General features: G+C 43.9%; 2 protein-coding genes across 2 annotated transcripts; one reads left to right on the top strand and one right to left on the bottom strand.

Annotated features, from left to right (window-relative positions):
* Positions 1-43,955: 43,955 nt before the first annotated feature.
* WDR11 (WD repeat domain 11) lies at positions 43,956-103,289 on the bottom strand. The gene is made up of 29 exons (XM_008685206.2): positions 103,145-103,289; positions 102,049-102,160; positions 97,210-97,363; positions 96,093-96,266; positions 93,880-94,066; positions 91,534-91,699; positions 90,758-90,872; positions 89,701-89,896; positions 89,098-89,201; positions 84,398-84,574; positions 81,491-81,575; positions 75,949-76,055; positions 73,946-74,021; positions 69,349-69,457; positions 67,411-67,535; positions 66,576-66,723; positions 62,611-62,717; positions 61,863-61,977; positions 61,384-61,555; positions 53,596-53,704; positions 52,436-52,498; positions 51,148-51,213; positions 50,180-50,357; positions 49,267-49,362; positions 48,580-48,745; positions 47,971-48,068; positions 47,333-47,478; positions 46,335-46,414; positions 43,956-44,892 (listed from the first exon to the last, which is right to left on the bottom strand). Exons 1-29 carry the CDS (start codon positions 103,228-103,230, stop codon positions 44,735-44,737), a joined length of 3,675 nt encoding a protein of 1,224 aa, XP_008683428.2. The 5' UTR covers positions 103,231-103,289; the 3' UTR covers positions 43,956-44,734.
* An 18,535-nt stretch (positions 103,290-121,824) lies between these two features.
* LOC121101222 (small nuclear ribonucleoprotein E-like) lies at positions 121,825-122,049 on the top strand. The gene has a single exon (XM_040624106.1). It carries the CDS (start codon positions 121,825-121,827, stop codon positions 122,047-122,049), a length of 225 nt encoding a protein of 74 aa, XP_040480040.1.
* The last annotated feature ends 22,130 nt before the right edge of the window (positions 122,050-144,179 follow it).

Below are 144,179 nucleotides of genomic sequence, written 5' to 3' on the forward strand. Positions count from 1 at the left end.
CACAGGGGAAGAAAGCCTGACCGGTCCACGCGACAGGGCGCCGGAATGAGCGTTGAATGAGAGGATGTAGGCACAGTTGGGTTGGTGAATTCCGAATTCTGCACCACCGCCGCTCAGAGCGGGGTCCAGGGACCAGCCACACTGGCATCACCTGCGAGCTGGTCAGAAATGCGCCTTCTCCGGTGCGCGGAATCAGAACGTGCACTTTCATTCGACTCGCAGGTGACGCGTGGTTCTGGTCGTAAGGGTAACACCACCAGCTAACACGGATCGAGGGCTTATCAGCAGCCAGCGCCGTTCTAAGCACTTTGTATAATTATTCTGTTTAATCCTTGCAACGTGCCAGATACACCATTCTGTGGATGCCAAGGTTGAGTGAGGTTCCGGGAGATTTGGTGTCTTGCCAGAAGTCACACGCGGAGGGATCCAAGCCCCAGCCGGGACAGCCTCGCATACAGGCACCCATGCAGAAACCCCTTCTAGTCCGCGTTTGCGCGTGCGCCGCATCAAGCTGGGGACTGTCCTTTCGGAGAACCAGGGGCCCACTCCTGGTGGCTGGGCATGCACCCAGTTGAGATGGTCCCGTCGAAAGCACACTCGGCCACAGAGGGACATGCTCCTCGAGGCACCCACCTGCAGCGGCTCCGACAGGCAGAGGAGGCCCCTCACCGCCATACTCCAGCTTTTCTGCAGAAACACCAGCGCTGGGTGTAAGCAACCCCCCCCCCCCGACACATACCCCCAGGTCTACTGTTGGCTCCACAAAAGGGTTAAATTAGAACTCAACCACTACATAAATCTGTGTTTATCTGCTGCAAAGTAAGCTATTTAGGTTTCTGATTTACAATCCTCCGTTTTCATAAAAGTCAGTCATTCCCAGTAAAAGAATGTGGGTTAGATTTATAGGATCTGCGTTAGTCTTTAAAGCCCCAAGTTGGTCTATGACTCACTCTCTTTAATGTTTTTGCTCTAGTCCGGAGATATTCATGTGCAAAGAGAAAGATTCAGATCTCTGCCCTAAAAAATAAGACTTTTGGGGGGAACTAATTATAATGGCGTCAATTGTACTATGCTTGTAAACTTGCCCTGGGCAGGCCCCCCGGAGCCTGTTTTCCAAGAGTTTTATTCCACAATAAAATGTGCTCTGGTTTGCAGCTTGGTATAGAAGACCTCCAATGGTATGAGCGCATGTTTTTTCCTACCAAATTATTAGAAATAAACAGCCCACCAGTGGAAAGGCAGAAAAATTATAAGCAAGGAAAATAAATCTTGGAATGTTTGCGTTTGGTGACTTTAATAAAATCGGTCACTTAGCCCAACAGCCCAACTGGCGAAATGGAGCCAGCCCGGTATTTTTATTTTAACGTGAATTTGTGTTTTGCCAGTGTGAAATGGGGTCAAGGCAAGGCACCATGGAAAAAGGCTTTGATGTCTCCTTGAAAAATATTTTGCACTGTGACTGTATGGTATTTCATGCCCTTCTCCCCCTCCCCCCCAGCCCCCGGCGTGATGAACTGCATGTCCGACTCATGACCATCACACGTAATAAAATATAGCCATCACCAACAGCCCTCTTTCCAGACCTCTCCCCTCCCCCAGCGAAGTCAGAATTCAAGGCAGAATGTTTAATACAAAATAAAAATGCTGATCAAAATAATCAAATATAATTAAAGGGGATGGAGGAAACTCGCCTTTTAAACTTTTTCCAAAGCTAAGGCAAGGTGAGGGGCCCAAGTGCAAGAGGTGGGGGCGGGGCGGGGGGAGGAAGGTCTCAGGGCCTGGGCTGTCGGCCAGGCCTGTTCGAACTGGGTTGGGAGGGAGGGTATGCCGGTGCACTGAGAAGCAGAGAAGGATGGGCTGCAAGGATGGCCGAGAGCAATGAGCCCCGAATCAAAGCACACTCTCCTTCACCATATGTGTGAGAGAGAAAAGTGTGCTTGTGTGTACAAGACTTTAACTCTGTCTCAGCGGGGGCACATTAGAGAGAGCGCAGGGTAAAGTGACAGACTTGGAGTATCTCCTCTTAGTCGTGGGCAGGAAAGGTTCACTGTGGGCCCCGCAAAGTGCAGGCTGAGGCCCCCGGACACACAGATGCATGTGACTTGCCCTTGACTTTTTCCCAGACCAGTGCAGGAGCAGAGGAGTTGACGGAGGGTTTCGGTACAAGCAAGCAGCACCCATGGAACAGTCCAGATCTACCCGGTGTGGCCCATTAGTGTTTCAGGGGCTGCGACAAAAATCCTGTGGGGCTTCTTCCTTAATTTGTCTTAACCTTCATCTAGTGCAGGGAATTCTTTAGGTAGGTCCTCTGGGGCTCTCAGAAATGAACAAAATATGGTCCTGGCCTGAGTTCATTAGCACAAAGAAGTATCCAGAGCACTCCAGTAGACCACAAAGAAGCAGATAAGGGCAGTAAAGAGAGAGAGAGAATATGTGCAAATCCAGAAACCAGGGAAGGCTTCAGGGAGTGGGTGGTGTTTCTGGGGCTCCTGAGGACTACCCTGGAGAGGGGAGGAGCGAGGGTAATCCAGGGAGAGAGAAGAATGAAAAAAAGAAAAGTTGAGCAGTAGGAAGGTTGGCCTGTTTGGAAGGAGGCAGGAGCTCTTTGCAGGTGCTTCCTGGAACATGTGAGGAGTCCGGAGGTTAGGAAAGGGAGCCCAGGCCAGGGATGGACAGTCTTGCACACTCGCTGAGGAACTGGACTCAGTCCTTTGAGTACTGGGGCCTTCCCTGACCCACCGAGTCTGGGGCTGTGTCCTTATTTGTGGCCCCAGCATACCGTCTCCCTCCCTCCCTGTTACAGAGCTCTTCACCCCCTAGTACTGCTCCGTTTGTCTCCCCCGTTGGACCGTGAGCCACCAGAGCCTTGTTCACTGCTCCAATCCTAGCTCCTAACACGATACCCAGTGCGTAACAGATATTTAAGAAATATCAGAAGCAGAATGAATGCAATAGACTTTTCATGGTAATGAACTGAAGGCCGGCGTCAGAGATAGCCTGCTGAAGCCATTGGACTTTGGGTTTAGGGTCGACTGGAGCAGGGGGACCCAGGACACAGGGATCTGTTGGCGGTGGCTGGCAGCTGGGGAGTGCAGTCGCTGGAGGTAGGAAAAGGAAGGGATGGGGAAGGCAGGAAGCAGAGAAGTTTGGAGATGAGGAAGGTGAGCAAAGCACAGTGAATGAATGAATGAATGAATGAATGAATGAATGAATGAATTCAGTTGTGATCTGCTGCATTTGAAGTGTGCTAGGCCTCTGAATAGAGGCTTTGCAGCAGCCAGGTAGACATTCATCATAGAAACGTCTGCACAGTGAGCTCCAAGAGAGACAATGCAAAGAAAAAGCCAAGACTAGAGCCCAGGAGGCTGCCTATTTTGGGGAGATGGAACATCAGACACTGAATCTGAAATCCCTTTTCTGTGAACCCCCTCTCCTATTTTAGTTGAAATTGGTTTGGATTCACAGTGGGTCAGCCAATCTCCCTCTGATGTTGTTTTGATCTTAAACCCCCATAAATTGGAGGTCTCTTGAGGCATTTGAAGTGCACCCCCGTCCAGCACATTGGGAAGTAGCCCGGCTGGCAGACACCTTGAACTCTGTGCCACAACGTGACAAACAGCCCTGGACAATGAACACGCCTCTACTCTGTAGACTCTGGGCATTGGCTCTTTTGTAGGACACAAGCATTAGCTACTGGGAGAAGCATCTAGAAGCAGGTGTTCTCTGCTTCCATGATGGAGCTGGTTGAGAGGATCCATGGGTCATGAGCAGAGGGGTTGGCCCTCCCGGCCAGGGAGCAAGGAAATAGAAGCACAGTTGACTAAAGGTCAGAAATGAGGGAGCAAATTGGGGGCCAGAATGGAGCTAAGGGCAGGAGGTGATTGTTATAAAACCAGGAAAGATTGGCCTACCCTGAGCCTAGGAGGAGAGAGTATTTCTGGAGATTCCGAATAAGTGAGTCAGGAAGGAGAGGTGACAGAGAAGACCCTGCCCAAGGAGCCATGTCAGGCTAGAGCCAGGGCCTCCACCTGAATAATCAGCCAGGATGGGCCTGGTGTCCTTGGAGGGGGCGGGAGAGAGAGTGAGGGAGAGCTGCCCTGGCTAAGGAATCCCACGTGACTTTGAAGACAAGAGCTTTCCGTTAAGCTGGCCTCTGGAACCTTCCGCCCAGGCTGCATCTCTAGCAAAACAGTCTTTCCTCTGGGCAGATTGTCTGGGGGTAGCGTGAGATCACTTGGTTACTGACCCCTGACCCCGAAAGAGAATACAGAACAGACTGTCCTCATCTCCCCATTGGAGATGTCGGAAGTGCCCAGGGTGGCCTCAAGTATGTTCCCAATATTACTCAAGAAGTTTCTGGAATCTGTGCCTCAAACCAGCTGCTCTGCTCTCCATGCCATGCTCTGGTCAGCAAAGGCTGCTGAGATGAACTGCAGAGGATTTATTTACGTTTCCAGGAGAGGACATGCTTTTACAGGAAGGGTCCTCCCAGAAGTAAACAGCCAGCAGTGGCTTCCATCATGGGTCGGACCGGCTGAGGTAGAGGGTCCAGTCGTAGAAGTGACATCACCTCGGGATCTCCAGAGGCTGGGGGCTTCATCCTGGCAGGAGTCATATGGCACATTTAAAGTAATTTAAAAATTAAAAATTTTTGTACACATACCATAAAACTACCATATGAGCCATTTTAAAGTGTATGATTCATTGGTATTTAGTACATTCACAACGTTGTGCAACCATTACCACTATCTAGTTCCAGAACATTTTCATCCCCCCCAAAAGGAAACCATGTATGTATTAAGCAATCACTCCCATTCTCATCTCCCCACGGCCCCTGAAAACCGCTCATCTGCTTTCTGTCTCTACGGATTTGTCTATTCGGACACTCCATACAGGTGAAGTCAGATAATAATAATATATGGCCACGTCTGCCTGGCTTCTTTTACTTAGCACCCCTTTTCAGGGCTCATCTGTGTTGTAGCGTCTGTCAGGACTTCACGCCTTTTAATCGCCGATTAATATCGCGCCGCATAGAAAGCACGCATCCGTTCATCCCTTCACGTACGTTTGAGTTGTTCCCACCTTTTGGTTGTTGCGAATAATGCTAGTGCTGAACATTTATACTGGTTTTTTTTTTGAACGCCTGTCTTTAATTCTTCTTCTATCTACCTAGGACTACAATTGCTGGATCATACGACAAGTCTCTGTTTACCCTATTGAGGAACTACTAGAATGTTCTCCGCGGTGGCTATTCCATTGGACATCCCCACTGGCGAGGTATGAGGGTTCCCCTTTCTCTACGTCTTCACCCATACTTGGTTTTCTTCTTGTTTCCGTGAGAGCCATCCCGGAGTGTGTGAAGTGGTATCTCACTCTTTTGATTTGCGTCTGCCTTCTGGTAAGGAGGGTACGCATCTTTTCATGTGCCTGCTGGCCGTATTTTCTGTGGAGAAATGCCTACTCAGATCCACTGCCCTTTTACTAACTGGGTTCTTTGTCTTTTTATTATTGACTTGTAACAGTCCTTTCCGCATTCTGGAGATCGGGCTCTTCTAGGTATCTGATTTGCAAATGCTTTCTCCTGCTCTGTAGGTTGTCTTTTCACTTTCCTGCTAGTGTTCTTTGATGGACCAAAGTTTCTCATTTTGTTGAAATCCAATTTATTGTTTTTTTTCTTTTGCCAATTGTGCTTTTTTGGGGGGGTCATCTAAGAATCTGTTGATAAATCCAAAGTCTTGCCCCTAAGAGTTTTATAGTTTTAGCAGCTATATTTATGTCTGATAGGACCTTTTGCAAGAGGTGTGTGCAGAGTGAAACACAGCAACAAGGAATGGTTCAGGACCCTGGGGCAAGGCAGGCAGGGCCACCGTTACCATCTCTGGGGACATTACTGTTACCAAGCCTGGGGACAGAAGAGAGAGAGAGAAGAGCAAGTGGAGTCGAGTCGGCCACTGTGTAGAAGGGGAAGGGACTGACTGCCAGGAGCTGTGTGCTTTGGGAGGGGGATGCCCCCATCCCGCCAACAGAGAGAAACTGGGGGATCTTCTGTTTTCTGATCCTTGCTGATGCTTCCATTGGTTCAACCCCACCAGAAACTAGATGACAAGGGAGCCACTAGATGCAATTGCTCCAGGTCAGTCTCCCGGGGCACTGAACAGCCTGGAGGAGGTGAGGGGTATAAATCTGGGGGCGTAGCCAGCAGGATAACAGCCCCCAAAGATCCTCTGGTCCTAATCCTCAGAACCTGTGACTACATTGCAGCCGTGGTTAAGGATCTTGAGACGGACCGATTGTTCTGGCTTATACGGGTCGGCATAATATAACTACAAGAGTCCTTATAAGGGGAAGGCAAGAAGGTCATTGTAAGAGTTTGAAGATGCTGTGCTTTGAAGATGGAGAAAAACACTATGAGCCAAAGAGTGTGGGTGGCCTCTAGAAGCCAAAAAAGGCAAGGAAACGAATTCTTCCCTAGAGCCTCCAGGAGGAACGTGGCCCTGAGGACTCCATAATTTTAACCCAGTGAGACCCACTTTGGACTTAAGCCCTCTAGAACTGTAGGATAATAACTTTGTGTTGATTTAAGCCATTTAGTTTGTAGTAATTTCTTACAACAGTAATAACAAAGTAACACCAGAGGGGCAGGTAACGTTCCTCTCTGCCTCCCTCTGCCTGGGGAGACCTGGGGTTACCAGTCCTGGGAGAACTCCAGGTGACCACATTTACTTTCTCTGGGAAGACCACATTTCATGAGCCTTGCTCGCTGCTTTCTCTGGGCGAGTGTGCGCCGTAACTGCCCTTGTGATCGTATTACATAGATTCACTCAGAAGACGAGATTCGCTCTGAGGGATAGAGAATCAGGGATTTATTATAGGAATTGGGTTTTATGCAATACTGGAAGCTGGTGGAAAATTCTGTGCAAGGCTGTTGCCTCTGGTGTTGAGCCTACCGTGGATTAGGTCAGCCAGACCCACAGAGAGAAGGAAAGCTGGTGTGAAGAGCAGGAGAGCAGGGATCAGCTGGAATCCCTCAGGGGAGCTGGAACCCAAACCTGTCCCCCATGCAACTTTGATGACGTGGGTGACCTCTCAGAGGAACTGTGCACTGAGCCACAGAAGTCACAGGCACCTGGTCCAGGACTTGAAGACGTTGGAGGAGGAGACCCAGAGGGCACTGACAAAGCTGCCCCAGACCAACAAAGTGCCCCGTACCAACCTTCGAGAGCATAAAATGGCCACCGTACCATTGTGTCTTCCAAATTTCCCACAGGTGTCTCCTGTGGTCAGTCCGAACCCAGAGGCATATAGGAAAGGGAGTTGTGGGAATCGTGGTTGAGCCTGGCTGGGTTAATATGTTTCAAACCAATGGTGTGAAACGGTAAGCGTTTGTTAAGTGCTTATGCATCGTGGACCCCGGCTCCATTACGTCATTCAGCCACCTTGCGATGACGTCTGTTTCACAGGCAAGGAAGCTAAAGCTCAGGACGACATACGTCCCCAATCATGTAGCTGGTCCAGAGAAGACACACATGGCCGGTAGGTGCGTGAGAATGTGCTCAGTGTCATCATCCTTTGGAGATAGGCAAATCAAAACCACAGCGAGAGGCCTCTTCACCCACGAGAATGGTTATGATAAAAAAAAAAAAGATGGACAAAACATGTACTGGGAAGGCTATAGAGAAATTGCAAACTTCACGCACAGCTGGTGCGAATGTAAAACTTTGGAAAAACATCAGGCAGTTCCTCAAAATGGTATATGCATCGAGTTACCGTACAGCCCAGCAATTGCACTCCCAGGGACAAGGGGAAAGTCAGCACGCATCCACGCAAAGTGCGGCACACGAATGTCTTCGGCAGCCTCATTCATAATAGCCAAAAAAATGGAACCAACCCAAATGTCCATTAACAAACAAATGGGTAAATGAAAGATGGTCCAGCCACGCAGTGGAATATTACTCAGCCATGGACAAGAATGAAGTGGTGACACGCGACAACATAGATGAACCTTGAAAACATTGTGCTAAATGAAAGAACCCAGACACAAAAGGCCACCTAGCATATGATTCCGTCGACAAGAAGTATCCAGTGCAGGCAAACCCATAGAGACGGAGGGCAGATTCGCGGTTGCTTAGGGCTGAGGGGTTGAGGGTAAATGGAGACTGACTGCTGATGGACACAGGTTTTTTCGCTTGTTCTAAAGTCGTATGGATGATGGTGCAACTCTGTGAATATACTAGAAACCCACGAATTGTATGTACAAGTATGTGGGGGGATTGCACGGTATATATATATATCTCAATTAAGCTGTTAAAGAAAATCATGGCACTAGTAAAGAACAATGCGCAGAATCCAGCCAGGGTTTTTCTGACTTCAAAACCATGCTCCCCCTCAGTAAAAGTGGATCCCCAGCTGGGTGGAAGGGTCACCGGTGAGCTTGTTAAACATACGGATTCCCTGGCCCACTTCCCGGAGTCCAGTTGAGTCGAGGTGGTGAGGTTGGGAGTCTTTGTGCTTAAAAAGATCCAGGTGAGTGGATCTCACCTGGGGGCCACACCTGGAAAACCACTGTCCCCGGCTCTGCATCTCACAGCTAACCACGGACATGTGTCCGTGAAATCCGAGCACGTGGCTGAGTAGAGAGAAAGGAAGGAGGAAGAGAAAGACACGGAAGCTCTTAGACTGGGACATGTAGGGGAGGGGGACACAGTGGAGGGCCAGGTCGGAGACCCATTCCAGGGAGGGCACATCAGAACGAAAAGGAACGTCAAAGGTGTGTGGAAATTTCTCCAGAGGGGAGAGAGAGCAAATACACACTAGTCGAGTTTGCCACCTGCCTGGGGCTTCCGGAATGACTTGCTTCACCCTCAAGTGTAATCCTTGAGAGGAAGAGAATTTCAGCGAACTTGAGGTAACCAGTTCTCTGGGGCTTCTTTTTGAAGAACTAATCTGAACAAGTTTGGAACGCACCCAGCAGTGGTTAAATTTCAATCTTTTTGTGCTGTTACATCTTTGTTCCCTTTACCTTCTCCTTGAAGTGGAAGTGATTGATGCTTAAGTAACTTTGGCTATTGAGCAATGTTTATTCAGACTGCAGGGGAACAAGATAGGGCTTAAAGACAAGGTGGGCATGTTTCCTTTGAATGGCACAAGTAGGGCCTTTGAAAGTCAAGTGTATTCCCAGTTGCGCAGTGGAACAGAGCGAGAGGGGCCAGCGGGTGAGAGGTCTGCTGCCGGTGATCAATGTGCAGAGTTAAGTGGAGCTCAAACAGTCTCGTGAAGCCACCTGAGCCGAAGTCCCGGGTTATAAATATTGACTATTGCCTGGAACGTTCTGAGGATATCTTCGGGCTTGTGGTGAGCACTTTTGACCTAGGAACTGGAGGGCTTGGTAAATAAGCTTCTGAAGCTCTGAGGAAAGAGGCAAGTCCTGTTCCCCTATTTCAGACCTTCTGTAGCTAATGGCGGTCCCAGCCCCACCTGCCACCTCAGAGGTCAGCAGAGACTAGCGCCAAAAAGAAACCACCCTCACCCGCGACACCAGTGATGGTCGCGATCGCCTCCAGAGGAGCCCGAACTCCTCCACGTGTGGGCTCCCTCCTGCCCATTGGCTCCAGTCGGCCCGTGGTCGCCGCCAGCAGGGCTCAGCCCCGTCCAAAGCACAGCCGAGATCTGGCCTGGCACACACTTACTGGATCTTAAAATCCAAAAATATACAAGCAAAAACAGGAAGGAGCAATTGGCTTCATTTTGCTAGGCTAGTCTAACACTCGAAGTTGGCCATCTTTGAACCTATGGATTGAAGATGGGGCGAGGGACCTGCAGTCTCTGGGGTAGCAAAGGGAGGTTGCAGTTTTCTGAGCTCTGGGTGAGGGCTCATCAACGGGGGTGGTGGTGCTCGAAACGGCCCTCTCCTTCTGAGGGGGGAAGGGGGGTGGAAGGAAGAGCTGAGGGCCTCTGCGTATTCTCCGCTAGAGCTTCCAGAAGGCACGCCACCGACACCACCTTGACTTCAGCCTGGCATGCCTGTGTTGGCGCTAACCCGCACACTGTAAGATAGGCTTGTGTTGCTTCACGCCGGGACCTTCGCGAGAACTTGTTACCCCGTCAATAGAATATTAATACCCGGGTGAAGATCGCGGATGTACGAGGTCTTTGAAAAGTGTTATCTAGACGGCCATCGGACGAGTCCTGTGGCTCAGAGGCCAGGAGGGGTGGGCACGTCTGCGGACTCGACACCCCATCCCTGCAGATGAATGTGTCAGACTCATCTCCCTCCTCATCCGGGGCCCTCTCCAGGTGGATAAAACTCTCCAAGACCTCGATGCGCAGTGTCACCCCTCCTGCACCCACTGAGGCAGCTACCTTCGCCCCCAGCAGAGGGGAGGGCCACGGGACAGAAACGAGCAGCCTGTCCCCTTCCTCCAACTCTGGGGTCCTCGGCCTCAGCCAGTGGTTCTCAACCCTGGTGTCACATTAAAGCACCCGGAGAGCTTTGGAAGCCCGCCAGCGAGTGGGCCCCCACCTCGGAGACTCAGACGGGCTTGGTCTGTGGGGTGGCCGGGCCACCAGCATCTTATAAACACGCCTGCAGCCGTGGCCGGTGCAGGAGCGCTGGGAGCCGCGGCCAAGAGAGGCCGCCCCACGGGGCTGCTGCGGGAGAGTCGTCCCTCTCCCTCGCGGGGACGCCGGTGTCCGATTTCTCCCAGCCCCTGCAGCCTGGCTGGCGTCAGTGTGCCCACTAAGCCCGCTCCTCCCAGACAGGCAGGCTCAACCATAAATTTTAATTCAAAACTTTTCCTTTTTATTATTTTCAAATGCTCAAGGCCCTAAATGCGACGAGAAGCTTCTCTCATGCTCTGACCTGCAGAAAAGCAGGGTGTTTCCCTTCCACCAGGGGCGTCCTGTTTCTGCAGCCCCACCCCCCTTACACACACACACACACACACACACACACACACACACACACACAACTGGTTATTCTCCGCATCTGTGGATACTCTTCTATCCAGCGCGAGGCCAGTGACTTCACCTGCTAAACTCTTTGTGTGAAGGCTCCTTCTCGGGCCAAATGGAAAGAGAATCCGGATAATCGTGGCTAATGTGAGCGCTGACAGATACGGGCGCAGGACTCCACCTGCACAGGCCGCCTCCTCCGTGAAGCGCATGGAACTTGTCGGAGCACGTCCGCAGCCGCAGGAGCTCACCGGCATTCCTGGGCTGTTGTGTGTCTTGACTGCGCGCCTGACGCCGCCGTGTGCCTGGGAGTGACCGAGCCCCTTCGCCTGGCTTCCTGCCTGCAATACTGGAAAACCGAAGCTGCAGGCTTGCTTCGCACCTGGGACAATTCCTGGGCTGGCCCCTGCTCTGTGATCCGTGGCCTGAGCCTGGGCATGGGAGGGTCCCTCCTCCAGGTCATGTTGCCCCAGGCGGGGGCCACCCTTGGCCCAGAAACCCTCAGGAAGTCACATCACTCTGGTGAGCCAGAGGAGTGGGATCCAGTGGGTCGGGCCTGAGGTTCTAGGTTCCTGACAAGCTCCCCAAGGGGCTGCTGATGGTCCGACTCCGGGACCAACCACACCTGGGCCAGCAAGGCCTGGGACCTCTGGAGCTAGGTCCAAACCCAGCGAGAGCTGCCATGGAAACCTCTCTAGTGAACAGGTGGAAAGGTACGAGGGAGCCCTAGAGTGCTGCGGAAGGAGGCCCAGCGGCGTGACCACACATGGCTGTGGCTCACGGGTAGTGACGATGTTGCCGAAAAGCGATCAGTGGAGGCGGCCTCCTCCCCTCGCGTCCACCAGCCTCTACTGTGCAGCACGGAAACCAGAACCTGCTCCCTTGTCGGCTCCAGCTCCGTCTGTAGCTCCCGGACACTAGGTGATCCCCTCCCAGTTGCTCGAGCAACACACAGGGCCCCTCGGTCAGGTCGCAGTCCACCTCTCCGGCCTGAGCCCCTGGCCCGCATCCCATCGTCTCTCAGGCCTGAGCCCAGGGACACCCCGTCCGTCATCTCAGAGCCCCAGGCACAGACACTTCCTCCGTGCGGTCTCCCCAACTTCGGCTAGAAGGATTCTCACGCTCTCCAGGCCTCGGAACACTTCGTGTCCCCCACCTGCTCGGGAGCTTTCTTTGTGGTGCTGTCATCGCCTCCCCTGCCAGCCTCCGAGCACCTCAGAAATACCTCCTGCCAGGCAGGCGGGGCCCCCAGGCGATGCCTGTTTCAGATAGAAATCCTAGCAAGATCGGGGCTGCAGCCTGGCTCAGAGCTGGGGGAGGCTCAGCGGGCCTTCTCCGTGCAGGAGAGCCAGCGGGTGGAGATCCCTGCCCAGAGAGAAGAGGAGCTGCGTGTAAAGCTCTCTCGCTCACTCCCAACTCCCCCTACTCTTTCCTGAAAGAAGGAGCCCCTTGTCTGCAGCGCAGGCCCCAGGCCCCGTGAACCTGGCAGGTGTGTAGAAACCTGACGGGGTGAGCGCAGAGGGTCCCTTGGCGGGGAGCTGTATCCCCAACAGTGAGGTCAGACCCTCACCTGTCTGTCAAACGGGTTAAAATACATCTCTGCTAATATCGGAGCACATCTTGCCTGAATACTGAGGTCGAGCGAGGGTTGATTCTACATGTGGTATGTTTTGTAGGCGTTAAATTCAGTGTACTCATTTTAGTTTTGTTTTCCACTCCCTCTTTGAAGGAGGGGTGTGGCTTAAGCCCTTCCGTGGGGTCTGGATTTCTTTTCTTCCGTTGTCTTCGCTGATGGACGGCAGTGCCCAGCTAAGGGCTTCTCTTTTCTGCCTGGAGCTGGATTCTTCCTCCAGCTGCCTCCTCTCCCGGAGGGAAGGGAGTGAGTTTCCTCCAGGGTAGAGGAACTTCGCCCAAGCCCGGAACTCAGGGACAGCCACCAGGAAGTCACGAGGACCAAGCAATCAACGTGTGATTTGCACTTTCTTTGAGAGGGGCCCTCCAGGTGGGATTGTACAGTTGATCCTTGGTGGTATACAGCCCGAAGCCTCTTCCAGGGGCCTGGCTGGTGCTGCCCAGCGTGCTCACGCCCCGGCGGGAGGGGGGGGGCATCCCGCCCCCACATGTATGAGCCCCTCTAACCCCAGGTGTCTTCAATGCCCGGCCCCTGCCAGGCGCCCCAGGAAACACACCTGCAGCCTGCAGCCTCCTGACCTGGGCTGGGCCCGGCAGGTGCCTGCTCCTGCAGCCGCCGCCACTCCACATTCCACCGTGCCTCACCTCCGGGCTGGCTCAGACAAGCAGCTCCCCCCGCCAGCTCCGGATGCCCAAACAGAGGCCTCTCCCTCTCCTCGACTGGGCCTAATTGCAACCTGGACGTGAGTGTCAGGAGGGACGGGGGAGAGCGTGTTAACAAGCCAGGAGGCTCCTGGTCTGAACGCTCTGGCAGTCAGGACTCCTGCATCAAGTGTAAGGCCGAGAAACAGAGACAGTGCAGGGACGGGAGCTAATTAAGCTGTAAACCATCCCCAGAGCCCCAGTGCATTTGTAATTATGCTCTCTGATCTCAGAAGCGCCTCGGGCACTCTGGGAGAGGTGGGGGGAGGGGGGGGAGCAGATGATTGAGAAGTTCATCGGGGCTTTGAGAATGCATTTTCATGAAACTGACATTTACACCGTTCTTGGAGAATCTCCCTGAAAAGAACCATAAACCGTGCCTAATTCTGCCACGTGATCGGAGGAGCTCCAGTCGGCCGGCCCCAGGGGGTACTGACTTGTTTTATGTAGGTCAGGGGACCCCTGCGTGGTATGATTTTGGAAGCCCCCCTCCCTCGCTCCTGCCCACGGAAACACCCCAGCTCAGTGCATTGGTGCTGAAAATCATGCAGCTGTTTAATTCTGGTGCTTTTAACATCGCCCAAATCCAAACACTGTGCCTGCTTTCTCGAAGCCGCACCTCAGGGGGAAGGATGGGACCTCTCATCGCTATATTCCCAACTTGTCTTTTTTTTTTTTTAACAGTCAACAAATTAAAACATGACCTTATATTTAGGTCTAATTTTTCAAGTGGGTAAACTGAGGGCCAGGAAGAGTTGGGGACTTCATTCGAGATCACACAGGCAGAAAGGTGGCAGAGCCGGACTTGCAGCCAAGTCTGGCCTCAAATCTAGCAGACTCGGCAGTTTATAAGAAGTTGAGTAAAAAAGAAAAAGCTGGAAAGCTGAGGACTTGTCAAGCATCGTCCTGCAGAGGCTGGTACTGGGGAAGGGGGCCATGCACAAAGGGCTGGACCCTGAAGTCGGCTCCTATTATCACCTTTGGTCATTTTTTGATTTGTTGACTGTTAGCAAAACTCCAGGTCGGGATATAGCCTTGCTCCGAAGGATAGATTACAAGCAGAAACTCTCACGCCGATGCACTTGGGTCTGTTAAGGCCATCCCCGTGCAGCGATGGGCCCTGCTGACAATTGACTCGGGTCTGGGCCGAGCACACGCTCCCCCAGAAGCCCCTTTCCCCAGACAGTCCCACATAACTGCATAGCAGCAGCTCATCGGGGCTCAGCCTTTGAAGAAAACCAGATAATACTGGGCTCAACCCAGTTTCGGCAGGGGCTATTTCTTTTAAAAACAAAGAAGGAGACAGACAAAATTCCTGCCTGAATCTGTTCACCCTGCCCCTGCGGCCAAGCCCCAGGAATTCTGCCCTGGCGGGGAAGACTCAGACCTCAGCACTTTTCTGAGCAACGGGGATTTGGGCCAGAGTCTCCTCCCATGATTCTGGCTCCCAGAGCGGCAGCAAGGCACGTCAGAGGGAGCTGGCCCTCAAGAGCCTTCCAGATCGGTGGAGCGAAGCTCAGGAACCTTGAGATTTTTCTATTTTTACTACGAATCATAATATAGAAACAACGAATTGTTCATCAAGTTTTAATACAAATGGAAGAGTTGAGGAACGTGGCCGGGTGCCTGGCATCGAGTAAGGACCCCCAAAATTGTCATTATCAAAAGAATACATTTCTAGCTATAAAGGTAGCTCTCTCGTTGTAAACAAATTTATAAAACCCCAAGAAGTACAAAGTACAAGGAATTCAGTGCATCTATAATCCGAACTCCCAGACATGGCACCTGGTGGGTCCGTATCCTTCCAGAATTTTTTCTACCCATCCGCTCAATATATCTATCATATAAACTGGGTATGTCGATATCACACACCGTAAACGGAATAGATCTACTCACAAACATGGGCCCCTGGCGTAGGTGTTGTTTGACTACAGTTTCGCTGTACATCATTTCATGAACTTCTTTTCATAGTAACAGGTATTTACCTAATTCATTATTTTTCACAACTGCAGGGCATCCTGTTATAACAGCTCTCCAGTGAGCATCCTTGCATGTCGACACACATCCTTGCACGCCCTTCACTCCCTTGCCTGATGATTTTCTCTGGGTGAATCCCAGAAGCTGGGCTCTCAGAATCAAAGATATTAGGGGGGCCCAACTGCCCCCCAGAAGGAGCACACCAGTTTTCTTCCTGACCTCTTTTCGGGTATCAACACCGCCTTGACCTGTGTCGATCCTCACTATTCATGGATTCCACGTTTGCAGATTCTCAAGACTTGGTCCAGAAAGTCTCTATAGAAAAGACAATCCAAATTTTTTCCTTTTCACTTGTGATACCCCTGGTAAGTAGTGAGCACTCAATAAATGCAGTGAGTGTTGAATGAATGGAAGAAAGTCAGAGGTGGTTGTACAATTTGGACCCCAGGTCAGGATCTTGGATTTTCTGTTTCTTCTTTTTTCAACTGGTATCTTTCCCTGTCCTGCCTTTAGCTGGTCCTCACAGGCATTTCTCGGAGGCACAAGCACCCCCCCACAGAAAAGCAAACTCCAGCTGTCACCCTTGATCTTTTACCACTCATTAAATCGAAGGCCACCAATGGCATCGATGTAGCATGGAGAATCGTATTTTCCCAACTAAAAAGTAGGAAACGAGGATGTTATCTGATTTATAAATCTATTTATGTGGAAGAAGAAAAATATTTGCAGAAGAATAATATTTTGTGACACGTGAAGATTATGCGGAGTTCGAATTTCAGTGTCCATAAAAACTGTTGTTGGAACGTGGCCACACCCTTTTGTTACAGATCGGCGATGGCGGATTCTGCTGCATTATTACCATGGAGGGGGGCAGTTTCTACAGAGAAGGGACTGCCCCCAAGCCTGAAATATTCACTCCCTGGCCCTTACAGGAACGTTTGCCAACTTGTGGCCTGGAGGTAGGAAAGGATACTTGGTCACAACATATTTTTAAGTGTACGTGTGTGCTCACACAGACACTAGTAATGCAAAAATTCTTTTGTTGAGAATTGTGGTCTTCCAACTTGGCCTCAGACCCCTTTTCCATCTCGAAAACCACTGACGACCTAAAAGAGCTTTTGCTGAATGTGGGTCATATCTATTGATATTTGCCGTATTTGAAATTAAATCTATGAAACACTTCAACATTTATTAATTCGCTGAAAATAACACAATAACCCCATTACATACTAATATACATATCACAGTTTCATGCAAAAACAACTGTATTTTCCAGAACAAAAATGTCAGCTGAGAAGAGTGGCATGATTTTATGTATTTGCAAATCTCTTTAAAATCTGGGTGAATAGAAGACAGGGAGATTCTCATCATTGCCTCTGTGGTCACTCCACTGCAACAGTACGCCTGAAACAGCCTCTGGAAAACGCCACCATGAGGGCAAAAAAGACAAATAACATCTTAGTACTCTTATAAACATAGTGGATCCTCCGAAAGTTTCTTGGGGAACCCCAGGGGTCCCCAGGCCACACTTTGAGAACCGCTGGTTTAGAAGCACAAGGGCACATATACGACAGTGTTTGCAGGGTGAAGCGTCTGTGAGAGGACTCTCTGAGCTGGAGCCAAGAGGACTCCTTTTGCCCAACAAGGTAACCAGAGTCTCAGAGATGGAAAAGGTTAGGACAACCCAGGCCATCCCCTCACTTTGTCCCGCAAACCTGAGGTGGGGACAGCCGCTCACCTGCAGCCCCAGCAGCCAAAGCCCTGCGGGAGAAGCAGGAGGGGCTTCTGCCGCGACAGCTTCTTCTCACCAGGTCCCAGCCTTTCCACAAGCCTCCTCCGTCCTCCTCCCTATTTCTTCTCCTCCCCTCCGCCCTCTCCATGCGCTGGGGGGAGAGAGCCAGGTGACGCGCCACCCTGTGCGTCCTTGGGAAGGACCAGGGCAGCTCTCCTTTGCATTTCCCGTGGACGCGTCTGTCTGAGATCCTTCCTTCCCCGGAGCCCGGCCTCTAGTGCCTTCCCGGGCCCCCAGCCGCCCGCTGCACCGACGCCCTCATCATCCTATTTTCTCTCGCACGGAACATACGATGCAGTCTACTCCCCTGCTTGCTTTCGCTTGTTTTCATTCTTGAACTGTTGTTACTACTCTGCGAAGACAGCGCAGTCTGCATACGGCACCTGAGCCCAGAAGTGTTCTGAGCATGAAAGTGGAGGTCTAGGACGTGCTCGAGGCATGACCCGCTGCTTCTGACTCGGCGGGATTCTGATGGGAGGATGAGTCTGATGTTCTGTCCACTCGCTAAGCACCAAGCACCGTTTCAAGCCCTTGAGACCCTTGAGACCGTGCACTGTGCACCTCGACCTCTGCTTTTCCCCTTTCCTTTCTTTCTAGAAGCCACAGTTTTAAGTGAGGTGTGCGGCTTCCCAGTATAGAGACAACATCTGCAAGCCTCCCTTGCATCCAGGTGTGGCCACCGGACTAAGTGTGGGTCAGTGAGATGTACAGAGGAGCCCTGTGCCTCTGTGTCTCTCGCGCTCCTTCCTGCTAGCCGCAGCAAGACTCTGATGAGCGAAGCTCCAGTGACCATCTGGGGCCATGCAGTGGAAGCCACTTGTTGCAGAAGCTACAGCAACGGTGAGAAGGAGCCGGGGTCCCTGACACTGCGCAACATACCAGCCCTGACGGCCTGGCTGTGGTCTTTTGAAGGAAGCAACTATCTTTCCTTTGTTTTAAGCCACTGCCTTCTGTTACGGTTAAATATAATCATAATACAGACCTTTAAGATCATTACTTTTGATCCTTATGACAACAGTGGGACATCAGCACTTTCCAGTCGAGGCAGATAGAGATTATATCACGAACCCGAGGCCGTATACCCGACGAGGGCTGAAACAAAGATTCTCGCCCAGGCAGTCAGAATTCCAATCCTGTGCTTTTAATAACTATACTTTGCTCCCCACTAGCTCGATAAATGACTGGCTTTCTTCCTTTTGAAGTTGGTTTTCTGGCTTCCTTCATTTCCTGTTTATAAAAATCTCCTACTAGATACTAGCTTCTGGAGTAGAGCCACTGGGTTGCCAACTACCAAATGGGGCAACAAGACCCTTATTTATTATGTTCTCAACTCCTGTGACCTTACAGGTGTATGGGCACACATGTGCACACGCACACACACGCACACACACGTATGCAAACACTGATGGTACATATCCACCTCAGAGGGAAACGCCGGGTGTCCTCCCAGCTCCTTGGACGTTGGCTTTTAGACTCTCCACACGCTGATCATGGTCCTAAACCCACGAATATATCCTGTAGTTTGGGATTATACTCTCTGGCACATAGAACCTCCATGATTACCATGGAAAGGGACGAGAACACTTGGATATCCCACCCCCTGTTTTATGCTTCAACCCAGAAGTAATAGGTCACTTCCTCTCACAACCCATTGGGCAGAAGTAGTCACACGACCCCACCAATCTACAAGGAGGCTGGAGGAGGACACGTGATAGGTATAGGGTGAGCTGGAAGTGTCTCTACCATCTCATGTAAGCATCAACATGTCTGCAATCATGAGTCCAACTAAAAAATATTCTGAATTCTTTCCTCAGTCTTTGGTGGGCGCAGGTGGATATTTCTAAGCTCCAATTAATGGGAAAGCCCAGATGCAGAAGGACTTCCACGAGCATCTCTGTCCTAGTGACAGAATGGGTTAGGATTTTAATATTTGATGGTTGAGGAGCAATTAGTCAAGTGGTGTCTGAGAATTAAAAGAGGATACTTAGTGGCCTGAGGAGAAATAAGTCAGTTGGTCAGATTTTGCCTTCCAGCCACGAGGAAACCTGGACCAGCACCTGTGGCACCCACCCCAATTCTTCTACCCACTCTGGTCCTCCCAGAAAGTTGAGAGGAAATACATGCACAGATTTGGAACTCTGGACTTTGAAAAGAGATGAACTCAAGAATATGTATCGAGAGAACTGTAGGTTATTATTTATAACCTGAGTCCTGCAGTCTGAACACATGAGATTTTGTTTAGAAGTTTGAAGAGGAACGGTCAGCTTCTCTCTTTCATGGTTGGTCAACTCCAGTTAGTACCTAGGATCTAGTTGAACTAGGGGCTGGCTTGTTTCTGCTCTGGATGGTAAATCAACCACTCAGATATTTACTTCGTCCCTACCACATGCCTGGTAGAATGCTAATGAATACTTGATGTTTGTGAAAGAGCGGTGCAGGGCACTACAAGGCAACGAAACAAGTTTTGCAGTAAACATGTCACTTTGGTAATATTTACAAATAGCTCAGAAAAACTTGCCTTTCAAAGTAGTCCGTTTAGAAGTTTGCAGGCTTATTTCTTTTTTTTTTTTAAGATTTAATTTAATTTATTTTTTTAAAGATTTTTATTTATTCATTTGACGGAGAGAGAGATAGCCAGCGAGAGAGGGAACACAAACAGGGGGAGTGGGAGAGGAAGAAGCAGGCTCCCAGCGGATGAGCCCGATGTGAGGCTCGATCCCAGAATGCCAGGATCACGCCCTGAGAAGGCAGATGCTTAACGACTGAGCCACCCAGGTGCCCCTATTTATTTATTTTAGAGAGTGGCGGAGGGAGCCAATGCGGGGGGAGGAGCAGAAGGAGATGGAGAGAGAGAGAGAATTTTAAGCGTGGAGCCTGATGTGGGGCTCAATCTCATGACCCTGAGATCATGACTTGAGTCAAAATCAAGTCACAACCAACCGAATCACCCAGGTGCCCCAGCGCGCTTATTTCTGAGATAGCTGAGTAGCTGAGAAGGGTCTTGGCACCCTCTTCTGGAAACAACTTCAGGCCCGGGGTAAGGGCACATCTGAAAGTTGACACCATTACCGCTGTAACATCCCCTTTTGTGCTACTATTGTTACCATCAGAGTTACCTCCTACTTTTCTAGAGTTGGCATTCAATACCTTTTGTGTATTCTCAGAAATCAAACACATGCTCAACAGAGGAAGAGTAACCATGCCCACGGAATATCTAGAAACATGTGCTATAGCCTCTGACGGCAAATCCCTAATTACATTTCAAAACTCTATGACAAATCGTATTTTCCAAAAGCCGTATCCCTCATCCTATTTCTCATCTCTACACTCTCCAAGAAACTTGACGCTCGCCCACCAAGAGGTGGGGACTAACCCCCTTCCCCTTGCAACTAGGTGAGTTTCGGACTCACCTGCCATCCACAGCAGGCAGGGAGGTGATGCTGTCGGACTTCAGCGTGGGGTCACAAAAGGTCATCCGGTTCTGCCATGTGAGTCAAACACTCTCACCAGAGCCCTGAATCACCACGGGAGCTCTCCGTCCTTTCTGTGGTGTCAACACTCCCACAACGGCCAACGTGGTGAACACAGAGTTGGAAAGAGACGCACACAGGGGCCAGGCTGGCCCCAGCCCACCCCCTACACAGAGCTGCAGCAGACCCCGAAACGGGTCAGCTCTGCACAGCCAACAGGTGCTCCTGAATGGGTTGCAAAGTTCCCGTTTATGGGATGCAATTTGTGGCGCTTCTCTGTGCTTGCCTCTGGCCAAGACAGAGAATGAGACCCTTCTGGCTTCATGGTGGACAAACAGACCTGAAACTTCTTTTTTTTTTTTTTTTAAAGATTTTATTTATTTATTCGACAGAGATAGAGACAGCCAGTGAGAGAGGGAACACAAGCAGGGGGAGTGGGAGAGGAGGAAGCAGGCTCACAGCGGAGGAGCCTGATGTGGGGCTCGATCCCATCACGCCGGGATCACGCCCTGAGCCGAAGGCAGACGCTTAACCGCTGTGCCACCCAGGCGCCCCCAGACCTGAAACTTCTAAGCCACCCAAAAGGACCCCTAAATGTGGCAGTATCTTCCCGTGATACCGAAGAACGTAGTGGAGAGCGCCCTTGCCTCCTGAGGGGTGACACGCAGACGGCTGTGGGCAGCGTAGGCCATCAGCTCTCTGGGGTTTTGAAGGCCGTACCTCCCTCATGAGGCTGGGAAAACCTGCCCTGAGGGATTTGGCCTGCACGGAACCACCTGGTGGGCCAGGAGCCGTGGGGGGGCTGGGCCTGCTTTGTGAGAGTGGGGCCCCGTCTAGCGAGAGAACGTGCCTGCGCCCCACCACCTGGGAAAATACCCACCCCCACCAACCGACACCTGACTCAGCGTGAGGGGGTCAGAGAGAGAAGTCCGTGCTCTTTGCAACGACAGGGTTTCTATCTTAAATTAATACACTGGATTTTGGAAAAAGAAAACACGTAAAAGGAGAAAATAAAAATTGTACCCGATCCCCNGCTCTTCCCACTGAAAACTCCGGCTTTGTTTACAGTCTTTTAGAATATACAGTATATACGGGTTTCACACCCAGAGTCTTTCCCTTAGCATTAATGACATCATGGTCATCTCCCCACATCCTTAAATCTTAAAAAATAATAATGGGTGAGGGGCGCCAGGATGGTGCAGTCAGCTGGGCATCTGACTCTTGGTTTCGGCTCAGGTCATGATCCCAGGTCATGATCTCAGTGTTGCGGATCGAGCCCGATGTTGGGCTCCACACTCAGTGCGGGGTCTGCTTGTCCATCTCCCTTTGTTCCTGCCTCCCTCTCTCAAATAAATAAATAAATAAATAATTTAAAATGAGTGCATAACATTCCATCATTTGGAAGAAAACAACTCTAACTACTAGCCATATAGGCTAACTTTGCTTTTCCATGATGGAAAAACTTTGTAAGTCGGTCTTTGTGCTCTTACCTGACTCTAGCGCGCTTGCGGCAACAGGAAAACGTCATGCAGCGACGGGGTCGTTGTTAAGGCCCTTGATGAACTTCACCGTTTGGCAGAAAGCTGCTCTCGGTGTGAGCCCCCGCCGGAGGGCGGACCAGCGCAGGTCCCACGGCGGCGAAAGGGGCAACATGAATTTGCACGACTGGCTTGATGAGTACATGAAAACGTTGTGTATGCTTGCTGATCGTGTGTATTTTGCTGTTGACTCGTGCTCTTTGTCCCTTTTCTTACAGACATCTCAGCACTTCTGTGAGGGTTTGCAACAGCCTTCCACATCAAAATAAAATCGTTGTGATGTTTAGCACACACATCTTCCCAGCATTACTGACAGCTCCATGGAGTTCCAGTTTCCGTGGTCAAACGCAATCCTCTCTTACTTTTTAACTTACGTCGAAGCTCTTGTATCTACAAAGTCCTTCTCTCAAGATCTGAAGTTTACGTACGTCTTCTATGCTTATGTTATTTTTGCATCTAACTGTTAAATGCCTGTGGACTTAATTTTGATATATGGGGGAGCTAGGAATTATCTTTTATCTTTTCCACATGGTTGGTCCTAACATCATGTGTTGACCAACCTTCCTTTCCTCACAGGTCTTCACCATGGACTAATTTTTTTAATCTATAGTATTTCTATCAGGGTCTGTGTTGGAGACTGTTATCTCCATCCATCTGGGGGCGGTTTGCTTTGGCTATTGAAATTTTATAATATCTTTGTTTTTCTTCTTTTCCCTCAACAGCATAACACTTTTACGACAGTGTCTTCTCAAAATATTCTGGATGAAGTTACCAAAATGTCCTGCTTCAGGCCTCATCCAAATACAGCTCTTATTGATCAGAGCAAATTGACAACTTTCCCCCAAGAAACCGCTCTTCTAATTTTCCCTGCTCTTCCTGGCCTTGGGCTTTGGGATGGAGAAGCAAGCAAGAGCAGGCAAAGACAGAGCTTGGGCCTCACGAGGCCACCTTGGCAGGAAGTTAAATGGTGCCGTCACCTTCTTCTTATCGCGGGTCACGTGTCCGTTGTTGCCAGAAGGCGGCGTCTTGCCTTCAGCTGGGTCTGCACTGCGTCCTGGCAGAGGGACACCCCAAACTGCGACTAGTAGCTGCTCATTACAGAACACTCCGCAAAGAGTCTGGGTTGTACTTGTAACTGCATCGCTAAATTATCTTGGGCGCACTGCTGTCACACTCTGGAATTCTGCCACACTATCTGTAGAATGAGGCTTCCAGACTGGACTCCCTTCCAGCTCGAACGCGGTCTCACGGGTTGTAGGCCGCCCTATCCAAATCTTGCCTTCGTTTCCCCGAAGCCAGCATCTGTCAGAACTTTTCAAAGCTCTGAGTTCGGACATCTTCACATTTTCCGGAGCCTTCTTGCTTTGTAAACAGTCTTTTCAAGATCCCAGGAATAAAAGCACCCCCAAAGTGCAAAGCAGATAAAAAGGAAGCTACCCAAGGAAGAAGAAAGTTGTATGTGTGTTTCTCTCTCTCTCTCTCATTAGTGTGACTTCTGACCGATTCAAACATTTGTTACACTTTTCCTGGAAACTTAAAAGTTTAATTTGGAATACAGTCATGGAGAGAAAATTCTGCTGAGTATATAATGTAAAAATACGGTTGCTAATGAGTGGCACTGACTTAACAGGAAATAAGGAAGAAAAATACAAATTTTGGAAGAAAATAAGCAAATTTCAAAATGTTTCCATTTGCTCCAAATCCAACTTCATTGCTTCAGGGGGTAGCTTGGAAATTCTTCTCATGAGAGCGCAGTAATATTACTGTAGACTGTTTTCTGGCCTGGAAGACGTGGGTAGAAATGACAGATTTCCTAGAACAACGTTTGGGAAATTTGTGTTGATGGTACCTCTGATTTTAAGTTCTTCATTCTTTCTTCCAGAAAAAACACACCAAATCGTTGCAACAACCCAGAACAGAGTTGCAAATTCCTGCTTCTTCAATTGAAAAAAAAAAATCTTTTTGTTCTTTGTGTCCTAATGCTTGTGTGTGTTGTGAATATCTGAGTGTGTGAGGTTTTGAGATAGTTTGGGGACGCACCACAAAAGAATCTCCTTCTTCCCTATGAGAGATTCTGATTTTACACCATTAATTGGCATTTTCAAAACACTAAGCACCAGGTTTGAAGTCTACAAATAAAATGCAAGCCCAGATGCCGTGTTTACGCTTGTGTGCGTTAACAGTTCATAAGCAGTTCATTAAACTGATAACACTTTAAACAGTAACACTGGCTCTTTCAGACTCTCTCAGCCTGTAATTGTCCTGAGGCACCAAATGAACCCTTTCTAGGCTGGGAACCACAGGAATTTACATTCTTGACGTGTGTCTCTTAATTATGAACACCCTGGGCCCTGGCTGACTCAGGGAGGGTCGGGCTCAGGCCTGCATGCCCCACTGCACGCACGGGGACAGGCCAGGAGTTGTGTGCTGGGGACACCGCACGGGGAAACGGGCCTCAGGACTGGGCCAGGGCAGCCGCAGGAGCAAGGCCGCCTCACGACTTTCCTGAAACACCTCAGCTGGGTTTGTGCTGAGCCTCTGACTGGAAACCAGTTTTCCAAGAACCCATCTCCCTGCGTATAAAGGTCTTGGGAATGAATGTCCACCACCCTCTCGAGTTCCCTTCCTAAGAGCAGCAATCTGCACTGCCTCAGGTCTCTCTAGAAATAGAAAAGCTGGGTGCAGTCTGCACCCCGTCTCCCTGGCATGAACCTCTAGGACCTGGGGGGCTGTATTATCAGAGAGGAAGTGGACCGGCTCAGGGTCTGCCGACCTTGCCCAGTCCTCTTTCAGGAACAACATCAAGGTTAACTGTCCCATCGCCACTGTGCGAGCTCTGCACGCATTTCACTGAATTCCACAACCGCTCAGGAGGTTCCACCTGTTTGGGATGATGACACCGAGGCCTGCCTGGCCGCAAAGGGATGATGATTTCAGTTCCCCAGCGTACTTGAAGCACGGGGCGCTGGGCCAAGTAAGCCTTTTCTAGCATCAGCTCCTTCATCCTGCCAACTGATCCGGACCCTGTTATCCTCACTTTGCAAAAGAGGAAAGGGAAGCAAGGGCAGGGCTGGAATTAGATCTCAAGTCCACCCTGCTCCCACGACAGGGCTGTGGCCTCTATGCGATGACCCCCTCTGAGGGCCCGGGGCGTCCACCACGAGTTAGAGGCTCTCAAAGCCCAGCTCCTGAAAGTTCAGCACGAGGGCAGTGAGAACCGGGCCCCTCTCGCCCCTCCTGCCAGGCCGGGCCGCAGCCCCGAGTTCCCACGCCTCTGCCCCTGGGGCTGATCTGCAGCCCCACAGAACTGATGGTAATTGATAGGTAACTGATGAGTAACTGATGGGTAACTGACCAGCTGCTGATTAACCTCAGCGAGGTTTCGGTGAGGCCTCTTCCCAGCCCCGGAGTCTCACGGCCGCTCGGAGGCGGGAACCGCATCGGGAATCCGGGCGTGGAGTCCCTGCCTGGAGTCTGCCGCGAGCGCGCTGAGGGCCCAGACACGCGGATGCTCCGCGGCCGAGAGCACAGCGCCATCGCGTGACCGGAGCGGGCAGCGCAGCTGGAACCGCAGGCTCAAACCTTCTCCAGGATTACGGTGAGTTAGTTGGGTTATGCCCGGTTGGGGAAGGACCAAATCGTCCTTTTGGGAACATCCCCTGATCTCCAGCTCTGGGCACAGGCGGCCCGTGTGGCTGTAACAGCAGGGGGAATGGCCCGGTGGGGTCCTGCTCAGCGGGGACAACTTTTCAGTCCTGAAGTCTTCAATGGGGGAGGCAAGGGTCCCCACCTCTCCAGGTGGAGCAATGGATTTCTTTCTCCCAAAGAAAGGAGGACAGGGGGCAAAGGATCCCAAGAACCTTCTGTTTCTTTGGAGATACATGGGTCTCTGAACCCAGGCAAGGTCATATTAAGGCTCCCACCACTATTCATTCATTGTTTTTATGATTCATTCAGTAATCTAGCCAGCAAAAATGGAACGAGCACTTCCCATGTGCCGGGACCCCAGGTGCGTGCTGATGATACAAAAGTGGACCAAAGGGATGGTTTAGAATGTCACGGGCCCTCTAGCGGTCAGGGGAAGCTCCTGGGCTCCTTCTCAAAACATTGGAGAACACATAAAATAAGGTGCACAGAATTACAAAGCAATCAATTACACTAAAACACAGTCCCCAATGTATTTTTTAAATTGTGAAATGTCACGTTCTTTGTTAATATATGATGTAGCGAGATCTACAGACTAGTATGCTAACTACTGTCATTTCATATCGTGATGAGCACAAATGGTATTTCGAGTCAAGTGCACCAACTGCAATGTGATACGCATATAGCTATGATTTCTGTTAGTGACAAAGTCACAGGCACTGCTGATACCCTGTGACAAATTGCCTATATTCATAATTGAAGAGAATGTTAAGTTTCTGTTAGAGGTTAGCTGACGGAATGATGTAACTGCTTCCTCATCCGAGTGCACGGAGTTGCTGGATTTCACCCACGGGCGACTTGGTTAAGAAGCTTGTGGTAGGTGAGCAGCTTGGTTAACAAGTAAAGAAACAGGGTGCTTGTGGGTGGTGCTGAATGCTTTGCAGGAAATCAGTAGGGGATCGGGGTCCCTGAAGGCCTGGATGAGAAGACATCTGATGTGAAGAGACTCTTGCAGTGGCGGGCGATGGCCACCAGGGGGCCCAGGTAAACCCACGACCTGCACAGTCTGCAAATTGGATTCCCGCCGGCAGGACCTGTCTCCACCCTTTGACCACAGTGCCCCGGATTCCTGAGGCCTGGTCAGACTCGCTTACACGCTTGCCTGGGCCCTGAAGGCACTTGATTTTGCAGCTTGCAGACCCGGCCATGGCCAGCGTGATCTGCCCCACAGCATTGAACCCGTCAGAATTTAACCTGAAGCTCAGGATCTCTGAGTTTTATTTGGGAACCAGGCTCCTTAAGGTTCGGAGATCCCCCTGAGCCTTCCAGGTTGGTGATGCTGCAGGGCCCCCCTAAGCTAGTGGGTAGGGGACCTCTGTTCTCCACCTCGGGTGCAGCCCAGGCAGCGTTTTGAGGGGTGGTCGGTGAGCTTAGGGCCGGGTCAGAGGCGGCCCTTGTAGTTGGGCACGAACAGGGCGGCAAGCTTGCGGGGTGAGGTCAGGGGCTGGCACCAGCAAAGAACAACTTTGTTGACAAGAAGATTAATTAGACAAATGTAGCGCCCAACAGTCACTGCCCCCGCCTCCTCTGGGGTCAGCTCCAGTCAAGCCTTTCCTGGAGGTTCTTTTTTTTCTTCTTCTTCTTCATCTTTTTAAAAGAAAGCTTAATCTCCTAACAAGGCAGCCAAAAAACAATTCAAGGCATGCCCGAAGAGCAAGTACGCACAAGCAGGTTGTGACGGGAAGGTTCCCGCCAGGCCTTGGGCCCAGCCTGGGAGCCGACTGGGGCCTCTTTCTTCTGCCTGTACAGACCCGACCCCAGGAAGCGTGTTGAGCCCTGAATCCTTCCTCGCGAGGGGGGACGCCCTGTGTGTGAGCGGTCTTGGTCTCTCTTCCTCTCTGCCTTTCATGAGAGCGCGGCCCCATAGAGGGGCTGGCAGCCCGCCACGCCGGGTCTTCAAGACGCGAGGCTTCTGCCACCTACACCTTTCCTCATTTCAAATGCCCTCTTTGTCCAGCAGGCGTCCGTGTCCCATTGTCTCGTTATGGGAAGCGACAGGGATCCGCGGAGTCATGGCAGCCTCATTCATCATTCAACAGATACTCACTGAGCCTATTAAATGCCAGCAACACTGGGGAGAGAGGAGTGATCTTGATACATCAGGCCCTTGCTTGGGGTGGTGGAGGGGGGCTTATAGTCCAGAAAGACAGATACAGCAATGAGTAAAATAAATACACAAACAAGTTAGCTGGAACCTGTAGTAAAGGCCAAGAAGAAGCTAGAGCAGGGGATGCGGTGGAGAGGGCCGGGAGGTGGCAGCCATTTTGGAAAGGGCGCCTCTGACGAGGTGAAATTGCAGTTGAGACACGCGGAAGGAGAGAATCTGCCTGGGGAGAGCTGGCCGTTTCTCAGGCTCAGGAGACAGGAGTCTGGTGGTGTCAAGGGAGGGAACGCTTGGTAAATACCAGTTGATTGGATGAATAAAAAATATTTCCAAGTTGTGCTTCTCACAATTGAGTGTACATCTGAATCTTCTGGGGGACTTGTTGAAATGTAGATCCCCAGCCCCACCCAGAAGGGGTGGTGGGGGGCCCAGAAAGCTACGTTTCAACAGCCCTGCCCCGGAGGGCACCCCTCTCCTGGGGACAGAGATGGAGCTGTGGTGGGTGCCGGCCTGCCCCCTGGAGGCTCTGCGCAGCCCCGCCTTTGGACCGAGCTGCAGTCCCTCCCGCAGGCCCCTCTCCACGTGGCCTCCCCGGTCCTGGATTGCTGCCATCTCTGTCCCATCAGGTTCACTGAGACTCGAGGAAGCCCTTGCATGGCTGTGGGTGCCCAAAGCCAGTGTCCCTTCAGCAGGCCTGTCCTGGGAGCTTTTCATAACGCAGGCCCTTCACCTCCTACCCTGCCCGCAGCACCCAGGCGGGGCCTGGGGTGAGACCCGTGTCCCAGACTCAGCATGGCCAACACACGTGAGCACACCCAAGGCTCGTAGCCCCAGGTGATGCCTTGGAAGTGGCAAATGGAGCTGGCCTTCTCTTGGCGGGGAGGGGAGTAGTCTCTGAAAGCCTCCCAGGGCTGGGGCAGAGCTAGTTGGCCACTCAATTGTCCTGTCCTATCAGCACCGCTCCTGAAACTCCCTAAAGCCCCAAGGAGTCCTCCACAGCCTCCTGGACCCCACATCCATCTTCTCTCAGAAAGAACTGAGAAGCCCACCTGTGGGAACTAGGGTACCATTTGGGAACCCAGGGTCTGAGGAAGACACACCCACACAGAGGGGCCCCAGGGAGTGCAGGGGAGAGGCTGGCCCTTTGAGGGGTGGATTGTGGTGATGGGCACTGAGCATGGGGTCTTCAAGGCAGGAGGAGCCAGCAAGGCTACCCCTGAGGCAGGCTTGGCCTGAGACCCCAACGGGAGGGGGAGGACCTACTCCACCTCCTGGAGCTGGGCCCTATCTACAGGGTAAGGCCTCCCAGGACGGGAATGTTCCCACTGGGCCCCTCATCCTGACCTTCCAGAGTTCACCTTGGGTACCTGGAGCCTTGAGCCGACTCCAGGCTGTGCGGGCCTCTCTCCCTGGGTCCGTTCTCCTGTGGGTAGCAGCGTAGCTGGATGTGCGGGTGGCGGGGATGGACAGGACTTGGATGTGTGGGGCTGCGGGTACATATGCGTGAGCTCTCACACATGTTCACGTGGCCCTTTGCGGCCCCACAGAGCACTGGGGGTGAACCTCAAAGGGGACGAGCCGCAGCCCAGCTGTCTGCACTGCAGTTTCTGATGGGTAACTCTTGAGATTTCTAAATTCAAACCGGGCCTTTATCAAGGTAGAAAAATAACACGTCTTATCTAACAGCTTGTTATTTTGATTAATAACTTTTTAGTAATAGGCACACGCATGGGGCCTCCACTTTTGCTCTTGTCCTGGGCATTCCAAACATCAGGACGCCCAGAGACAGAGGAAGTTACCAGAATCAAGGGATGCTCCTCCTGGAGGGTGGGTGATCCTGAGGACAGAGACAGGAGATTTCCAGTCTTGGCCAGGCCTCTGGTCTTCTCTGCTCCAGGTTTAACCTCCACTTACTGATTCTCCAGGTGTGGTTGGGGAGACCAGCCCGAGTCTCGTGGGAGCCTAACACACAGATCCCAGGGCCACCCCAGACCTGATGAGTGGGGTCAGGTGACTCAGAGTCACTGGGGAGTGGGCCCACACCAACAGATCCACACTTGGAAGAGGAGCATGGGGCACTCTGTTTGAAGACCCCCTGGAGGGCCAGACCGGGATCATCGGCTGTCTCCGATCAAATGTTTGGGGGCCCCCGGGGCAAATATTTGTAGGGAACTCCCTTTTCCGGCTGCGCATGGAGGGGGCTTTAAACTCATGGGGCCCAACTCAAACCACCCACGTCCTTCCCATACGCATGGTTCCCGGGCCTCTTCCGGAACCCCCCAGAGAGCCAGGGCAGAAAGCTAGCCCTCAAGGCCACCTGGCCTGATTCTCTTCTAGGAGCGAATGTAAAACTCACAATGGGACGGCGTGATAGGCCTGTGCGTTATCCTGAGCCCGCTGCAATGTGTGGCCACGGGCCTTTTCTCCCTCTCCAGGCCTCAGTTTCCCCATATGCAGGACTGTAAAAGCGGTTTAGTATCCCCTGACTCTACTAAATAAGCTTCCATGTCAAGCATCAATTTACCGCCCCTAGTCAGAAAAGAGCACACGTGGATTCGGATATTTGTTTTGGTTCCCTTGGTTGGTGGCTTTTGGAGCGCTGAGCTGCCAGACGCACTGCCAGACCATCCGACAGAAGACACTCCAGCAGCGCGCGGAGTTCAGGGGAGGGGTCGAGCCGCCCAGATACCGCCACTTCCCAATCTCTGCTGCCCTCTGCTGGCCAGTGCTGGCCAGGACATGCTGACCAGGCGGCCCCGCGCCGCATTGCAAGGGGGTCTCAGGAGGGGCAGTGATTTCCTCCAGGCCACACAGCTGGGTGAGCAAGACTGCTGCCTCCCCATCAGCCCGGCGGAGTCTCTGGCCCACGGATGCTTCCGGGGCGGTGCCGGGACCAGCAGCATCAGCATCACCTGGGAACTGGCTAGAAAGGCGGCTTTTCAGGCGTCCGGCCAAGACCTTCTGAACCAGAAACTGTGGATGGGGCTCAGCGCTCAGCTCAGCATTTTAGTAAGCCCTCCGGTGATTCCAATGCACATGCTAGAGGAGAACCTTTGCTCTCTCTTTGGAAACAGAAGTCCGGGGGGGTAATGGGTTATATATATATTTTAACTGTATTGTGCATCTTCAAAATTAAAATAAGACGTGAAAAAATGTAGGAGTTTATTTTCCTTTTGTATTTGGGAAGGCCAGTGCTCTGGGAACATCAGGGTCCCCGCATCACACAGGTGGGCTCAGTGCGAGCTTTTGCGGAGAGCAAGACTCCTCAGGGACAAGCGCCTAGGAAGTTTTCTCTGATCCGGGTGATGGGTGTGCCGCTCCAGTGAGTGACGGAGAGCCCCTGCGGTCCAGCAGGATTGCGGCATTTCAACAAGATGCATCTGATGGCCGGCTCCTCAGGGACAGGGCTTCGGACTTTCCGAGACAGTTCTGACTTGAATACATCCCTCTACTCAGCGACTTTACTGAGCACTCACCGTGTATTCTAGACCGAGCTAGCCGTGGGGCATTTGATTCCTACCCTTGCAGATGCAGCCCAGTGGGGAAGACAGATGGTAGACCAGAAATTGCACCTAAAAATGAATTAGCGGACATGAATTGGTCCCAGCTGTAATCAGCACTATGACGAGGACATTCTGTAGGGGCTGGTGGGCAGGACGGCGCCGCCTAGCGAGAGGGAGGATTGTAAAGCCCTGTGATGGCACAGCCCCCGAGGGAGTTGGTCCCCAAGCTGTGGAAGAGCCTGGGACACGGCAGACTCCACCTTCCCCAGGGGGCGGCAGGGGGAGCCCAGAGGAAAGACATCACACCGGTCGGGTATTGGTGGGCTGAGTCTTTTTGTCATCAGAATTAAATAACACACTATTACTTATTATGGGACAATTTCTATTGTTAAAAATTTTAGAAAATATAGATAATACCAATAAGGTGAACATTTCAAACTACCCATAGTCCCACCATGTAGGCATAACCGCCAACAAGAGTTTGTTGCAGAGGTTTGACTTTTTTTAACGTCAATATATGTAATATTACATTACATTATATTATATGGGGGGGGGCAGAGGGAGAGAGAGAATTGTAAGCAGGCTCCACACTCAGCATGGAGCCCAACACGGGCCTCGACCTCATAACCCCGAGATCAGGACCTGAGCCAATAACCAAGAATCTGACACTTAAGCGACTGAGCCACCCAGGTGCACCAGTAATGCGCTTTTTAAAAAATTTTTATTTTAATTCAATTAATTAACATATAATGTATTATTGGTTTCAGAGGTACAGGCCTGTGATTCATCAGTCTTACATAATAACCCAGCGCTCATTACGTCACATGCCCTCCTTCATGTCCATCACCCAGTTAGTAATTCGCTTTTTAAATGAAGAGCGTGGCACGGTCTTCTTTCCTCTGCCCTCTGTTCACCTGTGGACACCACTCTAGCACCTGGCCATGCCACGTGCCTCCAACGTCATTCCATTCTGACTCCTGCCAGGTTGTCTTCTCACCATTCCCAGTGCACTCTGGACTGGAGGGATTTTTCTTATGGAAACTACGGTCACTTTGGGGCACTTGGGTGACTCAGTCATGGTTAAGTATCTGCCTTTGGCTCAGGTCATGATCCCAGCATCCCGGGATCAAGTCCCACATCGGGCTCCCGATGAGCAGTGGGGAGCCTGCTTCTCCCTTTGCCTCCGTCCCTCCCCCCACTTGTGCTTTCACTCTCTCGCTCTCTAGCTCACTCTCTCAAATAAATAAATAAAATCTCTTTAAAAAAAGAAGAAAGTATAGTCACTTTAAGAAGACAGTGGCCGTGTCCTGGGGCTTTTGTGTGAAAATGATCACATACTCTGAGTGATAACAATGCCCCGAGGGCCAGGAGGGCATAGAATTGGGATCTAAGAGGTGCAGGCGGGAGGAGGGCAGAGATTGGCAGAGGAGCGATGGGGAGATGGGGTCACACTGGGAGAGCTACAGCTGGCTGGAACCTGGGAAGGGAGCAGAAAGGTGGGGGCTAGGCGTTCACTGCCCACTGACCTCTCTGAGGGACGTTCAAGGGGTCGACATCGGTTACAAGAACCAAAGCCTCCTCCCCACAGGTTGTCCCAGTCATCAGTGAAGCCACTTGCCAGCCCTGTGCCCTGGACCAGATATGGCCTTCCCCCTAAGGCGCTGGTGACAACAGGGCAGGCGTGAGGAGGGTGGAAACCGCCCCCAGGGGAAGAGCCTTGCTTGAAGCAGCGTGGGAGCGTTTGCTGGGGAGCCGGGGGCAGGGCCGAGATAGGACACACACAAAGGTCTCTGGGCAGGAGGACACTCAGAACGCCAAGGTCGGGGTATGCACCGCACTCTACCATTTCCCGGCTGCTCGCAGATATTTGCATTTCATCAACGTTAACTTCACCAGAATGTCCGAAGTGGGGAAATGCAGATCAGAGAGCAAAATGCGGGATCCAGCATTCCAGTGACAGGAAGGACACCGCTGAATCTCCTGAAGCCAGGCTCTTCCCCGTCCCTGTGATGAGTCTGGAGAACGGGCAGACGGGTCGGTGGAGAGGCGGATGCACCGCTATGCTGGGAAGACGGCCCTTTCTAAGCCATCGGGGCGTCTGAGGAATGGGGTGGCCACCTGGGCTCACCAGCTCCCAGCCACGGTCACTCCGACAGGAAGACAGGAGAGGGATAAGCAAGTACTCTCAACCCTGCCTACACATTAAACTAGTCTGGGGCCCTGTGCGGAGCTCAGATGCTCAGAGCCCACCCCTCGGTCCTCCCACTGCACGAGGCTGTGCGGTCATGCAAATTGTTAAATTTGCACCTACAGGAATGAGGCCAAAACACCTGGGACGCACGCACGCCTAGGTGTGCAGGGGGGCGGGGGGGGGATAGGTAGTGCACTACGACCAAGGTGCCCCCAAGAGTCAAGCATCTTCTAGCTCTTTGCTTATGAACATAGTGAAGCTACAAAACACAGTGTGATGCCGGTGCTTTCTTGGTTTTATGATCATGAAAGTCACAAACTGTCATCACGAGAGCCGACCTCGGCCCGGAGGTGTATTTTGTTTGGCTTGACGGGATTTTTTTTTTTTTTTAATCAAGCCAACATTTAAAAATCTGGATATTCTGCGAAGTTATTTGGACTTTCAGCTTCTTTAGAAACATCAGATCTGACGCTCAGGGCCTTGGTCTCCCGCGCCAACAGGCAGCTGGCGCTAGGTGGCCGCTACGCTCTTCCTTCGTGAGCCTGGGGCCCGCGGACCCCTCACGCAGGGTGGGCTGGAGCACTGCACCCTGCCTGTCTCACTCACACTTATGACTGCCCAACGCCCCCTCCCCCTGCCCCGCCTTGACAGCATTTGACTTTCTGATTTGTTCTAGAGCTGGTGGGTCCCCGTTATCTGTAAAATAAAATGGTTGGTGCGTCTGAACTTAATCTAATTAACATCAAGCAACACAAATCAAGTTGCTCATGGGCTCTTCGTGCAACAGCAGAAATGTGTGTACGTTTCATTCTACCCCTACGCCAGTGACACCATATGTTTTCATCTTTTCGATATGATAACCACAAATCTAGAAAAAAAAAAGCTGTAGACCTCGACACTATTGGTCATTTCCGAGGGCCGTGTTGGAGGCTGGGCTTGTCCCTTGGCTCAGGAGTGGAAGGTGAGCACCGTGGGAACTGGCGGAAGGTCAGATCACGGCACGCCTTCTTTGCTGAACGGGGAGGAAGGCGCTTTATCTGGAACTTACCGCCGAGCCGGCTGTGGCCTGTGGCCCACTCAGCGGAGGCGCCAGGGCCGCTGGAGACTTAGCGCCTTCTTCAAGAAGCGTCCAAAATGGTTTGTTCTGTGTTTAAAAGAGGTGACGGAGAGGTTGTGAACCTAAGTGGACCTTTCAGTGGACAGAGTGGAGTTGGGGCCCTGAAAGGCTCCCTACGCTCTAAAAATAAGAGCTAGAAACAGAGCAGCCCTCCCAAGCATCAAAGCCCATTTGGGATCATCTCAGTTCCCAGCTGGATCAAGGTAACCTGGGGCTGCTAGGGTATCATCCTTGGCTGCCTGCAAAAGGCAAAAGGAAAACCTCTGGAGGAAGACAGTCCCATCCAAAGCTTCAAACTACGGCGAAGTTTTTTTATATAGAATGTCTGACAATCAAAGATTATCAGGCATATTCAAAGGAGGATGAGTAAGATTGACAGCTGGCTTCTCTGTAGAAACAGTGGCCATAGGAAGACGATGGGAGAGAGAGAAAACGATGAACAGGCTAGACTATGCAGTGAAAATATCCTTAAAATAATGGAGCCGAGAGAGGATTATTTAAGCTGGGTTATGGGTACCTAGATGTTCATTACATTATTTTCTCTACTTTCGTATGCTTGAAATGTCCCACAAAAGAAATGAAAGCAAAATAGACAGTGGAGACAGACAGAAACTGAGAGAATTCATTACCAGTAGACACAGAGTAAAGACCCTGCGGGAAGGTGTTCTCCAGGCAGAGGGAGAAGGGTCCCAGATGGCAGTTGGGTAAGACAGGAAGGACCCATCCTGATGTGGGCAAGTCTAAATGGATATTGACCATGTAAAACAGTAATTATGTCTTGAGGAGGTTTGAAATACACATAGAATTAAAATACATGATAACAATAGCTCCTGAGCCAGAAGAGGGATAAATGGAATTAGCATGTTCTAAGGTCCTTTTCAGTGTCCGGAAAGTGGTAAAAGTACTAATTTATGTTAGACTTTAATAATGAGTCAGGGTGAGTGTTGTAATCCCCCAGATAACTATGAAATGAATAGAACAGAATATATAAGTAACAAGATAATAGTGGGGAAATGCAATATTAAAAAAATGCTCATCTGAAAGACCAGGGAGTGGGGGCTAAGGATATTAAATGAGCAGGGAAGGTTGAAAACAGACAGTAAAGATTGCAGATTTCCACTGCATTGCATGAAGTCACGCCTTTGGGTGTAAGTGGTCTAAGACTCGAACTGAAAGAGTAAATGAAAAACAAAAAACCCAAGTCCATGGTGCCTAGAAGGGATGTCCCGTGTATGTAGGGACACAAAAGGGTACACATAAAACACTCCGGGCTCAAGGGACACGAAAAACAATGCGGGTGGGCTCTTTGCAAGCATAGTGGACCGTAAGGCAAGAAGCAAAGGGCCCCAGAACCGGTGGGATATGGACCCAACAGCCTGTCATGGCAGGAACCTTGCCCTCTAGTAACACATGGCCTGTGGATGTCCCGGACCCTGGCTCATCATGAAGCAGCATGTGTATGGACACCTGTAGAAAATGCTAGAGATGCTGCCTGGGTGAGACCCGCCCTGACTTCCTGGGGCCTCCAGCCCAGTGGAGGAGACAGACAGAGGAACGGGGCATCATGGAGTCGAGTGGTAGGTCTTGTGGTGAGCTCAGAGGCATGAGATGGGGTGGAGGGCGGGTGAGGCAGGAGAGGCATGGGAGACGCCAAGAGCAACACCATGATGGCGTCGCATGGTCAAAATCCATCAGTATGTCAGGCCAGTTGATTGTGTCACAGGTGCAAGTGGCAGGTGCTGACTAGGAGAGGTGGCCTGGCCCTGGTTTACAGAAGACCTTTTATGTCATTTGAAAGTGAACAGTCTGCGTGGAGAGTCTTGGTGAAGGGTTCTGGGCTGGAAATTGGCATCATCCACCGATTTATGGGGAAGACTGGAGGGGCAGGGTGGTTTTTTGCACTTGGAAGAGAAAGCCTTGGCAGGAGAGAAGGGAGGGAGGGAGGTCCACGCTGCTGAAGTGCAGAAGAGCACAGTCAGCCAGGGGCAGGCAGAACACAGCAAGGACTGTGATCAAATAGGTTTAGGAATCCCAAATTCCAGAATCCTTTGCTTGGAGGGGCACAATGTGTATCTGGCATATTAAAGGCCTTGAGAAGGTCTGCAATAAAAAGAATTTATTTAACTGTATTTATTTTGGCTTTTCCCAAACTTATTTGATTATGCTTTTAAAAATGTTTATTAATATTTTGCAGGACATTATGGTTCCAAGGAACACAGATTGGGATATATTGGCAAAAAAAAAAAAAAAAAAGTGTTGGCTTCGGAAGGCTGGAAAGCTAAAACCACAGAGAGTCCCACCTCTGGAATCTTCCCCAAGCCGCAATCATGGGTCTGGATGGTTTCGACTGCCAAGCAGGATTTTCCTGGGCTGTGAGCTGAGGAATTGTTGGTGCCTGTATTTCCCTCTGATCAGCAGCGGGCAGCAGAAAGACATGCCAGCAATGCGTGGTGAGAGCTGCTGAGACCAAGGGCTGAACACAGAAGGTGGAGAGCCTGGCTTGGTAAAGCTGGTTGAAAACAAAATTCCTGAGTCCAGAGGTACAATTGAAAGCCTTCCTTTTCCTTTTGGAAAGCAGACTCTGAGAGAAACAAATGCAAGCTAAAGGCCCTCTGCCAGGAGAGTGGAGTCAGAATTCCTACTGCTCTGGGAGGAGGGGGTGCGGTCCCTGCGACGGGAAGTCCCTGAGGAATTCTGGGTCCTCAGATTTGGTCAGTGGCAGCATATTCGTGTCCTTGACCACGGTAACAGATCGGCATACACTTGGTGGCTGAACGCAGCAGAAATGTATTGTCTCGCAGTTCTGGAAGCTCCCTGGCTTCTGGAGGCTTCCAGGCCTCCTTGGTGTTCGTCGGCTGGCGGCTGCATCTGTCGATTCTCTTCCCATGGCCACCTTCTCTGTGTGTCCTCTCCTCTTCTCATAAAGACACCAGACATGGATTGATGATCTAATCACCAAGGTCTACCAAGTCCCTATTTCCAATTAAGGGCATGTTCTGAGGTTCCAGGGGGGCATGAATTTTGGGAGACATCCTTCATCTCTGTAGAAGAGCCAGCGGTCCCACCAGGGGGCTCTGTGCGTGGCTCGGGTGTGGAAGGATGGCCATGGGCTCTCTGCCTGCTGGGAGCCATTGGGTTCAATCACAGTCCGAAGGTCCGGGAGCTCAGGGACTGGGCTGTCCATGCAGCCCTGAGACTCTCCAAGCATGATGACTCCTTTGTAAAAAGCCACTGGCCACTCACCAACCAAACATGGCTCTTCCATTTCCCTCCACGCAAGCATGGTATTAGAATCAAGTTGCCACAACCACTGATGTCAAGGCCAGCACTAGACCGAGAGGTCAGTCTCATGATCAAAGGAACAAAGCGGCATTTGCTCGGACCAGACCCAGACTCACAAAGGGAGGTCTTCCCTGGGCCCCCATCTGGCCACTGGTTCTCCAAGGGCAGAAGTGAGCTGCTCCTGCCCTGTGTCTTCAGATAGAAGCTGGGTCTTTATGGACCCCCGGACCAGCCTTGCACCTCTGGGAACGAAGCAGTGAGCTCCGGCCGTGCTGCATTAGTAGGGACTTGCTTCTTTGTTTAGTGTCCTAGTGGCCTCCAGCAGCTTCCTGAGGCTGTTCTCACCTAGGAGGGCCAGCTGCCACGTTGCTCTGGGCAGAGGGCACAGCAACCACAAAGGTGCAGAGGTGCTGAGGAGGGACACGGGTCATGACTGGCACGTTCCAGGTCAGACAGAGATGTGGACAGAGGGAGGTGGCCAGGGGCTAGATCATGCAGAGCCTTTTAGAGACAGGCCCTGGTAAGGACTTTGGATTTTACTCCGAGGGTTGTGGGAGCCACTGGAGAGGTGTGGCCAGGGCTGCCTGTGAGAGAATCGTGTGTCTGGGCCACCGCGGGCTGCTTTGAGAACAGACGGCAGGGCCGACAGTGAAGCGGTGAGCCAGCAAGGCTGCCAAGTTTCCCGCCTCCAGACCTGAACTTCCTTTTCAAGGGCAGTCAGCCAGGTCCCACTCCAGTGGCCCTGAGGAGCCCAGCAGGGTCAGGAGCTCTTGCCCCTTCCTCCCTGCCCGTCTGTTTGTCCCGCCCTGGCCGGCGAGGCTGTGCTAAGCACGCAGCTCCCCTTACCTGATGGGGGCCGCTGCCCGTCTCCGGTGAGCTGAGCACACAGGACTGGGCCCCAGCAGGGTCCCCGCAGGTGTCCAAGCGGCTGGTCCCCCCGCTCCACCCACTTGGCCTGGGGGACATGCCCCAGCATTCCTGAAAAACGCAACCCACTGCTGGGGCTGGTTCCGGGGCCATTCTCATGCCCACACCTTTTCCTGTGCTGTTTCATCTGCCTGGACACCCCGGGCTCATGCCTGCTGGCCCTTTCTGCCCACCAGGCCGGGCCACGCTGATACCACCTCGTGGGAGCTTCTGGGGTGTCAGCCTGCTCCCCCTCATTTCTGAGCCCACCGCACCTGCCACGCACCGTCCCTCGTCTGTCCCCGGTCTGTTGCGGAGTGTCCCTTTCGGATCACCCCCCCGGGTCCTGTCTAGCCCTTCACCGGTCAGGGTGAGCTTCCCCTAGTCCCCTGTGCCCAGGGTTGCTCTTCACCCCGTGCCCCCTCCAGCCCCAGTCCTACCTCGTTTTCCAGAAGTGCCTCGGTGTTGTCTCTAGAAGTGCTGGGAGCGCGGTGGTTCCCACAGGGAGCGACAGGGCCGGGGATGCGGCGGCAACAAAGACAGGGACATAGGAAGGGGAATCTGAGGCCCAGGCAGGAGATGTGCTACAATGGGGAGATTTTCAGAACTGCTGGAAGCTGCTGGAGCAGGTTTCTAGAGATGTCTCAAGACACAGACGGCAACCCACTGGGCTCCCGATGGAAGTGCTTTCTGCTCCAGGGTTTTCCACAATGCCAGAGCGGTGAGGTTAGAGACATTGAGTCCATCTTTCCTTCTTTGCGTCCGAATCCCAGCTCCTGCCTGCAGTGCCAGGCAGCTGGGCTCTGGATAGTGAGCGAAAGCGACCACGCCATCCACCTCAGCGAGTGCAGAAGTGGATAGACCGCGCCCGTTCTGGATCATGACCGGGGTCTGGAGCACCCTTTAGACTGACAAGCCCCCGCATCCATCATCCTTCTGTCAGCCACCCCGAGAGGTCGGCAACATTGTCACCTTCTTACAGGTGGGGCCAGGCAGCCCGATGGCAGGGACATGCTGTCCCACGCTCCACTCTCCCCTTGCCTCCACATTTCAGGCGCAGGTATTCACAAGCACCGCTGAGTGGGTTCAGAGGCAAAAAGCAAAACCCAAGGATCAGTACAATTATTCTGTTGGCCAGAGTATGGTTCCCGCAGACCCTTTGCAATGTGCATCGGCATTTCCCAAAGCACAAATACAGATCGGACTCTTACCCCCACTTGAATTAACCTGCCTTGGAGTCTTGCTAGAACACTCTCCTCTCGGGACAGCTTTCTAGCTGCTTGACTGGACACAGTGTCTTTTCCTTGGCCTACTCTTGGTGAAGACCAGCAACTGAAGAGAAGCAATGGCCCACCGTTCAAATTCCCGACTGACATGCATTCTAGAAGACCACTAGGAAGCAAACAATCTATAGAACTGCACATTATCATTGGACAGGTAGTTATCAAGAAAACTCTCGGTCATTCCCCACAAATCAGCCTGAGAATCTTGTTTCTCAGGCCTCCTCCTCACTCCCTTCCGTAACGTGTCTGTGCAAACTCAGCGGTTTGCCAGCTTCCTCCCGAGCTCTTCCATTTGATCGTACTGCAGACTCGTCCATTCCTCACTTCCGGTCTGTCCCACTTCCCGGGTCCTCCACATGGAGCATATGAGGCCCTAGCATCAGTCATCGCGGCTCCCCGAACCCAGGATTCTCTGCCAGGGTGGTCATACACGTGCGCACCCTACGCATTCACATCAGCAACGGCGGTGCCCACCACTGGCTCAGGACGGAAAGATTCTGCAGCTTCTAGCCTGCCTGTGGTAGTAGGGCTCACACATGATGCTCAGACGCTGAAAGACTGGAATACAATGAGGGTCTTACTACAGCAGAACAGGTTAGGAGGTGTCTGGAGTAAAACAGATTTGCTTTAAAATGTTGATATGAAACAGCTCTTGGGTTTAAATTTTTCTATCATCTACTGATGCCTTTTATCTCAGAATTGTCAGGAATACAATGGTCACCCACCCCCATGGGAACTTGGGCCTGTAAAGGAGCGAGATGGGATGAAGCTGAAACATCTTTCTGCAAAGAGGTTGGTTCTAGTGCACCTGTCACCGGAAAATCGCAAAGGGCTTCATACTGATCTGCGCCCGATAGGGCAGCTGGACACCTGGAATTTCATCACAAGCAAGCATGTGGGACCTTGAGTAGGACCGGGTACACTTTCCTGTAAAGAGCCAGACATTTAAATATTTTAGGCTTTTCAGGACATATGGTCTCTGCTGCATCTACTCGTGTCCGTTGAATGAAAACAGCCACAGACAAAGAACAGATGGGCATGATTGTGTTTCAGTAAAACTTTATTTACAAAATAGGCAGCGAGTGGGATTAGCTCCCCAGGCTAGTTTGCAGACCCTTAACCTAGAGGGACAAGGGGCGGTCACGGCGAAGAGGCCCCCTCCTGGGCAGCTCTCCCTCCTCTCTCTGCCTCCACATCGGCCCACTTCACTTCAGCTTAAAAATACCATAAATGCAGAGAAAATGGACCCGAGCTACATTTTTAAGGCAGTGACTGGGGAATGTCTTTGTATCTGATCTTAAATTCTCAGCTGCCTGTTCCAGCCCAGGCTTTCTGAAGCGGTACGTCGCAGGGTCTGGAACAACCCTCTTCCACTTGGCCGAGCTAAATATGAATATGCGAGAAGCGAGGGGAGCCTGGGTGGCTCAGTGGGCCAGACTCTGCCCAGCGGGGGAGCCTGCTTCTCCCTCTCCGGCTGCCTGCTGCTTCCCCTGCTTGTGTTCTCTCTCTCTCAAGTAAGTAAATATGGAAAAAGCGAAAGCTAAAGACCAACCCAAATTGCCCGTGGAACCCAGAATGTCTCTCCTCCTCTGGTATTTAGAACAGTTACCACTACCTTGACTATGTCTTATTTCTCAGTGGCCCCCCAAAAAGTAAGGGGTGGTGGTGGTGTTTATTTGGCCTTTCTAGGCAAGAGAGCCAAAAGCTGAGGGAAAATGCTTGAAACCGTCTGAAGAGACTCATCTGAGAGCTTCAGAATCACTGGACATCCTGAGTGAGAGAAAAGAGAGGCTTTCTGGGGGTTTTCAGCGGGTCCTGCACGGTTGGAAAAGCCAACACATGGAAGGGCCCTTTAAGGACAGGAAAGACAGCAGGACGATCTGCTTCCCCAGGTTCCGTCTGGCCTGCCCATCTGCTCGGATTCCAGTTCTCAGACGTGATTCCTGGAGCCCAGCTTCTTCCCTCCCTTCCCTTCTTGCAAAACAGCAACACCTTAAAGTGTCATCAATTCAAAATGCCCTTTCATTTGAAATGGAAAGAGTGCTTTCTTTCACAAGCTGTTTGGAATCAGTCACCTCAATTCCAAGCAGAACAAGAGCCCCGCTGGCTGGTAGAACGCACTCCCGGCGGCGCCTCGGCCTGGAGGCTTTACTGTGGCACAACCTCCCAGTTTGCGCCTCAACGCTCCCCTTCCAGCACATCCCCCTGCTGAGGAGAATGGGACGCGGTGGGTGATCACTGAAACCGAACGCTGACCTCGTGCCAGGTGACGTCCCCGGGCAGTAGACAGCTGGAGGGGAGTTGTTTTTATACCAGGGTCTGTTCCGTGGACAATCTCAGCAGGAACAGCAGCGCGGGATAGGAGGCTTGTACACACGCTGCTCTGAGAACCCTTTCAGAACAACATGTCCTGCTACCACCTTCAAAGCAATAAAAATACTTAAAGCAAGACGGCGGGGAGGCCTAAAGCACACTGTCATTGGCAAAACAGGAGCAACAGAGCAGGAAAAAGAGTGAGTGACCGGCAACGGCCCTGCAGAGATCAGCCAGGAGGAGGGGGTCACCCAGGGGCCCCCAGACCAGGTCTTCTAGATCTGCTGGGCCAGCTGCCAAGGGAAGGACCAGGGCCCTGACAGCACTCCTGTGGGCACGGGTACAGGGAGGTCCCTGCAGCCTCGAGGTCATTGTCACTCTTGTCCCAATTCTGGCTGTGGGTTTCACCCTGGGAAGCTCCTTTGCTCACGCAGCAGTAACACGAGGTTCCTAACGATCCTTCATGAAAAGACAAGCCTAAGAGCAGGCTGTCAGCCTCTGTCCCTGAACGCGGACCAGAGGTGAGCACAGCTGACAGTCAGCGTCCGGCCCACAAAGTCACCAGGGAGAGGGGCTCCCAGGTTCTGTTCGGACGGGACTTTCAGTTGTATCTTGACAGACCGGGTCTCTGTCTTGTCGTGAAGAGTAATGACTGCCATCCCACCCAGCTGGACTGTGACAGACTTCAGGCCCTCGGCCTCAGGCACTCGGCCTCAGGCACTCAGCAGGTCCCTACCTCCGTTCCCACCATCAGTCAGCAGTGCCTCATTACTTAGTTGTTGGCCTCCAATCCAAAGCATATCAAATTTTCAAAATGCCCCACTCCGGAGTAAGATTTCTTTTTTCCTCTCTGCTTACTAGGCCAGGACTCTTTTTTCCTTTAGGTAGCTTATGGTTGAAGAAACAAAATATATGTGGGCAATCATTTAACCATAAGCAGCATAGAGAGGGCTGTGTTTGCCCACGGCCTTTAGGAATTCCAACGTAACCTGCCCAGGCACAGAAAGGACAAGTAAAGTGAGCCAGTTATAGGACTAATGAATGCACCCTGGATTTCTTCTAGAACTCTGGCCAAAGTGTCAGCCTGGGAACAGGCATACCTGCGATAAGCCCATCCTCTCCATGGACCGCAGCTCCTTATTGGAGGGGATCGTTGATACCTAAGGGTAGAGGCTATGACTCCATCTAAAAATCATAGCTCCTGGTGGGTGTGAGGAGATGTGCTGCCCTGGACATGCAGGAGGGGAGACAGCAATGCCACTTCCTCACCTCACCTCCGAGAGCCCTGCTCCCTCAGGAACTCTGAGGCACATCTGCGTAGGGTGGGGGTGTTGGTCCAATCCTGGGCCGCACGCCTGGAATTCCTACACTCCAATTTCTCTGGACTCAGCAAGCACCCTGGATTTTGAAGGGTAAGCAGCTGGGATGACTCCTGAGAAGCCAACACAGCCCCTGGCCTCCAGCACAGCAGCTCGGGGAACACAAACGCCTGGCTGGAATTTCCTTTTTATTGATCATTTTGGTAAGTTACAGACAGCAATAATTTATAATAGTCACATCTCATATACTTCAGTTGTCAGACAAACACAAAGACAGAAAATTAAAGCACAGCGAGTTCAAGGAGGAGGTTATTATAATACATCAGAGGAGTTAAAATTCAAAATACCCAAGACCCCACATACTAGACAAGACATATAGCTTAAAATTTCCCTATGAGCCTGAAATTACAAAATTTAGCAACTGCCTAAAACAAAGAATCACAAGTTCTATGTTCTCAAGGTAAGAAATAAGGAATGCTTTGGTAAATCATCTTCACTGTTGAAATATCTCTGCTCTGTCTCTTGAATGACTGTATATAAACACAAGCACAGCACGTATTTGAGAATAAGTCTCACAAACTTCTCTATTAGATTTTTCAAATATCTTTCCGTTTAGTCAATGAGAAAAACGATTCAGTCACTTGAAGTTTTAAAAAAATTAAAAGTATTTCCAGGGACTCTTCAAGCTGTCTCCAAAAGTATAAAATGGTATACCCTTTCAAAATCTGAAGCATTTGCCGTTTTTTCTGAGATAAACACAGGACGTGGAACTTGCTCTTTACGGAAACGCTCACTTGCCGCTGTGCACATGCAGCCTTAGAAAAGCGGTGAGCAGCTCACAGGGACCCTGGGACATCGGCGTCCTCAGCAGTCTGGACCGTGACCGCACGCACTGCCAGACCAGCCCCCATCCCGCTTGCGAGACCAGGCTCCCGGCACGTACTGACCCGTCACTCTTCGGTCTGTTCTTGCCTGGGGGATTCCAGCTCATTCAGTAAATCTCTGCCAGCTGCTCCAGCTTTTGAAGCAAAAAGAACTGCTCCCTGTTTAAAACCGAGGTTCTTCAAACTTCGGGCATAATCTGCATATATAGCAGAGATGAGTTTCTGTAAGCCACAGTTAAGGAAAAGAAGGGCAGAAAGAGATGTGATTACATCCACCATGCTCCCAAAGGCAGTGGGGCTACTCAGAGGGCCAAGGGGGCCCACGGGAGGGCAGCAGGGGACGAGAACAACACCGAGCATGGACACCTTTCCTGGGGGTGGGTGATTCCTGGTTGGAGGAGGCGAGGTCTCAATCTGCGATGTCACCCACTATACTTTCCAAGAGCTGAGTGTAAAGCATCTCCTTCTAGAAGACCGAGCTAACATCCTCCTAGACTATTTCAAAGCCTAACACGACTAAGGACTACAAAAAGAAAGACTCAAGTGCATACCCTCTGGCATCTGAAAGGCTGAGCGGTGGTGGTTTGGGGCAGATACAGCTTAGTGAGAGGCTCTGATTACAAAGCCTGCCTGGAGGTGTTGGGTTTCAGACAGCCCTGTTTCCTTGTGCTCTCACATTCCAAATGGCCCCTTCCAACTAGAGGCAACTTCACCAGTGCCTGGATATAGGACACTGAGTAAGTTCAAGTCCAGTTTCATTCTCTGTAACAAACAAAACATATATATACACACACGGAAGACCAAGTATCTGACATGTAGAAATGAGGCCACAATGTAGTAAGTCCAAGAGAAGATGTGATGAGAACAAGCGGGACTCAGCAAACACGAGCAACTGGGAGCTGTCTCCTCAAGCCCAATCCTTTCAAAGAAAACCCTGTGACTCAAGTGGTGTTGGCAGTGGGCCACTGTGACCCGCCTGCATGACGTGTATCTTTGAGGTGCCATGTCTGGTTCCAATTAGACTGCACTCTGGATAACAATGTCTTTTTTATTTATTCCAGAATGTATATTCCAGATAAATATATACATTTTATTCTATGGAGTGCATTCTTTTAAATAGTACTATTTTATTTTTATTTATTTATTTATTTATTTTTTTAAAAGATTTTATTTATTTATTCGACAGAGATAGAGACAACCAGTGAGAGAGGGAACACAAGCAGGGAGAGTGGGAGAGGAAGAAGCAGGCTCATAGCAGTGAAGCCTGATGTGGGGCTCGATCCCACAATGCCGGGATCACGCCCTGAGCCGAAGGCAGACGCTTAACCGCTGTGCCACCCAGGCGCCCCTAAATAGTACTATTTTAAAGTAGCAGGCTCCTACATACCTGTCCTAAATTATTTCCTTTAAGTTCAAACACCTTCACAAAACTTGGAGTCCCGTCCCTTCACAGCCCCTCCGCGTCCCCATCATCTTAGAGCCGATGCCAGCGACGCACCCATCTTCTTCCTGATCCTCTCTCATTTCTCCCTCTTTTCTGACTTCGGCCAATCTGAGTATGGATGGTCCCTGATATAATACAGCTCTTGCCCAGGCAGTATGACTAAGAGGAACCCACTCGTGCCGTCTGCCTCCTCCTTGGCATAATCATCCCAGCAAAGGATATCTGTGTCCTCGGTGACTCCGACGGCGCCGTACTTGAGACAAGCTTCCACAAACAAGGCAGCTCTATCGAAGTGTCTCATGCTGCTCAAGAGAACAAAGTGAGTTGGGCTTTGTGATTTACGGCACGCGGGGCAGACCCACCCGAGGGGTTATTTCCGTATAAAGACTTGTACCCATTCTCCCTGGAAACCTGAGTGCCAGTAAGTTACACTAGACTTTTCCAAGCCCCGGCTCATAGAGGAAAGCAAGGGACAATACTCATGTCCCTAACCCCAGGCTCCTTCTTTTTTTTTTTTTTTTTAAGATTTTATTTATTTGTTTGAAAGAGAGTGAGCGAGCAGGGGGAGAAACAGAGGAGAAGGGACAAGCAGACTCCATCCTGATGTGGGGCTCGATCTCACCACACTGAGACCATGGCCTGAGCAGAAATCACAAGTTGGATGCTTAATCCGACTGAGCTGCCCCGGCACCCCAGCCCCAGGCTCTTTCTAATTAATATTTACAAAAAGTGTGACACAGTTGAAATACACACAAATCTACAGAGATAGGACAAGTATCCATGTACCCACTGTCCAGATTTAACAAGGAGTCTTTTGCCATATTTGCCTCAACCTTAGTTTTTAAATAAATAAAATTTCTCCTAAGTGATAGTGTTATTTTCGAAGGGGACATCTCACACTGGCAACGCTCTCTGTCATCCTTCCTACTGCTCTCTGGCCTTCATCTTAGTTGTTCTAGTCAAAGCTGAATTCTCTGAAGACTTCTTTTATGTTCTTTTTAAATAGCTACTTGTTAGGTTTGTGAGTATACTGGTAGGAAAATAAAGCTCCTAGACCAAATGAAGATGACTAAACATGGACTATGGACTGTTCCTTTCCCCGTAGAATTTTTTTTTTTTTTTTATAAACCTAAAAGGTAAGCTTCTCCTTTCACTCCACACAGTGAGTGTTCCATCCATTCAGCAGAGTCTCCAGAGAGCACGAAGCGCTCTGGGTGTACCTGTGAAGTGTCTCAGCCACACTGAAAAAGCAGCCCAGAGAGAGGAGGACCAGGAGGGCCTTTGACTTCTGGTTGACTTGTGGAGAGCAAAGGTGGTCAACCCACCGCTTTAAAACATCGGCGCACTCTTCAGAACTTAAACGGACCTGAGAAAGACGCCCACGTTAAAAACAAAGACATCCTGCACTATACAAGGAAAACTATGACATAATCAACATGGGATTTGTTCCTGTGAAACCAATGCTAGGCTTGGCTTTGCTAGCGCACGCCTGACCTTGCAGCTTACCATGAAGAGCAGTGGTGACAACCCAAGCCTGCAGAGCTACGGACCTGGCAACACCTCGGGGCTGGAGTCTGGGCTCACACCCCAGCACCCCAGCAGGGCAAGGGGCCAGCTGCTTTCCTTTAATTGCTACCAAAGCAATCCATTGCTCCATAAGAAGAAAAGTAATTTACACTCATCAAGAACCAGAGCCTTAGACGTGCAAGAAAATATTTGCATAGCAGCTGTGCAGCCAAAAAACTGCTTCTAAATCATGAGTCCACAGTTCAAGACTGAACTCTCTACCCCATGAGTCCACAGTTCAAGACTGAACTCTCTACCCCAAACGCTCAAGGCACCTCACGCAACCACCTACTTTTGCAAGCCATGCCGCCCGATTCCACTCGCCGTATGTCTGCAGGTAGCGGCAGGCGTCTGCGGCTTTGTCTATCAGGCAGAGCAGCTGCACCCCCTCTGGAAGACAAAACGACAGCCCCGCAGGTGACACCGTGGCCCCTCTCTGCCAAATCACCACGAAGGAAAACCACTGTGTGACTGCATCTGCTTTTGTGCCTTTTATACGCACCGCAGACACTCGTGACTGAAATTGTCACACAAAACACAAGAGAGTTTTACAATGTTGCCCCTCAAGTCAGGAGGGCAGCAGCACCGCTCCAGTCCCGACGGCAAACCGGGAACGTGCGGGCTCGTGGCGCTCTCACTGCGTCAGCCTGCCCGGCCCAGCTTCGTCCCACTCGCGCCTGCTGTCTTGGTGACTGGGACGACTGCCCCTTTCACACATGACGTGGGTTCTGCTTCAGATGATTAAATGATGCGGTCACCATGCAAGTAGCTAGCCACAATCCTCCTATTTCTCTCCGGCATATAGAGAAAAGAAAAGAACTATCTAAATAATCAAAAGCCTTGCTGGGAACGGGCCTGATTTTCCAGAGGACCGGCAAGGACAGCCCAAGGCGCGCCTTACCTGCCAGCTTGCCGTTGGCGATCATGTTAGTTGCGACCAGCTTAATGGTGCTCTGGGAGGGGCCTGAGGAGGTGACAGTGGTGACCAAACAGGCTTTCAGGGAGTCACAATAATAATGCTGGTTATCTGCACTTGTTTCCAATAGCAACTGCACAGCTCTGTCTGTCTAATGAGAGAAAGAGTTCTTCTAATTATGAGGCCGTTTTCTTCCAACAAATCTTACTGCACTCATAATCTGAAACACTGAAGTTATAGCTTAGAGAATTCAGAACTTGCTTGTCAATGCTTTGTTTACACATACAGAAAGTGAACAGTGTGCTCCTGCGTCTTTGGAACACAAGTAAAACCAGAGTCTGGTTTACACAGACGCTCCAGAAAACTGCTTCCTCTAGCTCTGCATCAGTCAATCCAGAGACACCAAACCAAACCAGTCAGCTCTCATCTGATCTTATGTAGCCAGAATTCCAAGCTAGTCAACCACGGATTTTTGCTTTCTCACAAGGTTTGTTAGTGTTATTTTGAAATAAAGCCTACATTTACATGTACACTTTCAGGGAAGCACTATGATCTACCAATCCACCTGTGTGCGTGTGCACGTGTGCGTGTGTGTGATCTACACGAGGCTCTGAAAATCCTAATCCACCGGCAACTCCACGAAACACGAAGAGTTGTTAAAAACTGACGTACTTGACCCAAGAGAAGTAGCTGGTCTGTACATTTCCTGGTATGATCGTAAGTTGACCGTTTTACTTCCTGGAGATTAACCCTTTCCAGCTGAAATTTCTAGAGTAGAAAAAAAAAAAGAGAAAATTGAGTCTGGATTCTAAGACTTGAGTTAAATTTTACTATATTTAATAAAATCCTTTTATAAATATTATTTTGACTTCTGAGGTTATTAAATAATCAACTTCATAGAAATCCAACAATGTAATAAGAATTTGATTAGAAAAATGGTGAAACGATTCTCATTTGTGTGCGAGTTTGCCCGTTTACAGAAGCCGGCCCTTAGAGTACTGAGGTGAAAACACTCTAAAAGTACCTTTTTATACACAGAATAAATTCAAATCAAGTGAGAGAATTATTTGTTATTTATAGAAAATAAAATGAGAGAATAAAAATGAATCTTCTAAGTTAACAATTTTAAGACAAAGAAAAAAATACAGACTTAATAGTAAAATTCTAATGTGTATTAAAAAACTTGATAAGCATTTATGAGCTTTTCAAGTCCTGAGTTAGGCCTTTTTTATGCAGACGTGCCAACCGACTCATTTCTATTATGTGGACCTTCACTTAGCTGGAAAGTTTTCTAACTAAAGGTTTTTTTGTTTTTTTTAAATTTATTCATTTGACAGAGAGAGAGCGCAAGCAGGGGGAGCAGCAGGCAGAGGGAGAAGGAGAAGCAGGCTCCCCAATGAGCAGAGAGCCTGACGTGGGGCTCAATCCCAGGACTATGGGATCATGACCTGAGCCAAAGGCAGATGCTTAACCGACTGAGCCACCCAGGTGCCCCTAGCTGGAAAGTTTTCTAAAGTTAAGATACTTACAAAGACATGTCATCAAGATGGGAGCTTTAAAGAGTTTAATACATGAAAAATAATACCTGAAAATAGGCATTTTCACAGAGTATATCATAACATATATCCAGCGGGTTGTTCACTTTGCCCCGAGGCACGGTTTCTTTAGAGCCTGGGGTGCCCGCTGGCTTTTCCTGGGACAAGCTGTGCAGGTAGTGGGCAGCAACGGTCCAGAAGTGCAGCTCTGACTCATCGCCGTAAAGCCTGGGAAGGGTGACACCAAAGTTCCACTGAGCGCACACAGCAGATGTGGCGTGGACAGGGGCTCCCCACAGAAGCCTCAAGGACCAGGAGCACAGCGCTGTCGTATGAAAGACCATCTGGGACACTGGCCTATGCCTGGCAGGGTGACAGAGGAAGCAGCCCGTTCTCCAGCCCTGTTACTAGGTCTCAGACAACCCAGGCGCCTGAGGGCACAGCCCCTTCACACCCAGACCCCCTCTGTGCTGTGTTGACCTCAACACGATGGTCCCAAGGCCTGGGCAATGATTCACCCGCCTTGTCATCAGCACACACACCTTTCAATCTGGACCACAGCTTCACATTAAGGAAGAAGTTCCTCCAGGAAAACTGGCTAAATAAGGTCTGGAAACAACTCCAATTTATTCTCTGGGGAATGTATGGAAATGTCTTTTTTTGTAAGTGACAACTCTACCATTTGGTGAGGAAGTACAGATTATTGCTTCTAAATATAACTTATTGGTATAATTAAAGACATACCCTTTGTAGATGATATTTTAAAACACAAATTTTAAAAAGTTGTCTGTAGGAGGCAGCCTTTTCAGTAGAGAAGGCCTGGATCTCACATTAAAAATGTAATTTTTTCCCCTATTTGTATTTCTACTTTCAAAATAACTGTAAAGCAAATCTAAAGGGTGAACTGGTATGTTGTTCTAAAATCTAAAAGAATTTCTTTGGTTTTAACTAAAAACCCTTAAGAAGAGAACTGAGTTCATCTGAAATTCTGTCTCTTACATAGAACACTGAGTGTTACCTTGACACAAGCAGACATCGCTGCAGGAGAGTGAATTCTGGATCAAGCAAGAGTTTCTTGATGTCACTGCAAACAGGAATCCAGACAAAGGCAAGGCAAAAATTTTTAATCAAACAAGAAAGGAGATAAACCAATATACTCTTGAAAGGGGAAATCCACTCAAAATTGTTAATCTACTTAAAGTTTTGCTATTCTTGATATGTTGTGTTCTTTTTGAACTAGTTAGTATGTTTAGAACTGACAAAGGAAGTCACTTTGCTGTGACCCTGAAATGACAAACGCTTTCAAAAGGCTTACAGTGTGTCTAGGCCTAGAGAACTGGTACCGGTCAGCCACCACAGGGGGGTGAGGCTCTGACTCTGGCTTCCATTCTTGCAACAGTTCAACTCATGGTTATGAAAACATGAATAGCTGCCTAACTACAGGAACAAGAATGTCACTGTTGGTAAAATAATTTTGCTACTCATCAGAAACAGTATACACTTGAGAAGAGACAGATTCAGAAACTATTCCAAAAAATAAAATATTTAAGGAAGAAAGGCATGTTTTTATAAATTGATATTCCTGAAATAGCCACATACAGAATATTCATAAATCAGGGGAGGAAAGATGCTCTTTAAATCTTATCCACTTAAACACAAATGTTAACTTTTGGATACAGAAAACAATAATTATTTTGAATCTGGCATCAATAAAACATGGTAAATTTATTAAATATTGTGATTACATGTGACAGATTCTACGATTGCAAAAATGTATTCTGTTTTACCAAGAACTCGTGGACCCCTATTTTTCTGTTTCCTTTGCAATATTATTCCCAATATGTACTTTTAAATGCTCTTGGCTCTAGGAAACACATTAATTTCTTAGAATTGTGCACACACAGCACCTGACACGGAGAACTTATTTTAGAAAAGGCAGCTGCCCAGAAGAACCGCGCTGTGCACGGCCTCTACCTTGAGGCTTCGTGGGGGCGTCTGTGGTAGAGGCAGGCTGAGCCACAGGGATGCTCGCACCGCAGCTTTCGCTCCTGCCCTGACGCGGGACCACAGCCATCTAACACTGAGGAACGTGGTGAAGGCAGATGCTGTCACCGTAACTATTAAATAACTACGTTTTCTACAATGCAAAGATTCTCAAAGGAAACGAGCCTCTGTGAATAGAATGGTCTCTCCTTGGGCTACTCACATTTTCTAAAACACAACTTACTTTAACTTCAAAAGCCTAAATGATTCTATTTTCTTTCTCATAGTCGTATCCTCTACTAAAACATAGCTGGGGTGCTTACTTCGACAATGAATTCAGCTGCTCTTGAAGGAGATTCTTTATTTCTTCATTTTCTGGATAATCACTGTACAGAAAAGATTTTGAATAAGCTCATTCTCTCTTCACTAACAACCATGCATTTCTTCACCAGAAAAAAGTTGTGTCAATATAGAAATAATGTCTTTGCAGTCCCTGGGTTAAAAAGCTGGTTACAGACTAAACGGCAGCTACTCAAGAACCCACAACCACCTTTCATGTCTGCTTTTATCTTATTTAGTTAAAACAATGAAATGAGTAAAGAACGTCTCTCTGGCTTTCGAGAAACCAGAAAATTTATCAGTGGGTTCTCCAAACGATCATGCTTAGATTCATGTTAATAAGAAACCTAGCAATGACTAAAGGGGTTTGTCCTTTCTGCTCTGCAAAATGGACATTCATTTCTCCCAGTAGATACTTCTTGGAAAGCAGATACCTCATCACATTATTTTTTGTATTCCCCTAACCCATGCCTTTCTGTGCACTCCACATGGCGGAAGTTCAGTAACACTTGTGGGTTTAACTAATAACCACTAATAATAGTTACTGCGAATATATTTTTGTAATGAGGCAGGCAGTGAGATTCATAAAACAGAAAATATCTCTGCAGTAAACTCATTACTGCCACTTTTTTAAAACAGATTTTATTTATTTAAGAGAGAGAAAGAGAGAGCAAGCGAGCACTGAAGGAGGAGCAGAGGAAGAGGGACAAGCGGACTCCGTAGAGCCCGATGCGGGGCTCCATCCCAGGACCCTGAGATCATGATCTGAGCTGAAATCAAGAGCTGGTCCCTTAACTGACTAAGCCACCCAGGCGCCACTCTTACTGCTTTTAAAAGGAATTTGAAGCCTGGCCTCGAATTCCTCTGGGCCTAAGTGGCCCTCTTCACACTCATTGTGCCATACCTGTGTTCACACTACAGACGCCAAGAGCAGCTCACGCACCCCAGCTCCCCACGCCCGCCTGCTCCCGACGCCCAGACAGACAGATGAAGGATTCTTTCAGCGCGTCTGCTGTCTCTGCCTCAGCCTGTTCCTACGGTTCCAATCCTTTTAAATCCTAGAGTACAGGCGCCTGCTGGTTACATGGGTGCCCTTCAACCCCAACCAAATTAAGGAAGGAAAATAAAAATGGCAAAAACTTACACCTGAGAAATGTCCAAAGAATACTGTCCGTTCCACGGCTGGTGTAATAAGAAAGCTTTCAAGGCAAGGGAGGCCCTTGGAACAAGGAGATAGGGGCACCACACAGGCTCTAGATAAAAATAAAAAAAATTAAGTAAGTTCTTTCTTTTAATAAAATAGAATTTTATAGTTTTACTGTGAAGCGTCAGCTATAGCAGTTTACAGGGAAGTCAACAGGAACAAAGCATTAATCTGGTGACAACTGAGAGCGTATATTCAGTGTCATCACTGCTTAAAGACAAACAGGCTAAGAGTGGAGAGATTCTCTTCAAACTGATTAATAGCTCTTTCTTCCCCTTTAAAATTTAAGTGTCCTGTATGGTATAAAAACACTGATCCTACGTTAATAAAAGGTTCAATGCAATGACTCAACAGATATTAATAAAGCTTATTATTTTAAAATACTAAAAATATTTACCTGCATCATCTTATACCATTTGTTTATACCATTTGTTATCTTTGCTTTTCGGAGACTATTCAACTAACACAGCCCATCAACCTGAGCTTGTCACTAGAGGGATCAGGTCACCTCCCATCAGAGGCATCCTCAGGTCTCACTCACAAGGGCAGCTCTTATCTCCCTAGACTGTGGGCTCCAGCCTCCCCTACATGCAGCAGTGGGCTTACGCAGGACATAGTAAACAAGATTTGCTTCTTTTTCAACATGTTCTAATGCAAGGAAGCAGAAGACCCAAAGGTCCCAGTGCCCAGGCAGCTGTGCTGTTGCCACCTTACATAGCCCCACCCCGTCAGACACTCGACCTGATCAGAGTTCTTTAGGACTAATTAATTTTACCTAATTAAACTTAATTAATTTTAACTAACTTAAATTTAAAAATTAATACTTGATTCAGTCATTGGATAACTTTTAAGTCTACTCAGGAATACATAACTACTTTTTCAGTTATCAATTTTATAAAATCTAAACACGGCTTAAATATTTCTGCTGTAAATGTGTCCCCTAAATTGATCCATGTTCTTTTTTTTTTTAAAGATTTATTTGACACAGAGAGAGAGAGAGAGAGCAAGGAGGGGGAGAAGCAGGCAGAGGGTGAGGGAGAAGCAGGCTCCCTGCTAAGCAGGGAGCCCAATGTGGGGCTCGATTCCAGGACCCTGGGATCAGGACCTGAGCCAAAGGCAGCCTGCCTAATGACTGAGCCACCCAGGTGCCCCATGATCCGTGTTCTAATGTTAAATACACCCTGGATTTTGAAAACCAAGCATTCAAAACTGTGAAATATCTCATTAGTAATTTTTAATACTGACTATATGTTGAAATGATAAAACCCTGGATATACTGGGTTAAATAAAATTTTTATTAAGATTAATTTCATCTATTTACTTTTTTATAGTTCATACCAGAAAATGTAAACATATATGGCTCACATTACATTTCTGTTAGACGGTACGGCTTTAGAAAACATCCTTCCATGTAGTTAGATAAGTATTAAATCATAGATAAAATATCTTATGTGGACTTTTCAATTTCAGAGTCAGAAAATGGTCAGAAATATTTCTAATACTATTTTTTTTTGCACCCAAGAGTTTTAATATTGATTCATTAAAATCAATGCAGTCCATATTCAGAGGTCCATATTCAGAGGTCCTCCTTTACTCCCTATCCTGAGAGCTATATTCTGCCTGCACTGGCTTCTCATGTCTCCTGAGTCTCCCTTAATCTTGAACAGTCCTCTCCCCTTTTTGTGTTTGGTCTTACACAATGTTTTCATTTTTGAAAAGTCCTGGTCTGTTCAATGTCCTAGGAAATGATCTCTATGGAGCATCAGACTCAGGCTAAACATTCTGGGCAACACCACGCCACAGGAGATGTTGCGTACTTCCCACTGCATCCGACCAGAGCAAGCATGTTAGTGGGCCTCCCGGTAACACTAAATCTGATCATCTAGTTAAGGTGAACTCCTGGGCTCTCTTGTAGTCAGGGCACCTTTTTCCTCTTTAGAATTATGGTGAGATACCGTGAGACCGAATTTCCTATTCCCTAACACCCTTCCACCCAGTGATCTGACACTCACGAATGATCCTGGCTTGATCCTAATTATTCCATTAGGAATTGGAATTGATGATTTTCTATCACTCTGTCTACATTTATCAACTGGCATTCTTCTGTAAATATGAGCTTTCCCTTCCTGCCCAGGCCCCTTCCTCTTTCTCTGTGAATACTACTATGGAATAATGGATTTAAAAAAAAAAAGTCCAACACTGTTATCAATACAACTGTTATTCTTTGCAATGCTCAGACTGCCTCCAATTTGGCAGTGGAAGCCTCTAACTGCTAGTTCCTGTATGTTTGTGACGAGGCCTCACTGGTTTTTCGATTCCTTCCTTAGTTCCTGGCACCACAAAATGTTCCAGACTCATCTTGCAGCTTTCTTGCCTCTGTCCTGGAATAAACTGTCCAAGGAGCCCTGGTTCTTTTTAGTCAAGAAACAGAATTTACAAACCAAATCTGGGTGCTAAGAGTGCTGCTCACTGCCATTGAAATGTCATTGCTTCTATGCCTGAAATCAGTACACAGAGCCAGGAAATACGGAAATAACATTTAAAGTCATGAATTTATACTGGTATCTTCCAATTCAGATCCACCCTGGGAGGGTTCTTCCTCCTCACCCCCCACTCCACATCTGTATCTCCCTCTTCCCTCAGTAGGAACCCGGTTCCCCTAAATTGCAATTCATTTACTAGTTTGTTCCAGCCAATAATATGCACAAAACTGTTTCAGAATGACTAGTGCCAACTACTCAACCTGAAGTCCTCACAGCTCTTTGTCCTCAGGATATGAACCACTAAGGGGCACAGGGAGAGCTCTGCATTTCCGTTATGTGAACTATTCTTACCAATTTGTTATACGGTTAGGTTCAATGGTCTCTTTAATTTCAGGGTTTGCTTTTTCTTTCATCCTTCTTGTTTTCATTATACAGTTAACCTTTGAACAACATGGGTTTGAACTGTGCAGATCCACTTATAGATGATTTTTTTTCAATAAATACAGCACTGTACTATAAATGTATTTTCTTACAATTTGAAATTATTATGATTTTATGAAAATCTCTTATGATTTTAATAACTTTCTTTTCTTTACCTTACTTTATAAGAATACAGCATGTAATGCATATAATATACAAACTATGTGTTGACTTATTTATGTCATCGGTAAGGCTTCCAGCAACGGTAGGAAGTAGGCCATTAGGAAAGTTTCTGGTCGTGAAGTTATACTCGGATTTTCAAGTGTGTAAGGGGCAAAGGCTCTAACCCCATGTTGTTCAAGTCTGTATTTTTTGAATATGTACAACATTTAAATGACTCAAAAGCTGAAACTATATTAGTATAGTCATTGAGGTTTCACCCCATCCCCATTCTTTCAATCTTTCTGTCTACCTTCTATCAATAATCATTTTTTTTAGTTCTTGGATTATTCTGGGTTTTTGTTTTGTTTTATAAAATAAGCGAACACACATGTAGGCTATACACTTTTACACTTGCATTTTTCACGTGTACCTACCCTATCACTGCACATCAGTTCACAGATAGTCCTCATTCTACTTTAGTGCTGCAGACTATTCCATTGTGCAGATGTTTCCAAATTTATTCTTTCCCCAATTCTGCTATGGTCACATATAAGGATGGCCAAGTTAAGATAAATTCTTAGTAGTGGAATTGCTGATTATAAAGGTAAATATACAGGCAGCTTTGTTAAGTACTGCCAAATCCCTTCCTATAGGAACTACTCCATGAGCACTGCATGAGAATACTTGTTTCCTCAGACTTGCAAGAGCATGTTTTCAAGCTCTTGAATTTTTGTTAATCTGATAGTTGAGAAGCACTTTATTAGTGTAGTTTTAATTTGTATTTTTCTTATTATGAATAAAGTTGAGCATCTTTTCATATAATTAAGGGCCACTTGTATATATTTTCTTCTTCTCTGTGGACAGTCTATTAAAGACTTGCAAATACCTCCTCCCAGGTTATCATTTATATTTTGCTTTGCTTATAGTTTCTGCTGCTATGAAAGGTTTTTTTTTGAATTTTCTAATCAAATTTATCTTTTACATCCAGATTATAAAGGGAAGAATGTACCTGGTAAGAATGAGACTCACTTACATACCTAGAGAACCATTAAAACCAGCACTAGAAAGGATAAAGGTGGGTTTACTTAGCATGCTCTCTCTACTCATCCTTACTAGATGACAACCACGGAACTCTCCAGCTCTCAAGCTGGGCCCTGTCATTTTCAGACAGTAGTGGCTGCTAGCATTAGGTTACAGAATGTTTGGAAATAAGTCAATGTTAGGGGACAAAAGCTTAATAGTACAAATTAAGCTTGGAAACAGAGAAAGTTTCCATGCTATGTGTAGTTTCTTAATCAATGGACAGTGAAAAGACACAAGAGAATGTTCTTAGAAAGCAGCACTCCAGAGTTTTCATGTAACGTGAGCAAGACAACAATGACCAAGCCAGAATACACTGAGGGAAAAGTCTAATTTTTAAAAACAAATGTGTTATTTCTCCAAAACAAAGCACTGCTGATCGCATCCCAATGAGCATGAATAAACTGGAAGTGAACTCTATTCCCTCCTACCTTCAAATGAATTTAGATCTTTCTTCTCAAAGGCAAAGCTCAGCCATGAAAAAGTAATAGGTGATCGTCTCCCAGCTGGAGAAACTCACCTACAAGAGCTCACTCACTTCCGGAAATTACAATTAGAATGAAAAGGTAGTTGGCATCACTGCTACTTCTCTCCCACACATTCTGCTGAGTCTGGGCTACAGCTACCGGAGGTGTTAAACAGAAACACACCCAGACTGTTGGCTGCCTATGTGACAGCAGTGCAGAAAATGAGGAACTGAAGAGCCAAGAAGCACAGTAGCAAAACTGCTCCTTCCCCACCTGCAGGTGGCACATGGCATGGAGAGCAGGCAGTCTGGGAGGGAGAGGACCCTGCCTGCGTGATTTCGTCACTGTGATGAATGGGGGGGGGGGGGAGAAGGGAGACAAGGGACACGACTGACATTTTGGGCAAGACCATTCCTCATTGTCCAGGCTGTCGCCTGCACTGCATGCTGTTTAGTAACCCCAGACGCACCTGCACATCCTGACACATTTCCAAATAGCCCAGATGAAAACCACTGGGAATGAGCGGAAAGCAGAGGCAGACGAAGACGTAAGGTCTGTGCATAAATCTGATTGCAGAAAGCTTCTTTCTGTGCGTGCTCCCTTAGGAAAAGCGTGTTGTTCGGTACTGGCCTGAGCAGCAGTGAGGAAGTTGGACTGGACAGTCTCTAACACCCCGCGGATACTATGTAAAGCGTGTGGAAACCTCACCAAACTGGAATGCTATTAAACAAGTCTCATCCTCTTGGACTCCTTCTAGAGGCCGCTAAAAAAAGTATTATGATTTTTTTAATGCTGTTTCATGACTCTGATAAATAAGGCAGCAGACAAGAAGGGTTCTCCAACTCAAAAACAGGGGTCTTCATCTTCTACACCTGTCTGACCTTCTCCTTTACTGAGGTGGGGAGGGCTGTGACAAATGTAAACACAGGTGCGGAGGGGGAGGAAGTGGGCCATCTAAGCTGTTCTAAGAAAACTGGCAGACTTGTACCGGTATTTTAGAATATTCTCTACTTGTTATTAAGGAGAATTAAAGAAAATTTATTAAATATATCACTGCATATGACCTAAAATGGTTTTTATCCCATATCAATAAGTCCAAACTCTATTTCTAATTCCCCAGAATAAAAACATATCAGACATATTTTTCTGAGACTAAGTCAGCATGTAACTGGAGATAAACACATAGACACCTTTTTGCTAACCCCATAGTTACACACACCACCAGTTTTTACTCTTTAACATGTATCAAATGTTGTTCTGAGTTTAAAGGTCAATATTGACCTTTCCTGTTGCTATTTCAAAAATTCTCCCTTTCTGGCTGAGGCTGCAGCATTACAAACTGGATAGGAATGATGTTTTTGGGTGGGGGGAGAAAACTTTAAAAGAAAATGTAATCTAAAATCTGTCTGCAGGGCAGATGTTCAAGTATGGTGTTAATGATGGGCTCCAATTCTGTAGTCAACTTAATTTAAGAAAAAGCTACCCTGGCTTTAGTAGATTCAAATTCTAAATTAAAGGGGATAGAAAAGCTTTTCAAACATTTTGATTACATTCGCTCACCTCTTTAACCTAGAACCCGTAGCTAAACTAAAAGGAAAACCACCCTTGAAGTTCCCTTCATTTCCTTAATAACTTTAAGTTTGTTTCAGAAGGAAGGAGGAGATGCTGCCACTTCCGCAGAGCGGGCGAGCATCTCAGGCACAGACACAGAAAGCACCGCACAGCTTCCAGCTTTGGCAGATGGCGGTCAGCGTCATGCAGGGGGAAGGGGGGGCTGAAGCCACTAGCAGGGCTGGGGCAGCGACAAAAACAAAAGCACACCTAACACAACTTCAAGGGAGCCCAGGCAGCATCAGCAGCAACTTGGGAGTGCCTCGAGCATGAACACAACATCAAAGCACACGTTTTCAAAACATTACTGCCTCTAAAGGTGTCAAATACTGAGCCTACAGAGGCACGGATGGTTCCCAGAGCAGACAGCTCTATGCTGAAACACAGTAAGCGACTACACAAGTCTCTTCTGAAATTTTTCAGCAACCTAGAGTGCACACCAAAGGGATGCCTGGAGCATACTTAATGCAGGAAGTTTCCTGCTTCGCTCCCATTAGGATCAGAATGTCTGTCTCCACCCAAAAGTACCTTGCGAGGATGAACACTGCATTCCATCAGACAAAACAGACTTTCCAACTGACTGATGGGTGCATTCACAATCCCATTCTTTTTTTTTTTTTTTTTTAGGTCACATAGGAGGTTATAGTTACCGAAATGTTCTTTGTTCTGGTAAAAAACAATCTCAACCCAACCTTACAAAAAAGGTATGATAGTGCAATCATCTAATTTTATTTTGACTGGCCATTTAACAAGTCTTAAGATAGGCTTGAAATTCATGACACTCAGAACACTTTCCAAAGTGACTTTTCAATGGTATATGCTTGCCCTTTTCTTTCTTTTTTTAATTTAAATAATCTCTACGACCAACGTGGGGCTCCAACACACAACCCTGAGATGAAGAGTCTCATGCTCTTCTGAGCCAGCCAGGCACCCCCAGTGATATATGCTTGCAAAATATATAAAGCTCATTATTAAAAAGCCTTACCACTACATTCGTGTTTTCTGATGAGTTCTCCTAAATTCTTTTATTTTTTTTGGTTAAAGATTTTATTTATTTGAAAGAGTGTGCATGAACTGCAAGGGTGGGGGGACTGAGGGGAGGCGGAGAAGCAGACTCCCTGCTGAGCAGGGCGCCCAACATGGGGCTCAATCCAGAACCCTGGGATCGTGACCTGAGCTGAAGGCAGATGCTTATTAACCAACTGAGCCACCCAGGCGCCCCTGAGTTCTAAATTCTAAGTGAATCATTTTTATGTAAACATCTCTGATCTTTTGACAAAGCACTCCTCAAAGGGTCAAAAAAGGGGCACTTGCCAACCCGGAGTCGGAGAATGACTCACATCTGCAGTTACGGAGTCCAGCATCTTAGCGGTGAAAACACTCAAGCTTGAAGTTAATCTATTTCCTTAAACTCAGACTGTTAGAAAGTAAGACGGAAATGAAACAGAAGAGAGCCGCCTGTGCCAAATAAAGGTGTCGGAGAGCCCTTCACTGGCGTTTCATACCGGTTAACTCTTGCTCATCCATCCTAAAACAAGTGGACTTCATAGACATCTCCAGGACTCTGATGCACCCATCATCTGACGCCAAGATCACTTTATCTGACGTACACCAGTCCACATCCAATACCCGAAAGGTCACGTTTCTTCCACTTCTTAAACTGCTCACCATCTGAACCTTCAAGAGTGAATTTGGTGGTCATTTTCAGAAAGAAAAGGAAGATGTTTATCACAGACAGTGCCAGTGGCAAAGACCCAGTGCAAGTTAAAACTGAACAGTCTTTGGCAATTTCTTTTCCTCATGCAGACTGCATTTTAAAGATCCCAAAAACAGTGATACCATTAAAAGCAAGAAAATCATTTTAAGAACCTCGACAAACCCATCATATAGGCTTCATTTCTAAATCAGAAGGAAGAAACACATTACAGCCCCTGTGACCAGCAGCTTGGTTTGAGGGCCCCTCACGCTCACGGAGCGGGCCTACCTCTTTAGTGTCCCACACTTCAGCACCGTCACTGTACATCGCTATTAATTTTTGGTTTCCTTTACCAGGAGCAAAACGAATCTTCCTCACCCAGCTTCGGTGTGTAGGTATTCCTCTGAGGACAAACAAACAAAAACAAAACACCAATATGAAGTAGGGTAATATCTCGTCACTGGAAACTGTCCAACGACTCTTTCTAGGCCTGCTTTTGATAACGTCTGGTGACTTTACTTTGTGGGAGAGGGGTCCCAACTGACAGAAAGGGTCTACCCTTTAATGAAGATGGAATAATACACTTCTGCACAGGCCACCTGCAGGTAAGTGTCTCCTATGACTGACCCAGAGCTTGGCTCAAGGCTCCTCCTCCCAGGTTCAGCGACAAGAAACCCAAGGGTCCAAGCTATACTTGGTCATGCTTAATGATCCTACTTAGCACGTCATAAGCCTTTAATGGAACCATATCAAGAATTTACTTTTTTTTTAAACAAATAATATTGCATTCTTTTTTTTCTTTTTTAGATTTTATTTATTTTGTTTATAGAGTGAGAGGGAGAGTGAGCATGAGTAGGGGGAGGGGCAGAGGGAGAGGGAGAGAAGCAGACACCCCGCTGAGCGCTGAGCGCAGAGCCCGACAAGGGGCTAGATTTCAGGACCCTGAGATCATGACCTGAGCTGAAACCAAGAGTCAGATGCTTAACCAACCGAGCCACCCAGGTGCCCCAAATAATACTGCATTCTTGAATCATACCTGGATACTCTGCCTTTCAAATCCCAAAAATTTAAATTCCCATCCATATCTCCAAGAACTAATGTGTCACCTTTCCAAGCGATGCAGGTAATACTACCCATACTTCCCTAGAAAACAAAAGCAACAAATACACACAGTTTTCACTACTTATAAGCCATCATAGCAGAGAAATGTTTTTACTTAATGTGATAAAATAATAAAGATATTTTAATAAAACTTAACTATAAATGGTTTTGCTTCAGTATGAATGCCATCAAACACTAACAGACTTGGAACACTAAAAGAGCTACCTAGCTTATTAATTTCAACTATAAAGAAACAGGAGATTTCAGTTTGATGGACATTAAGTTACCTGAACTAAATTTATAGAGAAGAGGTACTTTTTGAGGAAGAAATACCTTAAAGACAGCAAATTAAAAGTAATAAAGAGAAGGAAAGAAAACCCTTTCCAAAGGGCCCTTGTCTCCAACTTCTCACTCACTGCAAAAGGATAAATCAATCTGTTCCAGAGGAAACTCAGAGCTGTTTCATAATTAATTGTGCAGCAGTTTTTCTACCGCAAAGAGGATCCAGAGCTCCACTGATACCTTCTGGAATAATGACGGTGAAGAGAAACTGTAGATCAAAGGCATCTGCACAATCTGAATTCACAGAAAGCTTTACAAAGACATATGGAAACTTAAGTATAAGAATGAAACACTACTGCAATAATGCCAAGGGGAGGGGAGGGGTGGGAGGAGATAGGAGCTTGCAGCTCTCTAACAAATGCACAGAGGTAGTGTGACAAAGACCTTAAGAGCCTGGGCTCTAGAGTCAGCTGCTGGGGCTGAATCTGGGCTTTATCATGTATATTTGTTGTGTGGCTTGGGGCACATTTACCTAATCTTTCTGCATCTTGGACTTATCATCAATAAAGAAGGTTAATTAATAAACTCATGAAACCTGAGGAATTCCTATTAGCATTAATAAATTTATACAGGAAAGGGCTTAAAACAAGCCTACTACACAGTAGTCAATAAACGCTCACTATTAAATAATATTATTGCTCGATTACTTCTCTACTTATTAAAAGAAATCTTGTTTTTTGCATTTATAAAATAAAAATAAAAATTCACATGCTTAGTTCATAGTGGGAAAGCTGCAGGCTGGCCAAATTGACTATTAATAGATTGGCCTATGCATCAAATACTGCATAAATCCTAGTGGTAGTCAAGATATAAAGGACAAAAACTGAATTAAAAATGAGTATTCTAAGGAATTCAATAATAAAAAACTTAGAAAGTTATGTTAAATAGAATTCTATATAATATGAAGCCACACTTCAAGATCTTACTTCCATCTTCTGGGCCATATTAACAGAATGTTTAATTAAGAATTTGCCTTCAAGTTTATTGTTTTAGTCTTGAAAACGTTCACATTTTATATTCTTACTTTCTAACCTCAAAAATCAAAATATTAAAGCTTAAATAAGCTTAGAAATCAGCTTAGAATTACAAGTAACATATTAATACAACTATATAATTAAACAGTCCAGACCTTTCTCCCTAAGAGTTTGCTGATGGGATATAACCACATGCAGATACCAAGGAGCTCTCAGACGATGTGGCTTAAAGTTTCTTCGTGCTCCAAATAACCCCGACAGAACCAATGTAAGATTAAAACTCAACAGAGTATTACTAGTTGACACTGTTATGTTCCTGTATGTAAAATACGATGTTCAAAGGATCAGACGGCTGACAGCAAAGCAGAGCTGGTCATTCTCTCCCACTGTTCCAGTTTTCTGAATAAAGGCAGTCAACTACAGATGCTCCAAAATTTAAAATATGCCAGGTTTTCCTCTTCTTTTTACCATTTTTGTATAGTCTATAGTTCTGGGGCCAAAATCCAGAGGGAAAATTTCAACTCAAAGCAAATGTTTAATACTTTACATTTGGGAGGAGGGGTAAGATAAATACTGGATTAAAATGAGCAAACAAAACCTCTGCCTAACCTCTATATGACAGTCTCTAGAAATATTTAAATTACAGAAAATAAAAATAACGAACCAAAACCAATTTCTCACGTATTATACAGTAGCTGCTCAAATACCTCTCCCTAAAACCAACCTGCTCTAAAATGTGTACTAATTTCACTGGAGGCCGGATCTGCACTGGGCTGCTCATTGCCTGAGAAAGCTGCTTCTAGCTGCGGTGTGAAAGGATCTGGTAGCAGATAGAGAATTGCTATACCCTGACTTTGGACCTCCACAAAAAGAGACAGAATCTTAAAAGCTGTGAGGCACAATTACCAACCTGCAAGAAACTCTTATAAAAAGGAGAACTGGGGTCTAATGTCCAAAAGCTTTAAACTTTTTCTGGGGTAAGGAGGAACTGGCATCTCAAAAAATTACTGCATTGCTTCTACATCCTAATCGCAAGTGTGAAGCAATCAGACACAGCCGGAGCTGCCTGTGAGTGGCACAGAAGAGCTCAGATGGGGCCTTTCCTGCGGTTCTGGAGGAGGAACTCTCTATATTCCTAAGACAGCAAACTGATTTTCCAAAGGACAGCTACATTAACACTGCAAGTCTTAGGTCTGCTCTCCTTAGCAGTTTTCCTTTCTATACACTTAAAGTAAGTTCCTTTTCCTATTATGACCAAATATCAACCTTTCATATTTGCATTACTACTTCCACCCTTTCAAACTAGTGACAATTTGAGAAAGTTCAAAACAGACACTACTAAGTCTCAGGTATGACTTGTTCTATATAATAGTAAAAAAAAATAGTAAAAATGAAACTTCCACATGTTAGTTTCCATTTTTAGTAGAGAAGGTGGTTTGGATGGCCTCAACTCTTTTCATGTTCTTTATAAGGAAGATGTGGCAGCAGCCTCTAGCAACTCCCCCACCCCTGTCCCAATCCTGCCTTGTGGTATTCACGTCCCTTGGCAGTCACCTCCCAAATGAACAGGACTGACCCGTGAACCAACAGCACACTGAGGAGATGACGGGGTGTGATTTCTCAAACTAGGTCCTAAAAGACACTGCAGCTTTCTGTGTGCTCTTGGAACGCTCACTCCGGAGGAAGCCAGCTGCCATGTGGTAAGGACACTCAGCCCTATGGAGATGTCCCCGTGAGGAAGAACTGAGGCCACTCATCAACAGCCAGCACTCCTTTGCTACGGCCATGTGAGTGAGCCATCCTGGAAGTGGAGCCTCCTGCCCCAGCCACCATCCTGACTACAACCCATAAAATATAGGGGTTGGCATTCAACTAAAACAGTCTGTTTTTAGACAACCCTTTCAAATAAAAAGATATATTTTATGAAATCTTCTCATGCCTCCACTTAACCATTATAACGGTATTAGTCAACAAAAACATTTTCTTGTCTATCCATTAAAAACAACCTATGAGACGCATGCGGACACAAATTGCGAACTACAGAACCTCAGTCAGAGGATTGCACAAGGTCCGAGAAGGATATATGTAAATAGTAACTATTAATAATGCTATTGCACTTACAACCTGATTACTATTACCCCAAAATGATGCTAGACTGTAAGTCAAATCCTCCAAGGTAATGCCTGAAGTGGAAAGAGAAGAGATACTGCAATCAGACAGACAGACAGACAGACCTCAGTGTAAAACTCCATGTCACTACACTGGGACACATTGGGAAAGTAACTTACTCTCCCTTGATTCTGTCATAGTTAAAATGGAAAGAATTCCTCATGGATTATTAAGGGGATAAAAAAAAATAAGTAGCACCTGGTAAGTATTTAATCTAAGTAGTTACAATGTTATTCTCTAGCAGCATGGAACAAGTTTAATCAATGACAATATCTCCTGAAACAGTCAAGTTTATTATTTACATTAGACTTTCCTGAAATAGCTTCACAACTTAATTATGGGTTCACTGGATATGGAATCAACAAAACCTTTGATAAGAACTCTTCATGAAGATGTAATCATGAGTTAGACTCACATCTGGTGGAATCCGAGCACTGTCTTTCACTGAGTTTCCTTCCACCGTGAGATGATAAACTTGGCCATCATTATCGGTAAACACAAAATGCTCCCGGGCAGAGATGTTCTGACTGAGTTCAGATTTACTTTCTGCCTCCTGCAACAAGCTTTGGAATAAAGAGGAATAAGATAAAGACATTTCTTTTCCCTAGTGACACACACATTAATTAACTTGCCCAAAATACAGATGCATTAATAGGAAGTCCAAAACTATTTACCAAAGGGGGGAAAAAAAGCACTGACACTAATCTTTGCCCAGCTAATAATAAGAAAACACATATTACTCCCAATAGGTCATTTACCCCATAGACAGGAACGTAGTCATCTAGACTTCATCCAAGAAACTTGCTCACTGTTTCTGCTGCAGAAAGAGAGGCCTTACCTTGACCCATCATTCTCTCTGAGGCCTTTTTATTTGTAAAACTGGTGGGAATGGAGACGGGGACAGTCCATAAAAATCTAGCATTCTCTATACATTTTCTTTGGTGTATATAAATGAAAATATGATCTATCTGGATGTTCCCGCTACATTCATTTGAATTCCAGAAGCTGAAGCTTAGGGAACAGAAGGGTAGTGAGAATGATCACGCTCACTAATGGAGGCTGCCATGTGGATATTACTGTGTGTGTTACTGACTGCACTAAGCAATGAAATAATAAAATTAACTCTTCAGTCTTCCAGTATGCACTGAAATATAACAAGGTACTACAGATGCCTTTGGATGACACTTGTCAAGTTCCCCACCATGACACCGGTATCACAAATGAGACAGGCAGGAAACGGCACACTGCACCTGATCACGGAGGACTCCACGATGCTCAGCTCTGTGTCTGAGACCACGGTCTGGCGGGCCATGGCCTCTCGGGTGGCCAACTGTTTCTTTCTCAGGCTCTTCAAGTTGTGAGATGGGGACCACTCCTGAGAAGCAAAGACAGGCACACCTACAAGTGCTCAGTTTACTTCTGTCAAAACAATCTTTCCAGAACAGCTGGGCATTCTCGCCACTGCTCGGTATCCCTTATTATTACTGCACATGAATTCGCAATTTGTTCTTAGGTTTTATCTACTTATAGAAAGGCTGAACGAATGCATTTTAATTAGCGCTTAAGGCAGATTTTAATAATCTACCCTCCACCTCCTTCTACGTCTAAGCTTTAATGAGAGCTTAAGGTAGAAGAGTTTAATAGCAAACTTCCAAAAGGTCTAACTTTTTGATGCCTTCTTTTTTTACAAAATGAAAATAATAAATGCAATTATGGTATCTTCTCTTCCCTACCTCTAGCATCCCCACCCCCACAGGTGCATGGGGTAAAATGACCATGTCCCTCCAACCGTGGCTCACTGTCCTCCACAGATCCACCTCGAAATCTCTCATGTGGTTTATTTATTCTTTTATATTCCACCTATTCTAATGCATTCAATCTAACATCCTCTCATAGGCATCAATTCTTCACAGTAGTTATTTTACATGCATGTATTTGTAACTTACATTAATAGGACTTCGTCATACCCCACCCTGTTTCTCTTTTCATTCAGCACAGTGTCAGTCCCGTCTCTGTTGTTTCTGCATGCTACCGAATACTCCACCAGTGCATCCACCAACCCTCCGTCTGTCTGTTCTCCCAGCAGAGAACACCCTGATTGCCTCCGAACTCTCTGATAAACAACGCCGCAGTCAATATCCTCACAGAAGCTCTTTTGTGACAGGGGCCGAAGAGCTGGCACCCAGGGGATGTCTGTTTGCCCAAGCACTGTCAGTCTGCTCTGCAGATGCCTCACCGGTCTGCATTCCTGCCCGCGGTGCAGAAGGATTCCCGCAGCCTACACTACACCCACAGCTGATGCCATCTGGCTTCCCAGTTTTTGTTACTCTAAAAGTTACACCATGGTTATTTTATTTTGCCCATCTCTAAAAACTGCTGATTTTGACTACTTCTTCACATGCTTGTTGGCCTTTTAGGTTTCTCCACTATTCGTGAACTGCTCATGTACTTTGGCTCTCTTTCCACTGGGGTTCCTGTCTTTTCACTGTTTATGTGCAGGAGCTCCCATAACCCTAACTCCCTACAGGAATTAGTCTTTGCTGGTTTCAGACATTGGCAAATTTCTTTTTCCAACTTGTCTTCTCTATTTAACTTTGACATTGGGGTCCTTCATTGAATAAAAAGCATCAATCTTGACTAATTAAATGCATTTTTTTTTCTTTTTTTTGCCTTTTGGTTTGAGCTTCTGATGTCCTTTCCTGCCCCAGAACAGAAAAATATTCTTCTATTTTTGACTATATTAATTTTATAGCTTTACATTTTTACATTTCAGTCTTTAATCCCATGGAGCCCACTTCTGAACATGGCATTAGGTAGAGATCCAGTATTTTTCTCCATAAAGTGAGACCATGTTCCCACTACTGTCCTCCTCTTTTTCTAAAGTTGAGGTGGCTACTATGACCTTTATTCTTTCACAAACCTTTTTACGTTTATCATGTTTAAACGTGAATATGTTTATCATGTTCCTCAAAATACTGAAGTAAAATCTTAATTGGAATTGCACTAATGCAGTATTTGCTTAACGCATCCAAGAAAATAAGAGTTATCTCCATGTACTTAGCTCATCTCTCAACAAACATTCTTAGCAAGGAAATACATGACAGTAATGATTTCACTTCAAGCTAAAGAAAAATATTCATCACACACAGAACATGCCTTGATAAACTAGTTCTTCAGTTGGGACTTACCAAAGCAGTTATCGCAGGGAAGTTTTTGGACATTTCTCTAAGAATGGTACGAGTCCTAACATCCCATAACTCCAGGGGTTTATCTTTGAATACAACTGCCAAATACTGCCTGAAATAAACAAAATTATTAAATAAGCCCCCTTTGGCCAACTTTCGCCATAAGTAATACAAATAAAAAGTTGAGTAAATCAGAAAAGTCACAAGATGTATTCTAAACACAGACCATATAACTTAACATTTAGTTCTCATGATTAATAGTCATTGAGAAGGTAACGCCCTAAGATGACCTTTGAGAGCCACATAGCCATAATTAAGCAAGAAGCCCAGGTCAGAAGAAAGAATGAAAAAAGGCAGAAGTTCACATTTTACCAATTTATCAATTTATGGTAACCCTCCCGCGGCTTCATTTTCTCATACGTGACATGAGAATACCACTACCTATCCCAATGGATTGGTATGCAGGTTATGATAAAAATTAAATGAAAAAGTAAAGGTTTTCACAAAGTTTCTATCATGCTGACACTGAGGAAACGTGACCGAGCAGGAAGATCCCTACACTCAGTGTACCAAATGACTCAGGTTCTCTTGCTCAGGACAAAGTCTGCCACTTGATAATTATGTGGCCTCAGATAAACCATGTAATCTTTTTGAGTTTTATTCTACCTATCTTTATAATGTTGTTAATAACATCTGTCTTACTCCTTCACCAAACGCCCTAAGAATTAAAAAAGGGGGGAGGGGATAGCACACATAAAAGAATTTTACACACATTAAGGATTATACAAAGGCAATATGTTACATTTTTCTTTTAAAGATTTTATTTATTTATTTGACAAAGAGAGAGAGACAGCCAGCGAGAGAGGGAACACAAGCAGGGGGGGTGGGAGAGGAAGCAGCAGGCTCCCAGCGGAGCAGGGAGCGCAATGCAGGGCTCGATACCAGGACCCTGGGATCACGCCCTGGGCCGAAGGCAGACGCTTAGACTGAGCTATCCAGGCACCCCACAATTTTTATTATATATAACATAAAGGCATCTAATGGCTTATATGTAAATAACTAATGTAAGACAGAATCCGGTGAATGCTACAAAGATTCACTATGAAAGAGGAGATTTATTTTGACAACTGGGCAATGGCATTCTAGGCAGAGTTACAAATGTGACAAATGGCCAAGACAAGAAAGGACACAGAGTTGGGGAACATGCTACCTGAAATGTAGAGCATGCAAGAGCATTCCTCGCGAGAGAGAATATCAAAGTGTGAATTTTGGATCACATTATAAAAGACCTAAAACACCTGAATACGCCATGCTAGGTTATATAGAGATTTATTCTGCAGAGAATGGTGGATCACTGAAGGTTTTAAAGTTGAGGGGGGATAAAGTGATCAGTTGTTCTACAGCTAGTAATTTAGCAGGTTTGTGTAGAGTCAAGACTGGCTGGTAACAGAAGAGACTGGAGTCCAAACAGTTTAACTGAGCAATTCGCAAACCCTGTAATCTCAGGACTCTTACATTTTTAAAAATTATTGAGGATCTCCCCCAAAGAACTTTTGTTTATGTGGTTCATAACAACTGACATTTTGCATATTAGAAATTAAGTCTAATAAATTAAAAACTATCCTTATTAATGCATTTTAAATTAAAAAGCAGAAAATAACGAGCAAGATGGTAGATTTAAATATAAGCTGCATTGATAATTACACTCAATATGAATAACTTAGAAACATTGCAATTTGCAACATACATTACCAAACAGAAAAACAAGCCCCAACTATACACTTTCTAGAAGATATCAACTTTATTTATTTTTATTACGTTATGTTACACCAGATATCAACTTTAAATGTAAAGACATAGATAAGACACAAGTAAAAGGTAAGAAAAAGATATACTATACAAACACTACCCAAAAGAAAGCTGGAGTGGCTTTACAAATCAGACAAATCCGACTTACTTCTGAATAAAGAATAGTACCAAACATAAAGAGGCTATTTCACAATGATAAAGAAGTCAGTCAAAAGGACATAACAATACTAAATATGTATATATCTAATAAAAGAGCTTTAAAATACCCAAAGCAAGAACATGAGCTCTTCAAAAGATACATAAATCCAGAATAAAGTTCATTTCAACACTCATCTCTCAGGAATAGACAGAAAAGCAGGCAGAAAATCAGTATGAAAATGAGACCTGAATAACTACCAACCAATCTGAACTGACATTTATGGAATATTCTAATCAATAATAGCAGAATACACAATCTTTTCCAGTACATATGGAACAGTCACAAAGACAGACCACAGTCTGGGCCATATAACAATCACATTAAATTTAAAAGGATGAAAATTATATAAAATATGCTCTCTGACTCCAATGGAAACCATAAATTAACAGAAAGGGATCTAGAAAACCCCTAAATATTTTGAAATTAAACAATGTATCTATAAACATCCCATGGAAATTGAAAAATATTATAAAGTGAATCAAAATGAAAACTCACCATATCAAAAAAACATGTAGGGTACAGGAAGAGTAGTGCTTACGTGACATTAAATGTTTACATTAAATTTTAAAGAAAAGCCTTAATTCGATCATCTAAAGTTCTATCTTAAGAAACTAGAAAAAGAAAAACATATTAAACGTGAAGCAAGAAAAAAAAAAAGATACCTATGGGATTTGATGAAACAGAAAATAGAAAGCCACAGAGAAAAATGAGAGCAACTAAAAGAGTTTCTTTGAAAAGACTGATATTAAAAGATTAAGAGAATACCACGAACAAGTTTTTAATCAATAAATTCAACAATTTCAATGAAATAGACAGATTACTTAAAAGACATTAACTACCAAAACTCAGTGATAAAATAAACCAACCAACCCTGAATAGTTCTACATCTATGAAAGAACTGAATATGTATTTAAAAACTTTTCCACAAAGGAAGTTCTAGGCCCAGGTGGGTTCCCTGGTGAATTATTCCTATTTCAGTAAGGTATAATACCAATTCTACACAAACTTATCCAGAAAAAAAGAAAAGGAGGGACTATATCACAACTCATTTTACAAGGTCAACATTACCCTGACTCCAAACCAGACAAGGGTGTCATATGCAAACCAGATCAAAATGCTTCATGAGCATAGATGTAATAAAATATCAGCAAATCAAATCCAGTAACATATTATCACCAAGAAGAATTTATGCCAGGGATGTAAAGTTGGTTTAACATACAAAGAATCAGTCTATGTAATTCATAATTCACCCCATTAGCCAACTTAAAACAAAAACCCATCATTATGAGGATGTCCCTAAATGCAGAAAAAGCATCTGACAAAATCCATCACCTATTCAAAGATACAAAGTTTCAGTGAACTAGGAAAACTTCCTCAACGCAATAAAGGTCACCTACAAAAAATCTGCAGCTAACCTATTTCAAGTTCAAAGACTGAACACTCTTGCTGTAAGATCCAGAAACAGAACAAAGATGTCAGTTCTCATCATTTCTATTCAACATTGTACTGGAGGTCCTACTCAGTACAGCAAAGCAAGAGGAAAAAAAAAGTCCTCTTTTCCAGAAAACAGAGATGTAGAAGAGTCTTTACTGGCAAACAACATGGTATGTCTATAAAAAAACACTAACGAATCAACAAAAATGCTACCAGAAATAATAATTAAGTTAGCATGGTCACAAGGTCAATACCAAAAAATTAAGTATTTCAGTATACCAGTAATGAATAATTGGTAACTGAAATTTAAAAAAGAAAAAAATACATGTGTAATAGCATTGAAGAAGAAAAAACAAAAAATTATTAGCAAATGATGTGTAACACCTCGACACTGACAACGAAGAAGTATTACTGAGAGGCATTAAAGCCCCAAGCGAGAGGAGCGATACACCCTGTTCACGAATCACAAAACTTGTTACGATGTCAGTTCTTTCCCAGATTGGTCTACGGATTCAGTGCAACCCAATCAAAATCCCAGGAAGTTTTTTTGGTAAAACTGATAAGCTGATTCTAAAATTTATATGGAAATGCAAAGATCCTAGAAAAGCTAAAGCAATTTTGAAAACTATTTTAGAGCGCTTACTCCTCCCTTCTTTTTCTTCTGATTGGTTTTCATTCAGTCTCTATGTTTAATAATCTTGCTTTACACGTATTTCCCTCGGAATGAAAAACTCAAAACTTACTGAAATTAAAATAGGTCTAAATCATATTCTTTGACTCCACAAACCCATATTGAGATAGAAATGCATGAGAATTTCATTAGGTAACAAATAACATTTTCTTCGTGGGTGACAAGCATTTACATCAATATAGCTGTCGTAGAACAAAACAGGATTACTGGTTTTACCAATCTAATGAAATAGTAAGATTCATACAAAAGTTATCTCATCTTTTGAAGAAGTAGAAAGTAAAAGTAATAGCAGTTTAATTTTGTGATCAAAATATTTTCTTGGAAATGGCTGCAAAGCACCATTTACTATCACTAAGAAGTTCTATATGCATTCTAGCATATTCTTACTTTCTTAAAGATTTAAAAAAAAAATCCTTAAGATTCCCTTGTGATAACACCACAGATTTTTTTTTTTGGTTCACACTTACTTCAAATGAGATACTTTAATCATTTCGATGGGTGACTCATCATTGCCTCGTTCACCGCGAAAAGCAATGCTCCTACCTATTAATTGCAAATATTAAAGGAAATGTGAAATATCAGATGAAACATGTTAAGACACAAGAAGTTATACACACCAATGGGATCAGTGCTGCTTCTACTCTCCCATTCATTCTTCTACTTGCTCCTAACCTGCTTCAAGTAATGTAAATTCAAAACATAGTCTCAAAATTATTACATGTTGAAGACCAGTAACATATTACTTGTACTCAAATATCTCTTATAAAATGATATTTTCCTTTGTTACAGACTTCCTTGAATACTTTCGGTGGCTTCTTTCAAATAGTTATATTTTAGAAATTCAAAAATATCAACTTCCAAAGTTTCAGCGCATCTATGGTAAAGGAACTGTCTACTATAAAACTACTGGTATATTTAAAGTGATATAAACACTTCCATGCTCACAAATACTAACCAGTGGGGGAAAACACTCTTTAAACAGGTATTCAAGATTTCCTGTCCCAGTACAAACTGAGCAACTGAAATACTTTTGACCTGTTCCTATCGAAAGGTCTCTAAACACTGAAACTGGGGAATGATAAGAATTAGTTAACTGCCAAAGAAGCTAAATGGTTTTCCGTTAATTAAAAAATGCAAATTCTACTTCATGTCTGAACAAATACATTTTAATAACATTTCCAGCGTTTTTATTTACATTAAACAAAAGAGAGCACGTTCAATTCAGAGACAATTGAGTGCCTGCATGCCTCCCTGCTCCTCAGTGCTGTCAAATGGGGCCCCTGTTCTTATTTGCCAAACACCTACATCCTTTCCTGACCCTCCTTAGAAGACAGGCTAGAAAAGTCTATAATCTTTGAACTCAAATATCCCACTTAAGCAAGTTAGGAACTATGACTTACAAATTTGTTGCTCAAAAATAAATCTGTAAAAGAAAGATTTTAAGTTATCTAACAGTCTTGAGCCGATTGGAAAAAAAATGAATAGGCTTTTTTTTTTTTTTTTTTTTTAAAGTGAATGCTACTAGAAAACAGCAATTCACCCCTGGGCTACCATGTAATCAGAGAGATCCCAATCTAGGGGCAGGGGTTACCGAGCAGGTCACCTCCAATGAGACCAGAACAACAGTGGACTGATTCCCGTGGGGCTAATTCCTTGAGGTTTAGTAACATACTCAGATAAGTAAGAACAACCATATCTTGGAAATACATACTGAGAAAATACTCGATTTACTACACACACGTGCACACACACATGTATCTTAGGATCCAAACTGTCTACATATATTCCTATTGCTATACCATTTAAAGAAACTCACTACAGTTTTGTTAAGAATTCTACTGGAAATCATGCATGTGTCATAAAATAATTTGAAACTCTCACCTTATTCTATCTTCAAATTCTTCATTTTGAAACTCATTGAGTTGTAGGTTTTTAAACAATTCTGAATAAGTTACTTTACTGGAATGCTTCCCTCTTGTAAAGTCTTTAAGCTCTCAAATTTCCCTATTCAGTCACAGACTATCAAAAGTTTTAAATTTGAGCTCTTAAAGACAATCCTTACTTACAAATTTATAAAGGCTTTCCTAACAAAGGCCAAATGTTTTAGAAGAGAATCTAATAAAGCCTACTACAAAGATTTATTTTAAAACCGTACTTTTGGTTATCTATAATAATGTGCTTAAAGTAGAACTGATACCATTTATATGTACTTATGAATCTGTCTGTTCAAGCTAATGGTACTCCATTTACCATGCACTGGTGTTAACACAATTTGCATACAAACAACAACGAGGAGCCTTTCCAGGGCAATTATTACAGAAAAACAACAACAAAATGAATATACAAATAGGTATAAAAAAAAACCTTCCAAGTTGAAAGAAAGTTTTCTGGAATATGTTTTATAAATAGCAACATCTTTGATCAATATGACAAACCATTTTCAATCTTTTAATAGTCTAAATACACAAACCTGTTGGAAGATCAACCAGCTGAAGTTCATTTCTCACTAATCCCATATTGTTTGGTGTTGAAGTAGCAAAGGAAAGAAAACCAGTTAAACTTGTCCATTCGATACCCCTAAAGTGAGAAATTAAAGTTTAGTCAAATACCCTTTTTTGTTTGAACAACTTACTTGAAAAATAAGTTTTTCCTAAGACCTAAATTCTATTATACAAGTTAATTAAGAATATTAATGTGACCTTTCATTTGAGACTAAATTACGGTATGTTTCCAATATATATATGAAATTATTTCTAATTAAAACTTCATCTCCAAATGTAACGGCAGGTGAGATAGTTTAGTTACCAGGATTCATAGCAGCATTAAAATGACTATCAAAATCTGGCACAGGAGAGAGTCACACATCACAGCAGTGTTCAAGAATTCCACTGCTTAAGAAAGAGTAGTATTAAAATATTCTGAGCCAGACTGCTTAAAGTTGGGTACACTGAGGAATTTGTCAAATTTCCCATTTGGTTAGGAGGCAGAAAATTCCTAAAATAAACAATTCAAACTGGGCTTATTAGATTTGGAAGTGGCTGACAGTTCCAAATGGTGTATTAATTAGAGAAAAGCACAAAAGTAAATCTCAAAGAAATGATGACAAGACAGCAAGCAACCTATCAACCAGATGCCTGGGAGTCTCCTTTGTGAGGACTGAGAGCAAGAGAGTCTACAGTTTCTCCCACTGATGCTAACTAGAGTGTTCCCACCATGGCTTGCAGAGGAGGAGGAAGGGGGTGAGGCAGGGAAGGAGACACAGGATAAGCAGACCATCAGAGTCAAGAGAAGAAGGAGAAACACTGTACTATTGCCCTGCCTTGCTTACAACGTAATAGAGGCTGGTGGGAAGGACGTCCAAACCTTTGCTCTAAGTGCAACTGCTCATCTGAATTTATAGGACAACTATTTTTAACAACGTATCATCTATGGCTGCTTTCACGATATAATAATGGCAGAGTTGAGTAGTTGTGACAGAAATTTTATGGCCTGAAAAGCCTAAAATATTTACTGTTTGGTCCTTTACAGAAAATGTTTGCTAACCCCTGATCTAGTTTATCCACATCTACTTCAATTTGAAAGCTATTGCCAGATTTAGCATGAAATACTGCCTGAACATGTCCCTCATTTGCCCAAGAAGATATGCTGGCTTCCTGCATCCGATCCACTCTTACATGACTTTGAAGGCCATCCAGTCACTTGCCTCATCCTACCTAACCAGACTGACCTCTCAATCCTCTGAACCTTGTCTGCTATTATAGTCGCAGTAACTTTCCTCGCTTACCCCTGTGTATCTAACTACTTGTCTTTTCTCAGGGGCAAAGATAATTCCAAAGGAGCTGAAAATTATATTTGTTAGAACAGGGAATTGCTGTAGTTATCAAGGATTATAACTCTTTAAGTGTAAAGTTGTATTGAAACACTCAGATTAGGCTGCTGAAAACGGAGTACTCTTAAGAATTTCCGTGCCTGGAATGACCTCTCTCCTTTCCTCTTCAAATACTATTTGAGTTTAAATCCCGGCTCCAGCACTTTGAGCTCTGCGTTCTCTCTACATCAGTCTCCTTATCTATTATCACTGCAGGAATAACAACACTGTGTACATGAAGAAAGCCTGGCACATAGTAGGTAAGCACTGCATGTATTAGCAACTACCATCACCATTATTACTCTAATTTCGAGATCTAACTCGAACCTTATTTTTGTCATGAGGCCTCTTCATTTACTAAACTCAAACCACACCTACAGAGAACACAATATAAATTTGATGAATTATTCACTGAAAAGTCCCTTTGTCTCTTCTTTCTCTTTCCTTCCCCTAACATGTAACAATATTCACTATGTCTTCTACTTCAAGCAAACAAAAAAAGTGAGAAATCATTTTGAACTTATTGTGGTCTCTACGTAAGTCTGGTAGCGTCAGTCAGATCTGTTCACCCATAGAAACCTAAGACACACTCTGCAAGGCTTGCTGCTGGCAATCTGAACACCTACGCTCTATACAGTAATGCCACCATCTCTGGACACTAAGAATCCCATTCTTCATTATTTTTAAAAATGTATCTGTGAAGTAGCCAGTGTATACCCACGACTGTGCTAAGCACTAGGAATACCACTGTGAATGAGCTCACTGCTATCCTTCTGGAGCTTATGATCTAGCAGAAAAAAGACATCACTCAAGTGCGCTCTGGACTCCCTATTACAAAAGAAGTGGTACAGAGTTCAAGAGGAGCTCGTAAGAGTCACATTGAATCTGGGCTCAGGGGCCCACGGAGACCCCTAGGGCAAGTAGGTCCAGGTGTTGCCTGAACAACATGAGGAAGTAGTGCACTGGACTGTACTCTCTTTGAAGGGAGGTACCACAGCATGTCTCTCCAGGCACGTGACAGGCACTCAGGAAGTTCTGCTGGATGCAATGAATGATGTCTGCGAAAGCCTAGCACTCCTCCTCATGATTATTAGCGCCATCCATATTCAGCCTGCTTTCCCCGCTGTTTGTAAGACAAAGACATCCCAACGTGGAGGACAGAGCAGACGTCAGTGGCTGCTTGTCTGTAATGCGGCACTATGAGCACGCTGCCTTGGAGCAAATTCCAGCAGCAGCTTTCACATCTGAGTCCGACTGATCAACCCGAAGAAAATAAAAGTCAAGTTGGACTTCAAAGAAGATCAGATAAGGATGGGATTCTCTCTCCAGAGAAAAGAATGAAAACTCCTGTCAAACACAGCAAGCACCCACTGCTCTCAGGATTAGAAAGCTATTGTGTGGGTTTAACTACACACTGAGCTCTATCAAAAACTCCTAAGCACAGCAGCTCATTTTCTGACTCGATCTAGGATTGTTCTGGTTGGATTCTTAACTAGTGAACAACTATAACCTTAGAATCTGTCAGCAGGTATTTGTGGTTCTAACTCCTACAGGTTCCCAGGCTGGGCCTGCTGACTTCTCCTGGGGCTGCCACAGAGGCTACTTCACCCTGTGGGGCTGCGGGAGCGCCCACTCCTGGAAGGCCTTGAAGTTCTACAATTCCATGAAACTAACCTCTGCAAATTTATAGACAAAATGGAGATTATTATTATATTTTGCACAAATCACTCAATTTACTCAAAGAAATACTGAGTTAGTCAATGTTCTGATACCCATATAAACTGCTGTTACATAAGTTTTGACATTGAAAATAGTATTGGGTTATATTATTGTAAATTTAGCCTACTGGACAAAGACACAAACTAATAATCTAAAAAAATCTAATAATCTAAGAAAACCTCCATGTACCATTTATTTCTCCTCGGTATCTTCCACTGGATTATAAGCATCAAAGGTTTTGTTTACAGGAATACAGAAGATGCCCAATATGTATTTGTAATGCATAACTGGCTAAAACATCATGATTTTAAAAACAACCCACAGACAAAAACTATCTGCAGTTAGGCAGTCCTTGCCCATCTGAATGATAAGATTCAAGTATGTAAGTGATTTTTAAAAAACAAATTTAGTACAAGGTAAAAGCAACTTTTAAAAGTTTACCTTAAATTTGCATATGAATATCTAGAATGTGTCGGGTTTATTGCTAGTAAGTTCAGCAATTTTTATAACACATCTGTGAAATTTTCATAATGGCTTTTAATTGTAATATAATCACATTAATTGAAACACAAAGACGGCAGGATTTTAGCATCCTCCTGGGCGTCGTCTCTGAATATAAAATGTGAATTATCTTCAAAATGGCAATTAAGAGGGAAAATTCATATTAAAAAAATGGAGCACATTTGTGTGATCATTCACAACATCAGCCTGAGTAGCATATCCAGCACTAGCCTTTCAAGTATTACTCAATGACAAATATTATCACAGCATGCGTAAGTCATGTATTTAGTGACATCTACCATCTGAATGATCCAGGAAAACAAATCTTATTTAAAACTAATAGTTTGCTGATAAACTGGCTATTGAGTCTTTATTAAAGATTTCAGTGTTCCGAAAAAAATGAAAATGTACTTGATTTTCCAGAAGCAGGTATAAATTTCTAGCATGAATCCTGGCTCAGTCAACATTTTCATCTTATTGCCAAAATGTGCCCTATGTGCATGTTTTTAGTGGAGATGCAGCCCATGTACTGTAAGTATAAAGGTCAGTTCTGAAGCCTGAAAGGCCCAGATTACATTTCACAGATTACAATACTGAGTTTCAACTATAAATTGGGAAAAAAAAATAGTGCCTACAACATAAAGTTGTGGTGGGGAGTCAAAGAAATGGTCATGCAAAGTATTAATACTTAACATGTCCCCAGAACAAGTACTGATTAAATGGAGAGTTTGATTGGTGGGTGTTAGCCACAAAAGGAAACACTGTACACCAAGCCAAGCATGAAAGGAAACGACAAGAGAAGAAATGTAGTCAGGAAAGAAAGGGAGAGAGCAGGCTGCAACAGTGACAGAGGGTCTCCTGGAACAAGAGAAAGAAGATAAACACAGTCTGACATGGTCCAAACACAGACCTGTGTCACTGCACCTAACGGCCCAGTGATTCTGAAGACATTAGGACGCAAGGTAAAGGTATTCAGGGAGGTACTAGAGGGTGCAGCATGAGGTGACAACCAACAGTCACCTGGGCTGCACCATAAACAAGGTACTTGAAAGAATAAGGCAATGTAAACTTTTCTGGCACTTCCATCACAATCAGAAGTTGTGATACCTGAAGGGTTAATCTTTTCCCGTTCAGAAAACACAATTACTCAGAATAATGTATTCACCAAGGATTAACTACGAATTTTAACATATGCATGAGACCTGTAATTACATAATGTACGGAGGACAGAAAATGGCCTTTCTTATATGTTTGTTAAAAGATCATCAAAAAATACGGAAAATGCAATAAATGTATATTATACACGTGTAAGTTCACAATCCATCATTGCTAGGGCGAAAAAAGGAGAGCAGCCATGCCAGCAACAAAATAAAGCTATGAAGCAGACATGTATGCACTTCAAAACAAAGCAACCTTCCTCCCTCTGATAACTCTGAATGCACCACACTCATAAAACACATCATGTCTCAAAATGAAAGAAGAAATGCTGTACAGTTTGGTCCTTTTCTCATGACATTTAAACAAAAAAACCCAAATGAGATTAGTTAATAATTAACACTCCTTCATTCAAATTTTTCAGGAATAGTCCTACTGATGGGTCTTTATAGAAATGAAAAACAAACTATATAAATCCAAACAAGGGAACACAGTGATAGCCACTGGGAAAATACCCTAGACCTTATGAGAAATCAGATGCAGCAATAAAAGTTAGAAAAAATTTTCCACTGCATAATATCCTTTTACAAAGCAAACAATTAGTGTTCAGCCTTGATTAACATAACCATTACTTAAACACGAATATTTATTATTCAAAACTTTCAGGCAAATAATCACCACTGCAGAGTATTCACTGTAGAAAATTCTCCCGGAACTTTTTTCCAGTATGCTTTCTGTTTGTGATCTCAGTGTCACAATGCATACTCACTTGACTTCACAAGAGTGGACGCTTAACTCCTTATGCAGCAGCCCACTGGTGAGATGGTACACCAGGACAGAACCGTTACTTGTACCTAACGACATGATGTAAGAGAAGAGTATTAATCTAGCTGGATCTCCAGATCTTTCCAAAAAGTCTTTTCTCAAGATTTTAATCATTTTATAACATTTATCTTTTATAAAAGGGACCCAGGCTATGTGTTAAGAAAGAGTGAATTTCTCTGTCTTCTCCTTCTCAAAAATGGGCCTAACCTCATGTGCTCTGAGATCTTACCTAAACCCAGGGATAGATTTTCACAGAAAGATTTCAAAATCTAACTCAATACACATAAAATTTGAAGAAGCACTTTGTTAAGCTATTTTACACATGGGAACTCATCTTTTTGAGATTTGGAATGTTCACTATAACCAGTCCTCAAAAAGGCAACCTAACAGAACTCATTATCCAGATCTTTTCTATTTTTCTTTACAAAGATTTTTTTGTTTTGTCTTTTATATTACATAAATCATAGAGATGGTCAAGTATGGCGGTTAACTGTGGATTTTGCAGTTAAATTAGCCCAAGTTCAAGCTCTGGCTCTGTCTTACACTCTTACAAATTACTTGCCCACACTAAATCTGTGTTTTTTAATTCCTTTAACATGGGAATAACAGAAAACCTACTTGCTGGAAAGTAAATGAGAAGACATATTTTAAACACTTAGAATAGTACCTGGCACGAGATTATTACTATTTCTATTATTGCTGTAATTTGGTTGTAGTATTATTATGCCTAAAGCTTTTCATGGCCTCAGGTAATGTGTGTGTCTATAATTTAAAGAAATATGGCCATACTTGAAAAAGTAATGTTTCAGTCTTTAAAATGTTTTTATAAGCAAGGAAGTGAACAGTATAACTGGTTGGACAATCACTTTCTCACTGCACATGACTTTAAAAAAATGAATGGATTCATGCAGAGTAATAGAATGTATAACAGAATGTAATAGAATAGTAATTGAATGTAGAAATGATAAAATAATAATAGAAATAAAAACGTAGGCAAGTTCCTATTTTAGCTTACTTGCTGAATAAAGCTTCATTAAATATTTTACAAAACTATTCTAGAAAAATACAATATTATACTTGTTTTACATTTATTATCTATTCCATGATAATACCTTCTAGGACTGAGACAATATCTAAAGAATTACTAAGACTTTTCAATTAACAAATCCTCATAATAATAAAATGATTTTAACATTCTGCAAGTTTTTGGGGTTTTTTTGGTTTTTGTTTTTTTTTGGAGAGAGAGCATGCATGCACGCTCACACACTTGGGCAACTGCGGGGGGCAGGAGCAGAGGGAAAAGGAGAGAGAATCTTAAGCAGGCTTTACGCCCAGTGCAGAGCCCTACACAGGGCTCGATTCCCATGACAGTGAGATCATGACCTAAGCCAAAATCAAGAGTCAGATGCTTAACTGACTGAGCCACCCAGGTGCCCTGACATTCTGTAAGTTTCAATGATGCTGAACCTATGATCTAATACTCTAGGGGCACCACAGGGAGAATAAGTCCACAGTGGAACTCTGCCTCTTTTCCCTACTGACTTCAAAAGTTTAGGCACTTATATTTTTTCCTCTTACTTTGTGATTATACTAAATTCAATAAAACACTTAATCATCACAACATATGGTAAAATACAGCTTATTCTACGATAGAAATTTCAGACCCTGACTTAGCTCCAATTATCTAGCTGCCGCAAAAAGTAATTTTCTCCAAGAAATCGACAAAATCCTAATTGACAATTTAGGTATACTGACACTGTATATACATGTACATATAATGTACACTGACAAATGCCAATTAAAATCTCTATAAGAGGTTTAATATAAGTCAATAGTTCCTAAAGCAAAAACTAAATATTTATCTGCATTTATATAAATATGGACACATGTACACACAGACTACCAAACATTAAAACGCAAACCACTTTCAGAAGACAGTGATGGAAAAACTGGGAAAATCAAAATACTGCCAAATATGATTACTCAGGTTGGCCTTTAGTACTCACGAATAGGTTGTTAGCTAACTGAGACCTACTAGCAACAAAATAAATGTGGGTCAGGTTTTCATTTTAGAAAAAAAAAAAATTACAAATCATGTTATAGACCTACAGTGAAAGCCAGGAGCCAATGATCTTAAGAAAAAATGTTGACAATTTCAAACAAATATACTACTTTCGAGAAATGCATTTTAACCTTATATATGTAATAGCAAATTAAAATTTGTTTTTTTCTATGAAGGAGATTAGATTACTCACATTACTATGAAATTACTGTGACAGCAAGTTGAAACCCAGACCAATTTTCTATCTACAATATAAAACTATGCAATTTCAACTCAAAAGGCAAATCTTAGTATATAGAGACTATAGCCATTTTAAACAACGTTTAATAAACAATTCTTAGCAAATGAAGAACATTGCTATTATTAAACTACTAACTACGACTATATCATTAGATAATAAAAACCCAATACAAAATGACATGCGCAGAATGTGCCTTGGGTGGTCCGAAAAAAGGTAAGGAATCTGGATTTAGCATCACACAGGGATTACTCTCCTCACATTTCAGAAAGGTACCCACTGTATCGTGTCTCTATCACCCAGTGTCAGGAGGATGGGTTAACACTGTGATTAAAAATAAATTAATAAAAAGATGAGTGGATTAAAAGGATAGAAAAACAAAAAGAAGAAAAATATTTAAAGTATTTGAAGATGAGTATATGTGTGATTTCACTGGGCCTCTTCCTCCTTATCCCCAAAGAAAAGATGTTCTAATAACTACCAAACTTAAATGTTTTATAAAACGTAAAACAGGCATGAAGGATTAAGAAAAGAACAGGTCCGATACTCACCAACAGCAAGCAGTGGCTGATACACCTTGATGTTTTTGGTGGTCAGTGGCGGGCACATGCGGATGGCAAACTGCGGGGAGGGCAGCCCTGAAAGCAGTCCTGTCAGCAGGAAGCGGAGGTGCACTTCCTGCAGAACGGGGCCTTTAGGATGCTCCTCCCCAGCGATGGCACTCTGTCCTGATTGGTGAGCAAAAGTACAAATATATTAATTACAATGTACGCTGAAATTTAAAGAAACTTTCCAGTGGAAACACTCCTCAGGTCCAGAAGAAATGTTCTTCAGACCTACAAGGTATCAGGTGGCAATCCAGGGGCTGCAGCTGAACAATGGCTCCGTATGTGGCTCTGGGATGGAAACTGCACTGTCTGCTATCTCAAAGGACAGGTTACTCCGGAGGACTGCGGTCCAGAATTCAGGGACTTCTGTCATCTAAGAAGCACTGTTTCAGCCAAAGTTCCTGGTATCAGGCACCAAACAAGGCAAGTCAGGGGACCCAGGTCAGAGAGCAGCTTCTGTGGAACGGGATACTGCAGCACATTCCAACCTGACTCCTGCCTTTCTAAAGGGTTGCTTTTCAATCTGATGCACTTTCTTAAGTACACATAAAACTGGCGATCACCAACTGTAGGTTCAAAGAACTCATTTAAATTTCTAATCAGAATTCTCAATGTGTCAACGTAATTATAATATCTAAGGTTTATAATTTTTCATATATAAATATATAAAACAATACATCATATATAACATAAATTACATAAACTATATACAAATAAGAATATACAAGTACATAATAGAAAGAATATGTAAACTGTTACCGTTCATAGTTAAATCTTAAATGGGCATTATTTTCAGATACGGCATTTGCACTTAGGTTATGAAGTTTCAAACTACAAGGACTCAGTAAAACTACTCCAACAAAATGCGAATATGAAGAGTACAACAAAATCCAGACCATTCACTAAAAAGGGTATACAAATTTTCTAACTATAAACCACTCTTGAATACTGGGATGTAGTTGTCAAAAACATATAATAAAGGACACAGGAGTGTGTGTGTATGTACATACAACACACACCCATGAAAGGGAAAAATGTGTATCATTACTATAAGTGGGTGATGGGACTCTGAATACTGTAACCTTCTGAGGCTATAAAGTTGATTTAGTAACAATGTTATTTTAAAATTCATAAGATTGCAGAAAAAATGGCCATCAATTTAATCCAAATAAAATGACCTCTTAGGATCAGCCATATGATTGGTATCAACCTTTGTTAACAAAAGATGGAGTCTAAAGGAACGTGGAGTACAACAGAGAGGTACCATGTTTACAAACACTCCACAGCTTGGAGCTGACTCGTGGGAATGGCCTTATTTTTCTTCAAATTTCTTCCATAAGAGGAAATTCACAAAGTAGGGCAGATTAGGCCTTAAAATGCAGCAGGCTTTACCCAATGAATAAAAATCAGGCCTCTATATTTAACTGAATTGCTTTCAATTATCACTAAGGATACAGTGAATATCAAATTAAAAGTTTAATTAAAAATTTTAATTAAAATGTTTTCAAGTAACAAAGCTTTATTTATTTAATGCTTTCAAATCAACTACATTGTCAGGAACTGTATACAATCTGTAACCTTTTGTCTTTTAAAAAAATGTAATTTATATCACTTAGACACCTAAACAGCATGAAATTTCAACCTCCTACGGGCTTCCATATTACTGATTAGCTCTGTGCATGAGTGTTTATAATTATTTTCACTTTAATATTTTATATTAAGTGGAGACAAGGTCAATTAACTCAGAAAACTGTGTTAGTGATAAAATGAATTTTGCAAAACAAGTATGTATCTAAACTTCCTCATATGGATTTATGTCTGGAAGGTGAAGAAAAAGAACTTAAATATACAAGTTGGTGTTACTGAATAGGATTTTACAACTGGCAAGAGTCATGAGAAAACCAAGGCCCTAGAGAGGTCAGGTATTGCCTAAGATCACGATGGAGCAGCCAGGACTAGAGGCCATGGTCAAGGAGGCTCGAGATTGGGGTGACGGGGCTCACATTTTGGCTCTTCCATTTATTGGCTGTGTGGTATGGGGCAAGTTTTTTTTAAATCTCTCTGGGTCTCAGTTCCCACTTTTATAAAACAGAAATAATATTACCTACTTTGCAGGGTTATTAAGGTAATACATAGGGCATTTAGCACAGTACTTAACACAGTACTAAGCACCCAATAAATGTCATTTCTGATTAAGATTAATAAGGTAATGCTCTTCCTAGTATTATCATCTATCTAGCATTTAAACAAAAAATCCTACTAAATAATACTGATTTTCAACTACATTATGAAAGAACAAATAATGACAAAGAAAATCCTAATCAGTCACAGTCACAATTTTAAAAGAACTAAGACATCAAAGCTGTGATCACAAAGACAGCATGATACTGGCACAAAAACAGACACATAGACCAATGGAACAGAATAGAGAACCCAGAAATGGACCCTCGGCTCTTTGGGCAACTAATCTTTGATAAAGCAGGAAAAAACATCCAGTGGAAAAAAGTCTCTTCAATAAATGGTGCTGGGAAAATTGGACAGCTACATGCAAAAGAATGAAACTTGACCACTCTCTCACACCATACACAAAGATAAACTCCAAATGGATGAAAGACCTCGATGTGAGACAGGAATCCATCAAAATCCTAGAGGAGAACATAGGCAGCAACCTCTATGACATTGGCCAAAGCAACCTTTTTCATGACACATCTCCAAAGGCAAGAGAAACAAAAGATAAAATGAACTTGTGGGACTTCATCAAGATAAAAAGCTTCTGCACAGCCAAGGAAACAGTCAAAAAAACTAAGAGGCAGCCCACGGAATGGGAGAATATATTTGCAAATGACACTACAGATAAAGGACTGGTATCCAAGATCTACAAAGAACTTCTCAAACTCAATACACGAGAAACAAATAAACAAATCAAAAAATGGGCAGAAGATATGAACAGACACTTTTCCAATGAAGACATACAAATGGCTAACAGACACATGAAAAAATGTTCAAAATCATTAGCCATCAGGGAAATTCAAATCAAAACCACACTAAGATACCACCTTACGCCAGTTAGAATGGCAAAAATAGACAAGGCAAGAAACAACAATTGTTGGAGAGGATGTGGAGAAAGGGGATCCCTCCTACATTGTTGGTGGGAATGCAGGTTGGTGCAGCCACTCTGGAAAACAGTGTGGAGGTCCCTTAAAAAGTTAAAAATTGAGCTACCCTATGATCCAGCCATTGCACTACTGGGTATTTACCCCAAAGATACAGACGTAGTGAAGAGAAGGGCCATATGCACCCCAATGTTCATAGCAGCAATGTCCACAATAGCTAAATCGTGGAAGGAGCCGAGATGCCCTTCAACAGATGACTGGATTAAGAAGTTGTGGTCCATATATACAATGGAATATTACTCAGCTATCAGAAAGAACGAGTTCTCAACATTTGCTACAACATGGACGGCACTGGAGGAGATAATGCTAAGTGAAATAAGTCAAGCAGACAAAGACAATTATCATATGATTTTTCTCATCTATGGAACATAAGAACTAGAATGATCGTAGGGGAAGAAAGGAATAAAGAAAGGGGGGTAATCAGAAGGGGGAATGAAACATGAGAGACTATGGACTACGAGAAACAAACTGAGGACTTCAGAGGGGAGGAGGGTGGGGGAATGGGATAAGCTGGGGTGGGTGTTATACGCAACTAATGAATCATCGAACTTTACATAAGAAACCAGGGATGTACTGTATGGTGACTAACATAATATAATAAAAAAACATTAAAATTAAAAAAAAAGAACTAAGACATCAAAATTGCTTGGCAAATTTACAACTTCCAGTTGTACAATATTTGAAATCACAAATCCTCATTCTTCCTTTAATATATACTGACCCTATAACAATTAAACAACTCTAAAGCAATATTTTATCTGTAAATAAATATTTGTTGAAAGAATCCCCAAAATAAAAGTTTTAAAATGTACATTAAGATGTTAAAATAACTTTTTCGAATACTGCTCAGTTACTTTATTCCTTCAATAAATGTTTACGGCACATCGTGAATGTACAAGGCTCTTTGCTGAGTCCTGGGGATACAAAGTGGAATTGAACACTGTCCCACACTTATGGAGTTTATAATTTACTGGAGGACATAAAATCACAATTACAATCAACTGATAACTATTAGGGACTGCAAATGAAGAACATTTAAGTCGAGCCAGGGAGACTGAAGAAAGGGACACTTGAGTTGAATTTTAAATTAGGAGTAGCAGAAAGGGAGGGAGAGGAAGTATGGATTCAGTTCCGAGCCAAGGGACCAGACCGCATAAAGGCCCTGAGGAGCAGGGGACAGCTCAACACAGGACAGATCTAGTATTCAAATGCCTAATGTCATCTCCTTCATTTAATTAAAGAGTCTCTCATGAATGAACATTTTCTAATTCCAGTAACTGTAATGCCAATCTATGCTTTTATGCTTAAATATTTTATACCCTCTGATTTATTAAGGAAAAACTGATCCCACATTTTAGTTTTCTCAAGTATTAACTTTGACTTTATAATAATTGCACATCAGTGACTCTATTAACTTTGCCCTTCAAGAAGAATCCCTAACATAAACGTTAGAGGAAAAAAATCGCTTACCAATCATGTTATCTAAGGAGAGGTCTGGGAGTTTACTCTGTAGCACTCCTACAGGAATTCCACAGAAAGACACGGGTGAATATAAAGGTGACACGCCAGAACTACTGCAAAGACATAATAATTACATGTTTTTACATATTTAAAACCTATGTCACATTTTAGTAACCCAAATTACGAATTTCAGACATGGCATTCTATTCATTTTTATAGTATTTATTAATCTTATCCATAGTGAAATATATCTAGCAGGTTTACGTAATTCCCTAATAATCTAAAGTCTACATTCTCACTTAAAAAAATTTTTTTTAAAGTCCCTGCTATTTTCATATAATTCTGGTAATATGTTTTTAAAGATTTATTTATTTATTTGAGAGAGAGAGAGAGCGCGCACACGCTGGGGAGAGGAGCAGAGGGAGAGGGAGAAGCAGGCTCCCCGCTGAGCAGGGTGCCTGACATGGGGCTTGATCCCCGGACCCTGAGATCATGACCTGAGCTGAAGGCAGACGCCTCACCGAATGGGCCACCCAGGCGTTCCTGATTCTACTAATTTTTTAAAAAGAGGAAACAAAGCCAACCAGAAAACAATCCTACTGATTCACTTACCTGCTCCGTGAATTTCGGTTACAAACGGCGGACTTCAGTTCCCATATCATGACCCTGCCATCACTCACAATGAGGGCAGCTGCATTCTCATTGACAGGACAACACACCATACTGAAGGGACGGACAGTTTTTGTCACCCTGATTGCATCGCACTGGCTTCGTAAATCATAGGTAAGCTCCTGGACGGGATCTGGATCTTAACATAATAATGTTTTCTTTTAAATATCCAAAAGCAACACAGTAATATCACTACTATTTGCTTTAATTTAAATAAAATCTCAGCTAAAAAGAACATCATTCCTTCACTAGCACAAAGTTTGTCAAAAATGCCTTCTCCTTTTACAAGTATTACTAATTTCTTCAGAATATAAATATAATTCATTTAACGGCTGTCTACACCAAGTTTAGTTTCCAAAATAAAAAAATCAATATAGTTTGTTTTTTTTAATATTTTTAAAACAAAGAAAATAACTTTGAAAAATGATCAACAGTAATATGACTAAATAATGTACAGTACACTAGAGGTCATCATAATTTATAGTGGCCTACAGTGAGCCTGAAAATAATGGTACTCTACAAAAGATGTGAAAGTCACTTTGCTTTTAGGTAGTACAACAGTTTACAAAACAGTGCTTTTATTCTCCAGGATGAGACTGAAACTGACAACTGAATACCCTGGAGACTTACTAACCTATGTCATTTTACAGTGGAAGTTCCTAAAGCAGAGAAGTCAGGGGTGTAATAATAAAGGTATTTTACAAGGTTCTACTTGTGCTGAAGAAAAATTCACAAAGATAATATCTGCTTGGTTCATGGATACAATTAAGGAATTACAAAATATTACTTTCTTTGCTGCAGATAGGAGGAGCACTATTATAACACCAAGAAATTAACCTTGGGCTTGTTGTGCTTTTTTATGCCCCATTTTACAATCATATTCTACTTTCCCAAGGCCAGGATTACCATTAACTCTATGCTTTGTCTGGTATTTGCCACATGAAGGTTTATGAAATTCTGAAGAAAAATATATTAATGTTATTCTGAGGTAGAAACTCACCTGGTTCCTCATTTGAAGTGGTAAAAATACTATTATAAGATCTTCGAACACGTAAAGTTATACAACCATTTTCGTGTAGGCAAAATAAGCCGTCACGTTGAAAGCAGGGTATTACCTTTAAATAGATAATATATTCATTTTAAAAAACACAATAGATTAAAAAGTATATGCTGGGAAGCTTATAAACTCATATTTAGAGAATATGGACAGAAAAAACAAAAACAAAAATATATACATAATCCCCAAGTTTTAAAAGTAAACGAATTATTCAAAAACTCCATTTATGGGGTATCTGGGGGGCTCAGCTGGTTGAGCAGTCAACTCTTGATTTCTGCTGAGGTCACAATCTCAGGGTCCTGGGACTGAGCCCTGCCATCAGGCTCTGCAGGGAATCTGTTTCAGGATTCTCTCTCCCTCTGCATGCCCCCACCCCTGCCCCCGCTTGCTTGCACTCCTGCACATGTGTATGCACATGCTCCCTCTCTAATAAATAAATCTCTAAAAAACAAAGAAAAACCGTCCATTTATAATCATAAAAAAATTGTCTTTATCCAGGTAACTTAAATAGTTCAATAAATATCTCTAGGTCAGAAGAATTTCTTGGGTAAATCAAACCAACAAAAAATGCAGAGAAACAGGAATATACAATAACATTGTTAGTTTTTAAATAAATATAAAAGAGAAAGTGGAACTAAGGACTTCTGCAAGATTATGTTTTTTCTCTCTAGAACATTCGTAATCAACTTGGAAGGATGTAATTTTTAAATCACAGATACCTGCAGAAATGGAACTCCTGTTCGTTCTATTGCAATCACACCCACTGTTTGATTCACCTCAAGGTCAAGAATTAAAATCTCTCGAGGATAGAGTAACAACATGTGGTTTCTTTTGGAAGGCAGATATGCCAACTGAAGGCAATCATTGAGAGTTATAAATTCAGCACTGAAAAAAAGTAAACATACTTTAGGCATCAAGAAATGAGTCAAAGACTTTATTCATATCAGAAAAAGCTAATAAAGGACTGAATTTTGTCCCTTCCCCACAACTGTCAATGAGAAGGTACAACTGTTTCCTGAAATGACCAACAGGGACTAGCATCTAAAACTAAGATCTCTACTATGTGCCAAAACCCAAATTAAGACAGCAGTACTGCATAGGTTGGATAGAGATACATTTCTAAATTTTTGAAAAATTTAAGTAGTAATCCTATAAGATGGTAAGTGACAAAACTAGTAGTTTTATTTTTATTTTGCAATTAGAAGTACCAAACAGATTGCTGAAATCAAGACTCAGCATCAAAATAAAACAATCTGGGGAATTAGGGCCCGTGGACCAGGAGTCAAGGAATTAACTGCATGGCCTTGGGCAAGTCACTTCCTACCCTCTGCCTTCGTTCACTTTTAAGCTGTCTTAAAATCTTTTTTGAAACAAAGTTGGGTATTTTATTCACTTATCACAGCATTCTCTTCTGTGTAAATAAAATTTTATAAAGATTGTAGACAGTTCAAGAGTCTCAAGAATTATTTTAGCAATTTGTGACTTGCAAATATTCAATCACAACCTTCTTATATTAAACATATTTCAATAGGAATAAACATATAATTATATACTACTTTCTTTTTACATAATGATTACAAAGTTTTAAATTTAAAATAAAGTTAGGCAGCTCTTTTCTGCCCACGGGTCCTATGCCCATGCTTTAATAAAACCACCTTTTTGTACCAAAAATAAAATAAAATAAAGTTAGATTAGAGGACTAAAAAGAGGGACATGGATTGCATTAAAATCTTGGCTCTGCCATTTCCTAGTTGGGTAAGCTTGAGGAACATATTTAAAACAATGTGGAGCTCAATTTCCTCACTTATAAAATAGGTGCAGTATTATTGCCCGGAACTGCAGCAGGATCACATGTAATAATGTACGTAAAAGCACCCGGAGCAGTTCTATTTGAAGGAATTAATAATTCATTTCCCCAAACTCGAAATGAACGTATGACTCACTTGAGAAGATATAATGCATACAAATTGTAATATAAAACAGTTCAGGCTTTAAAAGATTTATCTATAACACAGAATCAATGAAAAATAAATAGAAAATTCTCTTAAAATATGTAAGGAGCAATCAAATCATTTCGGTACAGGGTAGGGGATAAATTAGTGAACTTAACCACCTACGGTTTAATACATAAAAATGATATTTATATATAAATTCAGAATATATTTGTAGAGCAATATGTATTTTACCATATATTTTTCAGGTAATTACCCACAAAATCCAGACAGAATAATCTTAGCATATTAAAAATAAGAGTCTTTTTTAAAACGAATGCCAAAAAACTGCCAAAGCAATAAAAATATAAGAACAATCATAGCTCTCTAGGGAAAAAAAAAATTGAAATCTATTTCCAATGCATAAAATTAGTTACTTAAAATAAAATTTTATTCAGTTGCAATTTCTGAAATAAGCAATAGGTAGCATTTACCAAATAAATGCTTACTAAATATCAACCACTACATTAAGTACTTAAGCTACTGTATATTAATCCCTACAACAACCATATAATATCCTACAAAACTTTGTTTTAGAGATTGGGAGAGTGAAATTTGAGCAAGATTAAGGAATTTTCTGAGTCACATGGCTATAATTTCCCCTAGAATCCTGGCCCTTAACCAGTATGAGAAACATCTTTACACACATAAGAAAAGCACCCATATTTTACTAGCTAATGAGAGTGCACAGCACTTAAGTCAGGAAAATGTCCTTAAAATGAAAACCCAGCTTTTGTCCCCAACTTTTTAATGTATTCAACTGACAGCTGTGGAATCTTCATCTTATATTTTTAGATTTAAAAATCAGAAGTCAAAAACTGTGATCTGTAAAAATCAGTGGGGGGTGGGGGAGGTTAGCACAATGAGTGGGAACAAAGGAGCCATGTGAAATGTGGAATCTCCTCTTTGGGGAAGAGACAGAACATTCTCCTCCTTCATATGAATTCAAAACTAGAAATGAGAAAGGGTGAGGTAAAGAAGAAAATCAGTATTAGTACATCTTCAAAAATGACATCCCATGAATGGATGATAAATAAATAGATGAACGTGGTTAGTTTTATACTTGTAACTTACCTAGGTTTCTCTTGAGTGATTAAGATCTTTACTTTATTAAGAGCCTTCTTAGCCCCTGTGGCAGCAGCCAGCTTGTTATGAGCTGGGCTAGAGTGTGGGCTGGATATGTAAACTTTTTTGCCAGGGCCCGAGGGAGGCTTGGATGGAGAAAAGTCTGAGATGAATACAATACCCTCGCTGGTGAGTACTATATTGAGAGAAGCAAAACTCTGATTAAAGTTTAATCAAGTTTAGCACAGTTTTATTCCAATACAATTTTGAAAGCAAGGTAATGATAATTTTAATAATATAGAACTGGCAGTGTAATGTAGTCATAACAAAACTGGAATGTTCTCCAAGTTGAAGTGAAACAGGTGGTCCATTACAATTCATCAGAGGCCTCCAAGCTCAGCATTCTAAATTAATGTTTTATATTAAAAAGATATCAGTAGGTTACTGGCAGGAAGAACAAATGTTTGTTCTTCCAAATAAATTCAGAGCAGACTTTCATTAAAAACCTTTCCCCATTATATCCCATAACTTCAAAATCCAAAGACTTTTCAGAATATAAAATTCACAGAAGAAAAAAAATTCCCATATAGGAGGCTTTGCATATTACACTTAGCTAAGTTCAAATATTTGATGTGATACTAATTTTTTATGATTATCATGAGCTACTCAGTCTAAATATATTTCCCTTTTCTTTTGGAGCATCAGATTGAACCTCAGAAAGTATAAAACAGTGTTCTTTTTCTCTTTATATCTAGAGTAAAAATAGAGTGCCAATGATGGCTTACTACGTGTACAGGAAACAGAAGCATTCGAGAAGGCAGCACCACAGTTAGCAATACAAATTTTGCCTTTTTATGACTGAAAAAGAATCTCCCTCAAAACTGGGGCTAAAACAAGGATATTTCAACAGAGAAACCTCATCTCTCCTGGCTCCCTGCAGTTAGTGAGGCTGCTTTAAGCACAGGGAGCAAAGAAGTATTCAAGAGTTATGACAGCCCCAGCACATTCAATACAAGTAAATCAGAGATGTTAGGGGAACTGATGCTTTGAAATATATTGTGCTTTCATCAACCAAATTACAGAGATGCAGTAAGTAAGCCTGAGGCCTTCTCTCCTTTTCAGATGACAGAACTCACCTTCCAAGGCCTCATTCATTCCTCTTCTTTTGTGATGCCCTCCCTCAGTCAGTGGATCAGCTAAAGCAGCCTTCCTCTGTGTTCCCTCAGCACCGCATTTCATAGCACACTGAGGAGTGCACATATGCACATGTTCGTATACACAGACTGTATACGTGTATAGACAAGCAACGCCTCACCACACACTATTATAACTGCACGGCCATGTTTCCCATTTTAGTTTTCTGCGTATACACCCTTCTCTTCCTTCTTCAGCACACAAATATACACTCAGTAATAACAAATGCTGGTAGATAAAAGTTAGAATTCTGAATCATTCAAATTCAGGGGAAACATTCTTTCCTGCAGCTAATTCCCTCACCTCTTTCCAGTTTTTGATCAAATATCAAAAGGAAGCCTACTCTGACCACTTTATCTAATACAACAACCTGCCCATTCCCATCCCCCCCATCCCCCTTCATTCCCTTTATACCTGGCATATAGTAATAGCTCAAGAAATACCCACTGCATAATTGAATGAAGAGTATTTCCTACATCATTTGGTCACAAAAATATGTGTCTAAAAACAAATCAAATTTTTTAGATCAGCAGCTCAGTGAAAACACCAAAAGCACATGACAAAAACAACCTCTGCAAGAAAAAATTCCCTGGGGCTTATTCTGTGCCATGGGACTCGAGACACATGCATGAATTTAAACAATTTCCTAAAAAGGATGAACTGAATTTGGCCACATACTACATGAAACCTTTGACTCAGGTTCCTTAAATGTTCTTAGAAAAACAAATTTAATTAAGCCCGAATTAGAATAGCACAGCAACTCTCTCTCCCCAGCTAATCGAATTCTATTTACAAATACAACACAGTGAAGGTACAGCTTCCTGATTTAAATTTCTAGCCATCAAAATACTTGCAAATGATACGGAATTATGATTTAGTATCTGTAGTAGATGCTGCAGATACATGGACTTCTCCACTTCGCTCAGTTGTTTTAACATATTAGATGTGATGTGGGTGGTGTGTATATTATATAGAGAGCACTAACTATATTATAAAGAACTCATTTTCCACAAGAAACTATTACTCACAAGTTAAATGTGAGGGATCAAAAGGGTCAAAAGAAAAAGAAAGTATGTTATCTGCATAGCTCTTCTTCCACAGTTTGGTGCCAGTATCTGCGTTCCAGAGCACAATATAATTTGGTGGATGGATAGCAAGTAGTAAATCTCGGGAAGCATCTTGATTCCACAACCACTGAACATCTGTAAAGACCAGATAAAGGCAAAATTCAGAAATCACTTCAAACACTTGGTTAATGTATCCTTGACATTCAGGGTATTGTTGTTTTTTTTCTCCCATAATCCTTAAAATCCTAACTTCCCCTCTCCCTATATTACATAGCATATATGTGTATACAGGTCAGGACTGCACAGGAAAAGTGCAGTTTTATATTAAAATGAGCTGTCTGGACATTAGAATCTCAAGATCAACATTTTCTAATAAATTACTTCAAAGAAAATACAAGATAATTTTCACAAATCGTTACTTAGAACTTTGCGTCAAAGACTGTCCTAGCCATGATCAATGTCAGACTCTCCTAACATCTTTGTGGGATTACTTAACGGGACTTTGCAGAGTTTAATGTTTTTTACCCGATAATAAAGAGAATAAATATCTCGTTCAGTACCTAGTACAAAGTACTCAAAAAATATTTTTTAAATAGTCATTTAAAAAATTCACTCAATCAAGACAGCCACTCAGTCAAAGCCTTGAGTTTAAAGAATGCTGTATTGGTTTTAAGTCAGTAACATAAACAAATGATCTATATGAAAATGAAAATAAAATTTGGATCATCTCCATTAATGGAAATAAGCACTGAGAGCTAATTCAAAATAGCAATTCAGCCAAGTTTACTTTACTGTAGCTTAGATTACAAGACTTTTATAGCAGCTTAATTTTTCTCATCATGCTTGATTGAGGCCAATGCTAAAATTAATGCAATTTACTAAAGCACAAATCAGCGGAGATTTGAGGAAATATGCACAGAAACATACTGATAAAGACAAGAAAGCTAGATTCAGATCAATAAAACACGCTAAACACAATCAAGAATTAACTGGGAAGTGATGAAATTAAAAGGGAAAAAACCACTCTAAGAATAAGTGTATTGATATAAACACTTAGCAGAGCACAGACTTTCCTCACCCTGAATAGGTTTGGCATGCTCTTGGATCTCACACTGAGCTACTCCCGCTGCTACATCCCAAACGATGATCTTTCCATTGACATCAGCAGAAGCTAAGCGCAAGGAATATGGTGAGCCAATGTTATGGTGATAATTTTCCCTGGCCCATTTAACCTAGTATCAAGAAGAAATCAAATCAAGTAAATACTTGTACTGGATGAAACTAAACACAATTTTCATAAAACATCAACCAGAACCCAAACTACATTCTACACTTATGTTACAAAAATATTTAGAAAGAATAAACAGGAAACTATTTTCCATCTCGAAAGTCAGACTTTTATTATTTGTGATATTTTTTTAAAGTTGCAATACAATCATAAAATCTAATCGTGACAAAACATCTAAAATCCTAAATTACTAAGTAGAATGGTTTTCTGTACTCTACTCTCCTAATCAAAAGGAGACAACTTAGAACGACCAAAGCCTTTCAGAGGAGAAAATAGAAAAAAAACAAAAGCAAACAAAAACCCCTCCAGCTGTCCTTTTCATAAAACTGGAAAAAAGACGTTAATTTTTTTCTTAAAAAAATATGCTTCATACCTCTAGCAACATCGTAAGAATGGAGTTTTTACAATAAACACCACAAGATTCTCGCACAAATCAGGTTAATCCTGAGTATTAAATACTGACAGAGTCATAAATAAAACACATGTCTTCATCTCACCCTAAGCCATGGCCTTCCATGGCTACAACCTCCCCTTCGTTCTAGCTCAGCATCCAGTTTGCCTTCTTCAAAGCATTTAATAAACAACAATTTGTAATCGCTTTATTTACCCCGTTCTGACCCATCACCAACCCGTGAACTATAAGCTCCACTGGGTGGGATCACGCAGGCCTTATTCACATTTCTATTCCCAGACCTTAACACAGCAACAAAGCTAGTGCTCAACAAGTATGTGCTTAATAAATGAACTCAAACACCACAGAATCTTCAAATATAGACATATATAAACATATGTCTACAGACACGTGTGTGTACATATCATAAACACACACGTCTACCTAATGCCAAGGCAGGGAAGTGGGCCTTTCCTACAGTATTCCTAAAGTATTCACAAAAAAAATGGAAACAAAAAGTTTTCTGAACTTCAGTGTTGATAAGCCTTAAGATTCAGTTGTAATACATCTTTTCCTCAGGCCAGAACTTTTTTACATAAAATGTATGTGTAAGAGTGTAGGTATATGCATATATGTACATGTTTGAATATATGTTTATGTGTATATTTATATTCAGTGTGTGTATATACAGTCAATCTGCATTATTTGCAGATGTGTTTGCCCACTCACTGAAATTTGTGATTTTATTTAAAAAATGAATACTCGCAATGCTTTCACAGTCATTCAGACACATGCAGAGTGGTGAAAATTTTGAGTCACCCAACATACATGTGTATCCCCAGGTGAAACAAAATGCTCTTATTTCAGCTCTCATAATGCAAATGAGTGTCTTTTTCATGGTTTATTCAGCACCACTTCTTTTTTGCATTTTTGTGCTTTTTATTGATGATTTCACTGTTCAAATTCAAGATGGTCCCCAAGCACAGTGTTGAAGCTGCCTAGAGGCCCCAAGCACAAGAAGTTGTGATGTGCCTTGTGGAAAAAACATGTGAGATAAGCTCTGCTCAGGCATGAGTTTTAGTGCTGTTGGCTGTGAGTTCAATGTCAATCAATCAACAAAACACACATATAAAACAAGGTTATATATTGATCAGTTGATGAAAATGTTGTGACAAGAGGCTCACAGAAACCTAATCTGTATTTCCCCTGTAATCAACAATTCAATCAACTAAGCAATCAACATTTCAGTATTCACTAATTTCAGTGTTTGCAGCAACTTTACAGAATAAAACTGTCATGGATAAGAATTGATTGCATGTATCTATGTAAGTGCTTGAATTCCATTTATGTAAACCCCAAGCAGAGTGTGTGTGTGTATTTCTTTAATCACCAAGATATATCATAATCAAACTGCTGAAAACCAAGGATAAAGAGAAAATCTTGAAGGCAGTTACATAAGAAAACATACAGTGCATGCAGAGAAATAAACACAAGAATTTCTCCTAGAAATTATGCAAGCTGGAAGATAGTGGAATATCTTTCAAGTATTACAAGAGAAAAAAATGGATGAAATATCTTCACGGACAAATAAAAACCAAGAGAATCAACCTACATTAGATACACACCTCAAGAACTTTAAGGAAATTCTTCAGGCAAAGGGAATATAATACCAGACTGAAACTTGGATCCACACAAAGAAATGAGAATTCCAGAAATGCCAAAAAGTTCAGGGAAATAGGTGGGAGGGAGAACACATTTTTCCAAAATAAAACCTAACACCAGACTTAATGGTGGAAGACTGAATGCAGTCCTTCCAGGCTCAGGAACAAGACAAGAGTATCGTCTCACTACTCCTATTCGTTATAGTGGCGGTCCCAGCCAATGCACTATGACAAGAAAAAAAAAAAAAAGAAGACATAGATTATCAATGAAAAAATGAAACTGTCATTATCTGCGAATAACATGATTGTCTATGTAAAATATCCCCTCAAAGTTACTAGGTCTAATGAGTTTAGCAAGACCACAGGATATAGGTCAATATACAAAAATCAGCTGCATTTTTCCCTACTTCACATTATATATAAAAATTAACTCAAAGTGGATCAAGCACCTAAATATAAGAGCTATAACTTTAAAATTCTTAGAAGAAAACAAAGGTGTAAATCTTAACAATGGAAGAAACATAAGGAAAATAGATAAACTGGACATCAAAATTATAAACTTTAAGTGTTTCATTAGACACCATCAAGAAAGTGTAAGACAACTTACAAATGAGAGAAAATATTTACCAACCATATATCTCATAACAGACTTCTATATAGAATACATAATTCTAATAACTCAATAATTAAAAGACAATTTTAAAATGGGCCAAGGACTGAATAGACACTTTCAAAGAAGATATACAAATGGCCAATTAACACATGAAAAGATGCCCAACATCATTAGCCACCAGGGAAATGCAAACAAAAACCACAATGAGAACCTCTTCACATCCAATAAGATGGCTAGAATCAAAAGGACAGATAATAACAAATGTTGGTGAGGATGTGGAGAAACTGGAATCCTCATATACAGCTAATAATAGGAATGTAAAATGGTATAGCCTCTTTGGAAATAGTCTGGAAGTTTCTTAAAAAGTTAAACACGGAATTACCATATGAGTCATCAGTTCCACTCCTCAGTATATACCCAAGAGAAATGAAAACACACGTTTGCACAAAAACTTTACATAAATGTACATTAGCAACATTATTCATAATGCCTGAAAAGTGGGAAATACCCAAATGTCCATCAATGCATGAATGTGGTATATTCATAGAGTGGAATATTATTCAGCAATAAAAAGGAACAGAGTACTGACACATGCTAAAACACGGATGAACCTTGAGTAAAAGAGGAGGAAAGAAGCTAGGCACAAAAGGCCACGTATTGTTTGATTTCATTTATATGAAATGTTTAGAATAGACAAATCTACAGAGACAGAAAGTATTTTACTGGATACCTAAGGATGAAGGGAATGAGGGGATGGGAGGGCAGCTACTAATAGGTAGAGGGTTTCTTCTCAGAGTGATGAAATTGCAGTGCTGGCTACACAATTCTATGAATATATTAAAAACCATGGAGTTGTACACTAAAAACTGGCAAATGAATATCTCAATAAAGCTGTTATCAAAAACAAACCAAAACCCCCAAATCTCAATCTCTAATCCTAAGATTTCAGATCACTATAATGCAATTGTACCGGGCACCTCAGACTTTGCATGTTGAAAGCTTAAACTCACTGATTTCACACTTACTCTCCTTGTCATAGCAACACTGTCATTCAGTTATTCAAACAGAACTTGGAATCATTCTAGTCCCTGACTCTCCTTAAACTGATTACTATAAAGCCTATCAAGTTTACTTCTTCAGCAGCTCCTGAATACGACTCTTTCCTGCCTCAGTTTTATTTTAGGCCCTTAGAGCTTCCTGCCAAAATTTCTCTAAAAGTCTCCTAAATGATCTCACTGCCTCATCTTGCCTTTCTCCAAGAAATCCTCCACTGCTGCGAGAGTAAGTTTTTCTAGAATACAAATACAGCCTTATCAACTGCCTACTTAAAAATTTCTTCAGAACCTTCTAACACTTTCAGGACAGATGAATTTCTCTGGCTGCCTCCTCGTCCATCACCCTTTAGCCATATATCACCATTTAGCCATCTCTATACCCCACTACTTACCATTATGTATAGTCTTCTTTTTACCTGTGGTGCTCCTTCCCCTATTCTTCACTTGGTTAACTACTGTTTACCAGTCCCTAAACTGGAAATACTTCTGTGACCCTCCCCGATCCCTACAACTAGGTGTTAGGTAGCTTCCTTTGTCCCTAAGCATTCACTTATCATACTGTAACTGTGTGTTTTCATTGTTCCTCATTAGACAATGAATTGCTTGAGGACTTTCATCTCACATCTTTAGCATATGCTAAGTGCTCAAAACTAATGAATGAATGAGTGTTCTGGTAAATGGAAGAACTGGTGTTATTCCTCATCTTTAAAATCATCTAAGAGCTAGTATTTAATAGCTCATCCTGGATTGCCATTAAATCATATATATGGAAATGCGAGGCTACCCCAAATGAATTATTATGTTTAAAAGCTATTCAACATTTACACATACGACTTAATGAGAATCTAGTGATATTTAAAACTTCAGAATAGGCAATATATCATAGGGTGAAAGTGGGATTTGACTTACCTTGACCACATCAGCTTTATGTTTTTCTAAAACTTGAAGAGTTTGGGCAGTATTGGAATCGATCACTACCACAAGTGAGTGACATCCATAAGCAATTAAACCTTGCCAGCCCCTAACAAAACAGTGATATTAAAATTTAAGTACAAAACAAAGACTTAACTTCTCTCTTGCCAAGAGGCATGCTAAAATAAATCACAAATCTAGTATGTACTACCATTAACAAAATTATTATTGAAGCATAAAGGCCAGTGTTTTTACCTTATCCCATTTAAATAAAACGTCTAGCTAACCTAAAAATGTTGACATTCATTTTTCACGTGGATAAAAAAGGTTCTAAGAGACATGCATATACAGGCCTGAATATGTACAAAGCAACCCCTGTCGTCTATTTGTCTTTAAGGGCATGTACCTTGTCTTACTCAACTTCGAATCCTGAGCACTCACAAAAAAGTGCCTGAGATCATGTTCCCTAAGCATCTGTGACTAGTCCTGGTCCTTCCAACCAGAAAAAAAGACAAACACTGGACAGGAGGTTTCATCCCTCCTGCCAACATTCCCAGCAGCCCCAGCTACAGAATTTCGCTTTATATCTAAGCATCAATCTTCAGAGTTGCAGTGTTAGTTTACAGTGAAAAGGTCAAGGTGAGATGACAGGTGAATGCACAGGCGCCTAGCATTGGGTCTGGCAAGTTGTGGAATGACTAAAAGGAAGAAACAGGGATATGAAAGCAAGAGAAGAAAAAGACAAACCGGGGAAGAGACGGGCAGGGGAACTGACGGTGGAGGCATAGAAGCCTGGAGTTGGGAGGAGAGGTAAAGACAGGCGAATGGGATGGGAAGGAAGGTTTGGGAAAAGAGCAAAGAGAAACACGTTTGGAAGAAACAGGGCCACTACGTTTGCACAGGGAAGGTTCACATATGGGGCATTTACTCTTTTCATAGTAACAACAAAACCCAGCATTTAAAGAAAACCTCTAGCGCGAGGGCAGCACCCAGGCTTAGCGAGGCCAAATGAACCAGGGGGTGAAATCTCTTGTTCCCCTTCCCCTACACACTCATGGCCGAGCCGGACGGCCTCGAAGCCCGGCGCCCTCACCAGTCCACCGCCGCCTTGTTGTGAGCATTGAGGGCCCCGGTGAGGGTGCGCGCCGACACCTTGAAGTTCACAGTGAAGGGCAACATCGCCTCGGCTCGACCCGGCCCTCAGCGCCCACCGGCAACCAGGAAGCGGCCGCCACTGCGCTTCCGTTCCCAACAGAGTCCGGGTGGCTCCGTGAGCGCCGCCGTTTGGTTCCGTCGGACGCAAGTTTCCACCACCTTGGATTCCGCCTTCTTCAGGTTCCGGCCCCCGACGTTCTGCCTGCCTCAGGGTCCCGCCGCCCAGGTGGCGGCCAGTCCGAGGAGGGCGGGGCTGTGCTTTGGGAGCGGCGGGGCTGCTTTCCATTGGGTCTGTTTTCTTCAAGATGGGACTGCGTAGACCTCTGTACCCTGCCGGAAATCATGAAAAGCAAGAGCTGAAAGTCCCAATTAGACTTCCTGACTTTGATCTGTTAGCTCAGGACAACGACCAAATGCCAGGCACTGTCGTAGGCATCAGGCGTGTAGCGAAGAAGAAACACGGCCTCCGCTCTCGAGAAGTTTATAGAACAAATACAGAAATATGCCTGGATGAAATGGATAGAATGAATGAGATGAATGGCTCTGATATTAACAATTGCTAAATATGGAGATCACTCCACATATGGTCTTGAAAATACTTGAAAAAATACATCACTCCTGAGGCCAGCTGTCAGTTTGCCTGCTTGTCAGGGCAGCTGTCATTTTGCAGTTTCTCCTCCGTTGCTCTCCTTCAAATCAGACTCTACCTCTCCCTCCTCTGTGCTCAGCACAATCATCTATACTGTTGATCAATAAGAGTGTGTAAAGCAACTAAAGCATTTATTTGGGGGTGTAGGGATTATAATCCATGGGGCACAGAGTCCTCTGAAATCAAAAGTATGCTCTGAATTGCCAGGGAGCAGAAGCTCAGTCTTAAAAAGGCAAAAACCGCAAGGTTACATACTTGTTTGGAAAGAATTAAGATGGGTGCTGGCAGAATTTACAGTGACCATCTGATATATGTTTAGCTAGTTAGCGAACAGGTGTTACATTATCTTTATTTCGGTTCAAAATAGAAGGATGTATTCCAGGAGGTGGTGGGGTTGGAATTGACAAAATTCAGAAGTTCCTGGTGTTCCGAGGATTGAAACAGGAGAGGGGCAGAGGTCCTACTACTTCTGCGTCCTCTCCACTCTGTTTAGAGTGACTGTCTTAACAATCCTTACTTCGTTTTCACTCTTTTCACAATACCCTTTACTATAACACTTGGCATGACTTCTCTCCAGCAATAATTTTGGCAGATGTCTGTTTCTTCTCCAATGTGTTCAACAACAGGGACAAAATAATTGGTAATTTTGTCATTTCAGGTTTTTGTGTCCACCTGCTCACTCTGAGAAACCAGTTTTCTCAAAGATCACCTCCAATACCATCTTAATTGTTAAAGCCAATGAACGCATTTTTGTCTCTTAGTTGTTCTCTGGCAACTGTTGCTCCTTCCCTTTCCCTTCTTGCCCCACATCCTTCCCTACTGATGCTTTTGGGGAAACCAGAGATGCCAGTAACCACAGGTCTAAATTTATCACTCCCTTATTAAAAATCTTTGATGCTTCCTGTAACAGAGATTACTAACTGGCCCCCAAATTCATTTTCCCCTTCTTTTATAGGAACAGAAGCACAATTTGTATCTGAGCACATTGTCATTCCATGAAATGAATACATATCCCAGCTTCTCTTACAACTAGATCAAGCCACAATACTTAATTCTGGTCAATGTGATGTAAGTGGAAATATTGTATAGTGACTTCTGAGAAATCACTCTTCTGTGCTGTACTGTTATTTCAATATTCATATCCCACATGATTTTTAACTGCATATATGTCTGTCTAGCAGGGGAGACTAACAAATTTTTAGGCAACTGTAATATAGGAGAAAAAATACTAAACTTAGAACTCCTTTCAGAAAGGAACCAAATCCCAATCTTTCTTTGTCCCCAATGCCAGCCACTCTTCCTGGCATGCAGTTGGTCCTCAATAAATGACTAATGGAGCAGGAGTTTTAAATGACCATAAGCATAAGGTCAATCAGGGCTTGAGGTGACAATGAGGAGTCAGTGATGACACTCACAGATGGAGAAGAGCAGCAAGTAACCCTCTTGGAGGAAACGGGATTAATTAGTTTAAATCTGTAAGCTACCTTGAGGACATGAATGTTGGCTATTCAGGGCAAGGATGGATGACCAGCTGGGACTGGGACAAGAATATGTCTCCCATGGTACGAGAGTGTGAATTAAATATGTTAATGGATTTTTATGGCCTTCTCTGAAGCATCTGTCTTGGCCAGTGTGGAGACAGAGTATTGGACATGCTGGACTATTGATTTCTTTAATAGGACAGAACCTATGCTCCTCTTCCATGCCTGAAAAACTACCGTTTCACCTCACGCACACACTAGAAGCCATCAACTCCAAAGAGTGGTAATGGGGGCCCAGAGCATCCGTCCACTGCTATATCACTTGCATCCCTAAACTAGAACAACATTGTTTTTTTTTCTCTGTCTTTTAAAGTTGAAGATAAGAGTACAGATGACCCTTGAAGAACATGAGTTTGGACTCCACTTATATGCGGATGTTTTTCAGTAAATACACAACTGTAAATGCATTTTCTCTTCCTTGTGTTTTTCTTAATAATGTTTTCTTTTCTCTAGCTTACTTTATTGTAAGACTACAGTACGTAACACATATAATATACAAAATATGTGTCAATCGACTGTTTATGTTATTGGTAACGCTTTCAGTCAACAGTGGGCTAGTAGTAGTGAAGTTTTTGGGGTTCCAAAATTTATACACAGACTTTCAACTGCGTGGAGGGTCAGCACTCCAAGCCCCTCATTGTTCAAGGGTCGAGTGTATAATGGTGATATTTCTTTTTTTAAAAAAAGATTTTATTTATTTGAGAGAGAGAGAGAGCATGAGTGGGGGTGTGGGGAGGCAGAGGGAGAAGGATAAGCAGACTCCCCACTGAGTGGGGAGCCCAACATGGGGCTCGATTCCAGGACCCTGGGATCATGACCTGAGCTGAAGGCAAACGCTTAACCGACTGAGCCACCGGTGCCCCAGTGGTGATATTTCTGATTGCTGTTCCACTCAGGGATGAAGATGGAAATAATAGGTAACTGAACAAATCACTTACTTCATAAACTTTCCAAGGTCACATCAGAAAGAGCACTGGTAAATAGATTTGAACATGGATGGGGATGTTGAAGACAAAGATGCTGAAGTCAGTACCTTGCTGCTGAGCACTCATGAAGTGTCAGGTACTATGATCTACGCTTCACCTGTATCATCATCTCACTTAATCTACTCAAATTCACAAGACCATGACCACAAGTGTCCCATAGATGACAAAAATTAAGACTCACAAAGTTGTCTGAAGGTATACAGCCAACAGAAGGCAGAGCCAGCATTGGAACTCGGGTGAGTCTGATTCCAAAACTCATGCTGCCCTCCATGCCACAACCCACTCCACAGCCCAGTGAATTCCAGCTGCCTGGAAGCATGGGATTAAGCAACAACAACACAGATTTATAGAGATAGGATTCATAAACCCTACTGTTCATCTACCAAACATGCACAACTTGGTCATGTTCACAGTTTTGCAACCATTACCTCCATCAGTTTTCGAAGTTTTCATCGCTTCATAAGGAAACCTTGTCCCCATTAATAGTCACTCCCCATTTCCCCCCAACCATCCCCCCAACCATCCCTGGCCCCTTCCCCATCCCTAGACAACCGCTGATCTCCTATTTCCATAAACATATCTCTTCTAGACATTTCATATCAATGGAATCATATCCCATGTGGCCCTTTATACCTGGCTTCTTCCTCTTAGCTTCATGTTTTCAAGATTTGTTTGTATTGAAGCGTGCATCAGTACTTTATTCCTTTTCTTTACTGAGTAACATTTCATAGTTTTTATACCACCTTTTATTTATCCATTCACCCATCGATGAACATTTGTGTTGTTTCTACTTTCCAGCTGTTACAAACAATGCTGCTATGAACATTCCTGTACACTTTTTTGTGCGTGTGAACATGTCTTTTTCATTTCTCTTGGGTATATACTGAGGTATGGAATTGCTGACTCATATGGTAACTCTATGCTTAACTTTTGAGGAACTGCATGACTGTTTTCCAAAGAGGAAACATTCTCATCAGCAGTATAAAAATTCCCACTTCTCCACATCCCAGCAGTACTCATCGCTGTCTTTTTTTTTTTAATTATAGTCATTGTAGTGTGGGTGAAGTGGTTTTGATTTGTATTTCCCTGATGGCTAATGATGTTGAGTATCTTTTTATGTGCTCATTGGCCGTTTATATATCTTCTTTGGAGAAATGTCTATTCAGATTCTTTGCTCATTTTCAAGTTTGGTTGTCCTTTTACTACTGAGTTACAAAAGTTCTTTATATACTCTAGATACATAGTCTCTAATTAGACTTGAAAAACTTTCTCTCATTCTGGAGGTGACAACATAGACTTTGATCCACTTGGCTGAGCAAATATTGCCAATAAGTTTAAGGACTGCAGTCAAGATCTTATTTCCAAAACTAAGAAAGATAGGGGTTACCTGCTTCTGGCCTAATTGTGGAAAAGGGAGGGAACATAATTCTGCTGCAAAAACATTGTGTATAAGAACAGGGTACCCCCCCCCCAGGAATAATGAAATTGATCGAAGAGAAAATCTGTGGATCGTTTATTATTTCCTTCATTTTATTTTTATATTTTACTATTTATGCAGCTTTAATTGTGTTTTTGTTTTAATTTATTTCACTTGAAATGGCAGGATAATGCACAACTTCAGGCACACCGTTGGTAGTCCTGCTCAATTTCTGACCTTCACACTTGTCCAAATGTGGTCTAGCTCTTCTGTGTGCACGAGTCCGTGGAAACCATGCACTGTATGCAATCCTTTATAGGTCTTTTTAATGCCCTTCTATTGTTAATACCAAGTCTCACTTGTTGAGGATTTAATCATGTGTTAGGCAGTGAGATAAGGACTTTCCATGTTAGCTAAGCTTTTTAATCCTTGCTCTGGATTTTCTTCTCCTGGCCCTCCTCTCCTGGGGGAGTCATGGACGGTTATCATCAGTAAAAGAAGGTCATTTGTTGTAAAATGGACAGATTACTTGACCTCCATAAACCTCCTTTTTTTCTTCTATTATTTAAAGGGAGGGGAGCAATTATCCTTGGATGATTAAGAGCTTTACATTAGACAATATATTTTAAAAAGCGTAACATAGCACTTAGATTCCTAAGCACCTTTTCATTTACGGACAGAGCTGGGGAATAAATCTAGACATCCTGTTTTCATGGACAGCACTGGCCTGTCTAAGCTATAAGACCTTGAAAGTGAAGAAAGATCTTCCTCTTTAAGGGGCAGCTTGCAAGAGAAGTAGTAATATGGACTTGGGTTAAAGTGGAATCGAATTTGCTATCAGTCATCAGGATACCAAAACCACAGTGGCCAGCTTTAAAACGAAGGCTTAAGGGGTCACCAACAGTGAACATAACAGGCAGTGTTCGGAAATCACAGTTCTGGACAGAGCATGCTGAAGTGGGCCTGGAGGGGCCAAATCAGCACTTTCTAAAAGGTGAGGCTGTCCTCCCATAGCCAAAGACATGGGCTGTTAGAGCTGTCAGGCAAGCCCCGACCCATGCTCTGCGAGGAGCCATGCGCAGGGACGGCTGTCCTGAGAACCACATCCTACCACTATAGCAGATGCTGCTTGGGGCTCACCTCGGGTGGCCGCAGGGATTGGCTTTTAAAGGAGGGGGGCTGTAGCCTGAGTGTCTTTCAGGATGATGTTACCTCATCATGTCTCTTCCAGGCCTGGGTCCTTTGAACCTCCCTTCTCAGGCTGTGTCCTCACTCAAAACTTCTCTGGATGTTGGTTGCTCAGCTCCCCACCAACTGTGGCATCAATACGTGGCAAGACATTTCCTTCCTTAATACATTTGTCTTTTAAACTGATTGGTCCTCTATTATTTAAACAGAAGCTCTTGAATTCCAAAGCAAACCTGTTTCGTTAGTGGTGGGTATCACCAACTCCATGTTCTCGATGAAGGAACTTAACCTCAGACAGGTTAAGTGACTTGCCCGAGATCTCATTTCTAGCCGGTGGCATAGGTGAAACTCCACCACGTTTTCTCACCCCAAAGCCGGGGCTTTGTCCAGGATACAGAGCTGCTCCACCCAAGATATAGGAGTAGTTGTGAAACTCTCCTAGGGGATGAGAGCTTGGGATGAGAAGGGGGCTGGGAGTGCACACTTAAGCACAGTCAAAACATTTTAAAGGAAACCCACCCAGTTACGTGGGCAAAGTCAGAAGGGGAGTGGGTGACTGGCCACATGGGAGGGAGTACTGGGCTGACAGCCTCGACTTGGCATCTGTTCGTCTTTCCTCGGATTTTTCCTTGAACAGCTTCTGCCCACCCCTTATTTCTTGTGAATGATCACCAGCCTGATTTATCATTTGGCTACTGTCATTACTGATGGCCTTTCATGTCTACATGCCGCAAGTACTTATGACAGTACGATGGATTAGTTGCTGTACCTTGTGACATGGTAATAGAGGTTTATTAGACAAAGGATGTTCTCGGAGAAAAGCAGTCATGGTGAAATGCATTTCTGCCAAGTAGGTCGTGTGAGGGACGTGGTTCGCTTACACCCGTGGCACAGGAGGGGCAGTTGGGTGTTGCTTGAAATGGGGAAGGCTTTGCAGTTAGACAGACACGAGCTCTGTGACTTTGGGTGATTTTAGGGGATAAAAATACCACATGTAAGATTCTCCAATGTAATGGCTGTTCTGGTTACTAAGGATGAGGACCCAGGTCGCCCTTTGCCTCTTAGTAGCTCACCCTGGCCCTTGATCTCTTTCCAGCCGGTCTATGAAATTGACCTGCCAGCATCTCTCATTCCTGGGGCCACTTAGATTCTGTCAGTGCATGTTTATCCAGTTATTGGCTGTTGTTAAAGGAAGACTAAACTAGAGGACTTTCTTATTTGATTTCTTCATCAGAATTTTATTAGCCCAAGTAAACAGTGCTTTAACAATGTGTTCACAGAATAGCATCTCATAAATTAGATTAACCTAACAAGATTGTTTCTGGTACACGATCATGATTTCTGGGGGGAAAAAATGATTCCATTGATTTCTTGCTCTTACCGAGCTTGGACTTTGGTGGGAATAGACTGTCAGCCGCTCTAACAGGTTTGCGGACTCTATCATGCTGTCTGGTCTTCACAGGATCCACTAATTGTTGCAATTAAAAATAAATGCTGGTTTGTCTCTGTTAACTTTGAATCTCTGGGTGTTACACTTGCGTTTCTGCTCACAGTAGATGACTGACTGACTTGTAATTCAGATCTGCCCTGCAATGAGACTTGGGTTTGGACGGACTGAATCAGGTGGCTCAGATGACGGCAAAAACCAAAGGGGGCTTCTACCACCCTGACCTAGACTGAAAGTGCTTATTCAGAGCTATCTTGTTTCACTCTTTTGAAATAGGAAGAACAATAGAATCTTTAGAAATGTATCTGTAATCTTCACTTGCTAATGTATCTATTATCATATTTACATGTTTTCTCCCAGTTGTTCAAATGAAGATGTATTTTACATAGCTGCCTAATATACCTACATCTTGTCCCTCTTTTTCTTTGAACATTCTGTCCAAATTATATTTATAATATTTATTAGTCACCATAATTATCATTTGAATGACTCCACAATATTTGGTAGCGTGGGCTTATTTAGCTATTCTGCTATTGCCTGATATTTGTTTCCAATTTTTTAAAAACGAAGATAAAGCCGCAGTAAACATCTTTATGCCTATAGTTGGTTTTCATTCTATTAGGTTATTTCCCTAAAATAATTCATAGGAGCGAGTATAACTATCTTTGTTTTACTAAACATTTCTAAATCCCAAAATAAATAAGTGCTTAATGTAGAAAATATGGGAGTTTTGGAAAAGCCTAAATAAAAAAAAATCAATCATATGATCACTGGTCAGATTGGCTTCTATTAAGTGACTCTGTCTTCCTTTCAAAATGCATACATGTTTTATTTTTTGTAAAATTGAGGTCATACCATAAGCACTATTTTTACTCTCCTCTTTCCCACTCAATAATCAGATGTAATCATTTGTAAATAGATTCCACTTAGTAACGAGACACTGTCATTTATTTGTATTTTCCTCATTTAATCAGCCCTTTATTTGTGAAAAATGTTGAAATACAGGAATTTAATGTTTTTTAATGGAAAAAACCAGTCATTGCTTGACTGCCCCACTGCCGTTTGACAACGCAGTGTTCTGAGCGTATCTGACTCCAGGCCAGGTGTCAGTCACAGAAGCTAATGAAAAAGAGCCATTTTTGAAGTCCTCAGGTGATGGTCCAGGTAGCAGGCATAGGAGGTGCCATTGCTCCTCCCCTTTCACCCTGCTCCCCTCACTGGCCTGCTCCAGTTCCCATGGGGGCATTGGTGTAGCAGGAGCTGTATCCCAGGATCTTAGGCCACTGTCTCCATGGAGCGTGCAGGGATCCTGGGCCTCATAGCTTCACCTCACCTGTGAGTCATTTAGCCCCACACCTGGGAGGCTGGTTCAGGTGGCCAGACTGCCACCAGACCCACGCATCTGCCTCAAGACACACCTAGCTGGGTGGCTTCCAAACAAGCTGATTAATGACAAGTTGGCTCCTACCTCTGAAAGATGCTCTCTTGAGGGTGAAGTTAATGCCCAGGGGTTTCCAGCCAAATTAACTGGCGAAGTCAGACCTGACTTTGCTATATGTCAAGTTCCTCACATCTGTCTCATTTGCATGAAGGGTTTCAACAGAAAGTGGAGAAGGAAAATGGTCATTAATCTTCTCATGGCAGAATGTAGTGGTTATAAAAGTTAATTCTCTGTCGGATCAGGTTTACATTTCACTTAAGATATTTGAAAAGGGAGAGCCACTAAGATTCTTACATAATTGTGGAAAGGGGCATTCTATAAAACCTGATGAGCCAAATACTGCTATTTATTGAGAAGCAGTATAGTAAATGGAAATTTGTGCTTCTGATTATATATGTGTTACATATATATGTATATGTATAAAATCACAAATATGAAAATATATATATAAAATGTTTTAGTTCCTATCATAACTTGCCATCTGGCAAATGGCAGCAATATTAAAATATTCTCATTTTAAGTCTTGCCTTTCCTGGCTGAGCGCTCTCTGGGGGCCCTGGAAGTGGGGGATGTGAGTTACTGCCGAGAGCCCAAACACAAAGGGTGAATAGAGCGGCCATTATGGAAGATGTTTATGGTGTCTATGATTGAGGAATCCACTGCTTCTCTGCTTTATTTAGCCCATAAGAACAGTCTTTACATGGTAATATGTTCATGTCGGCGTTATATTGGTATTACAGAATTTGCATTAGAGCTCATTAATCTACAACAGGAGATAGTAGGTGCTTTCATATGTACTTTAACGATTCGAGGAAGTGATAATAACACAACATCAATTTTTAAACTGGGGAAATTCTCCATCCCTGAACAGTACCTATTCTTCTAAAACAATGTTTCAGATACCGTAAAAATTTCCTTTATGCTCTGCAAATTGCATTCTCAATGCCTTCCTGGATCAAATCTGTCCCCCTGGGCAACGGTACCCTCCCCTGACTACTGCCCTTCTCCTCCCACCCTACCTCGTCCATTCTCATTCAATGTCACACATGTTCACAGAGCACCTGTTAGGCCTGGTGTTGTGGGTCCAGCTGGAGGCCATCCACTCATCCGTGACTTCTGGGGACACAGCAGTGAGGCAGGCTTCGTGGACCTCACTGTCAACCAGGATAATACCTCTTTTCTCCCACTGCCGGGACTTTGCTTATGCTGTTTCTTCTGTCTTGGACACCCTGTGGTCTTTATTGACTAGCTTTTCCTCCTCCCTTAAAAATCAGATCTGGTATCTTCTCTGGGAAGTCTTTCTAGAATCTCCAGCTTCAAGCCTTAATGACACTATATTTATGCTGTCATATTTTTTATTTTAAAAAAGGGTCTATTGCTAGACAGTGAAAAACAGCACGTATCTACCACGACCTGTTCCTCTGGGTGCCTGTGCACATTTACACTTATAAATAATGGCTCCTGGCAAGCAGGTCCACTCCCTCTTACAGCTCAAAATGCAACAGTGCGCGCTGAGAAGAAGGGTCCATCCAAATCCTGCCAGTTTCTGGACTGAATCATATGAAACCGCCATTCTTCTTGATCAAAAAATGAATATGATCATTTTCATATGGTTCAAACTGACATTATGCTCAGCTCCCATTTCTCCAAACTAGCAGAACCCTGGGTTGTAGATGAGACAATGGCTCCTAAGACTGATATCTAACAAGGACACTTCTCTCATCAAGAAGGAAGTTCCCTGAACAGGAGTGATGTTGTGTGGGCTACCATGATACATCCAGTAAGTCGTGGAGGTTGGTTCCAGCAGAAGCTTGGTGGGCAGGAAGAGCAAATCCAAATTCAGAAGGAGGCCCATTCCAGTGAGAGAGAAGCTCTGCTCTTCCATGGTGGAATGGGTCTGCTGTCGTTATTCTACGCCAGCTTATTTTACGCTATTGAGTTTTAAGGGTTGGTTGCTGCTGCTCTCAGATTATGCAGGCAGCAATAGCAGTGTAAGGATCTCCTCCAGAGAGAGGAAGTTCACATTGTTGAGCCCATCAGAGCCTCTGCTTCATGAGCAGGCTCTGGGCTGGCTAAGGAAGGAAGTCAGCTGACGTCCTTAAGGCCTTTTCCCCACTATCCTCTCCTACCACCAAGAGCCTCTATCCCGGAGGGTAACTTGATAACTCTCCTGAGGCACAAATACTCTCATATTCTGGGTCCAGCCATAGAGGTCTACCCGTAGATCTCTCCCCAATCGTCTTGTGACACCATCTCAATATTCATTAACTGAGTGAAGGAACTACATTTTCTCCCATATGCTAGCAAGGCAGCCTTCGACTCAGAACAAGAGGAGCCCCAGGTGATGCCAGAATTGAACTTGTATTAACCATCACATGCTGTGGCCTCCTTCCCTCATTTGTCTGCCTAATTCTATCAGTCCTCCTGCATTTACCTAAAGACACATTTCTCCAGGAAACCTCTGTTGATGTTTGTTGCAGGTTGGGTTTTCCTAAAGCAGATGCTGAGACGGAGTTTGGCCTGCCACAGGTGTACCAGAGATCAACAGCGGGGTCAAGGGGCGAGCAGAAGCAGGATGAGGCAGAGGGAGGAGTTGAATTGTGCTGGAGACCCAACAGTGACCTCAGCTCTAGGCCCGTAGGTTGCCCGACATCTCAGACCCCTGCCAGGGCTGGACACAGATGTTTAAGAAGTAGCTGGACTCTAAGAAAGGACAATTTCTTCCCAGAAGGATGAAAGCTGGGCTGTCCCCAGGTTCAGAGTTTCCTTATAACAAAACACAAAAGCAAATTGCAGAGCCTGGGGCTTAGGAAGAAGAGGAAGCACGCAGAGTTTTTATTGAATTGTAGTCATGGGTGGGGCCCTATGCTAGAGGGTTTTTTGTTTGTTTAAGATTTTTATTTATTTGTTTGAGAGAAAAAATATGAGCAGGGTGGGGAGGAGGAGAGGGAGAAGCAGCTTCCCCGCTGAGCAGGGAACCTAATGTGGGGCTCGATCCCAGGACCTTGAGATCATGACCTGAGGCGACAGTTAACCGACTGAGCCACCCAGGTGCCCCAGTGCTAGGGTTTTATAAGCATGATCCCTAGTTCTTTCTGGAAGAGAGCCTTCCTTACCAAAGAGATGCCTATGATCTTTACCCTTACACCTCAACCAAACCTGCAAGCAGCACACACACAAAGCTGTTCAAATATTTATCATTCAATTATTTCTTTACCAATCTTCACATAACCCAGAACAACTTGGAATATGAGATACTCAACAGAGGTGAGGTGGAGGGTATCGGCCAAGTTTGCTCTTGGTTCAAGTCTTCCAAGCATGATGAATCCAAGATAGAATTGTTCCACCAGTCTGGTTTGGGGAGACTGCTGACTCCTTCATGCTCATTTACAGTACACAGTAAGCACAGCCCTCAAAATCCAAGTCAGCTTTCAGAAGATTCGACACAATCGAACCCCCTCTCTACCTGCATTTACATCAACTCTCTGTCCCTCAGAGATAACTTCCCAGTATCTGTTAGGTAAAGACTATGCCTAGTAAACCACTCTGGCCCCTTATAATGCTGACCAACAAGGCATGGGCATATGACATATCCGCACACTTCCACTGTTAGGTAGGAGAAGGAGTGGAAAGGAGTGGGGAAGGAGAGAGGGAGAGAGAATATGAAATGTATAAGGTTTAATGCAATTTGCTTTATACTTTCCTGTTGGCAGGATTATGGTGGAGTGGTTAAGAATGTGGGTTTTGAAGCCTGGCAGACTAGGCTTAACCACTCTGCTCTACCAAATCTCATCATCTTTTTGAACCTCACGTGATTAATTTGTAATATGAGAAAAGTATCTATTTAAACAGTGTTGTTGTAGGGATTGGATGTGTTTTTTTTTTAATAATTTTTTTTTTAGATTTTATTTATTTATTTGACAGAGATAGAGACAGCCAGCGAGAGAGGGAACACAAGCAGGGGGAGTGGGAGAGGAAGAAGCAGGCTCCTAGCGGAGGAGCCTGATGTGGGGCTCGATCCCATAACGCCGGGATCACGCCCTGAGCCGAAGGCAGACGCTTAACCGCTGTGCCCCCCAGGCGCCCCTGGCTGTGTTTCTGATAGTGCCTGGTGCACAGTGAGCCTTAAGAAAGTGAAAATGAGCCCTCTGATCATCAGAACATAAACAGGGTTTTTCATGGGCAGGGAAAAGCCACGCAGACAATGCTTCTACGTGAGGCCGTCCTGGGCAGCAGAAGTGACTAGGGATCCCTTCCAGGTGATTACTGCTTTTTATCAGTGCCATCCACCCCTCCCCTGCCTTTATTCCTCAGCATCCTGAACAGAGCTTGCTGAGACACCGGATCTGTGAACTGACCTACTTCTTGACAACACCCAATCCAGAACTAGACCCTGCTTCCTTGAGCCCTCCTTAGAACGATCCAGCACAAACATATCCTGCAAGATCCTTTGCAACTCCCTCCTACCAAGACTCCCCACTGTTCCTCTGGAGAATGTTCCCCTTGATGCAGATGGGGGAACCTATTTTGAGTTCCTGGTGTGCTCTTATCCACAGACTTTGACAACATAAAAGACACACTTGCTATGAAATTCTCCTCCCCTGAAGGGCCTCCCAGCCCCTAGCACCCAGCACCCAGCACCCAGAAGATGAACACTTCACATTCCTCTCCCTTACCTGCCACTTTCCCTCCATAGTTCTTATCACTCCTGACAACACATTACATGTTCATCTTTTTATTATTCAGTTGTAAGGGAATCTATCTCTTATTTCCTTCAAAGACTAGATCAGTGATAGGCACAGTATATAGGTGCTCAATACATTTTGTGGAATGATGAATGAATGAATGAATGAATGCATGACATTGTAAGCTCCTTGAGAACAGAAACCTGCCATATACATATTTGTATCTTCAGTCTTCAGTGGGCACCCATGATTTGTTGAATTCATTATGAGTACCTTTATAAAAATGTATTTCTTTTTTTTTAAGATTTTATTTATTTATTTATTTATTTATTTATTTATTTATTTGAGAGAGAGAGAGAGGGAGCGCACAAGTGAGCAAACAGGGGGAGGGGCAGAGGAGGAGGGAGAGAGACAAGCAGGCTCCATGCTGAATGCAGAGCCCAACACGGGACCCGATCTCACAACCCTGAGATCATAATCTGAGCCAAAACCAAGAGTTGGATGCTTAACCACCTGAGCCATCCAGATGCCCCAATATAAACATATATTTTTTAATTGCTCTGTGCTTCAATTTTCTCATCTGTAAAATGGGGGTCAGCTTCCTCGTAAGATTGTTGTGAAGACCAAATGAGTTAATACATGCTTAGAACATCTGGCCCATGGTAAGCTCTATAAAAGTGTTAGCTGTTATAATTACTATAGCCATATGTATTGTACATATTAATTATAATATAATATCATTTCAATATTATTAAAATGACATGTTAATTTATGTTACTCTCATGGGATGTACCTAAAATTGATCTATTCTGCCTTATGCTTTTGACACATAGATATAAGCACACAGCTACAGACAGCCTGGTTCGGCTCCAGGAGACAGGAGGACCTGCGTTGTTCCCAGTACCCCTCCCCCTCAAAGCCTAGCTTGGGATTCCCTCTGTGTGGTCCTTGTTAATGAGGAAGATTCCACAAAGAATGCTATTGAGTAACCAGCATCCTCTTCAGATTTTCTTTTTTAGTTCATTCCTTCTGGAGATAAAAGAGTCAAGCTGGTGTGTCAAGACCTCTGGGCCCAGAGGATAAGCAGGGATAATACCACGGCCTGAGGTTAGCATGACAGGCTATTGGTAGAAGGGCTCAGGGTGAGGGGCAGTGCTATGGTCTGTTTGTGTGTGTGCACGTATCCCTCATTCATATGTTGAAAACCTAACATCCAATGTGATGGTATTAGTAGGTGGGTCCTTTGGAAGGTGGTTTGGTCATGAAGGTGGAGCCTTCCTCAGTGGGATGGTGCCCTTATAAAAAAGACCTCAGAGAGCTAGTCACCCCTTCTGCCATGTTGAACACATAGCAAGACATCTACAACTCAGAAGGCCCTCACCTCACCAAGATGGCGCCCTGACCTCAGAGTCCCACCTATAGAATTGGAGGAATACATTTTGTTGTTTATAAGCCACCTGGTCTCTGGCATTTCGTTATAGCTGTGTGAACAGGCAGGAAGTACAAGGGGGGGGGGCAGTCCACACAGTGAGCGTGAGCATAGGCTTCCTTAGTCACTGACCAGCTGCTTGACCTTGGGCCTGTCTGCGCCTCTGTTTCCTTATCTGTAAAACTGGAATCATGGTAGTGCCCAAATAATAGGGCCATTATGAGGATTAGAGGGGATAGTGTATGTAAAGGGTGTAGGATAGTGTCTGGCACGTTGTAAGCTTTCACTAAGTGTGGTTTTCCCACTGCTCAAAGACCGTGGAGACTGGCTGAGGAAACAAGACGAACTTCAGTGGTCTTCAAAAGGTGATTTTTAAAAAAACTATATACATGAATCCTAAACAATGGACTGGAATTATACTCATCAAATTCATAGTAGTCCTTGGTCTGGGAAGAAGGAATGGGAAAGGAAGCCTCTGTGTTACCCATCATCATATATTTTTTTGATTAAAGGAAAAGATTTGAACTAATATTTAGAAAGTTCTAGATGCTGGTATCTGAATATTGTATTATTCTCCATGCTTTCTGATACCTGTATAAAAATATCTTTAGAAATAATTAGAGAGAGACAGGACAAGCTTCCCCTTGTGTCTTCCATGGGTACTATTCCATTCATCAGGGCCCTACCTCCATGACCTAAACACTTCCCGAAGGTCCTACCTCCTAACACCACCACACCGGCGCTTAGGAATTCAACATGTGAATTTTGGCAGGACGCAAACATTCCATCCACAACAGATACAGGGGTAGGCCTTGAAGAATTGAATAAGAAAGGGTATTTGTATTGAAACTGCAACCTAGAAAGGAAAGTGCGTTATTCAAACTTTCAGCTGGTTAACAGTAGCTAAACACATGACTGCCTAGCCATGTATTTGTCCTGTATCTTTTCTAATAGTGCTCAGATTTGATTCAGCTACCTACCCCTTCCCAAATAATCTACGTAACTCAGGAGAAGCTGACTTTACCACCCATGGCTCTAGGCAAGTGCCTGATCGGTCCAAGTGAAGTCGCTTCCTTTTTACCAGGAGGTAATTTGGAATGGGCATGTGATATGCTTCTGGTTAATGAAGTATGCTAAATTTTTTGCCAGAAATTTTCAATAACATTCTTCCCTGCTCTTCTGAAAGGCTTCCAGAAGCAGCTCTCCCTTTGTGCTGTTGGCTATGAACAAGGGAGAGCACACAGCCTGGTTGCTGCCAGAAGCCACCTGCTGATGAAAAGGAAAACCAGCTTTAGGATGTAGTTGACATTGAACCACAGAGCAGAATCACAGAGACAGCCTGGGTCTCAATTACATCGTGATCCCCGTTACATCACCTCACCCAAAGCGCACCCTGTCTTTGGACTTCCTCTTATGTAAACAATGGATTTCTAGTTTAATCCAGTTTGAGTTGATTTTCTGTTACTGCTACCTAAAGCACTGAAGTTGACATGTTTTGACATTGGAAAGAATACACACTTCAAAAGTGAAACCATAGCGTAAACTACTGGTACGAGCAGCGTCTGAAGGTATGCTTTGAAAAGAGCGAATGAGCAGTCCACACTCCCTGCTAGATGGCATCGAATGCAGAGGGCACCCCGCGTGCCATCAGGAAGCACCAGGCTCCCGTGAAGGCAGTGTATGTTTCTGTAGTATGTGCTTCTGAGTTTGGCAGACCCTATTTTACCCTTGTTACAGCCACTCAGCCATACTCTGGACACTTAGCTTTGAGCTGCACCATTGATTTTTTTAAGACCTCACTCTGTTTCTTCTTCTGTTTTTTTTCTTTCTCCACTGCTGTCACAACAGGCAGAGCAGGGCACCCGTCACTTACCTTGAGAAGCACTTTCATTTATATTCACGATTATTTGTGGGGATCCAGCTGAAGGACAGCAATAGAAAAGCTGTTGCCTGGGAAACAAGATTCTTCCTGGCATTTTTTGAGAAGTGTTGGGTCTTTGATGCTTCACAAAACACTCAACTTCATCTAAGAGCTGGAGCACCCAGGGTAACCCTGCCCGGCCATGCTAGAACGCGGGTCTCCAGGGCCCAGAGTCATTGTTGACTTTAACTCTGCCTAAATGTTTTCAAACTGGCTAAAGGAGAAATTCATACTCTCTTCTCAGAAAGTGAGGTCTCCTCTGTAATGAATTCCACTCTTACCGACAGTAACTGAAAGAGGCACAGTCTGAGGAATTCCAGACAGTTCGATCTCTCCACCTGCTGGGCTGGTGGTGACTTGCTCTCTGATTTTTCTTTTCAGACCCTCACAGAGAGGATGTCTTTGTGCCCAGAGATATTAGGATTATGTATCCCTGAGGGACTCCCGGTTTTCCCCTGGGGTAACAACATATTGCAACAGAAGCTGAATTCCAAGGGTAATGTAACGGTAGGTTTAATAAAATACTGAATACCATGACATCCCACCAACAGTGTACAAGGGTTCCAATTTCTCCACATCCTCACCAACATTCGCTGTCTTTTGTGTTTGGATAACAGCCATCCTAACAGGTGCGAGAATGATAGCTCGTTGTGGTTCTGATTTGCATTTCCCTGATGATTAGTGACGCTGAGCATCTTTTCAGGTGCTTGTTGGCCGTTCGTAAGTCCCGTTTGGAGGAAGGTCTATTCAAGCTGTCAGCCCAGTTTAAATATTGGGTTATTAGCTTTCCTGTTATTGAGTTGTAGGAGTTCCTCATATATTTTGGGAATTAGCCTCTTACATATATGGCTTACAAATATTTCCTCCCACCCCATAGATGACCTTTTCACTCTGTTGGTTGCTTCATTTGCTGTGCAGGTTTTCAGTCTGATGTGGTCCCAAGTGAGACTATTTTTGCTTTTGTTGCCTACGATTTTGGTGTCATATCCATGAACTCATTGCCAAGACCAATGTCACAAAGATTTTACCCTGTTTTCTTCTAGGAAGTTTATAATTTCAGGCCTTATGTTTAAGTCTTTAATCAATTTCGAACTGATTTTTATATATGGTGTAAGACAAGTGTCCAATTTCATTCTTTGCAAGAGAATATCCAGTTTTCCCAACATCATTTATTAAAAAGACTCCTTTCCCCATTGTGTGTTCTTAGCACCGTTGGCAGAGATCTGTTGATCATATATGCATGGATTTATATCAGGGCTCTCTATTCTGTGCCACTGGTATATATGTCTGTCTTTATGTCAATATCGTACTCTTTAATTTACTGTAGATTTGTAATACACTATGAAATCAGGAAGTGTGATACCTCCAGCTTTGTTCCTCTTTCTCAAGATAGATTTGGCTATTCAGGGTCTTTTGTGGTTCCATATGCATTTCAGAATTTCTTTCTATTTCTGAAAAAAATGCCATGGGGATTTTAATAGAGATTGTGCTGAATTGGTGTATCACTTTGAGTGGTATGGACATTTTAACAATATTCTTCTTCTAGCCCGTGAACAGATGTTGTTCCATTTGTTTGTGTCTTTAATTTCTTTCAGCAATGTTTTGTAGTTCGCAATGTACACATCTTTCATCTCCTCAGCTAAATTTATTCCTGAGTGTTATATTCTTTTTGGTGCTATTTTAAATGGAAATGTTTTCCTAATCTCCTTTTCAGGTGGCTCCTTGTTATTGTTCAGAAACAGAACTGATTTTTCTATGTCGTGCTTGTATCCTGCAACTTTACGGAATTCACAGAAGGACGAATAGAGCACGATTCCACTTACATGAGGCATCTAAAATAGTCGAACTCATAGGCGGTCTTTGTCAGCTTCCACAACCGTGACCCGTGGCCAGGGCCAAAGAGTGCGGAAGGTGATGGTTCAACCCATCAGCCTCACCCTCAGCTACTTGCAAAACAGATCTCAGATTCGGGTTTGGCTTTATGAGCAAGTGAACAGGCGGACGCAGGGCTGTATCACTGGTTGTGATGAGTCTGTGAGCCTCATATTGAATGATGCTGAAGAGATTCTTTCTAAAACAAAGTCAAGAAAACAACTGGGTCGGATCATGCTAAAAGGAGATAATATTACCTTCCTCTAAAGTGTCTCCAATTAGAAATAATCAACAAAGTGAGAAATTCTTGAGAAGGGCATGCAGTTTGTTTTTCTAGATGTCCTTTGCTGAGAAAGTAGTTCTAAAACTTTTGTTTGTATTGTTTTGACTACTTTAATGTTATTGCCGGATGATAATGCTGTGGGATTGTTTTTATTTTAAAAAAATAGCCAAACTCATAAAATCAAAGACTAAAATGGTGATTGCCAGGGACTGGGAGTAGGGGGAAATGGGGAGTTGCCAATCAATGGGCATACACTTTGGTTGTACAAGATGAATTAGTTCAAAAGATCTACCGTACAACGCTGTGCTTACCGTTAACAATGCTGTAGAGATTTTTTAAGAAAATAGATCTCGTGTTAAATGTTCTTACCATAATAAAACAAAATAAAATAAAGACGACTGTGCCATCCCAAATAAACATGAGGAGTGTTTAGGTCAAATAAAAAGGTGCTCCAAGTCAGGATTTTGGGTTGCAAGTGACAAAAAGAGAATTCTCTAACTGAAAGAATCCAAGGAAGGAAATATCCAAACTGTAGGGAGGAGAGCGATGCGGTGGACATCTAGGCTATTGGTATTAGAAAGTCAAGGACTGACTAGACTGGACTCTCCTAGTGTCTTTTCTCCCTGCTTCTCTCTCTGTGTTGGCTCTTTTCTCTCTCATTGCAGCTGTTTTCCGCCAAATGACTGGCAAGCTGGCCATCAGCAGATTTCGAGCTATATTTCATTGCTTCTTATTGCCCTTCCCCAGTTCCAGAACAACTCATGGGGAAGAACACTGATTCACCCACTTGGGTCAGGTGCCTGTAAGAGTCACCTCAGGCCCAGGGAAGCCAGGCTGTGTAATAACAAAAAATCCCGTACAGCTGTGTAGATGGGGACACATTTCTGGAAAAAGAAGGCATTCGGTCAAAAATCCCTGAAAGGTTCACCACTCTACAGGGCCTCAGCCACCTCAGAAAATCAGAGTCAGCAAACAGCAGAGTCAGCAAACAACAGAGCAGCAAGTCCCTGGTTACCTGGACAATTTAGTCCAGGTAACCAGGGGTCAGACCGATCAGGAGTCTTCTCAACGTCACAGAGAAAAGTAGAGGAAAGAAAAACTGAGTGTGGTTCTCTTCAAAAGAATCACACTTCTCAGCTTCTCATAAACCCACAGCAAACAGGACTTTGTGGCATATGGTAGTTAGCGCTGTTTAAAGAGAAATTGAGAATTCCCTCCTTCGTCTATGCTGGAAAGGAGGAGAGGGCTGGGGACAATTCTCAGGGGCCAAGCAGCATGCTCAGTTCTTCCTATGGGTCATGTCAGTGAATCCTCAGGGCACACTATGCCTACACATCCCCATTTTACAGGTGAGGAAGCTGAGGATCAGTAAACTAAGGCAACTAGCCTAGGACCTCCTAGTGAGTAAGGGATGGGGCTTGCTGGCAGACACCAGGTTAGAGACCCTCTCCGGGGACCCTGTGTGTGAGGTGTGGGAATGGAGGTAGCTGACTGAGAAGCTGCCCAGCTCTGATGTGCTGAAAACATACTCCCTTCTGCCATCCCTGGGATAGATTCCTACTTTCTCTCTGGATGATATTTACAAATTAGCAGTTATGGCCCCCTGTCCTTCCTACCTGCCCCACCAGGAAAGACAGTGCGCCCGGCCAGAGGATAGACACTCGGGTTCCTCTTTCCTTGCCCAGGTATATGGAAGACACCTTCTGCCCCAGCCCCGGAATCAGCCTGAGAAGTCTCTACCCGAGCCCACCACATTGCTGGGTGGGCCTTGAGGCCAGAAGCACCTACACAAATCATAATTTGGAAAGTTACATGTATTTTTGCTCTTTTAATAATAACCAGGACTATTTTTTTTTTTAATTTTTAGATGTTTGACTTCCAACGACAAGCACGTCATAACAATAGTGGTGGACTATCCAGGCTGGGCCTTATTGCAATGTCTTCCAAATTATATTAAAATATTTATTTATTCCCTTAATAGTCCCCGGGTTGCTAATTCCTTTTAACATCACCTCAAGCCAAAGCTGACAAAGCTAATGAAATCATCCTCCCCATTTTCCCCTCCTCCAAAGCAATCATATCTTCTAATCGTCTCTCAGAAACTCGTCCTACAAAGTCATTTGAAGTACTTTTGGGGACTGTATTATAAAGACGGATTTGTGCTATGAGTGTAGAATTCAATTTCTATGTTTTCAGCTGGCTGTCCAGGTATCAGAAGGCTTTCCTGGTGTTTAATGGAGCCGTTTGTCTCCAGAAATAAGCACTAATACGATGTGACATTACAGACCCGAAGTCCTGCCTTTTCTCTCTTGCGCGAGCACCCAGGGGGAAAAGAGGCTCTGGTATCAATGAGGATCACAACTGGCCACTTTTCTAATAGAGATTGTGTGACTCTCCAGGGAACTTCAGGAATGGCCAGACGGCACAGTCTCCTTGTCAAGGCACTTAGATTCCTGATCTAGAACGTTCTCTTCCGTGTGCTTCTGGATTCTGATTGTAGGGATGCTTTAAAACTAAGAATGTCTGGAATTGAGGTTTAGGAGAAAGGCTGGCCAAGATTAGAGCTCTATCCTCCTAATCGCATTGCAATTACTGGGAGCTGTAACTGTTATTACTCAATTTTCTGCAGAAATTTGCAAACAGCTTTATAGTTATCTTAGGCAGAAAAACAAGAGCTGACTGAGTGTTGCTAAAGCTTATGCAAAATGTGCTGATAACTAGAGAATTCTCAGTGTATTGAGGAAGTAAATAACCGAGACTAATTACAGAAGTCTAAGAAGAGATGATGTGGCACATAATAGTAGCGGTAGTTACGCACGACACTGTGCTCGCCGCCATGTTCTGTCTCACTGGTTTCTATCATCTCACTCATCTAGTCCTCACGACCACCTGGGAAAGCAGGTATTCCCACTATTCCCATTTTACGGACAAGGAAACTAAGGCACAGGGACTTCCTCAAGGTCACCAAGTTAGTTACGCAACCTCTGTTGCTTTTGCCCAGTTAATACCCATTCCTGCTTCTGGTAACGACACTCCATTTCTCCTCAGGGACCCCCACCCCACCCATCCCCCACCCTCAAGCCTGCTGTTTGCTCGAGGTTTGCCAACTCCCTCTGCCCCCATCCCCCTGAGTGATTCAGGTCTAGGCCCATCAGTGTATCCCAGACCCCTGGCCGCAATGTCTGGTTCGGGGAGGACCACGGACAGTCAAGTTGAAAATTTCTGTGCAGTATTAAGAAAAGAGAACTTCCCTTCGAGCTCCTCACAGCTGGGAGGCTGTAGGTGTGGAGCTGGAGGAGCCACCAAGTGGAGAAGGTGGGCTGGAGGCAGGAGCCACCCCCAGCAAAGCCAAGCCGCAGGTGGAGGGAGATGGGCCTGATGGTCCCTGCGGCCCTACGTCCAGCCGCTCCCAAGGTCTGCACTGGACTTGTCCCAGTGTTTTTTGTTTGTGTTTGTGTTTTTTTTAAATCCAGGGTTTTGTTTTTAAAAATCTTTGCAAAGGTTGTACAACCATCACCACCAATACGAAAATTTTCGTCATCCCCAAAGAAACTCATTAGCAGACTCCACATCCCTGCTCCCACCTGCCCTTTGTGGCCGGCATCCAGGCTCCAGTTGCCCCAGCTTTAAAACAGAATCACGCTCATTCGTGCTTCAGGTCTTCATCTCCCTGTTTCCATCCCTGCTCTGGGAGAGTGTGGTTTCCAGGAAGATCACTGAAGACATCCATGGAGGACACCACTCACACGTGGGGAAGGGGGGACTCCGTTACAGATAAACAAATCAGGAATCAGAGAGTCAACTATGAAAGTGACATCAACAGATGTGGGGTGATGGGGTGGCTGTGCCATGTGACTCTGTTGGTGACTGGGACATTGCTGCCCTCTGTGGTCTCGATAAGATTGTCATGGAATCCCCAAATTCAAAGCCTTTCTCACAAAAAGGGAAATCACACATGGGCTCAGGATCCCCAAACTGCTGGCCCTATTACAAGGCTCCTGCTTCCAGCCATGCTGATTCCAAACCACCTGTGTCAACGCAGAACTTGGCTCCTATTTGACTTTGTTTCCACTTAAACTCCATTTGCACAAAATTTACTGAGAAGCTGGGTGAGGGGAGAGAAGGGAAGGAATATTGTAACCCTACACACAAGGCCACAGTGAACAGAAAGCGTTCCTGCTCTCACACCCACCTCAGAGACTCCTCAGGTTGTCCCTTCACTCAGGCAGCCCCACGCCACCCACTGATTTCCCTCCCTAGGGACACTCCACTCCTTTCCCTGTCTCTCCCCTGCTCCCTCTGTTCCCAGCATCCCCTGCCTCTCCCCACAGAGCCCGAAGAGTAATTCACCTTCTTGAAGAAAAGCTGACTAACCATTTTGTTGCTCAGACACCTGACCTCAGGGTCCCATGTCCTTCCCTGAGCAGTATATTCCTGTTGTCTCCTAACAGACGCCATTCCCTTCCAAGGACCAATGCAACATTTAACCGTAGAGCAGGGCCACGTGATGATTTTGGTGGGCCCAACGCGCTTTGCCTTCACGGTCTGCTTCCTCCATAAAAAGTTTTAAAAGTTATACTTATGACTGTGTTGGTATAAAAAAATATATAATTCCAGCTGGGTTATATTTATTTTTTAAAATTCTGATTTTAAGAGAAATTAAAACTTGTTTATGGGTCCCTAAAAGAATCACAGGCCCTGGGTGCCAGTCCTGCGGTTCTTACTGTTGGCCCTGCTGTTAATACATTTTTCATCCTGCTGCATATTCAAGTGAGGTGGGATCTCCCATCAGTGAAGAGAGGGTCCCAATACTAAGACCTCCCTCACAAACTGACTTCTTGGTGTCAGAATACATCCAGGCTGGGGCCGTGGTGGGTCTCCTTCTGCCACCCCTTTTGTGTTTGCTGCAAGAAAACAGTGCAGGGGCTGACTCGCCTGCACTCATGGGGAGACGCCTAGAAAACTCAGTCCAGGCACCCTGGGACCCCAGCAAACTCCTCACTGAGGTCATTGGAGGAAGAAGGACCCAATTCTGGCAGAAGAGGGAAGGGGTGGAAGGGGACATATGAGCTTATTGGGACCTGGCGGGTGTCCTGCTAAGCATTGCTTCATCCAATATTCTATGAGCATCTGAGAGGTGGTTGGACGTAAATATGCGTCGGGCCTTTCCTGTGTCCAGGCACAATGCTCAGCACTCTAATTAGCTCCTTTAATATTTGTAGTTGCCTGAGAAGTACGTATTATTTTTGTTTCTGTCTTACAGGTGAGGACGCTGGCATTCAGAGAGAGTTAAGTAAAGACTTAGAAGCGCAGTGGGGGGTAGAGGCAAAGCCCAGACTGAGTTGTGGGGAATATCTCAGGACCTGGACTGGCTCATGGCAAGTCACAGTCTGGAGAAGACTTTGACACAAAGGGGCCATCAACTGGAGCTTGGGCCATCATGTCTGACCAAGGGCTGCCACATTTTAGTCTTGGGCTCGTGGGCTATGCAGTGATTACGTCCCCCGTTGGGGGCTTAGGTTAGATTTTGGGACAGATGGGGTTATGCCACAGAGGTCAGGCTATATGATATTTTGAAAACCCCATATGCCATGGGTCTCAACAATCTTTTAATACGATAAGCATGTACCCACTTGATTATCATGTTGGGTCCCAAGGAAGCAGGCTTCCAATAGAACTACAGGACAGCTCCAAATATTTACAGGCAATGTATATTTATTTTTCTTTTAAAGGGTCCATTCCTAAGAAACTTGACTCGCCCTCAGTACTTTCCAACCATAGCGGCCTATTCAAGCATCACATGACTGCCCTAGACCTAATCACAGTAACATCATCATTGTTACACGATTGCTGGTGTTTATTGCATGCCTCAAATGCATTAAATGCTTTATATATCATGTCTCTTTTCATCTTCCTAACTGCCTTGGGAGATAGAGATATTTTTTATCCATGTACAGATGAGAAAACAGGCTCACGCAGTTGAGTAACTTACAAGGCTACATAGTTAGGATGTGACAAAGCCACCTTCAAATCCATCTGGCTCTAAATCTGGAGCTTATGACCCCGGTATATTCTGCCAGACCCTGAAGGTAAGTGTTTCTCATCTCCTGATTCAGGTGCTATTTCAGGGGCCACGACTGTCCCAGGCTGACTCTACTCAGATTTTACACTAAATTTTACTGTAAGAAGTACTACGTTGGCACTTCCCAAAGAGGGGCAGTCCTACCTCTCAAAGGACATTTGACAATGTCTGGAGATATTTTTGGTTGTCAAAAATGGGGGTGGGGAAGAGGAAGAGGGGCTACCAGCATCTATCGGGTAAAGGCTGGAGATGCTGCTGAACATCTTACAACACACAGAACAGCCCCACAACCAAGAATTATCCAGCCCTGATATCAGTAGTGCTGAGGCTGAGAATCCCTGTGTTACAAAGCTACCCCTGGATTCCAAGTCAAAATAGAAAAATCACACCATTTTCTCCCTCCCAATGCAGTGTGTTATTTGCCAAGGATGCAAAGTACTGTCTTAGTACCAGCCACTGGACGCTGAGTCTGAAACGAATGACTTCCCCAGGGTCCCACTGGGTAGGGTGATCAGATATTTTATGCTACAAACCAGACACTGACTGCAAGAGGAGACAATTACTCCATGACAACAAGCATAAACCTGGATGAACGACCCCTCTGTTGTCGAGTTCGCTGGCAAACATGTGCTCATGGCAGAGGCCAGCGTAGAGGTAAAGATGAAAGGCTGCCATATAAATCTTGGCAATGACTTCAAATCCTTCGAACTTCAAGGTGCATTTTTCCTTCAAGAGCTTATGGACACATTAGATTCCCAAAGGCTGTTCTTGGGTCCCTCTGTCCTCCACACTTGTGACACCTAACTCCATCTGCTGGTATCAGGCAGAGCTGAAAAACCTTTCCTCTACAGCCAGTTTTCTTGCTATTTCTGAGAGGTCATCGAAACTTTGGAAAGTTGAGGATCTCCTGTAGTTCATTTTACCTTGGCAAGCACCCCATGAGCGAGGTCATGTGTTACGGTCATTTTTAAGAGGTGTATAGTGAGATGTGGAAAGGCTGGTGCCTCTGAGGAACAAAGCAAGTTGGGAGATCTGGAGTCCATGTTTCTAGGTCATTTGAGCCCAGTGACTGTGTCTGTCATAAGACAGGAGTCAGATGGTGTCACATTCTAAATACAACCCAGTGGGGTGGTGGGGGTGCCTGCCTGGCTTGGTTGGGTGGCCAACTCTTGGTTTTAGCTCAGGTCATGATCTCACTGTCCTGGAACCAAGTCTTACATCAGGCTCTTAGCTCAGCACAGGGTCTGCTTCAGGTTTTTCTCCCTCTCCTTCCAGCTCACATACTCTCTCTTTCAAATAAATAAACAGAATCTTTACAGATAAATAAATAAATACCCCCATGGGTATAGCTAGACTTCGAGAAAAAAACCTTAAAAACGTTTTTGCTATGACCTTATCTAACCACCATAATTATTAACAGGGTATCAATAAAGGTATGTCCTGAGCTGAGGAAGAGCCAAGGCGGTCCAAGAATTCTGGGTGTGCTATCTGCACTTCTCCCCCTTTTCTTGCTCTCAAGAGACTGTATCAGAATGTGAGTGAAAGTCATTCCATTATAAGGATAACCTTTGGGGCGCCTGGGTGGCTCAGTCTGTTAAGCGTCTGCCTTCGGCTCAAGGGTCCTGGGATTGAGCCCCGCGTCGGGCTCCCTGCTCAGTGGAGAGCCTGCTTCTCCCTCTCCCTCTGCCTGCCACTCTCCCTGCTTGTACTCTCTCTCTGCCAAATAAATAAATAAAATCTTAAAAAAAAATAAGGATAACCTTGGATCCTCTCTTTTTTATTAGAAAAGAGATTTACCTGGAGGCTTTAATTAGTAGCTGTAGCTGCCTGTAGTCTATCTCGTCATGTGCCCATGACTCACCAGTGTGCCGAGCGCCCTGCGTGAGAGTGGGGCTCCCCTGCACCGTGCCCAGTCTCTGGGGAAATGAACACAAACAGCAAGCGAGACAATAGGACACCGTCACTAGTTTCGTTCTTCAGATGGTTTTTCTTCCCTTCTCTTTCGAACTCAAAATCAAATCCCTGGCTAAAGCTCATGGGTTTTAGGAAGACAACAGGGGGTAATTTGGTAGTAGAGAGTCTGAGGTGTCTGGCTGTGTTTAGACTAATCACAGAAAGATGGGCTGGCAGATAGAACGTACCCATGAAAGGTAAAGAGGCTACGACTAGGGGTGAGGCCTTATGAAAACAAGTGGGCTCTCCCCGAAAACAAAAATAACTAATTAAAAAATAAAAAAGAGGTGGGCTCTCCCTCCCCCCCCAGTCTGGAAGACGTGACACTGATAAAGTAAAAAAAATGAGGTATTGAGGTGGGTGTGGAGCTTTGTCACTCATCCCTTTAATTCTACAATTAAAAAAGGGGAATAAGCGTGCAGTGTTTCTTTTTCCTTCAGAAAGATGGCTGAAGCTGTAGGTAGAGTGACTTTCTGACAACCAGAAGAGGAAGATGGATGATCCTGGCTCCTTGGAGAGTTGGTAATGGAGTTTTCTCCTTCACCGCTTTCCATTCTTCCTTGCCACAGACCCCGAGTTCTCCCTCTCCGCAGTTGAAATACACTCCCTTCTGTCTGCAGATGGCAAATGTGACAGTGCAGTGAGCAGTGGGCTGTAATCCAGTCTGATGGGCACCCTGGTCTGTGAGGGGAGGCCAGAAATAGCTGGGGCGGAAACGCAAGCCGGGGAGTTGAGGTGGCCTCCTGGAGTGCTAGAGAGGCCCAGGAGGACTCTGGAGGGCTGGCTTGCAAGTCAGTTTTCTTCCTCTTGTCTTCCATGCTCCAGGCTCCTTGGTCTCCTCCCCTCCCCTACAGCGACCACCTCCTCTCCCCGCTCCCCCAGGCTCCTCTCTCCTTGGAACTCAGAGCACAGCTGTAGCACTGCAGGAGTCCTCTACACTGACTTCTGTTTGGGGTTGGTGGGGAGAAGTGTCTCTCTCCACAGGCCCTGCTGGGCAGCTGAGGCAAGGAAGCTGAGAAAAGAAATGGGCCTTGGGATACCCGCCAGTCAGGCTGCAGCTTGCAGAAATTGAAAGCACATCCTATCACCAGCACAATGAATGTGCAGTGGGTATGAATATTACCCTGCATCCGTGCACATATGAAATGTCACAGTGTTTTCATTTTTCTAAATCAACTTCAATCAACTCCGAGCTCCCACCAACCAGATTGGCAGGAAATTCTGTCTTGGTTATGGAATAGGAGCCCTCCTTCCCTTCCTCTGAGTTGTACCCAGGCCTTGAAGATATGGCAGTGTCCAGATCATTCATCAAACGCTCTGCTGGCCTGTGGCTCATATTCCTTATTCAAAGAGTGCACTGGGATGCCCTTGACATTGGTAGCTTCCTTGTCAGGTTTTGCATGGAGATCTTTGCTGGCGTGGGGAAGTTCATTCCTGACTCGTTCCTATGGGAAGTTCTGCCAAAGCCCCACCCACAGCCCCAGTCCCAGTCTGTAGCCTGGGAACAGGACTTGCGTTCCTCTTACCCATGCAATCCTCAAAAGCCCCCAGCTCCTCTTAGAGCCCAGGGAAGCTCTAAGTGAATTTTTTCCCTCCCTGTGGCTTCACCATCCCCCAAATGCTTAAATTTCATCCATCCCTTCCCTTGTCCGCAACCATCCAGCACGATTGCTCAGTGAGCCCAGACTTTTGTCAAAAAGCAATGTGTTGGCAGCGTTGGTTCCTTCTGAGGGCTAGGAGGGAGAATCTTCCAGGAGTCTCTCCTAGCCTCTGGTGGGTTGCTGGTGATCTTATCTTCTTGGCTTCTGCTGCATCACCCCGATCTCTGCCTTCTTTTCACATGATGCTTTCTATGTGTGCATTCCTGTCTCCAAACTTCCCCTTTTCATAAGGACACCGGTCATATTGGATTAGGGGTTCAACATACTCCAGGATGATGTCATCTAGTTACTAATGAACTAATTACAACTCCAATGGCCCTATTTCCAAATGAAGTCACCTTCTGGGGTACTGGGAGTTAGGGCTTCAGCATTTTGGGAGGACGCAACTGAATCCATCACAATGACCAATTTGCTTCAGTTTACCTAGACTGCACTGGTTTTAAAGCTGAAAGTTCCATGTGCCAGAAACTTCTTCAGTCCAAAGCCAACCAGAACAGTTGTCACCCTAGTGATCATGCTGAAATGACCATGCTGACAATGCTGAAATAGTAACAACGAGTGTCCAATGCTTGTATTGTCGGCTGTATATATTTATCAGGAATCTTAAAGGAAAGGTTGGCTGGTGGTGGATCAATCTGGGTACTCCTAGGTTCACTGGATGAACGGTGCTTATCTCTTGACACAAAGCAGATAGTCACCAAGTGTTGATGGAAATGGAAAAGAGAAGTGCCCAGAGGGATGTGCTTGGACTGGTGTGGGCAGAGGAAGGAGGAGATGAAGCTGGAGTAAGGTGGGAGGAGTCTCTCTTGGAAAGGAAGAGTCTGAGGGCAGGCTAAGGTAGAGCAGCTGTCCCAGATGCTGGGTGCAGAGAAGAGGGCCTGTGGGAGCGCTTACACCTCAGGGCCCCCTTCTCTATGGGTAGGAAATCCTCACCTGTTGAGAGTGAGCCATCATGCCCAGGAAGCTTGGCATCTGGTGGTTCTAATGGCTGCCATGTTTTCAGGTTGCTACCACTTCAGAAGAGTGAGAACAACTTCAGTTCTCTCCTAAATTGAAGATAATGACCATAGTATGTTTAGAAGGTTATATTTAAATCGTGCTTGGAACACATCTGTTTTGCAGTGTGGCTGAGGTACAGGACAGATCTCAGTGAAAACAAGGAGAACTGAACTTCCAGGAGACAACTCATTGGAGTGGGTAGAGAAGGCTCTCCCAGCCGCCGTTGGATCAGCGGCTGCTTCTGGTTACAAGGTAGTTTTCAGGAAGCTCGTGCAAATGCCTCCCACAGGCTCCCTGTGTTATTTGACATGATCTTGAAGTAATCCCCTCAAAGCAAGCTTTCTGATCACTGATCCAGCTAACAGAGAAATAAAACTAAACTCATTTCATAAACGCTGCTACCATGGGTATGTAAAAAATGTGAGCAGAGAAATAATTTCAGAAAAAAAATGTGATTTTGACAAATGATAGCAACTGCTCTTGTTAAATAAACATTCTCCTTTCATAAGACCAGAGATAAATCATAGTTTAGGTGAGGCACAATTGATTAAAGAAGCATATTTTCTTGTTTACGGTCTATTGATAACACTATTCTCAAGCAACTATTAGGTAGAGAGTATGATTTTTAGGGATTCCAAATTCTTTGCCCAAAATAGATTTTTCCTCCATTACCCAGAAATTTATGTCACTGTCCACATTACAAATAGCTCAGTCCTAAAAGACAATCTCCCTGGTTTTAATTAAAACACCAGGATTGGTCTGTGGTAACCAACAAACCTATTTTATCGATGGAAAAACTGGGGCATTTAGTGCCTTGTAGAGTGTGATTAAAGAACCAGAAGCAAAGTCGTCTCTGAACTCAACCTTAGAGGCTGGGAGGTGCTGTATGTATGTTTCTACAGAACAGGTGAGTAATCGAATAATATTTGAAAATACTCTGGGATAAGTTGAATAAGTATAGTAGATACACACACTCCTTGGTTTTGTTTTGGAGACTATGTTATTTTTTGTTAAAAAATTACATTACTTATCTTAACATGGATTGGGCTTATTGTTTTAAAATGAGTTGATAACTACTTTTTACATTTCTCAGTTTTCATTTCTAACATGATAAATATTGATAGATACACAACCCACAAAAACAAAAGCTCTTTGCGGTCTTTAATTTTTTTTTAAGAGAGTAAGAGGGTGCCGACGCCAACAAGTTTGAGAACAAATGTACCCCTCAGAACAATGTGTCCTCCAACATTCATTATGTTCCAGGAACTGACTCCAGGGTCCGTTCTCCAAGTAGGCTACTGCACTGCTTCTCAAATGTCAAATAAAAAAGAAAGAAAAGGGGCACCTGGGTGGCTCAGTCGGTCAGGCATCTGCCTTCAGCTCAGGTCCTGATCCCAGGGTCCTGGGATCAAGCCCCACATCAGGCTCCCTGCTTGGTGAGGAGTCTGCTTCTCCCTCTCCCTCTGCCCCTCCCCCTCCCTGCCACTCATGCTCTCTTTCTCTTTCAAATAAATAAATAAAATCTTTTTAAAAAAAGAAAGAAAAAATTAAAAGTTCAACATTCTTTTATTTAAAAAAAGTAGAACTCTAGGAATAGGAGAAAATATTTTTACTTGATAGAGAGTCTTCCTAATATAGGCATAAATATACCGAAAGAGTGGGACCTTACACATATTTCCTTTGAAGTCGGGAATAGCACCTGCATTGCTCAATCACTTCTTCTATTCAACATCACATAAAAGATTTTAGGTCCGTGCAGTAAGATAAGAAAAAGAAATAAAATGCATAAGAATTACAAAGGCAGAAGCAAAATTACCATTATTTGCAGACAAAATTTCTGTTGACATAAAATTCTAAGCCAATCTACAGAAAAGCTACTAGAACAAATAAGACTGTTCTATATTGTTGCTGGACAGAAGATCGATATGAAAAATCCATAGCATACTTATATCCAGGGACTATTAAGTAGAAAGTGTAATTTTAAAAAACCTGAAATTGTATATTCGTAACAGACATTCGCAGAAAAAAACTTTGAACAAAAAACTTTACTGTAAGATATATGAGATCGAAATACTAGTTCATAGGCAGGAAGATTTGATATCATAAAGAAGACATATCACTTTACCATTTTAATGATGGTGTAATGAAAGTCTTCGGCAAGTTTTTCATACAATCTGACAAAGGTGAAGAAATGCTAAGACAAATTTGAAGAAGGTGGCCAAATGTATGGGAAGGAAGAAACTCGGAATAGGGAACAAAACTTGTCTTGCTAGATAACAAGGTCTACCATACAGGCTTGGTAAATAAAACAGGGGTGCGTCGGCCTGGGGATCTATACGAAGGCCAGTGGAACACCTCAGGAAGCCTGAAACCAGGACCACATAAGTGTGCGAGCTTGGTATGTGACAGAAGTGGCTTTAAAATCAGTATGGAAAAGAATGGACCAAACAACTAGTGATTCCAGGATAATGAGATGTCTTCATTTCAGAAAAAGATAGCATTATCTCTGACCATATTAAAAAATAATTTCCGTTGTGTAAAAGCCACAAATGTCAAAAAAACTATAAAACTTCTCAAAAAAAAAAAAAAGCATAGGCAAATATCATTATGGCAGTAGAGTAGGGACAGATTCTTTTTAATGGTAGAAAAACTGTAGGCCATAAATAACAAGTTTGATAGTTGTCTAATTAAAAATATAAATTCTCATACCAAGAGGCAAGAAAGAAATGAAAAGAACAGCTTTCACAGTGCATGTAATTGACGAGACATCAGTAACGAGACTATACATAGAATTCCTACTTAAAAAGATAAACCTAATAGAAAGATGGGGAAAATAATATGAATAATTTCCAGCGGAGGAAACCTATACATAGATTACAATATTCTCAACCTCTCACATAACTATGCAAATTTTGAAATGAAACAGCAATGAGCTACCATCCCACACATCAGTTTAGGACAATTAATAAGCCTGCTTATACCAAGTGTTGATGAAAATGTGGAGAAATAGGCACTCTGTACCATGGATCTACATGGTACCAAAGTGGGTGCATTTCAAATGCAAAGCAAAATCACAGTGAGATACTGCTGCATACCCATGAGGATGACATTAAAAAAAAAAAAAAACAACCAAAACCCAGAAAATAAGTGTTGACTAGGATGTAGAGAAGTTAGAACCCTTGTGCTTTGCTAATGCGAATGAGAAAGGATACAGCTGCTGAAGAAAACAATATGGTGGTACTTCAAAAATTAAATACAGGATTACCATCCGATCCATCAATTGCACTTCTAGGTATATACTCATAAGAATTGAAAGCAGAGAATTGAGTAGGTGCACATCCGTGTGCATAGCAGCCGTGTTTACAATAGCCGAAAAGTGAAAACAATCCAAACGTCTGTCAACAGATGAATGGGTAAACAAAGTGTGGTTCACACGTACAATAGAATATTAGTCAGTCTTAGGAAGGGATGGAATTCTCATACATGTGACAACAGGGATGTGTTTTGAATACATTATGCTAAGTGTAATAAGTCACCTTAAAAAGTGTTGTATGTTTCCACCCATAGGAGTTACACAGAAGGGTGAAATTCATAGAGACAGGAAGTAGAGCAGAGGTTACGAGGGGCTGGGAGGAGCGGAGAACGGGGAATTATTTAACGGGCACAGGGTTTCAGTTTGGATGATGACAATGTTCGGCCGATGAATGGTGGTGATGGTTGTGTGAATGCGCTTTCTGCCGCTGTACGTCTAAAAATCGTTAAAATGGTAAATTGTGTATCTATTTTACCAAAGTAAAAAAGCTAATGAAAGAATTTTAGAATCACGAGTGCTGCAGTGACTACACAAGTGTTGGTGTGAACTTTGTTGATCTAGTGGGGAATTTACATGCGCCTAGAACCCTCCCAGGTGGATGGAGAGTCCAGGGCATTGGGCTCAGGGCCCTTCCCCAAACCAGCAAAGCAGGAGGAGGGAGACCCAGGGTGGATGGAGAGATCAGAAGGGCTCAGGTACTCGGCCTGCTGGAAAGCCTGAAAAGGCAGAAATTGCTGGTTGAGGGGCAACCCCTGGGCTGACACAGAACCAGGTATCTAGTTGTGAATGAGCCATTTGGATCGGAAGTCTAGGCTCTCCGCCTCTTGCTCCGCCCCCTCCGATCCCGCTCTAAAAAAAAAAAAAATTGTTTGTCTTCCTGCATCTACTCTAATTATTCAATAGAGGCTTCTGTTTAGTAAAGTCATGTTGCTGTCTTTTTGAAGTTGTCTAATGTCAGAAAACCACAAGGGGAGAGTGTTCTCTACCCCAGATTTTTATCTATATGTCTCTTTTCTTCTCTCTGGTTTTAGTTAATTGAAAGATTGCTTCATACATGTTTCTTCTCCTCATCTATTTTCATTCTTTCTAGTCTCATTTCAGAACTCACTCAACCATTTCTGCTTCCTAAAGAGATGCTATTCCGTTGGTAATCGAGAAAGCTCCAGGTGCAATGTCGTAATCTAATTTCAGGATATTATTAAGAGCATGTAATTCACGTAATTGTGTTTGATTAGAAAAGAATGACTAAATCATGGATTGAATCAACTGGAGCACAACAATTTTAGGGCTTGCTATTAAGAATTTAAATATTATTGGGCAATTTCTTATGGCTGTTTGAAGTGTCTGTTTTTACTTACAACAATGGATCTCCCTATAAGAACTCGCGTGAGGTTAGCATTTTATACTTAACAGGGGGCTGGCATATTTTATTTGATATAATCACCTTAATGTGTCAGATATTTTTCCTTTATTTTATTTTTTTTAAGATTTTATTTATTTATTTAAGAGAGAATGAGAGAGAGAACAACGAGGGAGAGGGAGAAGCAGACTCCCCACTGAGCAGGGAACCAGACATGGGGCTTGATCCCAGGACCCCAGGATCATGACTTGAGCTGAAGGCAGATGCTTAACCGACTGAGCCACCTGGGTGACCCCCTTTATTTTCATTTTAAGGTTGAAGACATCAAAGCGTGAGGTTTAAATGACCAGCCCCAAACTCAATTGTAGTAGTGGTTTCTTTGTGTGTCCTCAGATTTTAGTTGACACTCCTGCCATCATTGTTACGTGAAAGCCAACACTGCATGGTCCATGTTATCCTGAATTTATTTGTCCATTTGTCTTCAAGAAATCTGAGAATTGGGTGCCTGGGTGGCTCAGTCGGTTAAGCATCTGCCCTCAGCTCAGATCATGATCCTAGGGTCCTGAGATCGAGTCCCACATGGGGCTCCCTGCTCAGCGGGGAGTCTGCTTCTCCCTCTGCCCCTCCCCTCTGCTCCTGATCTCTCTCTCTCTCAAATAAATTTTAAAAAAAGAAGGAAATCTGAGAATTAAGCTATGTTGCATGCCAGAAACATGGTATGATTAGTCGTTGTTCAACAATTTCTATAGAAAGGAGGGTGAAGGATGCTTCTATTAGATACTGATAACTCTCTTGAAGTTGTGGTCTTTCAATTATGGCCCATTACACTTCATTCCAATTGATTCTTAATATTATGGAGGGCACCGATGTTATTACTATAAATGATTATCTGTATTGTGAAATCTATAGCCCCTGGTATTTGTATTCTTTTGGTATTGTTGTAGATTGCGGTTTCTCAACCATGGTAGTACTGACACACGGAGGCAGATCTTTCTCAGTGGAGGGCCTGTTTTGAGCAGTGGAGGATGTTTTGCAACACCCCTGGCCTCTACCTACGAGGTGCCAACAGCACCCCATCTCCCCAGTTGTGACAACCAAAGATGTCTCCAGGCATGGTCAAATACTCCCAGGGCAAAGTCATTCTTAGTAGAGAACCAATGTTGTCAATGACAGAAGCAGCAAAAATATTTTATTCTCTTAAATTATTGAATCCTCTAAACCAAGGAAAAATTATTACGTACTTAGAAGCATATTTATCTATTGATTCTTGTACAAGTCATCAGTAGAAATCAATTGAGAATGTATCCCAGAAGAGAGAGAAACCAAAATCTAGTTAATTCAAACATAACCCCTGGGACCAGGTAATTAAAGGTGTTCTTAACTGGCTATCTTACCAAAGTCAATACAGACAAGAGTTTCATCCATCTTAACTACAGAACGTGTTTTCTCCTAGTAAGATTCCTTCTAGAGGTCTTGGAACTAGGAACAAAGAAAACAAACCAAGGTCAACATCTTCGGTTATAGAATACATGTGTTTGATACACATTCACCTGATTACTCTGCACATGCGATCGTTCTACCAATCTTCATTTACATCATTTGGAAGGAAACAATCATTTATGATAGGTAGAAAGGAGGTAAGGCTCGACATAAACAGGAAAGGGAGGACAAAAGAGTTCAACACAAAATGCTTGTTACTTGTCCACTCTGTCCTGCACTCAGCTGTGTGGCCGGGGAAACAGCACCCTCCCTATCCCTGGAAGTACCCAAACAGGGTTGAAGTGTGGGAAACAGGAAGAGAACAGGTCAGGCAGATCTGGATTTGAAAGCTCAAGCTCCGTGGCTTGAACTTTTAACTCCGCCGAGCCTCATCCTATCTGTAAAATGCGAATGCTTTGCATGTAAGTTATTTTGAGCATCCAAGAGCGCCATTTACAGAAACCCTGACCAATGCTCAACATTCAGTCCCTGGCAGCTTTGTTTCTAACTTCCGTAGAGTCCCCATGTTTCTGCTGGAAAGCTGGGTTGCCTCATTTGTAGATTCTATGCGTGACTCCATCCTGATAGTACCCAGGAATTGCGGCTATTTAGAGCCTGCTTCTAAATGGCTTTATCCATTACAATAAAACAAACATTTCACAATACCCATAAGATGCGTATTCTTATTAACTTTTCCCTGAAACCATCCTTTACTGTTTCATGGATTAAGAAAAAGAGTGAACAAGAAGAATAATGGTCAGGGGCTCCCTTCGCTGAATCCTGGTTTATGGCAGCAATAAAAGCCGCGTGTTACCCGACCATGGGCATGTCTATTTTTAAGTAAGCTAAGCTCTGCTTACATTATGCAGACCTGCATGGAGGGTGGAGTTGAGTGTCTCAAACTATCTCAGGGCTATGTTATGCCGGTTCAGCTTCCCCGGCACAGGGCGCTAGGTGGGAGAGAGCGAGAAACCACAGGCGAGGACAGAATGCCCTTCTCCTCTTGCTGGAGTGCTTTCCCTCTGTACAACGCTGCAGGACTGAGAAGGGGTGCCAGATGCTAGGACAAATTAACACAGCCCAGCTCTGACTTAGTCATTCATCAAAATATTTGCTACTTCAAACCATTTTCATTCCAAAGACAATGCTTCATCAGTAAGGCTCTCTAGCATGCTGGAGTGGGACGTAGGCTAGTGGTATTCAATGACTTTCACAGTGATAGAGCCCTTTCTATACATAGAACTTCCCGGGGGGGGGCACTGATCTGTAAGGCGGGGGAGGGGGAAGCCCTCATGGTGTAAGGTGGGGTGAAGAACAGGAGCTCTGAAGTCTGTCCATCCCCTGAACCACCCTGTACAGCTCTTTCTAGATGCCTGGAGGCATCCTGTTGAACTTCTATGACTCCTGGAATCCAGGTGGACCACCAGTGGACATAATCCTTTCATATCCCTTTCTTGTTTTAATAGCCTTCTTGGCACTCATTTGCACACAGCACCCTTGCAAGCCCTTCTAGCACCAGTAGATGAGAAGAGATTAGAGACACTTCCCTGCCAACTAGGTGTTTAGAGCCACCTGAATATAACAGAGTCCCTGTTCTTAACTCAAAGAGTCTCTTAATGATATCTAATAAGAGAACAGTTTTACTTTATTTTGTTCCTGATGCTTTTCCCTGACTTACCATTGTTTTCAAAATAGAAGGTTGTGGAGGAAATGGTAATACAGTAGCTACCAGCACTGATTGAAAGAACAGCCAGAGAGAATTGTCCACTTGACACTGCCATGATTTTAACTGGGAAAGAGCCACCGGAAGTAGAGTTCGAGTGTGAACAAGGGTTCTGCCATCTTTGGGAAGCTGGGGGCCGCTCTTGTGGATGCTCAGATGATCCTGCTTGGAATTTGAAGTGTCTGAAATGGAGTCTGGCACATGCATGTTGAGCCACATACACTGGCTGCAAAGGAACAAACGCAGGGCCCCAGAAGCAGCCTGGCTTGATCACGCTCTCCAGTGCACTGCTGAAATGTAATTCCAACTTGGCATCGCTGGATTTTGCGAATTCTTTCCTCCTCCCTTCTGGCATCCATCCCCCCCAGAAACAAGAAAGCAATATGAGAGAGGATACATTTGTGTTTTTCATTCTTTTCTAGTAGCACAGCTTTTTTTTTTTTTTTTTACACAGTGTAGTGGCAGCAACTGGCACGAGTAGATCCTGAAAGCAATTACTGAGATGACATGAAGCAAGACTCCCAAAAAATGCAGATTTAATTGAAGAAAGTTGCATTATACAATCAAGCTGGCAGGATTTAAAGTTGTAATGAAGTCTAGGAGGAAGAGAAGGCTCATCCGATCCCTCTCGGGGCATTCTTGGTAGTGTGTGCGCAACCACCTGTCTCCCTCAACTCTTCCTCCCTTCAGGGTGCTCTCGGATGCCTTCTGATCCATCACAAAGTATCTTCTCTGGATGATGACTTTAGGACTCTGTGGCTGCAGAGAAGTTCTTCCCTCTGGAGATGTTTTTAGCACTGTCTGTTTGAACAATGCCACGCCCTACATTCTGCTGAAAGACATGAAAAGTGACAGGGGACACGATCGGGCAGGTAACTAGCATCCCAGGTGTATGTGGGATCAGACACAATGGCTTTGTTGGAAATGATGGAAGAACAAACTGCCAGCCGGGGAGGTAATGATATCAAGCTTCTAGTCAGGGCAAAGATGAACCTACCTGCCAATGGGCTAGTTGGTAGTCAACAGGCTCACTAAACAGTGAAGAAAATCTGGAGGGGAGGGTAAGGATTTGAGCAGAGACTGAAAATTCTCCCCATAGTCCCCAAATCTCTCCCAACCCAGCTCCCTTAGAGGCTGAAATCTCTCCATTACTCATTCCTACTGCAGCTGATTTCTCTAGGTTGTTTTTTTTTTTTTTTAAAGATGCAAACTCCGGGAAGGTACCCCCAGATCCCAGTGTGAATTAATCTGATGCCCTTCCTCACTGGCAGCAGAGATAGAGGCAGATGGGAGTTTTGAGTGGTAAGACCTTGATCAAGTCTTTGTCCTTCTCGTTATGCCTTCCAGCAAGTGCTAGGTTGTGTGACAATGTTTCAGTGGGGCTCTGCTATACTTCTGGGAAGGCCCTTCTCTGCAGACTCTGTGCTCTCTGTACAGGCAGAGAAAGCAGAAACCGAACTGCGAGCTCCTTTCTTGTGATCGCTACTCTCAGAAAAACTCTGCATAGAAAAGAATGTCATGTCGTATAATCCTGACTATAAAAGGCAAAGAACCTGTATTAGAGGGAAGCAAAGCAGCTGGAGCGTGTACAAAGATGCCCACTTTGGGTAGTAAATGGGTCTTAAGGTTGTGTGCAATTCTGCTTGAACATATTATGGGCATATTAATTTTCATTTCAGAAGTGTTATTCCCATTTCTCACCCATCTTTAATGTGCAGTGGCTAATGATTTTTAACTTTCATTGTTCTTGCCCTTGGGCTTGTCAATGAGATAATGATCTTCCATGATCCATGTTCTGCTGCCTGAAGAATTCTTCTGCAAAGTAAATCCTGATGCTCTGATTGACCGAGTGTGTAAGCTTTTGCTTTAATGCACTGAAATATTCAACTGGGTGAGGAAATGAGAAGGATGTATAATTCGATGTCATTTTCTTTTTTTTTTTTTTAGATTTTATTTATTTAGTGCTTACATGAACAGGAAGAGTGGCAGAGGGAGAGAGAATTCTCAGGCAGACTCCTGACCGAGCTCAGAGCTGGACATGGGGCTTGATCCCAGGACCCTGATATCGTGACCTGAGCCAGAACCAAGAGTCAGACACTTCACTGCCTGAGCCACCCAGGCACCCCACCTTATCATCTGTTTATGGGCTCACTTTATGGGGGGGAGGGGCAGCAGCCTACCTGCAGGTCTTCCAGCTCCTGCTGGCTCTCCTTCAGCTTCTCAGAATCCTGGTCCAGGTGCCTGTGCAGCTCCATGGTAAGTGCACCAGCTGGTCACTCAAGACATTGAAGCTGGATGCTTAGCAGAGGTGAAAGGCAAATGCAGGCTCTGGTTGCAGTCCTGCACCCCAGCGGGTCCTCCTTGTTTGCCCTACTTCCTCGTACTTTGTGTCCCCTTTTCATTCCCCACGGAAAGCCCTGTAGGCTTCAGATACTGAAGCAATTGCTCCACGTAGACTTTAACGGCTGCCCTAGTCACATCAAGTCAAATTCCCGTACCCTATATTCTACGCTCCTCCCCGGCTTAGAGTTTCTGATTAACCCTCAACTAATAAATTCAGTCTTGCTAAGGGATGATCAATGTTACCAATTCCTTCAAAGAATCGGCTCTTGTCTTTGTTAATTCTATTATTTATCTTCTATTTATTTATTTTTCCCTTTCTATGTATTTTTGGCTTTCTCCCACACCTTTCGAGTTTCGTCATGTGGAAACTCATCTTCAAAAAGAAGAAAGATTTCAAATCAGTGATCTGACAAGTAAAGCTATACATTTCTCTTAAGTGAGTGCTTTAGTGGAGTCTTTGAATTTTTGATGCGCTGTGTTTTTATTATTATTTTTCAGTGCACCTGTTTTCTTATTGCTGACAGTTCATCTTTGACCTGTGCATTCAGAAGTGTGCTGTTTCATCCCCAAGCATCTGGAGGCTTTCCATATATCTTAGTGTTATTAATATCACATTTAACATTGCTGTGATTCAGAAATACACCTTTCAAGATTTCAATAGTTTGAAATTGATTGAGACATGCTTTATGGCCTAGCATATGGTTTCTCTTAGTCAGTGTTCCATGTGTTCTCAAAAAGGGAATGTGTCCCCCACCTTGTTCAGTAAATTCCAATTAAGTTTGTGAATTGTGTTACTCAGATCTTCCGTAACCTCGTTGATTTTTTTGGTCCTACTTTTTCTGTCAGTTACTTAGTGGGGGTGTTGAAATCTCCAACCGTATCTCTCTCTCTCTTTAACACTGTTATTTTTTTTCTTAGCGGATTTCAAATTTCTCTGAATATTTTGTGTTAATTTTGAAGACCAAATACATCTTGTATTTTTATATATCCTGATGAATTGACCCTTTATCACCATAAAATGTTCCTCTTTATCGCTGCTCTATGGTTCTTCCTTGAAATTTAATTTTAACTGCTACTATAAAGCCACTTCAGCTTCCTTAGGCTCCAGCTTTGCTTTTTATATATTTTTCCATCCTTTTTCTTTCAGCTTATCCAGGTCTTTAGATTTAAAGTGCATCTTTCTTAGACCTTTTTTTTTTTT

Source organism: Ursus maritimus, unplaced genomic scaffold (assembly GCF_017311325.1).
Source record: "Ursus maritimus isolate PB19 unplaced genomic scaffold, ASM1731132v1 scaffold_7, whole genome shotgun sequence".
Classification (NCBI taxonomy): Eukaryota; Metazoa; Chordata; class Mammalia; order Carnivora; family Ursidae; genus Ursus; species Ursus maritimus.

What these genes read in the sequence shown, in the direction of transcription:
- WDR11 (XM_008685206.2), bottom strand. Translation starts at nt 103,230, where the DNA reads ATGTTGCCCTTCACTGTGAACTTCAAGGTGTCGGCGCGCACCCTCACC. An exon ending in CTCCTTAGATAACATGATTG is followed by an intron (nt 84,575 to 89,097) that starts GTAAGCGATTTT and finishes CTCACCAATCAG; the next exon opens with GACAGAGTGCCATCGCTGGG. An exon ending in GGGCGGCATGGCTTGCAAAA is followed by an intron (nt 47,479 to 47,970) that starts GTAGGTGGTTGC and finishes CGTCTTTCTCAG; the next exon opens with GTCCGTTTAAGTTCTGAAGA.
- LOC121101222 (XM_040624106.1), top strand. Translation starts at nt 121,825, where the DNA reads ATGGTTCAACCCATCAGCCTCACCCTCAGCTACTTGCAAAACAGATCT.